This window comes from Aythya marila, assembly GCF_965140915.1.
Source record: "Aythya marila genome assembly, contig: HAP1_HAP1_SCAFFOLD_297, whole genome shotgun sequence".
In the NCBI taxonomy this organism is placed as follows: Eukaryota; Metazoa; Chordata; class Aves; order Anseriformes; family Anatidae; genus Aythya; species Aythya marila.
Window position 1 is genome coordinate 15993 of NW_028137081.1, and position 144179 is coordinate 160171.

The window sequence follows — 144179 nt, forward strand, 5'->3', positions numbered from 1 at the left end:
AAAAAATGGAAGAAAAACCCCTAAAACAATAGATCCACCCCAAAACCATACTCAAGCTACCTGATGTTCTCCAAAACCCACAATTTACACTCTTCCAATATGATGACCAACAAGAACACAACTAAAACCCAAAGGAGACCCCAAAACACGTCAAAAACACCCCAATAAAGAACGGGATCACCCCCAAAACAGGAAGAAAATACCCCAAAACAATAGATCCACCACAATAGTCCCCCTAAACCGGCCTGATGTTCTCCAAAACCCACAATTTACCCTTTTCCACCATGATGACCATGGAAAACCTAATGAAACCCAAAAGAGACCCCAAAATACGTCAAAAACACCCCAAACAAGAACGGGATAACCCCTAAAAAAGAAAGAAAACTCCCAAAACCATAGATCCACCCCAAAACCACCCTAAACCTACCTGATGTTCTCCAAAACCCACAATTTAAATTTTACCACCATGATGACCATGGAAAACACAAAGAAAACCAACGGAGACCCAAAAACACTTCAAAAACACACCTAAAAAGAACGGGATCACACCCAAAATAGGAAGAAAATCCCCAAAAAGCACGGATCCAATCCCAAAACCACCCTCAACCTACCTGATGTTCTCCAAAACCCACAATTTAACCTTTTCCACCATGATGACCACGGAAAACAAAACGAAACCCAACGGAAACCCCAAAACACGTCAAAAACACGCAAAAAAGAACAGGATCACCCCCAAAACTGGAAGAAAATCCCCAAAAAGTACGGATCGAATCCCAAAACCACCCTATACCTACCTGATATTCTCCAAATCAAAAAGTCCACTCCCAACCACCATAAAACCCATTAGGAACTCAACGAAACACAATGGAAATACCAAAACACGTTAAAAAAAAAAAACAAAAGCGAACCGGAACAGAAGAAAATACGTGATTTAACACCAAAACCACCCTTAAACCTACCTGATGTTCTCCTAAATGTACAATCCACTCCCAACCACAATAAAACCCATTAGGAACTCAACGAAATGCAACGGAGAAACCAAAACACGTCAAAAACACCCCAAAAAAGAACTGCATCAGAAGAAAAAAAAAACAAAAACTATGAATATCCCCCCAAAACCACCCTAAAATCACCTGATCTTTTCCAAAACACACAATCCATACTCATTTAACTTAACGAACAACAAGAAACCAACAAAAACCAACGGAGTCTCCAAAACATGTCAAAACCACCCCCCAAAAAAACAGGATCAACCCCAAAAATGAAAGAAAAGCCCAAAAGCCATAGGTCTCCCCAAAAGTCCCCCTAAACCTACCAGATGTTCTCCAAATCATAAAGTCCTCTCCCAACCACCATAAAACCCATTAGGAACAAAACGAAACGCAACGGAAACCCCATAACACGTCAAAAAAAAAAAAAAAAAGCAAACCGGATCAGAAGAAAATACGTGATTTAACCCCAAAACCACCCTTAAACCTACCTGATGTTCTCCTAAATGTACAATCCACTCTCAACCACGACGAAACCCATTAGGAACTCAACGAAACGAAACGGAAACCCCAAAACATGTAAAAAACACCCCAAAAAAGAAATGGATCACAATAAAACAAAACAAAAACTATGAATATCCCCCCAAAACCACCCTAAATTCACCTGATCATTTCCAAAACCCACAATCCATACCCATTTACCTTAACGACCAACAAGAACCCAAAGAAACCCAATGGAGACGCCAAAACATGTCAAAAACACCCCAAAAAAACAGGATCAACCCCAAAAACGAAAGAAAACCCCAAAAGCCATATATCCACCCCAATAGTCACCCTAAACCTACCTGATGTTCTCCAAAACCCACAATTTACACTCTTCCAAAATGATGACCAACAAGAACACAACTAAAACCCAAAAAAGACCCCAAAACACGTCAAAAAAAAAACAAACAAGAAGGGGATCACCCCCAAAACTGGAAGAAAATACCCCAAAATCATAGATCCACCCCAAAACCACCCTAAACCTACCTGATGTTCTCCAAAACCCACAATTTACCCTTTTCCACCATGATGACCAACGAGAACCCAACAAAACCAAACAGAGACCCCAAAAAACGTCAAAAAAAAACCAGACAAGAACGGCATCACCCCCAAAACTGGAAGAAAATCCACCAAAACCATAGATCCACCCCAAAACCACCCTAAACCTACCTGATGTTCTCCAAAACCCATAATACACACCTATTTAACATAATGACCAACAAGAACACAACAAAACCCAACGGAGACCCCAAAACACGTCAAAAACACCCCACACAAGAAAAGGGTCACGCCAAAAAATAGAAGAAAACCCCAAATACCATAGATCCACCCCAAAACCACCCTAAACCTACCTGATGTTCTCCTAATCCCAAAGCACACTCCCAACCAACATAAAACACATTAGGAACTCAACGAAACGCAACGGAAACACCAAAACACTACAAAATCACCCGAAGAAAGGAGAGGATCACTCCCCCAAAAAGAAGAAAACCCAAATACCATGAATCCACGCGTAAAGTCCCCCTAAACCTACCTGAAGTTCTCCAAAACCCACAATTTATCATTTTACACCATGGTGACCACGGAAAACCCAACGAAACCAAACGGAGACCCCAAAACACGTCAAAAAAAAACACACCAAAATCAACCCAGATCCGAAAAAAAAATACAAAATGCCATGATTTAACCCTAAAAAAACCCTAAAACCAACCTGATATTCTACAAAACCCACAATCCACTCCTATTTAACATAATAACAAACAAGAACCCAACAAAACCTAATGGAGACCCCAAAACACGTCAAAAACACACCAAAAATAACAGGATCATTCCCCAAAATGAAAGAAAACCCAAAAAGCCATAGATCCACCCCAAAAGTACCCCTAAACCTACCTGATGTTCTCCAAAATCCACAATTTACCCTTTTCCACCATGATGACCAACGAGAACCCAACAAAACCCAACAGAGACCCCAAAAAACGTCAAAAACACCCCAAACAAGAACGGCATCACCCCCAAAACTGGAAGAAAATACCCCAAAAACACAGATCCACCCCAAAACCACCCTAAACCTACCTGATATTCTCCAAAACCCACAATGCACTCCTATTTACAAAATGACAAACAAGAACCCAACAAAACCTAATGGAGACCCTAAAACACGTCAAAAACACCCCAAAAATAACAGGATCATTCCCCAAAATGAAAGAAAACCCAAAAAGCCATAGATCCACCCCAAAATTACCCCTAAACCTACCTGATGTTCTCCAAAACCCACAATTTACCCTTTTCCACCATGATGACCAACGAGAACACAACAAAACCCAACAGAGACCCCAAAACACGTCAAAAAAATCGCAGACAAGAACAGGATCACACCCAAAAAAGTAAAGAAAACCCCAAAAGCCATAGATCCACTACAAAAGTCCCCCTAAACCTACCTGAAGTTCTTCAAAACCCACAATTTACCCTTTTCCAACACGATGACCATGGAAAACCCAATGAAACACAACGGAGACCACAAAACACGTCAAAAACACCTCAAAAAGTAAAGGATCACACTCCCCCCCCAAAAAAAAAAAAAAGCAAAAAACCCTGAGTACCATAGATCCACCCCAAAACCACCCTAAACCTACCTGATGTTCTCCAAAACGCAGAATTTACACTAATCCACCATGCTGACCAGGAAAACCCAACAAAACCCAACAGAGACCCCAAAAAACGTCAAAAACACACCAAAATCAACACAGATCCTAAAGAAAAAAAAAACAAAATGCCATGATTTAACCCTAAAAAAACCCTTAAACCTACCTGATGTTCTGCAAAACCCACGATCCACTCCTATTTACAAAATGTCAAACAAGAACCCAACAAAACCTAATGGAGACCCTAAAACACGTCAAAAACACCCCAAAAATAACAGGATCATTCCCCAAAATGAAAGAAAACCCAAAAAGCCATAGATCCACCCCAAAAGTACCCCTAAACATACCTGATGTTCTCCAAAACACACAATTTAACCTTTTCCACCATGATGACCAACGAGAACCCAACAAAACCCAACAAAGACCGCAAAAAACGTCAAAAACACCCCAAACAAGAACGGGATCAGCCCCAAAACTGGAAGAAAAACCCCAAAAAACACAGATCCACCCCAAAACCACCCTAAACCTACCTGATGTTTTCCAAAAGGAACAATTTACCCTTTTCCACCATGCTGACCACGGAAAACCCAACGAAACCCAACGGAGACCCCCAAACACGTCAAAAACACACCGAAAAAAACCAAGATATAAAAAAAAAAAAAAAAGAAAAAAAGAATGCCATGATTTAACCCTAAAAAACCCTTAAACCTACCTGATGTTCTCCAAAACCCACAATCCACTCCTATTTAACATAATGACCAACGAGAACACAAAAAAAAACTAATGGAGACGCCAAAACACGTCAAAAACACTCCAAAAATAATAGGATCATTCGCCAAAATGAAAGAAAACCGAAAAAGCCATACATACACCCCAAAAGAACCCCTAAACCAACCTGATGTTCTCCAGAACCCAAAATTTACCCTTTTCCACCATGATGACAAACGAGAACCAAACAAAACCCAACAGAGACCCCAAAAAACGTCAAAAACACCCCAAACAAGAACGGCATCACACCCAAAACTGGAAGAAAATCCGCCAAAAACACAGATCCACCCCAAAACCACCCTAAACCTACCTGATGTTCTCCAAAACCCACAATTTACCCTTTTCCACCATGATGACCATGGAAAACACAACAAAACCCAACGGAGACCCAAAAAACTCAAAACAACCCCAAAATCAACCCAGATCCTAAAAAAAAAAAAAAAAGAAAACAAAAAAATCCCGCCATGATATAACCCCCAAAAAAACTAAAACCTACCTGATGTTCTCCAAAACCCACAATCCACACCTATTTAACATAATGACCAACAAGAACACAACAAAACTCAACGGAGACCCCAAAACACGTCCAAAACACACCAAAAAAGAACAGGATCACTCCAAAAAGTAGAAGAAAACCCCAGATACCATAGATCCACCCCAAAGACACCCTAAACCTACCTGATGTTCTCCTAATCCCAAAGCACACCCCCAACCAACATAAAACATATTAGGAACTCAACGAAACGCAACGGAAACACCAAAACACTACAAAATCACGAAAAGAAAGGAGAGGATCACTCCCCCAAAAGAAGAAAACCCCAAATACCTTGAATCCACGCGAAAAGTCCCCCTAAAACTACCTGAAGTTCTCCAAAACCCGCAATTTACCCTTTTCCACCATGATGACCAACGAGAACACAACAAAACCCAACAGAGACCCCAAAACACGTCAAAAACACACCAAAAAAAAATCAAGATTTAAAAAAAAAAATAAAAAATGCCATGATTTAACCCTAAAAAAACCCTTAAACCAACCTGATATTCTAAAAAACCCACAATCCACTCCTATTTAACATAATGACCAACGAGAACCCAAAAAAAACTAATGGAGACGCCAAAACACGTCAAAAACACTCCAAAAATAACAGGATGATTCCCCAAAATGAAAGAAAAGACAAAAAGCCATAGTTCCACACCAAAAGTACCCCTATACCTACCTGATGTTCTCCAAAACCCACAATTTACCCTTTTCCATCATGATGACCAACGAGAACCCAACAAAACCCAACAGAGACCCCAAAAAACGTCAAAAACACACCAAAATCAACACAGATCCTAAAGAAAAAAAAAACAAAATGCCATGATTTAACCCTAAAAAAACCCTTAAACCTACCTGATGTTCTCCAAAACCCACGATCCACTCCTATTTAAAAAATGTCAAACAAGAACCCAACAAAACCTAATGGAGACCCTAAAACACGTCAAAAACACCCCAAAAATAACAGGATCATTCCCCAAAATGAAAGAAAACCCAAAAAGCCATAGATCCACCCCAAAAGTACCCCTAAACCTACCTGATGTTCTCCAAAACCCACAATTTACAATTTTCCAACATGATGACCGCGGAAAACACAACGAAACAAAACAGAGACCCCAAAACACGTCAAAAACACCACAGACAAGAACAGGATCACCCCCAAAAATGAAAGAAAACCCCAAAAGCCATAGATCCAGTACAAAAGTCCCCCTAAACCTACCTGAAGTTCTCCAAAACTCACAATTTACCCTTTTCCAACACGATGACCACGGAAAACCCAACAAAACCCAACGGAGACCCCAAAAAAACTCAAAACAACCCCAAAATCAATCCAGATCCTAAAGAAAAAAAAAAAAATGCCATAATATAACCCCAAAAAACCCTTAAACCTACCTGATGTTCTGCAAAACCCACAATCCACTCCTATTTAACATAATGACCAACAAGAACCCAACAAAACCTAATGGAGACCCCAAAACACGTCAAAAACACCCCAAAAAATATCGGCATCACCCCCAAAACTGGAAGAAAATCCGCCAAAACCATAGATACACCCCAAAAGTACCCCTAAACCTACCTGATGTTCTCCAAAACCCACAATTTGCCCTTTTCCACCATGATGACCATGGAAAACCCAAGGAAACACAACGGAGACCGCAAAACACGTCAAAAACAACGCAGACAAGAACAGGATCACACCCAAAAAAGTAAAGAAAACCCCAAAAGCCATAGATCCACTACAAAAGTCCCCCTAAACCTACCTGAAGTTCTCCAAAACCCACAATTTACACTTTTCCAACACGATGACCATGGAAAACCCAATGAAACACAACGGAGACCCCAAAACACGTCAAAAACACCTCAAAAAGTAAAGGATCACACCCCCCCCCCAAAAAAAAAAAAAAGTAAAAAACCCTGAATACCATAGATCCACCCCAAAACCACCCTAAACCTACCTGATGTTCTCCAAAACCCACAATCCACTCCTATTTAAAAAATGACAAACAAGAACCCAACAATACCTAATGGAGACCCTAAAACACGACAAAAACAACCCAAAAATAACAGGATCATTCCCCAAAATGAAAGAAAACCCAAAAAGCCATAGATCCACCCCAAAAGTACCCCTAAACCTACCTGATGTTCTCCAAAACCCACAATTTACAATTTTCCAACATGATGACCACGGAAAACCAAACGAAACAAAACAGAGACCCCAAAGCACGTCAAAAACACCACAGACAAGAACAGGATCACCCCCAAAAATGAAAGAAAACCCCAAAAGCCATAGACCAATACAAAAGTCCCCCTAAACCTACCTGAAGTTCTCCAAAAATAACAATTTACAATTTTCCAACACGATGACCATGGAAAAGCCAACAAAACCCAACTGAGACCCCAAAAAACCTCAAAACAACCCCAAAATAAACATGGATCCTAAAAAAAAAAAAAAAAAAAAACGCCATAATATAACCCCAAAAAACCCTTAAACCTACCTGATGTTCTCCAAAACCCACAATCCACTCCTATTTAACATAATGACCAACAAGAACCCAACAAAACCTAATGGAGACCCCAAAACACGTCAAAAACACCCCAAAAATAACAGGATCATTCCCCAAAAAGAAAGAAAAGACAAAAAGCCATAGATCCACCGCAAAAGTACCCCTAAACCTACCAGATGTTCTCCAAAACCCACAATTTACCCTTTTCCACCTTGATGACCATGGAAAACCCAAGGAAACACAACGGAGACCCCAAAACACGTCAAAAACAACACAGACAAGAACCGGATCACACCCAAAAAAGTAAAGAAAACCCCAAAAGCCATAGATCCACTACAAAAGTCCCCCTAAACCTACCCGAAGTTCTCCAAAACCGACAATTTACCCTTTTCCACTATGATGACCACGGAAAACCCAATAAAACCCAACGGAGATCCAAAAAACGTCAAAAACACACCAAAATCAACCCAGATCCTAAAAAAAAAAAAAAAAAAAAAAAAAAATGCCATGATTTAACCCTAAAAAAACCCTTAAACCTACCTGATGTTCTCCAAAACCCACAATCCACACCTATTTAACATAATGACCAACAAGAACACAACAAAACCCAACAAAGACCCCAAAACACGCTCAAAACACCCCAAAAAAGAACAGGATCACTCCAAAAATTAGAAGAAAACCCCAGATACCATAGATCCACCCCAAAACCATCCTAAACCTACCTGATGTTCTCCTAATCCCAAAGCACACTCCCAACCACCATAAAACACATTAGGAATTCAACGAAACACAACGGAAACCCCAAAACACTTCAAAATCACCCGAAGAAACAAGAGGATCACTCCCCCAAAAAGAAGAAAACCCCAAATACCATGAATCCACGTGAAAACTCCCCTAAACCTACCTGAAGTTCTCCAAAACCCACAATTTACACTTTTACAACACGATGACCATGGAAAACCAAATGAAACACAATGGAGACCCCAAAACACGTCAAAAACAACACAAAAACTCCAGGATCATGCCCCCCTCCCCCAAAAAAAAAAAAAAACAACTGAGTACCATATATCCACCCCAAAACAACCCTAAACCTACCTGATGTTCTACAAAACCCACAATTTACCCTTTTCCAACACGATGACCAATGAGAACCCAACAAAACCCAACACAGACCCCAAAAAACGTCAAAAACAACCCAAAAAATATCGGCATCACCCCCAAAACTGGAAGAAAATACGCCAAAACAATAGATCCACCCCAAAACCACCCTAAACCTACCTGATCTTCTCCAAAACCCACAATATACACTTTTCCACTATGATGACAAACGAGAACCCAACAAAACCAAACAGAGACCCCAAAAACCTTAAAAAACACCCCAAACAAAAATGGCATCACCACCAAAACTGGAAGAAAAATCTGCCAAAACCATAGATCCACCCCAAAACCACCCTAAACCTACCTGATGTTCTCCAAAACCCACAATCCACTCCTATTTAACATAATGACAAACAAGAACCCAACAAAACCCAACAAAGACCCCAAAACACGTCAAAAACACCCCAAAAAATATCGGCATCACCCCCAAAACTGGAAGAAAATACGCCAAAACCATAGATCCACCCCAAAACCACCCTAAACCTAACTGATGTTCTCCAAAACCCACAATTTACCCTTTTCCAACACGATGACCAACGAGAACCCAACAAAACCAAACAGAGACCCTAAAACACGTCAAAAACACCCCAAAAAATATCGGCATCACCCCCAAAACTGGAAAAAAATCCCCCAAAAACACAGATCCACCCCAAAACCACCCTAAACCTAACTGATGTACTCCAAAACACACAATTTACCCTTTTCCACCATGATGACCACGGAAAACCCAACGAAACCCAACGGAGACCCAAAAAACTCAAAACAACCCCAAAATCAACCCAGATCGTAAAAAAAAAAAAGAAAAATAAATAAAACAAAAAAAAAACCGCCATGATATAAACCCAAAAAAAACTAAAACCTACCTGATGTTCTCCAAAACCCACAATCCACACCTATTTAACATAATGACCAAAAAGAATACAAAATCCCAACGGAGACCCCAAAACACGTCAAAAACAACCCAAAAAAGAACAGGATCACGCCAAAAAAAAAGAAGAAAACCCCAAATACCATAGATCCACCCCAAAGACACCCTAAACCTACCTGATGTTCACCTAATCCCAAAGCACACTCCCAACCACCATAAAACACATTAGGAACTCAATGAAACGCAACGGAAAAACCAAAACACTTCAAAATCACACGAAGAAAGGAGAGGATCACTCCCCCCAAAAGAAGCAAACCCCAAATACCATGAATCCACGCGAAAACTCCCCCTAAACCTACCTGAAGTTCACCAAAACCAGCAATTTACCCTTTTCCATTATGATGACCACGGAAAACCCAACGGAACCCAACAGAGACCACAAAACACGTCAAAAACAACCCAAACAAGAACGGAATCATCCCCAAAACTGGAAGAAAATCCCCAAAAAGCAGGGATCCAATCCCAAAACCACCATAAACCTACCTGATGTTCTCCTAATCCCAAAGCACACTCCCAACCACCATAAAACACATCTGGAATTCAACGAAACGCAACGGAAACCCCAAAACACTTCAAAATCACCCGAAGAAAGGAGAGGATCACTCCCCCAAAAAGAAGAAAAACCCAAATACCATGAATCCACGTGAAAACTCCCCCTAAACCTACCTGAAGTTCTCCAAAACCCACAATTTACACTTTTACAACACGATGACCATGGAAAACCAAATGAAACACAATGCAGACCCCAAAACACGTCAAAAACAACACAAAAAGTCCAGGATCATCCCCCCCCCCCCAAAAAAAAAAAAAAAAAACTGAGTACCATATATCTCCACCCCCAAAACCACCCTAAACCTACCTGATGTTCTACAAAACCCACAATTTACACTTTTCCACCATGATGACCAACGAGAACCCAACAAAACCAAACAGAGACCCCAAAAACATTAAAAAACACCCCAAACAAAAATGGCATCACCCCCAAAACTGGAAGAAAATCCCCCAAAACCATAGATCCACCCCAAAACCACCCTACACCTACCTGATGTTCTCCAAAACCCACAATCCACACCTATTTAACATAATGACAAACAAGAACCCAACAAAACCTAATGGAGACCCCAAAACACGTCAAAAACACCCCAAACAAGAACGGCATCACCCCCAAAACTGGAAGAAAATACGCCAAAACCATAGATCCACCCCAAAAACACCCAACACCTACCTGATGTTCTCCAAAACCCACAATTTACCCTTTTCCAACACGATGACCAACGAGAACCCAACAAAACCCAACAGAGACCCCAAAACACGTCAAAAACACCCCAAACAAGAACGGCATCACCCCCAAAACTGAAGAAAATCCGCCAAAACAATAGATCCACCCCAAAACCACCCTAAACCTAACTGATGTTCTACAAAACCCACAATTTACATTTTTCAAAAACGATGACCAACGAGAACCCAACAAAACCCAACAGAGACCCCAAAAAACGTCAAAAACACCCCAAACAAGAACGGCATCACCCCCAAAACTGGAAGAAAATACGCCAAAACCATAGATCCACCCCAAAAACACCCAACACCTACCTGATGTTCTCCAAAACCCACAATTTACCCTTTTCCAACACGACGACCAACGAGATCCCAACAAAACCCAACAAAGACCCCAAAACACGTCAAAAACACCCCAAAAAAGAACAGGATCACGCCAAAAAATAGAAGAAAACCCCAAATACCATAGATCCACCCCAAAACCACCCTAAACCTAACTGATGTTCTCCTAATCCCAAAGCACACTCCCAACCACCATAAAACGCATTAGGAATTCAACGAAACGCAACGGAAACCCCAAAACACTTCAAAATCACCCGAAGAAACAAGAGGATCACTCCCCCAAAAAGAAGAAAACCCCAAATACCATGAATCCACGTGAAAACTCCCCCTAAACCTACCTGAAGTTCTCCAAAACCCACAATTTACACTTTTACAACACGATGACCATGGAAAACCAAATGAAACACAATGGAGACCCCAAAACACGTCAAAAACAACACAAAAACTCCAGGATCATGCCCCCCTCCCCCCCCCAAAAAAAAAAAACAACTGAGTACCATATATCCACCCCAAAACAACCCTACACCTACCTGATGTTCTCCAAAACCCACAATTTACCCTTTTCCACCATGATAACCAACGAGAACCCAACAAAACCCAACGGAGACCCCAAAAAACGTCAAAAACACCCCAAACAAGAACGGCATCACCCCCAAAACTGGAAGAAAATACGCCAAAACCATAGATCCACCCCAAAACCACCCTAAACCTACCTGATCTTCTCCAAAACACACAATTTACCCTTTTCCAACACGATGACCAACGAGAACCCAACAAAACCCAACAGAGACCCCAAAAAACGTCAAAAACACCCCAAACAAGAACGGCATCACCCCCAAAACTCGAAGAAAATCCGCCAAAACCATAGATCCACCCCAAAACCACCCGAAACCTACCTGATCTTCTCCAAAACCCACAATCCACTCCTATTTAACATAATGACAAACAAGAACACAACAAAACCTAATGGAGACCCCAAAACACGTCAAAAACACCCCAAAAAATATCGGCATCACCCCCAAAACTGGAAGAAAATACGCCAAAACCATAGATCCACCCCAAAACCACCCTAAACCTAACTGATGTTCTCCAAAACCCACAATTTACCCTTTTCCAACACGATGACCAACGAGAACCCAACAAAACCCAACAGAGACCCCAAAAAACGTCAAAAACACCCCAAACAAGAACGGCATCACCCCCAAAACTGGAAGAAAATCCGCCAAAACCATAGATCCACCCCCAAAACCACCCGAAACCTACCTGATCTTCTCCAAAACCCACAATCCACTCCTATTTAACATAATGACAAACAAGAACACAACAAAACCTAATGGAGACACCAAAACACGTCAAAAACACCCCAAAAAATATCGGCATCACCCCCAAAACTGGAAGAAAATACACCAAAACCATAGATCCACCCCAAAACCACCCTAAACCTAACTGATGTTCTCCAAAACCCACAGTTTACCCTTTTCCACCATGATGACCAACGAGAACCCAACAAAACCTAATGGAGACCCCAAAACACGTCAAAAATACCCCAAAAAAGAACAGGATCACGCCAAAAAATAGAAGAAAACCCCAAATACCATAGATCCACCCCAAAGACACCCTAAACCTACCTGATGTTCTCCTAATCCCAAAGCACACTCCCAACCACCATAAAACACATTAGGAATTCAACGAAACGCAACGGAAACCCCAAAACACTTCAAAATCACCCGAAGAAACAAGAGGATCACTCCCCCAAAAAGAAGAAAACCCCAAATACCATGAATCCACGTGAAAACTCCCCCTAAACCTACCTGAAGTTCTCCAAAACCCACAATTTACACTTTTACAACACGATGACCATGGAAAACCAAATGAAACACAATGGAGACCCCAAAAAACGTCAAAAACAACACAAAAAGTCCAGGATAATCCCCCCCCCTCCAAAAAAAAAAAAAAAAAACTGAGTACCATATATCCACCCCAAAACCACCCTAAACCTACCTGATGTTCTACAAAACCCAGAATTTACACTTTTCCACCATGATGACCAACGAGAACCCAACAAAACCAAACAGAGACCCCAAAAACATTAAAAAACACCCCAAACAAAAATGGCATCACCCCCAAAACTGGAAGAAAATCCGCCAAAACCATAGATCCACCCCAAAACCACCCTACACCTACCTGATGTTCTCCAAAACCCACAATCCACACCTATTTAACATAATGACAAAGAGGAACACAACAAAACCTAATGGAGACCCCAAAACACGTCAAAAACACCCCAAAAAATATCGGTATCACCCCAAAACTGGAAGGAAAAACACCAAAACCATAGATCCACCGCAAAACCTCCCTAAAATTACCTGATGTTTTCCAAAACCCACAATTTACCCTTTTCCACCATGATGACCAACGAGAACACAACAAAACCCAACAGACACCCCAAAACACGTCAAAAACAACACAAAAAGTCCAGGATCATCCCCCCCACCCAAAAAAAAAAAAAAAAAAAACTGAGTACCATATATCCACCCAAAACAACCCTAAACCTACCTGATGTTCTCAAAAACCCACAATTTACACTTTTCCACCATGATGACCAACGAGAACCCAACAAAACCAAACAGAGACCCCAAAAACATTAAAAAACACCGCAAACAAAAATGGCATCACCCCCAAAACTGGAAGAAAATACACCAAAACCATAGATCCACCCCAAAACCACCCTACACCTACCTGATGTTCTCCAAAACCCACAATCCACACCTATTTAACATAATGACAAACAAGAACCCAACAAAACCTAATGGAGACCCCAAAACACGTCAAAAACACCCCAAACAAGAACGGCATCACCCCCAAAACTGGAAGAAAATACGCCAAAACAATAGATCCACCCCAAAACCACCCTAAACCTACCTGATGTTCTCCAAAACCCACAATTTACCCTTTTCCACCATGATGACCAACGAGAACCCAACAAAACCCAACAGAGACCCCAAAACACGTCAAAAACACCCAAAAAAAGAACAGGATCACGACAAAAAATAAGAAGAAAACCCCAAATACCATAGATCCACCCCAAAGACACCCTAAACCTACCTGATGTTCTCCTAATCCCAAAGCACACTCCCAACCACCATAAAACACATTAGGAATTCAACGAAACACAACGGAAACCCCAAAACACTTCAAAATCACCCGAAGAAACAAGAGGATCACTCCCCCAAAAAGAAGAAAACCCCAAATACCATGAATCCACGTGAAAACTCCCCCTAAACCTACCTGAAGTTCTCCAAAACCCACAATTTACACTTTTACAACACGATGACCATGGAAAACCAAATGAAACACAATGGAGACCCCAAAACACGTCAAAAACAACACAAAAACTCCAGGATCATCCCCCCCCCCAAAAAAAAAAAAAAAACCTGAGTAACATATATCCACCCCAAAACCACCCTAAACCTACCTGATGTTCTCCAAAACCCACAATTTACACTTTTCCACCATGATGACCAACGAGAACACAACAAAACCCAACAGAGACCCCAAAACACGTCAAAAACAACACAAAAAGTCCAGGATCATCCCCTCCCCCCAAAAAAAAAAAAAAAAAAAAAAAACTGAGTACCATAGATCCACCCCAAAACCACCCTACACCTACCTGATGTTCTCCAAAACCCACAATTTACACTTTTCCAACACGATGACCAACGAGAACCCAACAAAACCCAACAGAGACCCCAAAAAACGTCAAAAACACCCCTAACAAGAACGGCATCACCCCCAAAACTGGAAGAAAATCCCCCAAAACCATAGATCCACATCAAAACCTCCCTAAACCTACCTGATGTTCTCCAAAACCCACAATTTACCCTTTTCCAACACGATGACCAACGAGAACCCAACAAAACCCAACACAGACCCCAAAAAAACGTCAAAAACACCCCAAAAAATATCGGCATCACCCCCAAAACTGGAAGAAAATACACCAAAACCATAGATCCACCCCAAAACCACCCTAAACCTACCTGATGTTCTCCAAAACCCACAATTTACCCTTTTCCACCATGATGACCAACGAGAACCCAACAAAACCCAACAAAGACCCCAAAACACGTCAAAAACACCCCAAACAAGAACGGCATCACGCCAAAAAATAGAAGAAAACCCCAAATACCATAGATCCACCCCAAGGACACCCTAAACCTACCTGATGTTCTCCTAATCCCAAAGCACACTCCCAACCACCATAAAACACATTAGGAATTCAACGAAACGCAACGGAAACCCCAAAACACTTCAAAATCACCCGAAGAAACAAGAGGATCACTCCCCAAAAAGAAGAAAACCCCAAATACCATGAATCCACGTGAAAACTCCCCCTAAACCTACCTGAAGTTCTCCAAAACCCACAATTTACACTTTTACAACACGATGACCATGGAAAACCAAATGAAACACAATGGAGACCCCAAAACACGTCAAAAACAACACAAAAAGTCCAGGATCATGCCCCCCTCCCCCAAAAAAAAAAAAACAACTGAGTACCATATATCCACCCCAAAACAACCCTAAACCTACCTGATGTTCTCCAAAACCCACAATTTACACTTTTCCATCATGATGACCAACGAGAACCCAACAAAACCAAACAGAGACCCCAAAAACCTTAAAAAACACCCCAAACAAAAATGGCATCACCCCCAAAACTGGAAGAAAATCCCCCAAAACCATAGATCCACCCCAAAACCACCCTACACCTACCTGATGTTCTCCAAAACCCACAATTTACCCTTTTCCACCATGATGACCATCGAGAACCCAACAAAACCTAATGGAGACCCCAAAACACGTCAAAAATACCCCAAAAAAGAACAGGATCACGCCAAAAAATAGAAGAAAACCCCAAATACCATAGATCCACCCCAAGGACACCCTAAACCTACCTGATGTTCTCCTAATCCCAAAGCACACTCCCAACCACCATAAAACACATTAGGAATTCAACGAAACGCAACGGAAACCCCAAAACACTTCAAAATCACCCGAAGAAACAAGAGGATCACTCCCCCAAAAAGAAGAAAACCCCAAATACCATGAATCCACGTGAAAACTCCCCTAAACCTACCTGAAGTTCTCCAAAACCCACAATTTACACTTTTACAACACGATGACCATGGAAAACCAAATGAAACACAATGGAGACCCCAAAACACGTCAAAAACAACACAAAAACTCCAGGATCATGCCCCCCTCCCCCCCCCCAAAAAAAAAAAACAACTGAGTACCATATATCCACCCCAAAACAACCCTAAACCTACCTGATGTTCTCCAAAACCCACAATTTACCCTTTTCCACCATGATAACCAACGAGAACCCAACAAAACCCAACGGAGACCCCTAAAAACGTCAAAAACACCCCAAACAAGAACGGCATCACCCCCAAAACTGGAAGAAAATCCGCCAAAACCATAGATCCACCCCAAAACCACCCTAAACCTACCTGATCTTCTCCAAAACCCACAATTTACCCTTTTCCAACACGATGACCAACGAGAACCCAACAAAACCCAACAGAGACCCCAAAAAACGTCAAAAACACCCCAAACAAGAACGGCATCACCCCCAAAACTCGAAGAAAATCCGCCAAAACCATAGATCCACCCCAAAACCACCCGAAACCTACCTGATCTTCTCCAAAACCCACAATCCACTCCTATTTAACATAATGACAAACAAGAACACAACAAAACCTAATGGAGACCCCAAAACACGTCAAAAACACCCCAAAAAATATCGGCATCACCCCCAAAACTGGAAGAAAATACGCCAAAACCATAGATCCACCCCAAAACCACCCTAAACCTAACTGATGTTCTCCAAAACCCACAATTTACCCTTTTCCAACACGATGACCAACGAGAACCCAACAAAACCCAACAGAGACCCCAAAAAACGTCAAAAACACCCCAAACAAGAACGGCATCACCCCCAAAACTGGAAGAAAATCCGCCAAAACCATAGATCCACCCCAAAACCACCCGAAACCTACCTGATCTTCTCCAAAACCCACAATCCACTCCTATTTAACATAATGACAAACAAGAACACAACAAAACCTAATGGAGACACCAAAACACGTCAAAAACACCCCAAAAAATATCGGCATCACCCCCAAAACTGGAAGAAAATACACCAAAACCATAGATCCACCCCAAAACCACCCTAAACCTAACTGATGTTCTCCAAAACCCACAATTTACCCTTTTCCACCATTATGACCAACGAGAACCCAACAAAACCTAATGGAGACCCCAAAACACGTCAAAAACAACACAAAAAGTCCAGGATAATCCCCCCCCCCTCCAAAAAAAAAAAAAAAAAACTGAGTACCATATATCCACCCCAAAACCACCCTAAACCTACCTGATGTTCTACAAAACACAGAATTTACACTTTTCCACCATGATGACCAACGAGAACCCAACAAAACCAAACAGAGACCCCAAAAACATTAAAAAACACCCCAAACAAAAATGGCATCACCCCCAAAACTGGAAGAAAATCCCCCAAAACCATAGATCCACCCCAAAACCACCCTACACCTACCTGATGTTCTCCAAAACCCACAATCCAAACCTATTTAACATAATGACAAACAGGAACACAACAAAAACTAATAGAGACCCCAAAACACGTCAAAAACACCCCAAAAAATATCGGTATCACCCCCAAAACTGGAAGGAAAAACACCAAAACCATAGATCCACCGCAAAACCTCCCTAAAATTACCTGATGTTTTCCAAAACCCACAATTTACCCTTTTCCACCATGATGACCAACGAGAACACAACAAAACCCAACAGACACCCCAAAACACGTCAAAAACAACACAAAAAGTCCAGGATCATCCCCCCCACCCAAAAAAAAAAAAAAAAAAAAACTGAGTACCATATATCCACCCCAAAACAACCCTAAACCTACCTGATGTTCTCAAAAACCCACAATTTACACTTTTCCACCATGATGACCAACGAGAACCCAACAAAAGCAAACAGAGACCCCAAAAACATTAAAAAACACCGCAAACAAAAATGGCATCACCCCCAAAACTGGAAGAAAATACACCAAAACCATAGATCCACCCCAAAACCACCCTACACCTACCTGATGTTCTCCAAAACCCACAATCCACACCTATTTAACATAATGACAAAGAGGAACCCAACAAAACCTAATGGAGACCCCAAAACACGTCAAAAACACCCCAAACAAGAACGGCATCACCCCCAAAACTGGAAGAAAATACGCCAAAACAATAGATCCACCCCAAAACCACCCTAAACCTACCTGATGTTCTCCAAAACCCACAATTTACCCTTTTCCACCATGATGACCATCGAGAACCCAACAAAACCCAACTGAGACCCCAAAACACGTCAAAAACACCCAAAAAAAGAACAGGATCACGACAAAAAATAAGAAGAAAACCCCAAATACCATAGATCCACCCCAAAGACACCCTAAACCTACCTGATGTTCTCCTAATCCCAAAGCACACTCCCAACCACCATAAAACACATTAGGAATTCAACGAAACACAACGGAAACCCCAAAACACTTCAAAATCACCCGAAGAAACAAGAGGATCACTCCCCCAAAAAGAAGAAAACCCCAAATACCATGAATCCACGTGAAAACTCCCCCTAAACCTACCTGAAGTTCTCCAAAACCCACAATTTACACTTTTACAACACGATGACCATGGAAAACCAAATGAAACACAATGGAGACCCCAAAACACGTCAAAAACAACACAAAAACTCCAGGATCATGCCCCCTCCCCCCCCCAAAAAAAAAAAAAAAAAACTGAGTAACATATATCCACCCCAAAACCACCCTAAACCTACCTGATGTTCTCCAAAACCCACAATTTACACTTTTCCACCATGATGACCAACGAGAACACAACAAAACCCAACAGAGACCCCAAAACACGTCAAAAACAACACAAAAAGTCCAGGATCATCCCCCCCCCCCCAAAAAAAAAAAAAAAAAAAAAAAAACTGAGTACCATAGATCCACCCCAAAACCACCCTACACCTACCTGATCTTCTCCAAAACCCACAATTTACACTTTTCCAACACGATGACCAACGAGAACACAACAAAACCCAACAGAGACCCCAAAAAACGTCAAAAACACCCCTAACAAGAACGGCATCACCCCCAAAACTGGAAGAAAATCCCCCAAAACCATAGATCCACATCAAAACCTCCCTAAACCTACCTGATGTTCTCCAAAACCCACAATTTACCCTTTTCCAACACGATGACCAACGAGAACCCAACAAAACCCAACACAGACCCCAAAAAACGTCAAAAAACCCCCAAAAAATATCGGCATCACCCCCAAAACTGGAAGAAAATACACCAAAACCATAGATCCACCCCAAAACCACACTAAACCTAACTGATGTTCTCCAAAACCCACAATTTACCCTTTTCCACCATGATGACCAACGAGAACCCAACAAAACCCAACAGAGACCCCAAAACACGTCAAAAACACCCCAAACAAGAACGGCATCACCCCCAAAACTGGAAGAAAATACGCCAAAACAATAGATCCACCCCAAAACCACCCTACACCTACCTGATGTTCTCCAAAACCCACAATTTACCTTTTTCCAACACTATGACCAACGAGAACCCAACAAAACCCAACAGAGACCCCAAAAAACGTCAAAAACACCCCAAACAAAAACGGCATCACCCCCAAAACTGGAAGAAAATCCGCCAAAACCATAGATCCACCCCAAAAACACCCTAAACCTAACTGATGTTCTCCAAAACCCACAATTTACACTTTTCCAACACGACGACCAACGAGAACCCAACAAAACCCAACAAAGACCCCAAAACACGTCAAAAACACCCCAAAAAAGAACAGGATCACGCCAAAAAATAGAAGAAAACCCCAAATACCATAGATCCACCCCAAGGACACCCTAAACCTACCTGATGTTCTCCTAATCCCAAAGCACACTCCCAACCACCATAAAACACATTAGGAATTCAACGAAACGCAACGGAAACCCCAAAACACTTCAAAATCACCCGAAGAAACAAGAGGATCACTCCCCCAAAAAGAAGAAAACCCCAAATACCATGAATCCACGTGAAAACTCCCCCTAAACCTACCTGAAGTTCTCCAAAACCCACAATTTACACTTTTACAACACGATGACCATGGAAAACCAAATGAAACACAATGGAGACGCCAAAACACGTCAAAAACAACACAAAAAGTCCAGGATCATGCCCCCCTCCCCCCAAAAAAAAAAAAAACAACTGAGTACCATATATCCACCCCAAAACAACCCTAAACCTACCTGATGTTCTCCAAAACCCACAATTTACACTTTTCCATCATGATGACCAACGAGAACCCAACAAAACCAAACAGAGACCCCAAAAACCTTAAAAACACCCCAAACAAGAACGGCATCACCCCCAAAACTGGAAGAAAATCCCCAAAACCATAGATCCACCCCAAAACCACGCAACACCTACCTGATGTTCTCCAAAACCCACAATTTACCCTTTTCCAACACGATGACCAACGAGAACCCAACAAAACCCAACAGAGACCCCAAAAAACGTCAAAAACACCCCAAACAAGAACGGCATCACCCCCAAAACTCGAAGAAAATCCGCCAAAACCATAGATCCACCCCAAAACCACCCGAAACCTACCTGATCTTCTCCAAAACCCACAATCCACTCCTATTTAACATAATGACAAACAAGAACACAACAAAACCTAATGGAGACACCAAAACACGTCAAAAACACCCCAAAAAATATCGGCATCACCCCCAAAACTGGAAGAAAATACACCAAAACCATAGATCCACCCCAAAACCACCCTAAACCTAACTGATGTTCTCCAAAACCCACAATTTACCCTTTTCCACCATGATGACCAACGAGAACCCAACAAAACCTAATGGAGACCCCAAAACACGTCAAAAATACCCCAAAAAAGAACAGGATCACGCCAAAAAATAGAAGAAAACCCCAAATACCATAGATCCACCCCAAGGACACCCTAAACCTACCTGATGTTCTCCTAATCCCAAAGCACACTCCCAACCACCATAAAACACATTAGGAATTCAACGAAACGCAACGGAAACCCCAAAACACTTCAAAATCACCCGAAGAAACAAGAGGATCACTCCCCCAAAAAGAAGAAAACCCCAAATACCATGAATCCACGTGAAAACTCCCCCTAAACCTACCTGAAGTTCTCCAAAACCCACAATTTACACTTTTACAACACGATGACCATGGAAAACCAAATGAAACACAATGGAGACCCCAAAACACGTCAAAAACAACACAAAAACTCCAGGATCATGCCCCCCTCCCCCCCCCAAAAAAAAAAACAACTGAGTACCATATATCCACCCCAAAACAACCCTAAACCTACCTGATGTTCTCCAAAACCCACAATTTACCCTTTTCCACCATGATAACCAACGAGAACCCAACAAAACCCAACGGAGACCCCTAAAAACGTCAAAAACACCCCAAACAAGAACGGCATCACCCCCAAAACTGGAAGAAAATCCGCCAAAACCATAGATCCACCCCAAAACCACCCTAAACCTACCTGATCTTCTCCAAAACCCACAATTTACCCTTTTCCAACACGATGACCAACGAGAACCCAACAAAACCCAACAGAGACCCCAAAAAACGTCAAAAACACCCCAAACAAGAACGGCATCACCCCCAAAACTCGAAGAAAATCCGCCAAAACCATAGATCCACCCCAAAACCACCCGAAACCTACCTGATCTTCTCCAAAACCCACAATCCACTCCTATTTAACATAATGACAAACAAGAACACAACAAAACCTAATGGAGACCCCAAAACACGTCAAAAACACCCCAAAAAATATCGGCATCACCCCCAAAACTGGAAGAAAATACGCCAAAACCATAGATCCACCCCAAAACCACCCTAAACCTAACTGATGTTCTCCAAAACCCACAATTTACCCTTTTCCAACACGATGACCAACGAGAACCCAACAAAACCCAACAGAGACCCCAAAAAACGTCAAAAACACCCCAAACAAGAACGGTATCACCCCCAAAACTGGAAGAAAATCCGCCAAAACCATAGATCCACCCCAAAACCACCCGAAACCTACCTGATCTTCTCCAAAACCCACAATCCACTCCTATTTAACATAATGACAAACAAGAACACAACAAAACCTAATGGAGACACCAAAACACGTCAAAAACACCCCAAAAAATATCGGCATCACCCCCAAAACTGGAAGAAAATACACCAAAACCATAGATCCACCCCAAAACCACCCTAAACCTAACTGATGTTCTCCAAAACCCACAATTTACCCTTTTCCACCATTATGACCAACGAGAACCCAACAAAACCTAATGGAGACCCCAAAACACGTCAAAAACAACACAAAAAGTCCAGGATAATCCCCCCCCCTCCAAAAAAAAAAAAAAAAAAACTGAGTACCATATATCCACCCCAAAACCACCCTAAACCTACCTGATGTTCTACAAAACCCAGAATTTACACTTTTCCACCATGATGACCAACGAGAACCCAACAAAACCAAACAGAGACCCCAAAAACATTAAAAAACACCCCAAACAAAAATGGCATCACCCCCAAAACTGGAAGAAAATCCCCCAAAACCATAGATCCACCCCAAAACCACCCTACACCTACCTGATGTTCTCCAAAACCCACAATCCACACCTATTTAACATAATGACAAACAGGAACACAACAAAAACTAATAGAGACCCCAAAACACGTCAAAAACACCCCAAAAAATATCGGTATCACCCCCAAAACTGGAAGGAAAAACACCAAAACCATAGATCCACCGCAAAACCTCCCTAAAATTACCTGATGTTTTCCAAAACCCACAATTTACCCTTTTCCACCATGATGACCAACGAGAACACAACAAAACCCAACAGACACCCCAAAACACGTCAAAAACAACACAAAAAGTCCAGGATCATCCCCCCCACCCAAAAAAAAAAAAAAAAAAAAACTGAGTACCATATATCCACCCCAAAACAACCCTAAACCTACCTGATGTTCTCAAAAACCCACAATTTACACTTTTCCACCATGATGACCAACGAGAACCCAACAAAACCAAACAGAGACCCCAAAAACATTAAAAAACACCGCAAACAAAAATGGCATCACCCCCAAAACTGGAAGAAAATACACCAAAACCATAGATCCACCCCAAAACCACCCTACACCTACCTGATGTTCTCCAAAACCCACAATCCACACCTATTTAACATAATGACAAACAAGAACCCAACAAAACCTAATGGAGACCCCAAAACACGTCAAAAACACCCCAAACAAGAACGGCATCACCCCCAAAACTGGAAGAAAATACGCCAAAACAATAGATCCACCCCAAAACCACCCTAAACCTACCTGATGTTCTCCAAAACCCACAATTTACCCTTTTCCACCATGATGACCATCGAGAACCCAACAAAACCCAACAGAGACCCCAAAACACGTCAAAAACACCCAAAAAAAGAACAGGATCACGACAAAAAATAAGAAGAAAACCCCAAATACCATAGATCCACCCCAAAGACACCCTAAACCTACCTGATGTTCTCCTAATCCCAAAGCACACTCCCAACCACCATAAAACACATTAGGAATTCAACGAAACACAACGGAAACCCCAAAACACTTCAAAATCACCCGAAGAAACAAGAGGATCACTCCCCCAAAAAGAAGAAAACCCCAAATACCATGAATCCACGTGAAAACTCCCCCTAAACCTACCTGAAGTTCTCCAAAACCCACAATTTACACTTTTACAACACGATGACCATGGAAAACCAAATGAAACACAATGGAGACCCCAAAACACGTCAAAAACAACACAAAAACTCCAGGATCATCCCCCCCCCAAAAAAAAAAAAAAAAAACTGAGTAACATATATCCACCCCAAAACCACCCTAAACCTACCTGATGTTCTACAAAACCCACAATTTACACTTTTCCACCATGATGACCAACGAGAACACAACAAAACCCAACAGAGACCCCAAAACACGTCAAAAACAACACAAAAAGTCCAGGATCATCCCCCCCCCCAAAAAAAAAAAAAAAAAAAAAAAAACTGAGTACCATAGATCCACCCCAAAACCACCCTACACCTACCTGATGTTCTCCAAAACCCACAATTTACACTTTTCCAACACGATGACCAACGAGAACACAACAAAACCCAACAGAGACCCCAAAAAACGTCAAAAACACCCCTAACAAGAACGGCATCACCCCCAAAACTGGAAGAAAATCCCCCAAAACCATAGATCCACATCAAAACCTCCCTAAACCTACCTGATGTTCTCCAAAACCCACAATTTACCCTTTTCCAACACGATGACCAACGAGAACCCAACAAAACCCAACACAGACCCCAAAAAACGTCAAAAAACCCCCAAAAAAATATCGGCATCACCCCCAAAACTGGAAGAAAATACACCAAAACCATAGATCCACCCCAAAACCACACTAAACCTAACTGATGTTCTCCAAAACCCACAATTTACCCTTTTCCACCATGATGACCAACGAGAACCCAACAAAACCCAACAGAGACCCCAAAACACGTCAAAAACACCCCAAACAAGAACGGCATCACCCCCAAAACTGGAAGAAAATACGCCAAAACAATAGATCCACCCCAAAACCACCCTACACCTACCTGATGTTCTCCAAAACCCACAATTTACCTTTTTCCAACACTATGACCAACGAGAACCCAACAAAACCCAACAGAGACCCCAAAAAACGTCAAAAACACCCCAAACAAAAACGGCATCACCCCCAAAACTGGAAGAAAATCCGCCAAAACCATAGATCCACCCCAAAAACACCCTAAACCTAACTGATGTTCTCCAAAACCCACAATTTACACTTTTCCAACACGACGACCAACGAGAACCCAACAAAACCCAACAAAGACCCCAAAACACGTCAAAAACACCCCAAAAAAGAACAGGATCACGCCAAAAAATAGAAGAAAACCCCAAATACCATAGATCCACCCCAAGGACACCCTAAACCTACCTGATGTTCTCCTAATCCCAAAGCACACTCCCAACCACCATAAAACACATTAGGAATTCAACGAAACGCAACGGAAACCCCAAAACACTTCAAAATCACCCGAAGAAACAAGAGGATCACTCCCCCAAAAAGAAGAAAACCCCAAATACCATGAATCCACGTGAAAACTCCCCCTAAACCTACCTGAAGTTCTCCAAAACCCACAATTTACACTTTTACAACACGATGACCATGGAAAACCAAATGAAACACAATGGAGACGCCAAAACACGTCAAAAACAACACAAAAAGTCCAGGATCATGCCCCCCTCCCCCCAAAAAAAAAAAAAACAACTGAGTACCATATATCCACCCCAAAACAACCCTAAACCTACCTGATGTTCTCCAAAACCCACAATTTACACTTTTCCATCATGATGACCAACGAGAACCCAACAAAACCAAACAGAGACCCCAAAAACATTAAAAAACACCCCAAACAAAAATGGCATCACCCCCAAAACTGGAAGAAAATCCCCCAAAACCATAGATCCACCCCAAAACCACGCAACACCTACCTGATGTTCTCCAAAACCCACAATTTACCCTTTTCCAACACGATGACCAACGAGAACCCAACAAAACCCAACAGAGACCCCAAAAAACGTCAAAAACACCCCAAACATAAATGGCATCACCCCCAAAACTGGAAGAAAATCCGCCAAAACCATAGATCCACCCCAAAACCACCCGAAACCTACCTGATCTTCTCCAAAACCCACAATCCACTCCTATTTAACATAATGACAAACAAGAACACAACAAAACCTAATGGAGACACCAAAACACGTCAAAAACACCCCAAAAAATATCGGCATCACCCCCAAAACTGGAAGAAAATACACCAAAACCATAGATCATCCACCCCAAAACCACCCTAAACCTAACTGATGTTCTCCAAAACCCACAATTTACACTTTTCCACCATGATGACCAACGAGAACCCAACAAAACCTAATGGAGACCCCAAAACACGTCAAAAATACCCCAAAAAAGAACAGGATCACGCCAAAAAATAGAAGAAAACCCCAAATACCATAGATCCACCCCAAGGACACCCTAAACCTACCTGATGTTCTCCTAATCCCAAAGCACACTCCCAACCACCATAAAACACATTAGGAATTCAACGAAACGCAACGGAAACCCCAAAACACTTCAAAATCACCCGAAGAAACAAGAGGATCACTCCCCCAAAAAGAAGAAAACCCCAAATACCATGAATCCACGTGAAAACTCCCCCTAAACCTACCTGAAGTTCTCCAAAACCCACAATTTACACTTTTACAACACGATGACCATGGAAAACCAAATGAAACACAATGGAGACCCCAAAACACGTCAAAAACAACACAAAAACTCCAGGATCATGCCCCCCTCCCCCCCCAAAAAAAAAAAACAACTGAGTACCATATATCCACCCCAAAACAACCCTAAACCTACCTGATGTTCTACAAAACCCACAATTTACACTTTTCCACCATGATGACCAACGAGAACCCAACAAAACCAAACAGAGACCCCAAAAACCTTAAAAAACACCGCAAACAAAAATGGCATCACCCCCAAAACTGGAAGAAAATCCCCCAAAACCATAGATCCACCCCAAAACCACGCAACACCTACCTGATGTTCTCCAAAACCCACAATTTACCTTTTTCCAACACGATGACCAACGAGAACCCAACAAAACCCAACAGAGACCCCAAAAAACGTCAAAAACACCCCAAACAAGAACAGCATCACCCCCAAAACTGGAAGAAAATCCCCCAAAACCATAGATCCACCCCAAAACCACCCTAAACCTACCTGATCTTCTCCAAAACCCACAATCCACACCTATTTAACATAATGACCAACAAGAACACAACAAAACCTAATGGAGACCCCAAAACACGTCAAAAACACCCCAAAAAATATCGGTATCACCCCCAAAACTGGAAGGAAATACACCAAAACCATAGATCCACCGCAAAACATCCCTAAACCTACCTGATGTTCTCCAAAACCCACAATTTACACTTTTCCACCATGATGACCAACGAGAACCCAACAAAACCCAACAGAGACCCCAAAAAACGTCAAAAACACCCCAAACAAGAACGGCATCACCCCCAAAACTGGAAGAAAATCCGCCAAAACCATAGATCCACCCCAAAGACACCCTAAAACCTACCTGATCGTTCTCCAAAACACACAATCCACTCCTATTTAACATAATGACAAACAAGAACACAACAAAACCTAATGGAGACCCCAAAACACGTCAAAAACACCCCAAAAAATATCGGCATCATCCCCAAAACTTAGGCCAAAACAATAGATCCACCCCAAAACCACCCTAAACCTAATTGATGTTCTCCAAAACCACAATTTACATTTTCCAAAACGATGACCAACGAGAACCCAACAAAACCCAACAGAGACCCAAAAAAACGTCAAAAACACCCCAAAAATATCGGCATCACCCCCAAAACTGGAAGAAAATACACCAAAACCATAGATCCACCCCAAAACCACCCTACACCTACCTGATGTTCTCCAAAACCCACAATTTACCCTTTTCCAATACGATGACCAACGAGAACCCAACAAAACCCAACACAGACCCCAAAAAACATCAAAAACACCCCAAAAACTATCGGCATCACCCCCAAAACTGGAAGAAAATACGCCAAAACAATAGATCCACCCCAAAACCACCCTAAACCTACCTGATCTTCTCCAAAACCCACAATTTACACTTTTCCACTATGATGACCAACGAGAACCCAACAAAACCAAACAGAGACCCCAAAACATTAAAAAACACCCCAACAAAAAAGGCATCACCCCCAAAACTGGAAGAAAATCCCCCAAAACCATAGATCCACCCCAAAACCACCCTACACCTACCTGATGTTCTCCAAAACCCACAATTTACCCTTTTCCAACACGATGACCAACGAGAACCAACAAAACCCAACAGAGACCCCAAAAAACGTCAAAAACACCCCAAAAAATATCGGCATCACCCCCAAAACTGGAAGAAAATCCGCCAAAACCATAGATCCACCCCAAAAACACCCAACACCTACCTGATGTTCTCCAAAACCCACAATTTACACTTTTCCAACACGATGACCAACGAGAACCCAACAAAACCCAACAGAGACCCCAAAAAACGTCAAAAACACCCCAAACAAGAACGGCATCACCCCCAAAACTGGAAGAAAATCCCCCAAAACCATAGATCCACCCCAAAACCTCCCTAAACCTACCCTGATCTTCTCCAAAACCCACAATCCACTCCTATTTAACATAATGACCAACAAGAACCAACAAAACCTAATGGAGACCCCAAAACACGTCAAAAACACCCCAAAAAATATCGGCATCACCCCCAAAACTGGAAGAAAATACGCCAAAACCATAGATCCACCCCAAAACCACCCTAAACCTAACTGATGTTCTCCAAAACCCACAATTTACCCTTTTCCAACACGATGACCAACGAGAACCCAACAAAACCCAACAGAGACCCCAAAAAACGTCAAAAGCACCCCAAACAAGAACGGCATCACCCCCAAAACTGGAAGAAAATCCCCCAAATACCATAGATCCACCCCAAGGACACCCTAAACCTACCTGATGTTCTCCTAATCCCAAAGCACACTCCCAACCACCATAAAACGCATTAGGAATTCAACGAAACGCAACGGAAACCCCAAAACACTTCAAAATCACCCGAAGAAACAAGAGGATCACTCCCCCAAAAAGAAGAAAACCCCCAAATACCATGAATCCACGTGAAAACTCCCCTAAACCTACCTGAAGTTCTCCAAAAACCCACAATTTACACTTTTACAACACGATGACCATGGAAAACCAAATGAAACACAATGGAGACCCCAAAACACGTCAAAAAAAACACAAAAGTCCAGGATCATGCCCCCCTCCCCCCAAAAAAAAAAAAAACAACTGAGTACCATATATCCACCCCAAAACCACCCTAAACCTACCTGATGTTCTACAAAACCCACAATTTACACTTTTTCCACCATGATGACCAACGAGAACCCAACAAAACCAAACAGAGACCCCAAAAACCTTAAAAAACACCCAAACAAAAATGGCATCACCCCCAAAACTGAAGAAAATCCACCAAAACCATAGATCCACCCCAAAACCACCCTACACCTACCTGATGTTCTCCAAAACCCACAATTTACCCTTTTCCAACACGGATGACCAACGAGAACACAACAAAACCCAACAGAGACCCCAAAAAACGTCAAAAACACCCCAAACAAGAACGGCATCACCCCCAAAACTGGAAGAAAATCCCCCAAACCATAGATCCACCCCAAAACCTCCCTAAACCTACCTGATCTTCTCCAAAACCCACAATCCACACCTATTTAACATAATGACAAACAAGAACACAACAAAACCTAATGGAGACCCCAAAACACGTCAAAAACACCCCAAAAAATATCGGCATCACCCCCAAAACTGGAAGAAAATACGCCAAAACCATAGATCCACCCCAAAACCACCCTAAACCTACCTGATGTTCTCCAAAACCCACAATTTACCCTTTTCCAACACGATGACCAACGAGAACCCACAAAACCCAACAGAGACCCCAAAAAACGTCAAAAGCACCCCAAACAAGAATGGCATCACCCCCAAAACTGGAAGAAAATCTGCCAAAACCATAGATCCACCCCAAAACCACCCTAAACCTACCTGATGTTCTCCAAAACCCACAATCCACTCCTATTTAACATAATGACAAACAAGAACCCAACAAAACCTAATGGAGACACCAAAACACGTCAAAAACACCCCAAAAAATATCGGCATCACCCCAAAAACTGGAAGAAAATACACCAAAACTATAGATCCACCCCAAAACCACCCTAAACCTACCTGATGTTCTCCAAAACCCACAATTTACAATTTTCCACCATGATGACCAACGAGAACCCAACAAAACCAAACAGAGACCCCAAAACCTTAAAAAACACCCCAAACAAAAATGGCATCACCCCCAAAACTGGAAGAAAATCCCCCAAAACCATAGATCCACCCCAAAACCACCCAACACCTACCTGATGTTCTCCAAAACCCACAATTTACCTTTTTCCAACACGATGACCAACGAGAACACAACAAAACCCAACAGAGACCCCAAAAAACGTCAAAAACACCCCAAACAAGAACGGCATCACCCCCAAAACTCGAAGAAAATCCGCCAAAACCATAGATCCACCCCAAAACCACCCTAAACCTACCTGATCTTCTCAAAAACCCACAATCCACTCCTATTTAACATAATGACCAACAAGAACACAAACAAAAGCTAATGGAGACCCCAAAACACGTCAAAAACACCCCAAAAAATATCGGTATCACCCCCAAAACTGGAAGAAAATACACCTAAACCATAGATCCACCCCAAAACCTCCCTAAACCTAATTGATGTTCTCCAAAACCCACAATTTACCCTTTTCCACCATGATGACCAACGAGAACCCAACAAAACCCAACAGACACCCCAAAACAAGTCAAAAACAACCCCAAAAATAACAGGATCACGCCAAAAAATAGAAGAAAACCCCAAATACCTTAGATCCACCCCAAGGACACCCTAAACCTACCTGATGTTCTCCTAATCCCAAAGCACACTCCCTACCACCATAAAACACATTAGGAATTCAACGAAACGCAACGGAAACACCAAAACACTTCAAAATCACCCGAAGAAACAAGAGGATCACTCCCCCAAAAAGAAGAAAACCCCAAATACCATGAATCCAAGTGAAAACTCCCCCTAAACCTACCAGAAGTTCTCCAAAACCCACAATTTACACTTTTACAACACGATGACCATGGAAAACCAAATGAAACACAATGGAGACTCCAAAAAACGTCAAAAACACCCCAAAAAATATCGGCATCACCCCCAAAACTGGAAGAAAATCCGCCAAAACCATAGATCCACCCCAAAAACACCCAACACCTACCTGATGTTCTCCAAAACCCACAATTTACACTTTTACAACACGATGACCAACGAGAACCCAACAAAACCCAACAAAGACCCCAAAACACGTCAAAAACAACCCAAAAAAGAACAGGATCACGCCAAAAAATAGAAGAAAACCCCAAATACCATAGATCCACCCCAAGGACACCCTAAACCTACCTGATGTTCTCCTAAGCCCAAAGCACACTCCCAACCACCATAAAACACATTAGGAACTCAATGAAACGCAACGGAAAAACCAAAACACTTCAAAATCACCCGAAGAAACAAGAGGATCACTCCCCCCAAAAGAAGCAAACCCCAAATACCATGAATCCACGCGAAAAGTCCCCCTAAACCTACCTGAAGTTCTCCAAAACCAGCAATTTACCCTTTTCCATTATGATGACCACGGAAAACCCAACGGAACCCAACAGAGACCCCAAAACACGTCAAAAAAAAAAACAAACAAGAACGGAATCATCCCCAAAACTGGAAGAAAATCTCCAAAAAGCAGGGATCCAATCCCAAAACCACCCTAAACCTACCTGATGTTCTCCTAATCCCAAAGCACACTCCCAACCACCATAAAACGCATTAGGAATTCAACGAAACGCAACGGAAACCCCAAAACACTTCAAAATCACCCGAAGAAACAAGAGGATCACTCCCCCAAAAAGAAGAAAACCCCAAATACCATGAATCCACGTGAAAACTCCCCCTAAACCTACCTGAAGTTCTCCAAAACCCACAATTTACACTTTTACAACACGATGACCATGGAAAACCCAATGAAACACAATGGAGACCCCAAAACACGTCAAAAACAACACAAAAAGTCCAGGATCATGCCCCCCTCCCCCAAAAAAAAAAAAAACAACTGAGTACCATATATCCACCCCAAAACCACCCTAAACCTACCTGATGTTCTCCAAAACCCACAATTTACACTTTTCCACCATGATGACCAACGAGAACCCAACAAAACACAACAGAGACCCCAAACACATTAAAAAACACCCCAAACAAAAATGGCATCAACCCCAAAACTGGAAGAAAATCCCCCAAAACCATAGATCCACCCCAAAACCACCCTAAACCTACCTGATGTTCTCCAAAACCCACAATCCACTCCTATTTAACATAATGACAAACAAGAACCCAACAAAACCTAATGGAGACCCCAAAACACGTCAAAAACACCCCAAAAAATATCGGCATCACCCCCAAAACTGGAAGAAAATACGCCAAAACCATAGATCCACCCCAAAACCACCCTAAACCTAACTGATGTTCTCCAAAACCCACAATTTACCCTTTTCCAACACGATGACCAACGAGAACCCAACAAAACCAAACAGAGACCCCAAAAAAACGTCAAAAACACCCCAAACAAGAATGGCATCACCCCCAAAACTGGAAGAAAATCCCCCAAAACCATAGATCCACCCCAAAACCATCCTAGACCTACCTGATGTTCTCCTAATCCCAAAGCACACTCCCAACCACCATAAAACACATTAGGAATTCAACGAAACGCAACGGAAACCCCAAAACACTTCAAAATCACCCGAAGAAACAAGAGGATCACTCCCCCAAAAAGAAGAAAACCCCAAATACCATGAATCCACGTGAAAACTCCCCCTAAACCTACCTGAAGTTCTCCAAAACCCACAATTTACACTTTTACAACACGATGACCATGGAAAACCAAATGAAACACAATGGAGACCCCAAAACACGTCAAAAACAACACAAAAACTCCAGGATCATGCCCCCCTCCCCCAAAAAAAAAAAAAAACAACTGAGTACCATATATCCACCCCAAAACCACCCTAAACCTACCTGATGTTCTACAAAACCCACAATTTACACTTTTCCACCATTATGACCAACGAGAACCCAACAAAACCAAACAGAGACCCCAAAAACATTAAAAAACACCCCAAACAAAAATGGCATCACCCCCAAAACTGGAAGAAAATCCCCCAAAACCATAGATCCACCCCAAAACCACCCTACACCTACCTGATGTTCTCCAAAACCCACAATTTACCTTTTTCCAACACGATGACCAACGAGAACACAACAAAACCCAACAGAGACCCCAAAAAACGTCAAAAACACCCCAAACAAGAACGGCATCACCCCCAAAACTGGAAGAAAATCCGCCAAAACCATAGATCCACCCCAAAACCACCCGAAACCTACCTGATCTTCTCCAAAACCCACAATCCACTCCTATTTAACATAATGACAAACAAGAACAAAACAAAACCTAATGGAGACCCCAAAACACGTCAAAAACACCCCAAAAAATATCGGCATCACCCCCAAAACTGGAAGAAAATACGCCAAAACCATAGATCCACCCCAAAACCACCCTAAACCTAACTGATGTTCTCCAAAACCCACAATTTACCCTTTTCCAACACGATGACCAACGAGAACCCAACAAAACCCAACAGAGACCCCAAAACACGTCAAAAACACCCCAAACAGAAACGGCATCACAACCAAAACTGGAAAAAAATCCCCCAAAAACACAGATCCACCCCAAAACCACCCTAAACCTAACTGATGTACTCCAAAACCCACAATTTACCCTTTTCCACCATGATGACCACGGAAAACCCAACGAAACCCAACGGAGACCCAAAAAACTCAAAACACCCCAAAATCAACCCAGATCCTAAAAAAAAAAGAAAAATAAATAAAACAAAAAAAAAACCGCCATGATATAAACCCAAAAAAAACTAAAACCTACCTGATGTTCTCCAAAACCCACAATCCACACCTATTTAACATAATGACCAAAAAGAATACAACAAAACCCAACGGAGACCCCAAAACACGTCAAAAACAACCCAAAAAAGAACAGGATCACGCCAAAAAAAAAGAAGAAAACCCCAAATACCATAGATCCACCCCAAAGACACCCTAAACCTACCTGATGTTCACCTAATCCCAAAGCACACTCCCAACCACCATAAAACACATTAGGAACTCAATGAAACGCAACGGAAAAACCAAAACACTTCAAAATCACACGAAGAAACAAGAGGATCACTCCCCCCAAAAGAAGCAAACCCCAAATACCATGAATCCACGCGAAAAGTCCCCCTAAACCTACCTGAAGTTCACCAAAACCAGCAATTTACCCTTTTCCATTATGATGACCACGGAAAACCCAACGGAACCCAACAGAGACCCCAAAACACGTCAAAAACAACCCCAAACAAGAACGGAATCATCTCCAAAACTGGAAGAAAATCCCCAAAAAGCAGGGATCCAATCCCAAAACCACCCTAAACCTACCTGATGTTCTCCTAATCCCAAAGCACACTCCCAACCACCATAAAACACATTAGGAATTCAACGAAACGCAACGGAAACCCCAAAACACTTCAAAATCACCCGAAGAAACAAGAGGATCACTCCCTCAAAAAGAAGAAAACCCCAAATACCATGAATCCACGTGAAAACTCCCCCTAAACCTACCTGAAGTTCTCCAAAACCCACAATTTACACTTTTACAACACGATGACCATGGAAAACCAAATGAAACACAATGGAGACCCCAAAACACGTCAAAAACAACACAAAAAGTCCAGGATCATCCCCCCCCCCCACAAAAAAAAAAAAAAAAACTGAGTACCATATATCCACCCCAAAACCACCCTAAACCTACCTGATGTTCTACAAAACCCAGAATTTACACTTTTCCACCATGATGACCAACGAGAACCAAACAAAACCAAACAGAGACCCCAAAAACATTAAAAAACACCCCAAACAAAAATGGCATCACCCCCAAAACTGGAAGAAAATCCCCCAAAACCATAGATCCACCCCAAAACCACCCTACACCTACCTGATGTTCTCCAAAACCCACAATCCACACCTATTTAACATAATGACAAACAGGAACAGAACAAAACCTAATGGAGACCCCAAAACACGTCAAAAACACCCCAAAAAATATCGGTATCACCCCCAAAACTGGAAGGAAAAACACCAAAACCATAGATCCACAGCAAAACCTCCCTAAAATTACCTGATGTTTTCCAAAACCCACAATTTACCCTTTTCCACCATGATGACCAACGAGAACACAACAAAACCCAACAGACACCCCAAAACACGTCAAAAACAACACAAAAACTCCAGGATCATCCCCCCCACCCAAAAAAAAAAAAAAAAAACTGAGTACGATATATCCACCCCAAAACCACCCTAAACCTACCTGATGTTCTCCAAAACCCACAATTTACACTTTTCCAATATGATGACCAACGAGAACACAACAAAACCCAACAGAGACCCCAAAACACGTCAAAAACACCCCAAAAAAGAACAGGATCACGCCAAAAAAAAAGAAGAAAACCCCAAATACCATAGATCCACCCCAAAGACACCCTAAACCTAACTGATGTTCTCCTAATCCCAAAGCACACTCCCAACCACCATAAAACACATTAGGAATTCAACGAAACGCAACGGAAACCCCAAAACACTTCAAAATCACCCGAAGAAACAAGAGGATCACTCCCCCAAAAAGAAGAAAACCCCAAATACCATGAATCCAAGTGAAAACTCCCCCTAAACCTACCTGAAGTTCTCCAAAACCCACAATTTACACTTTTACAACACGATGACCATGGAAAACCAAATGAAACACAATGGAGACCCCAAAACACGTCAAAAACAACACAAAAACTCCAGGATCATGCCCCCCTCCCCCAAAAAAAAAAAAAAACAACTGAGTACCATATATCCACCCCAAAACAACCCTAAACCTACCTGATGTTCTACAAAACCCACAATTTACACTTTTCCACCATGATGACCAACGAGAACCCAACAAAACCCAACAGAGACCCCAAAAACCTTAAAAAACACCCCAAACAAAAATGGCATCACCCCCAAAACTGGAAGAAAATCCCCCAAAACCATAGATCCACCCCAAAACCACCCTACACCTACCTGATGTTCTCCAAAACCCACAATTTACCCTTTTCCAACACGATGACCAACGAGAACCCAACAAAACCCAACAGAGACCCCAAAAAACGTCAAAAACACCCAAAACAAGAACGGCATCACCCCCAAAACTGGAAGAAAATCCGCCAAAACCATAGATCCACGCCAAAACCACCCTAAACCTACCTGATCTTCTCCAAAACCCACAATCCACTCCTATTTAACATAATGACAAACAAGAACCCAACAAAACCTAATGGAGACCCCAAAACACGTCAAAAACACCCCAAAAAATATCGGCATCACCCCCAAAACTGGAAGAAAATACGCCAAAACAATAGATCCACCCCAAAACCACCCTAAACCTACCTGATGTTCTCCAAAACCCACAATTTACCCTTTTCCAACACGATGACCAACGAGAACACAAGAAAACCCAACAGAGACCCCAAAAAACGTCAAAAGCACCCCAAACAAGAACGGCATCACCCCCAAAACTCGAAGAAAATCCCCCAAAACCATAGATCCACCCCAAAACCACCCGAAACCTACCTGATGTTCTCCAAAACCCACAATCCACACCTATTTAACATAATGACCAACAAGAACACAACAAAACCTAATGGAGACCCCAAAACACGTCAAAAACACCCCAAAAAATATCGGTATCACCCCCAAAACTGGAAGGAAATACGCCAAAACCATAGATCCACCGCAAAACATCCCTAAACCTACCTGATGTTCTCCAAAACCTACAATTTACACTTTTCCAATATGATGACCAACGAGAACCCAACAAAACCCAACAGAGACCCCAAAACACGTCAAAAACACCCAAAAAAAGAACAGGATCACACCAAAAAAAAAAGAAGAAAACCCCAAATACCATAGATCCACCCCAAAGACACCCTAAACCTACCTGATGTTCTCCTAATCCCAAAGCACACTCCCAACCACCATAAAACACATTAGGAATTCAACGAAACACAACGGAAACCCCAAAACACTTCAAAATCACCCGAAGAAAGGAGAGGATCACTCCCCCAAAAAGAAGAAAACCCCAAATACCATGAATCCACGTGAAAACTCCCCCTAAACCTACTTGAAGTTCTCCAAAACCCACAATTTACACTTTTACAACACGATGACCATGGAAAACCAAATGAAACACAATGGAGACCCCAAAACACGTCAAAAACAACACAAAAAGTCCAGAATCATCCCCCCTCCCCCCCCCAAAAAAAAAAAAAAACTGAGTACCATATATCCACCCCAAAACCACCCTAAACTTACCTGATGTTCTCCAAAACCCACAATTTACACTTTTCCACCATGATGACCAACGAGAACACAACAAAACCCAACAGAGACCCCAAAACACGTCAAAAACACCAGAAAAAATATCGGCATCGCCCCCAAAACTGGAAGAAAATACGCCAAAACAATAGATCCACCCCAAAACCACCCTAAACCTAACTGATGTTCTCCAAAACCCACAATTTACACTTTTCCAACACGATGAACAACGAGAACCCAACAAAACCCAACAGAGACCCCAAACAACGTCAAAAGCACCCCAAACAAGAATGGCATCACCCCCAAAACTGGAAGAAAATCCCCCAAAACCATAGATCCACCCCAAAACCACCCTAAACCTACATGATGTTCTCCAAAACCCACAATCCACACCTATTTAACATAATGACCAACAAGAACACAACAAAACCTAATGGAGACCCCAAAACACGTCAAAAACACCCCAAAAAATATCGGTATCACCCCCAAAACTGGAAGAAAATACGCCAAAACAATAGATCCACCCCAAAACCACCCTAAACCTACCTGATCTTCTCCAAAACCCACAATTTACACTTTTCCACTATGATGACCAACGAGAACCCAACAAAACCAAACAGAGACCCCAAAAACATTAAAAAACACCCCAAACAAAAAAGGCATCACCCCGAAAACTGGAAGAAAATCCCCCAAAACCATAGATCCACCCCAAAACCACCCTACACCTACCTGATGTTCTCCAAAACCCACAATTTACCCTTTTCCAACACGATGACCAACGAGAACCCAACAAAACCCAACAGAGACCCCAAAAAACGTCAAAAACACCCCAAACAAGAACGGCATCACCCCCAAAACTGGAAGAAAATCCGCCAAAACCATAGATCCACCCCAAAACCACCCTAAACCTAACTGATGTTCTCCAAAACCCACAATTTACATTTTTCCAACACGATGACCAACGAGAACCCAACAAAACCCAACAGAGACCCCAAAAAACGTCAAAAACACCCCAAACAAGAACGGCATCACCCCCAAAACTCGAAGAAAATCCGCCAACACCATAGATCCACCCCAAAAACACCCAACACCTACCTGATGTTCTCCAAAACCCACAATTTACCCTTTTCCAACACGACGACCAACGAGAACCCAACAAAACCCAACAGAGACCCCAAAAAACGTCAAAAACAACACAAAAAATATCGGCATCACCCCAAAAACCGGAAGAAAATACGCCAAAACAATAGATCCACCCCAAAACCACCCTAAACCTACCTGATGTTCTCCAAAACCCACAATTTACACTTTTCCAACACGATGAACAACGAGAACCCAACAAAACCCAACAGAGACCCCAAAAAACGTCAAAAGCACCCCAAAACAAGAATGGCATCACCCCCAAAACTGGAAGAAAATCCCCCAAAACCATAGATCCACCCCAAAACCACCCTAAACCTAACTGATGTTCTCCAAAACCCACAATTTACATTTTTCCAAAACGATGACCAACGAGAACCCAACAAAACACAACAGAGACCCCAAAAAACGTCAAAAACACCCCAAACAAAAACGGCATCACCCCCAAAACTGGAAGAAAATCCGCCAAAACCATAGATCCACCCCAAAACCACCCTAAACCTACCTGATCTTCTCCAAAACCCACAACTTACACTTTTACAACACGATGACCAACTAGAACCCAACAAAACCAAACAGAGACCCCAAAAACATTAAAAAACACCCCAAACAAAAATGGCATTACCACCAAAACTGGAAGAAAATCCCCCAAAACCATAGATCCACCCCAAAACCACGCAACACCTACCTGATGTTCTCCAAAACCTACAATTTACACTTTTCCAACACGATGACCAACGAGAACCCAACAAAACCCAACAGAGACCCCAAAAAACGTCAAAAACACCCCAAACAAGAACGGCATCATCCCCAAAACTGGAAGAAAATACGCCAAAACCATAGATCCACCCCAAAACCACCCGAAACCTACCTGATGTTCTCCAAAACCCACAATCCACACCTATTTAACATAATGACCAACAAGAACACAACAAAACCTAATGGAGACCCCAAAACACGTCAAAAACACCCCAAAAAATATCGGTATCACCCCCAAAACTGGAAGGAAATACGCCAAAACCATAGATCCACCCCAAAACCACCCTAAACCTAACTGATGTTCTCCTAATCCCAAAGCACACTCCCAACCACCATAAAACACATTAGGAATTCAACGAAACGCAACGGAAACCCCAAAACACTTCAAAATCACCCGAAGAAACAAGAGGATCACTCCCCCAAAAAGAAGAAAACCCCAAATACCATGAATCCACGTGAAAACTCCCCCTAAACCTACCTGAAGTTCTCCAAAACCCACAATTTACACTTTTACAACACGATGACCATGGAAAACCAAATGAAACACAATGGAGACCCCAAAACACGTCAAAAACAACACAAAAACTCCAGGATCATGCCCCCCTCCCCCCCAAAAAAAAAAACAACTGAGTAACATATATCCACCCCAAAACAACCCTAAACCTACCTGATGTTCTACAAAACCCACAATTTACACTTTTCCACCATGATGACCAACGAGAACCCAACAAAACCAAACAGAGACCCCAAAACACGTCAAAAACACCAGAAAAAATATCGGCATCGCCCCCAAAACTGGAAGAAAATACGCCAAAACAATAGATCCACCCCAAAACCACCCTAAACCTAACTGATGTTCTCCAAAACCCACAATTTACACTTTTCCAACACGATGAACAACGAGAACCCAACAAAACCCAACAGAGACCCCAAACAACGTCAAAAGCACCCCAAACAAGAATGGCATCACCCCCAAAATTGGAAGAAAATCCCCCAAAACCATAGATCAAACCCAAAACCACCCTAAACCTAACTGATGTTCTCCAAAACCCACAATCCACACCTATTTAACATAATGACCAACAAGAACACAACAAAACCTAATGGAGACCCCAAAACACGTCAAAAACACCCCAAAAAATATCGGTATCACCCCCAAAACTGGAAGAAAATACGCCAAAACAATAGATCCACCCCAAAACCACCCTAAACCTACCTGATCTTCTCCAAAACCCACAATTTACACTTTTCCACTATGATGACCAACGAGAACCCAACAAAACCAAACAGAGACCCCAAAAACATTAAAAAACACCCCAAACAAAAAAGGCATCACCCCCAAAACTGGAAGAAAATCCCCCAAAACCATAGATCCACCCCAAAACCACCCTACACCTACCTGATGTTCTCCAAAACCCACAATTTACCCTTTTCCAACACGACGACCAACGAGAACCCAACAAAACCCAACAGAGACCCCAAAAAACGTCAAAAACAACACAAAAAATATCGGCATCACCCCAAAAACTGGAAGAAAATACGCCAAAACAATAGATCCACCCCAAAACCACCCTAAACCTACCTGATGTTCTCCAAAACCCACAATTTACACTTTTCCAACACGATGAACAACGAGAACCCAACAAAACCCAACAGAGACCCCAAAAAACGTCAAAAGCACCCCAAAACAAGAATGGCATCACCCCCAAAACTGGAAGAAAATCCCCCAAAACCATAGATCCACCCCAAAACCACCCTAAACCTAACTGATGTTCTCCAAAACCCACAATTTACATTTTTCCAAAACGATGACCAACGAGAACCCAACAAAACACAACAGAGACCCCAAAAAACGTCAAAAACACCCCAAACAAAAACGGCATCACCCCCAAAACTGGAAGAAAATCCGCCAAAACCATAGATCCACCCCAAAACCACCCTAAACCTACCTGATCTTCTCCAAAACTCACAACTTACACTTTTACAACACGATGACCAACTAGAACCCAACAAAACCAAACAGAGACACCAAAAACATTAAAAAACACCCTAAACAAAAATGGCATTACCACCAAAACTGGAAGAAAATCCCCCAAAACCATAGATCCACCCCAAAACCACGCAACACCTACCTGATGTTCTCCAAAACCTACAATTTACACTTTTCCAACACGATGACCAACGAGAACCCAACAAAACCCAACAGAGACCCCAAAAACCTTAAAAAACACCCCAAACAAAAATGGCATCACCCCCAAAACTGGAAGAAAATCCGCCAAAACCATAGATCCACCCCAAAACCACCCTAAACATACCTGATGTTCTCCAAAACCCACAATTTACCCTTTTCCAACACGATGACCAACGAGAACCCAACAAAACCCAACAGAGACCCCAAAAAACGTCAAAAACACCCCAAACAAGAACGGCATCACCCCCAAAACTCGAAGAAAATCCGCCAAAACCATAGATCCACGCCAAAACCACCCTAAACCTACCTGATCTTCTCCAAAACCCACAATCCACTCCTATTTAACATAATGACAAACAAGAACCCAACAAAACCTAATGGAGCCCCCAAAACACGTCAAAAACACCACAAAAAATATCGGCATCACCCCAAAAACTGGAAGAAAATCCCCCAAAACCATAGATCCACCCCAAAACCACGCAACACCTACCTGATGTTCTCCAAAACCCACAATTTACCCTTTTCCAACACGATGACCAACGAGAACACAACAAAACCCAACAGAGACCCCAAAAAACGTCAAAAGCACCCCAAACAAGAACGGCATCATCCCCAAAACTGGAAGAAAATCCCCCAAAACCATAGATCCACCCCAAAACCACCCTAAACCTAACTGATGTTCTCCAAAACCCACAATCCACACCTATTTAACATAATGACCAACAAGAACACAACAAAACCTAATGGAGACCCCAAAACACGTCAAAAACACCCCAAAAAATATCGGTATCACCCCCAAAACTGGAAGGAAATACGCCAAAACCATAGATCCACCCCAAAACCACCCTAAACCTACCTGATGTTCTCCAAAACCCACAATTTACCCTTTTCCAACACGATGACCAACGAGAACCCAACAAAACCCAACAGAGACCCCAAAAAACGTCAAAAACACCCCAAACAAGAATGGCATCACCCCCAAAACTGGAAGAAAATCCCCCAAAACCATAGATCCACCCCAAAACCACCCTAAACCTACCTGATCTTCTCCAAAACCCACAATCCACACCTATTTAACATAATGACAAACAAGAACACAACAAAACCTAATGGAGACCCCAAAACACGTCAAAAACACCCCCAAAAATATCGGCATCACCCCCAAAACTGGAAGAAAATCCCCCAAAACCATAGATCCACCCCAAAACCACCCTAAACCTACCTGATGTTCTCCAAAACCCACAATTTACACTTTTCCACCATGATGACCAACGAGAACCCAACAAAACCCAACAAAGACCCCAAAACACGTCCAAAACACCCCAAAAAAGAACAGGATCACGCCAAAAAATAGAAGAAAACCCCAAATACCATAGATCCACCCCAAGGACACCCTAAACCTACCTGATGTTCTCCTAATCCCAAAGCACACTCCCAACCACCATAAAACGCATTAGGAATTCAACGAAACGCAACGGAAACCCCAAAACACTTCAAAATCACCCGAAGAAACAACAGGATCACTCCCCCAAAAAGTAGAAAACCCCAAATACCATGAATCCACGTGAAAACTCCCCCTAAACCTACCTGAAGTTCTCCAAAACCCACAATTTACACTTTTACAACACGATGACCATGGAAAACCAAATGAAACACAATGGAGACCCCAAAACACGTCAAAAACAACACAAAAACTCCAGGATCATGCCCCCCTCCCCCCCAAAAAAAAAAAACAACTGAGTACCATATATCCACCCCAAACCACCCTAAACCTACCTGATGTTCTACAAAACCCACAATTTAACTTTTTCCAACACGATGACCAACGAGAACACAACAAAACCCAACAGAGACCCCAAAAAACGTCAAAAACACCCCAAACAAGAACGGCATCACCCCCAAAACTGGAAGAAAATACGCCAAAACAATAGATCCACCCCAAAACCTCCCTAAACCTAACTGATGTTCTCCAAAACCCACAATTTACCCTTTTCCAACACGATGACCAACGAGAACCCAACAAAACCCAACAGAGACCCCAAAAAACGTCAAAAGCACCCCAAACAAGAATGGCATCACCCCCAAAACTGGAAGAAAATCCCCCAAAACCATAGATCCACCCCAAAACCACCCGAAACCTACCTGATGTTCTCCAAAACCCACAATCCACTCCTATTTAACATAATGACAAACAAGAACCCAACAAAACCTAATGGAGACACCAAAACACGTCAAAAACACCCCAAAAAATATCGGCATCACCCCCAAAACTGGAAGAAAATACACCAAAACCATAGATCCACCCCAAAACCACCCTAAACCTACCTGATCTTCTCCAAAACCCACAATTTACCCTTTTCCACCATGATGACCAACGAGAACCCAACAAAACCCAACAAAGACCCCAAAACACGTCAAAAACACCCCAAAAAAGAACAGGATCACGCCAAAAAATAGAAGAAAACCCCAAATACCATAGATCCACCCCAAGGACACCCTAAACCTACCTGATGTTCTCCTAATCCCAAAGCACACTCCCAACCACCATAAAACGCATTAGGAATTCAACGAAACGCAACGGAAACCCCAAAACACTTCAAAATCACCCGAAGAAACAAGAGGATCACTCCCCCAAAAAGAAGAAAACCCCAAATACCATGAATCCACGTGAAAACTCCCCCTAAACCTACCTGAAGTTCTCCAAAACCCACAATTTACACTTTTACAACACGATGACCATGGAAAACCAAATGAAACACAATGGAGACCCCAAAACACGTCAAAAACAACACAAAAACTCCAGGATCATGCCCCCCTCCCCCCAAAAAAAAAAAAACAACTGAGTAACATATATCCACCCCAAAACAACCCTAAACCTACCTGATGTTCTACAAAACCCACAATTTACACTTTTCCACCATGATGACCAACGAGAACCCAACAAAACCAAACAGAGACCCCAAAAACCTTAAAAAACACCCCAAACAAAAATGGCATCACCCCCAAAACTGGAAGAAAATCCCCCAAAACCATAGATCCACCCCAAAACCACGCAACACTGGAAGAAAATCCGCCAAAACCACCCTAAACCTACCTGATCTTCTCCAAAACCCACAATCCACTCCTATTTAACATAATGACAAACAAGAACACAACAAAACCTAATGGAGACACCAAAACACGTCAAAAATACCCCAAAAAATATCGGCATCACCCCCAAAACTGGAAGAAAATACACCAAAACCATAGATCCACCCCAAAACCACCCTAAACCTACCTGATGTTCTCCAAAACCCACAATTTACCCTTTTCCAACACGATGATCAACGAGAACCCAACAAAACCCAACAGAGACCCCAAAAAACGTCAAAAACACCCCAAACAAGAATGGCATCACCCCCAAAACTGGAAGAAAATACACCAAAACCATAGATCCACCCCAAAACCACCCTAAACCTACCTGATCTTCTCCAAAACCCACAATTTACCCTTTTCCACCATGATGACCAACGAGAACCCAACAAAACCCAACAAAGACCCCAAAACACGTCAAAAACACCCCAAAAAAGAACAGGATCACGCCAAAAAATAGAAGAAAACCCCAAATACCATAGATCCACCCCAAGGACCCCCTAAAACTACCTGATGTCCTCCTAAGCCCAAAGCACACTCCCAACCACCATAAAACACATTAGGAATTCAACGAAACGCAACGGAAACCCCAAAACACTTCAAAATCACCCGAAGAAACAAGAGGATCACTCCCCCAAAAAGAAGAAAACCCCAAATACCATGAATCCACGTGAAAACTCCCCCTAAACCTACCTGAAGTTCTCCAAAACCCACAATTTACACTTTTACAACACGATGACCATGGAAAACCAAATGAAACACAATGGAGACCCCAAAACACGTCAAAAACAACACAAAAACTCCAGGATCATGCCCCCCTCCCCCCAAAAAAAAAAAAAACAACTGAGTACCATATATCCACCCCAAAACCACCCTAAACCTACCTGATGTTCTACAAAACCCACAATTTACACTTTTCCACCATGATGACCAACGAGAACCCAACAAAACCAAACAGAGACCCCAAAAACCTTAAAAAACACCCCAAACAAAAACGGCATCACCCCCAAAACTGGAAGAAAATCCCCCAAAACCATAGATCCACCCCAAAACCACGCAACACCTACCTGATGTTCTCCAAAACCCACAATTTACCCTTTTCCAACACGATGACCAACGAGAACCCAACAAAACCCAACAGAGACCCCAAAAAACGTCAAAAACACCCCAAACAAGAACGGCATCACCCCCAAAACTGGAAGAAAATCCGCCAAAACCATAGATCCACCCCAAAACCACCCTAAACCTACCTGATGTTCTCCAAAACCCACAATTTACACTTTTACAACACGATGACCAACGAGAACCCAACAAAACCCAACAAAGACCCCAAAACACGTCAAAAACAACCCAAAAAAGAACAGGATCACGCCAAAAAATAGAAGAAAACCCCAAATACCATAGATCCACCCCAAGGACACCCTAAACCTACCTGATGTTCTCCTAAGCCCAAAGCACACTCCCAACCACCATAAAACACATTAGGAACTCAATGAAACGCAACGGAAAAACCAAAACACTTCAAAATCACCCGAAGAAACAAGAGGATCACTCCCCCCAAAAGAAGCAAACCCCAAATACCATGAATCCACGTGAAAACTCCCCCTAAACCTACCTGAAGTTCTCCAAAACCAGCAATTTACCCTTTTCCATTATGATGACCACGGAAAACCCAACGGAACCCAACAGAGACCCCAAAACACGTCAAAAACAACCCAAACAAGAACGGAATCATCCCCAAAACTGGAAGAAAATCTCCAAAAAGCAGGGATCCAATCCCAAAACCACCCTAAACCTACCTGATGTTCTCCTAATCCCAAAGCACACTCCCAACCACCATAAAACACATTAGGAATTCAACGAAACGCAACGGAAACCCCAAAACACTTCAAAATCACCCGAAGAAACAAGAGGATCACTCCCCAAAAAGAAGAATACCCCAAATACCATGAATCCACGTGAAAACTCCCCCTAAACCTACCTGAAGTTCTCCAAAACCCACAATTTACACTTTTACAACACGATGACCATGGAAAACCAAATGAAACACAATGGAGACCCCAAAACACGTCAAAAACAACACAAAAACTCCAGGATCATGCCCCCCTCCCCCCCAAAAAAAAAAAACAACTGAGTACCATATATCCACCCCAAAACCACCCTAAACCTACCTGATGTTCTACAAAACCCACAATTTACACTTTTCCACCATGATGACCAACGAGAACCCAACAAAACCAAACAGAGACCCCAAAAACCTTAAAAAACACCCCAAACAAAAATGGCATCACCCCCAAAACTGGAAGAAAATCCCCCAAAACCATAGATCCACCCCAAAACCACGCAACACTGGAAGAAAATCCGCCAAAACCACCCTAAACCTACCTGATCTTCTCCAAAACCCACAATCCACTCCTATTTAACATAATGACAAACAAGAACACAACAAAACCTAATGGAGACCCCAAAACACGTCAAAAATACCCCAAAAAATATCGGCATCACCCCCAAAACTGGAAGAAAATACACCAAAACCATAGATCCACCCCAAAACCACCCTAAACCTACCTGATGTTCTCCAAAACCCACAATTTACCCTTTTCCAACACGATGACCAACGAGAACCCAACAAAACCCAACAGAGACCCCAAAAAACGTCAAAAACACCCCAAACAAGAATGGCATCACCCCCAAAACTGGAAGAAAATCTCCCAAAACCATAGATCCACCCCAAAACCACCCTAAACCTACCTGATGTTCTCCAAAACCTACAATTTACCCTTTTCCACCATGATGACCAACGAGAACCCAACAAAACCCAACAAAGACCCCAAAAAAACGTCAAAAACAACCCAAAAAAGAACAGGATCACGCCAAAAAATAGAAGAAAACCCCAAATACCATAGATCCACCCCAAGGACACCCTAAAACTACCTGATGTCCTCCTAAGCCCAAAGCACACTCCCAACCACCATAAAACACATTAGGAATTCAACGAAACGCAACGGAAACCCCAAAACACTTCAAAATCACCCGAAGAAACAACAGGATCACTCCCCCAAAAAGAAGAAAACCCCAAATACCATGAATCCACGTGAAAACTCCCCCTAAACCTACCTGAAGTTCTCCAAAACCCACAATTTACACTTTTACAACACGATGACCATGGAAAACCAAATGAAACACAATGGAGACCCCAAAACACGTCAAAAACAACACAAAAAGTCCAGGATCATCCCCCCCTCCCCCCAAAAAAAAAAAAACAACTGAGTACCATATATCCACCCCAAAACAACCCTAAACCTACCTGATGTTCTACAAAACCCACAATTTACACTTTTCCACCATGATGACCAACGAGAACCCAACAAAACCAAACAGAGACCCCAAAAACATTAAAAAACACCCCAAACAAAAATGGCATCACCCCCAAAACTGGAAGAAAATCCCCCAAAACCATAGATCCACCCCAAAACCACGCAACACCTACCTGATGTTCTCCAAAACCCACAATTTACCCTTTTCCAACACGATGACCAACGAGAACCCAACAAAACCCAACAGAGACCCCAAAAAACGTCAAAAACACCCTAAACAAGAACGGCATCACCCCCAAAACTGGAAGAAAATACACCAAAACCATAGATCCACCCCAAAACCACCCTACACCTACCTGATGTTCTCCAAAACCCACAATTTACCCTTTTCCAACACGATGACCAACGAGAACCCAACAAAACCCAACAGAGACCCCAAAAAACGTCAAAAACACCCCAAACAAGAACGGCATCACACCCAAAACTGGAAGAAAATCCGCCAAAACCATAGATCCACCCCAAAACCTCACTAAACCTACCTGATCTTCTCCAAAACCCACAATCCACTCCTATTTAACATAATGACAAACAAGAACACAACAAAACCTAATGGAGACCCCAAAACACGTCAAAAACACCCCCAAAAATATCGGCATCACCCCCAAAACTGGAAGAAAATCCGCCAAAACCATAGATCCACCCCAAAACCACCCTAAACCTAACTGATGTTCTCCAAAACCCACAATTTACCCTTTTCCAACACGATGACCAACGAGAACCCAACAAAACCCAACAGAGACCCCAAAAAACGTCAAAAACACCCCAAACAAGAATGGCATCACCCCCAAAACTGGAAGAAAATCCCCCAAAACCATAGATCCACCCCAAACCACCCTAAACCTACCTGATCTTCTCCAAAACCCACAATCCACTCCTATTTAACATAATGACAAACAAGAACACAACAAAACCTAATGGAGACCCCAAAACACGTCAAAAACACCCCCAAAAATATCGGCATCACCCCCAAAACTGGAAGAAAATCCCCCAAAACCATAGATCCACCCCAAAACCACCCTAAACCTACCTGATGTTCTCCAAACCTACAATTTACCCTTTCCACCATGATGACCAACGAGAACCCAACAAAACCCAACAAAGACCCCAAAACACGTCCAAAACACCCCAAAAAAGAACAGGATCACGCCAAAAAATAGAAGAAAACCCCAAATACCATAGATCCACCCCAAGGACACCCTAAACCTACCTGATGTTCTCCTAATCCCAAAGCACACTCCCAACCACCATAAAACGCATTAGGAATTCAACGAAACGCAACGGAAACCCCAAAACACTTCAAAATCACCCGAAGAAACAAGAGGATCACTCCCCCAAAAAGAAGAAAACCCCAAATACCATGAATCCACGTGGAAAACTCCCCCTAAACCTACCTGAAGTTCTCCAAAACCCACAATTTACACTTTTACAACACGATGACCATGGAAAACCAAATGAAACACAATGGAGACCCCAAAACACGTCAAAAACAACACAAAAACTCCAGGATCATGCCCCCCTCCCCCCCAAAAAAAAAAAACAACTGAGTACATATATCCACCCCAAAACCACCCTAAACCTACCTGATGTTCTACAAAACCCACAATTTACACTTTTCCACCATGATGACCAACGAAAACCCAACAAAACCCAAACAGAGACCCCAAAAACATTAAAAAACACCCCAAACAAAAATGGCATCACCCCCAAAACTGGAAGAAAATCCCCCAAAACCATAGATCCACCCCAAAACCACCCAACTCCTACCTGATGTTCTCCAAAACCCACAATTTACCCTTTTCCAACACGATGACCAACGAGAACCCAACAAAACCCAACAGAGACCCCAAAAAACGTCAAAAACACCCCAAACAAGAACGGCATCACCCCCAAAACTGGAAGAAAATACGCCAAAACCATAGATCCACCCCAAAACCACCCTAAACCTACCTGATGTTCTCCAAAACCCACAATCCACTCCTATTTAACATAATGACAAACAAGAACCCAACAAAACCTAATGGAGACCCCAAAACACGTCAAAAACACCCCCAAAAAATATCGGCATCACCCCCAAAACTGGAAGAAAATACACCAAAACCATAGATCCACCCCAAAACCACCCATAACCTACCTGATGTTCTCCAAAACCCACAATTTACCCTTTTCCACCATGATGACCAACGAGAACCCAACAAAACCCAACAAAGACCCCAAACACGTCAAAAACACCCCAAAAAAGAACAGGATCACGCCAAAAAATAGAAGAAAACCCCAAATACCATAGATCCACCCCAAGAACACCCTAAACCTACCTGATGTTCTCCTAATCCCCAAAGCACACTCCCAACCACCATAAAACACATTAGGAATTCAACGAAACGCAACGGAAACCCCAAAACACTTCAAAATCACCCGAAGAAACAAGAGGATCACTCCCCCAAAAAGGAAGAAAACCCCAAATACCATGAATCCACGTGAAAACTCCCCCCTAAACCTACCTGAAGTTCTCCAAAACCCACAATTTACACTTTTACAACACGATGACCATGGAAAACCAAATGAAACACATTGGAGACCCCAAAACACGTCAAAAACAACACAAAAACTCCAGGATCATGCCCCCCTCCCCCCCAAAAAAAAAAAACAACTGAGTACCATATATCCACCCCAAAACAACCCTAAACCTACCTGATGTTCTACAAAACCCACAATTTACACTTTTCCACCATGATGACCAACGAGAACCCAACAAAACCAAACAGAGACCCCAAAAACATTAAAAAACACCCCAAACAAAAATGGCATCACCCCCAAAACTGGAAGAAAATCCCCCAAAACCATAGATCCACCCCAAAACCACCCTACACCTACCTGATGTTCTCCAAAACCCACAATTTACCCTTTTCCAACACGATGACCAACGAGAACCCAACAAAACCCAACAGAGACCCCAAAAAACGTCAAAAACACCCCAAACAAGAACGGCATCACCCCCAAAACTGGAAGAAAATATGCCAAAACCATAGATCCACCCCAAAACCACCCTAAACCTACCTGATGTTCTCCAAAACCCACAATTTATATTTTTCCAAAACGATGACCAACGAGAACGCAACAAAACCCAACAGAGACCCCAAAAAACGTCAAAAGCACCCCAAACAAAAACGGCATCACCCCAAAAACTGGAAGAAAATACGCCAAAACTACAGATCCACCCCAAAACCACCCTAAACCTAACTGATGTTCTCCAAAACCCACAATTTACCCTTTTCCACCATGATGACCAACGAGAACACAACAAAACCCAACAGACACCCCAAAACAAGACAAAAACACCCCAAAAAAGAACAGGATCACGCCAAAAAATAGAAGAAAACCCCAAATACCATAGATCCACCCCAAGGACACCCTAAACCTACCTGATGTTCTCCTAATCCCAAAGCACACTCCCAACCACCATAAAACACATTAGGAATTCAACGAAACGCAACGGAAACCCCAAAACACTTCAAAATCACCCGAAGAAACAAGAGGATCACTCCCCCAAAAAGAAGAATACCCCAAATACCATGAATCCACGTGAAAACTCCCCCTAAACCTACCTGAAGTTCTCCAAAACCCACAATTTACACTTTTACAACACGATGACCATGGAAAACCAAATGAAACACAATGGAGACCCCAAAACACGTCAAAAACAACACAAAAACTCCAGGATCATACCCCCCTCCCCCCCCCAAAAAAAAAAACAACTGAGTACCATATATCCACCCCAAAACCACCCGAAACCTACCTGATGTTCTACAAAACCCACAATTTACACTTTTCCACCATGATGACCAACGAGAACCCAACAAATCAAAACAGAGACCCCAAAAACCTTAAAAAAAAAACCAAACAAAAATGGCATCACCCCCAAAACTGGATGAAAATACGCCAAAACCATAGATCCAACCCAAAACCACCCGAAACCTACCTGATCTTCTCCAAAACCCACAATCCACTCCTATTTAACATAATGACAAACAAGAACACAACAAAACCTAATGGAGACACCAAAACACGTCAAAAACACCCCAAAAAATATCGGCATCACCCCCAAAACTGGAAGAAAATACACCAAAACCATAGATCCACCCCAAAACCACCCATAACCTACCTGATGTTCTCCAAAACCCACAATTTACACTTTTCCACTATGATGACCAACGAGAACACAACAAAACCCAACAGAGACCCCAAAAAACGTCAAAAGCACCCCAAACAAGAACGGCATCACACCCAAAACTGGAAGAAAATCCGCCAAAACCATAGATCCACCCCAAAACCACCCTAAATTTACCTGATGTTCTCCAAAACCCACAATCCACACCTATTTAACATAATGACCAACAAGAACCCAACAAAACCTAATGGAGACCCCAAAACACGTCAAAAACAACACAAAAAGTCCAGGATCATCCCCCCCCCCCAAAAAAAAAAAAACAAAAAACTCTGAGTACCATAGATCCACCCCAAAACCACCCTAAACCTACCTGATGTTCTCCACAACCCACAATTTACTCTTTTCCAACACGATGACCAACGAGAACCCAACAAAACCCAACAGAGACCCCAAAAAACGTCAAAAACACCCCAAACAAGAACGGCATCACCCCCAAAACTGGAAGAAAATCCGCCAAAACCATAGATCCACCCCAAAAACACCCAACACCTACCTGATGTTCTCCAAAACCCACAATTTACACTTTTACAACACGATGACCAACGAGAAACCAAAACCAAACAGAGACCCCAAAAACATTAAAAAACACCCCAAACAAAAAATGGCATCACCCCAAAACTGGAAGAAAATCCGCCAAAACCATAGATCCACCCCAAAACCACCCTACACCTACCTGATGTTCTCCAAAACCCACAATTTACCCTTTTCCAACACGATGACCAACGAGAACCCAACAAAAACCCAACAGAGACCCCAAAAACGTCAAAAAACACCCCAAACAAGAACGGCATCACCCCCAAAACTGGAAGAAAATCCCCCAAAACCATAGATCCACCCAAAACCACCCTAAAACTACCTGATGTTCTCCAAAAACCCACAATTTTACCTTTTTTCCAACACGATGACGAAACGAGAAACCCAACAAACCCAACAGAGACCCCAAAAAACGTCAAAAACACCCCAAACAAGAACGGCATCACCCCCAAAACTGGAAGAAAATCCGCCAAAACCATAGATCCACCCCAAACCTCCCTAAACCTACCTGATCTTCTCCAAAACCCACAATCCACTCCTATTTAACATAATGACAAACAAGAACACAACAAAACCTAATGGAGACCCCAAAACACGTCAAAAACACCCCAAAAATATCGGCATCACCCCCAAAACTCGAAGAAAATACGCCAAAACCATAGATCCACCACAAAAACCTCCCTAAACCTAACTGATGTTCTCCAAAACCCACAATTTACCCTTTTCCAACACGATGACCAACGAGAACCCAACAAAACCCAACAGAGACCCCAAAAAACGTCAAAAGCACCCCAAACAAGAATGGCATCACCCCCAAAACTGGAAGAAAATCCGCCAAAACCATAGATCCACCCCAAAACCACCCTAAACCTACCTGATGTTCTCCAAAACCCACAATCCACTCCTATTTAACATAATGACAAACAAGAACCCAACAAAACCTAATGGAGACCCCAAAACACGTCAAAAACACCCCAAAAAATATCGGCATCACCCCCAAAACTGGAAGAAAATACACCAAAACCATAGATCCACCCCAAAACCACCCAACACCTACCTGATGTTCTCCAAAACCCACAATTTACCCTTTTCCACCATGATGACCAACGAGAACCAAACAAAACCCAACATAGACCCCAAAACACGTCAAAAACACCCCAAAAAAAGAACAGGATCACGCCAAAAATAGAAGAAAACCCCAAATACCATAGATCCACCCCAAGGACACCCTAAACCTACCTGATGTTCTCCTAATCCCAAAGCACACTCCCAACCACCATAAAACGCATTAGGAATTCAACGAAACGCAACGGAAACCCCAAAACACTTCAAAATCACCCGAAGAAACAAGAGGATCACTCCCCCAAAAAGAAGAAAACCCCAAATACCATGAATCCACGTGAAAACTCCCCCTAAACCTACCTGAAGTTCTCCAAAACCCACAATTTACACTTTTACAACACGATGACCATGGAAAACCAAATGAAACACATTGGAGACCCCAAAACACGTCAAAAACAACACAAAAACTCCAGGATCATGCCCCCCTCCCCCCCCCAAAAAAAAAACAACTGAGTACCATATATCCACCCCAAAACAACCCTAAACCTACCTGATGTTCTACAAAACCCACAATTTACACTTTTCCACCATGATGACCAACGAGAACCCAACAAAACCAAACAGAGACCCCAAAAACATTAAAAAACACCCCAAACAAAAATGGCATCACCCCCAAAACTGGAAGAAAATCCCCCAAAACCATAGATCCACCCCAAAACCACCCTACACCTACCTGATGTTCTCCAAAACCCACAATTTACCCTTTTCCAACACGATGACCAACGAGAACCCAACAAAACCCAACAGAGACCCCAAAAACGTCAAAAACACCCCAAACAAGAACGGCATCACCCCCAAAACTGGAAGAAAATATGCCAAAACCATAGATCCACCCCAAAACCACCCTAAACCTACCTGATGTTCTCCAAAACCCACAATTTATATTTTTCCAAAACGATGACCAACGAGAACCCAACAAAACCCAACAGAGACCCCAAAAAACGTCAAAAGCACCCCAAACAAAAACGGCATCACCCCAAAAACGGGAAGAAAATACGCCAAAACTACAGATCCACCCCAAAACCACCCTAAACCTACCTGATCTTCTCCAAAACCCACAATTTACCCTTTTCCACCATGATGACCAACGAGAACACAACAAAACCCAACAGACACCCCAAAACAAGACAAAAACACCCCAAAAAAGAACAGGATCACGCCAAAAAATAGAAGAAAACCCCAAATACCATAGATCCACCCCAAGGACACCCTAAACCTACCTGATGTTCTCCTAATCCCAAAGCACACTCCCAACCACCATAAAACACATTAGGAATTCAACGAAACGCAACGGAAACCCCAAAACACTTCAAAATCACCCGAAGAAACAAGAGGATCACTCCCCCAAAAAGAAGAATACCCCAAATACCATGAATCCACGTGAAAACTCCCCCTAAACCTACCTGAAGTTCTCCAAAACCCACAATTTACACTTTTACAACACGATGACCATGGAAAACCAAATGAAACACAATGGAGACCCCAAAACACGTCAAAAACAACACAAAAACTCCAGGATCATACCCCCCTCCCCCCCCAAAAAAAAAAACAACTGAGTACCATATATCCACCCCAAAACCACCCGAAACCTACCTGATGTTCTACAAAACCCACAATTTACACTTTTCCACCATGATGACCAACGAGAACCCAACAAATCAAAACAGAGACCCCAAAAACCTTAAAAAAAAAAACAAACAAAAATGGCATCACCCCCAAAACTGGATGAAAATACGCCAAAACCATAGATCCAACCCAAAACCACCCGAAACCTACCTGATCTTCTCCAAAACCCACAATCCACTCCTATTTAACATAATGACAAACAAGAACACAACAAAACCTAATGGAGACCCCAAAACACGTCAAAAATACCCCAAAAAATATCGGCATCACCCCCAAAACTGGAAGAAAATACACCAAAACCATAGATCCACCCCAAAACCACCCATAACCTACCTGATGTTCTCCAAAACCCACAATTTACACTTTTCCACTATGATGACCAACGAGAACACAACAAAACCCAACAGAGACCCCAAAAAACTTCAAAAGCACCCCAAACAAGAATGGCATCACCCCCAAAACTGGAAGAAAATCCGCCAAAACCATAGATCCACCCCAAAACCACCCTAAATTTACCTGATGTTCTCCAAAACCCACAATCCACACCTATTTAACATAATGACCAACAAGAACCCAACAAAACCTAATGGAGACCCCAAAACACGTCAAAAACAACACAAAAAGTCCAGGATCATCCCCCCCCAAAAAAAAAAAAAAAAAAAAAAAACTCTGAGTACCATAGATCCACCCCAAAACCACCCTAAACCTACCTGATGTTCTCCACAACCCACAATTTACTCTTTTCCAACACGATGACCAACGAGAACCCAACAAAACCCAACAGAGACCCCAAAAAACGTCAAAAACACCCCAAACAAGAACGGCATCACCCCCAAAACTGGAAGAAAATCCGCCAAAACCATAGATCCACCCCAAAAACACCCAACACCTACCTGATGTTCTCCAAAACCCACAATTTACACTTTTACAACACGATGACCAACGAGAACCCAACAAAACCAAACAGAGACCCCAAAAACATTAAAAAACACCCCAAACAAAAATGGCATCACCACCAAAACTGGAAGAAAATCCCCCAAAACCATAGATCCACCCCAAAACCACCCAACACCTACCTGATGTTCTCCAAAACCCACAATTTACCCTTTTCCAAATCGATGACCAACGAGAACCCAACAAAACCCAACAGAGACCCCAAAACACGTCAAAAACACCCCAAACAAGAACGGCATCACCCCCAAAACTCGAAGAAAATCCGCCAAAACCATAGATCCACCCCAAAACCACCCTAAACCTACCTGATCTTCTCCAAAACCCACAATCCACTCCTATTTAACATAATGACAAACAAGAACACAACAAAACCTAATGGAGACCCCAAAACACGTCAAAAACACCCCAAAAAATATCGGCATCACCCCCAAAACTGGAAGAAAATACGCCAAAACAATAGATCCACCCCAAAACCACCCGAAACCTACCTGATGTTCTCAAAAACCCACAATTTACACTTTTCCACTATGATGACCAACGAGAACACAACAAAACCCAACAGAGACCCCAAAAAACGTCAAAAACACCCCAAACAAGAACGGCATCACCCCCAAAACTGGAAGAAAATCCGCCAAAACCATAGATCCACCCCAAAACCACCCAACACCTACCTGATGTTCTCCAAAACCCACAATTTACCCTTTTCCAACACGATGACCAACGAGAACCCAACAAAACCCAACAGAGACCCCAAAAAACGTCAAAAACACCCCAAACAAGAACGGCATCACCCCCAAAACTGGAAGAAAATCCGCCAAAACAATAGATCCACCCCAAAACCACCCGAAACCTACCTGATCTTCTCCAAAACCCACAATCCACTCCTATTTAACATAATGACCAACAAGAACACAACAAAACCTAATGGAGACCCCAAAACACGTCAAAAACAACACAAAAAGTCCAGGATCATCCCCCCCCCCACAAAAAAAAAAACAAAAAACACTGAGTACAATAGATCCACCCCAAAACCACCCTAAACCTACCTGATGTTCTCCAAAACCCACAATTTACCCTTTTCCAACACGATGACCAACGAGAACCCAACAAAACCCAACAGAGACCCCAAAAAACGTCAAAAACACCCCAAACAAGAACGGCATCACCCCCAAAACTGGAAGAAAATCCGCCAAAACCATAGATCCACCCCAGAAACAAACAACACCTACCTGATGTTCTCCAAAACCCACAATTTACACTTTTACAACACGATGACCAACGAGAACCCAACAAAACCCAACAGAGACCCCAAAAACATTAAAAAACACCCCAAACAAAAATGGCATCACCCCCAAAACTGGAAGAAAATCCGCCAAAACCATAGATCCACCCCAAAACCACCCGAAACCTACCTGATGTTCTCCAAAACCCACAATTTACACTTTTCCACCATGATGACCAACGAGAACACAACAAAACCCAACAGAGACCCCAAAAAACGTCAAAAACACCCCAAACAAGAACGGCATCACCCCCAAAACTGGAAGAAAATACGCCAAAACAATAGATCCACAACAAAACCACCCGAAACCTACCTGATCTTCTCCAAAACCCACAATCCACTCCTATTTAACATAATGACCAACAAGAACACTACAAAACCCAACAGAGACCCCAAAAAACGTCAAAAGCACCCCAAACAAGAACGGCATCACCCCCAAAACTGGAAGAAAATCCGCCAAATCCATAGATCCACCCCAAAACCACCCTAAACCTACCTGATGTTCTCCAAAACCCACAATCCACACCTATTTAACATAATGACCAACAAGAACACAACAAAACCTAATGGAGACCCCAAAACACGTCAAAAACACCCCAAAAAATATCGGCATCACCCCCAAAACTGGAAGAAAATCCGCCAAAACCATAGATCCACCCCAAAACCACCCTAAACCTACCTGATCTTCTCCAAAACCCACAATCCACACCTATTTAACGTAATGACCAACAAGAACACAACAAAACCTAATGGAGACCCCAAAACACGTCAAAAACAACACAAAAAGTCCAGGATCATCCTCCCCCCCCCCCAAAAAAAAAAAAAAAAAAAAACTGAGTACCATAGATCCACCCCAAAACCACCCTACACCTACCTGATGTTCTCCAAAACCCACAATTTACATTTTTCCGCTATGATGACCAACGAGAACCCAACAAAACCCAACAGAGACCCCAAAAACATTAAAAAACACCCCAAATAAAAATGGCATCACCCTCAAAACTGGAAGAAAATCCCCCAAAACCATAGATCCACCCCAAAACCACCCTACACCTACCTGATGTTCTCCAAAACCCACAATTTACCCTTTTCCAACACGATGACCAACGAGAACCCAACAAAACCCAACAGAGACCCCAAAAAACGTCAAAAACACCCCAAACAAGAACGGCATCACCCCCAAAACTGGAAGAAAATCCGCCAAAACCATAGATCCACCCCAAAACCACCCGAAACCTACCTGATCTTCTCCAAAACCCACAATCCACTCCTATTTAACATAATGACAAACAAGAACACAACAAAACCTAATGGAGACCCCAAAACACGTCAAAAACACCCCAAAAAATATCGGCATCACCCCCAAAACTGGAAGAAAATACGCCAAAACAATAGATCCACCCCAAAACCACGCAACACCTACCTGATGTTCTCCAAAACCCACAATTTACACTTTTCCACTATGATGACCAACGAGAACACAACAAAACCCAACAGAGACCCCAAAAAACGTCAAAAGAACCCCAAACAAGAACGGCATCACCCCCAAAACTGGAAGAAAATACGCCAAAACCATAGATCCACCCCAAAACCACCCTAAACCTACCTGATGTTCTCCAAAACCCACAATCCACACCTATTTAACATAATGACCAACAAGAACACAACAAAACCTCATGGAGACCCCAAAACACGTCAAAAACAACACAAAAAGTCCAGGATCATCCCACCCCCCCCAAAAAAAAAAAAAAAAAAAACACTGAGTACAATAGATCCACCCCAAAACCACCCTAAACCTACCTGATGTTCTCCAAAACCCACAATTTACCCTTTTCCAACACGATGACCAACGAGAACCCAACAAAATCCAACAGAGACCCCAAAAAACGTCAAAAACACCCCAAACAAGAACGGCATCACCCCCAAAACTGGAAGAAAATCCGCCAAAACCATAGATCCACCCCAAAAACAAACAACACCTACCTGATGTTCTCCAAAACCCACAATTTACACTTTTACAACACGATGACCAACGAGAACCCAACAAAACCCAACAGAGACCCCAAAAACATTAAAAAACACCCCAAACAAAAATGGCATCACCCCCAAAACTGGAAGAAAATACGCCAAAACCATAGATCCACCCCAAAACCACCCTAAACCTACCTGATGTTCTCCAAAACCCACAATTTACCCTTTTCCAACACGATGACCAACGAGAACCCAACAAAACCCAACAGAGACCCCAAAAAACGTCAAAAACACCCCAAACAAGAATGGCATCACCCCCAAAACTCGAAGAAAATCCGCCAAAACAATAGATCCACCCCAAAACCACCCGAAACCTACCTGATCTTCTCCAAAACCCACAATCCACTCCTATTTAACATAATGACCAACAAGAACACAACAAAACCTAATGGAGACACCAAAACACGTCAAAAACAACTCAAAAAGTTCAGGATCATCCCCCCCCCCCAAAAAAAAAAAAAAAACTGAGTACCATAGATCCACCCCAAAACCACCCGAAACCTACCTGATGTTCTCCAAAACCCACAATTTACACTTTTACAACACGATGACCAACGAGAACCCAACAAAACCTAATGGAGACCCCAAAACACGTCAAAAACACCCCAAAAAATATCGGCATCACCCCCAAAACTGGAAGAAAATCCGCCAAAACCATAGATCCACCCCAAAACCACCCTAAACCTACCTGATGTTCTCCAAAACCCACAATTTACACTTTTCCACTATGATGACCAACGAGAACACAACAAAACCCAACAGAGACCCCAAAAACATTAAAAAACACCCCAAACAAGTACGGCATCACCCCCAAAACTGGAAGAAAATACGCCAAAACAATAGATCCACCCCAAAACCACCCGAAACCTAACTGATCTTCTCCAAACCCCACAATCCACTCCTATTTAACATAATGACCAACAAGAACACAACAAAACCTAATGGAGACCCCAAAACACGTCAAAAACACCCCAAAAAATATCGGCATCACCCCCAAAACTGGAAGAAAATACGCCAAAACAATAGATCCACCCCAAAACCACCCGAAACCTAACTGATCTTCTCCAAACCCCACAATCCACTCCTATTTAACATAATGACCAACAAGAACACAACAAAACCTAATGGAGACCCCAAAACACGTCAAAAACACCCCAAAAAATATCGGCATCACCCCCAAAACTGGAAGAAAATCCGCCAAAACCATAGATCCACCCCAAAACCACCCGAAACCTACCTGATGTTCTCCAAAACCCACAATCCACACCTATTTAACATAATGACCAACAAGAACACAACAAAACCTAATGGAGACCCCAAAACACGTCAAAAACAACACAAAAAGTCCAGGATCATCCTCCCCCCCCCAAAAAAAAAAAAAAAAAAAAAAAACTGAGTACCATAGATCCACCCCAAAACCACCCGAAACCTACCTGATGTTCTCCAAAACCCACAATTTACACTTTTCCAACACGATGACCAACGAGAACCCAACAAAACCCAACAGAGACCCCAAAAAACGTCAAAAACAACACAAAAAATATCGGCATCACCCCCAAAACTGGAAGAAAATACGCCAAAACAATAGATCTACCCCAAAACCACCGAAAACCAACCTGATCTTCTCCAAAACCCACAATTTACACTTTTCCACTATGATGACCAACGAGAACCCAACAAAACCAAACAGAGACCCCAAAAACATTAAAAAACACCCCAAACAAAAATGGCATCACCCCCAAAACTGGAAGAAAATCCCCCAAAACCATAGATCCACCCCAAAACCACCCAACACCTACCTGATGTTCTCCAAAACCCACAATTTACCCTTTTCCAAATCGATGACCAACGAGAACCCAACAAAACCCAACAGAGACCCCCAAAACGTCAAAAACACCCCAAACAAGAACGGCATCACCCCCAAAACTCGAAGAAAATCCGCCAAAACCATAGATCCACCCCAAAACCACCCTAAACCTACCTGATGTTCTCCAAAACCCACAATCCACTCCTATTTAACATAATGACCAACAAGAACACAACAAAACCTAATGGAGACCCCAAAACACGTCAAAAACACCCCAAAAAATATCGGCATCACCCCCAAAACTGGAAGAAAATCCGCCAAAACCATAGATCCACCCCAAAACCACCCTAAACCTACCTGATCTTCTCCAAAACCCACAATCCACACCTATTTAACGTAATGACCAACAAGAACACAACAAAACCTAATGGAGACCCCAAAACACGTCAAAAACAACACAAAAAGTCCAGGATCATCCTACCCCCCCCCCAAAAAAAAAAAAAAAAAAAAAAACAGAGTACCATAGATCCACCCCAAAACCACCCTACACCTACCTGATGTTCTCCAAAACCCACAATTTTCATTTTTCCGCTATGATGACCAACGAGAACCCAACAAAACCCAACAGAGACCCCAAAAACATTAAAAAACACCCCTAACAAGAACGGCATCACCCCCAAAACTGGAAGAAAATCCCCCAAAACCATAGATCCACCCCAAAACCACCCTACACCTACCTGATGTTCTCCAAAACCCACAATTTACCCTTTTCCAACACGATGACCAACGAGAACCCAACAAAACCCAACAGAGACCCCAAAAAACGTCAAAAACACCCCAAACAAGAACGGCATCACCCCCAAAACTGGAAGAAAATACGCCAAAACCATAGATCCACCCCAAAACCACCCGAAACCTACCTGATCTTCTCCAAAACACACAATTAACATTTTTCCGCTATGATGACCAACGAGAACCCAACAAAACCAAACAGAGACCCCAAAAACATTAAAAAACACCCCAAACAAAAATGGCATCACCCCCAAAACTGGAAGAAAATCCCCCAAAACCATAGATCCACCCCAAAACCACCCTACACCTCCCTGATGTTCTCCAAAACCCACAATTTACACTTTTACAACACGATGACCAACGAGAACCCAACAAAACCCAACAGAGACCCCAAAACACGTCAAAAACACCCCAAAAAATATCGGCATCACCCCCAAAACTGGAAGAAAATACGCCAAAACAATAGATCTACCCCAAAACCACCCTAAACCTACCTGATGTTCTCCAAAACCCACAATTTACACTTTTACAACACGACGACCAACGAGAACCCAACAAAACCCAACAGAGACCCCAAAAAACGTCAAAAGAACCCCAAACAAGAACGGCATCACCCCCAAAACTGGAAGAAAATACGCCAAAACAATAGATCCACCCCAAAACCACCCGAAACCTACCTGATCTTCTCCAAAACCCACAATCCACTCCTATTTAACATAATGACAAACAAGAACACAACAAAACCTAATGGAGACCCCAAAACACGTCAAAAACACCCCAAAAAATATCGGCATCACCCCCAAAACTGGAAGAAAATACGCCAAAACAATAGATCCACCCCAAAACCACCCTAAACCTACCTGATGTTCTCCAAAACCCACAATTTACACTTTTCCACTATGATGACCAACGAGAACACAACAAAACCCAACAGAGACCCCAAAAACATTAAAAAACACCCCAAACAAAAATGGCATCACCCCCAAAACTGGAAGAAAATACGCCAAAACCATAGATCCACCCCAAAACCACCCAACACCTACCTGATGTTCTCCAAAACCCACAATTTACCCTTTTCCAACACGATGACCAACGAGAACCCAACAAAACCCAACAGAGACCCCAAAAAACGTCAAAAACACCCCAAACAAGAACGGCATCACCCCCAAAACTGGAAGAAAATCCGCCAAAACAATAGATCCACCCCAAAACCACCCGAAACCTACCTGATCTTCTCCAAACCCCACAATCCACTCCTATTTAACATAATGACCAACAAGAACACAACAAAACCTAATGGAGACCCCAAAACACGTCAAAAACAACACAAAAAGTCCAGGATCATCCCCCCCCCCCAAAAAAAAAAAAAAAAAAAACACTGAGTACAATAGATCCACCCCAAAACCACCCTAAACCTACCTGATGTTCTCCAAAACCCACAATTTACCCTTTTCCAACACGATGACCAACGAGAACCCAACAAAACCCAACAGAGACCCCAAAAAACGTCAAAAACACCCCAAACAAGAACGGCATCACCCCCAAAACTGGAAGAAAATACGCCAAAACCATAGATCCACCCCAAAACCACCCTAAACCTACCTGATGTTCTCCAAAAACCACAATTTACACTTTTACAACACGATGACCAACGAGAACCCAACAAAACCAAACAGAGACCCCAAAAACATTAAAAAACACCCCAAACAAAAATGGCATCACCCCCAAAACTGGAAGAAAATACGCCAAAACCATAGATCCACCCCAAAACCACCCTAAACCTACCTGATGTTCTCCAAAACCCACAATTTACCCTTTTCAAACACGATGACCAACGAGAACCCAACAAAACCCAACAGAGACCCCAAAAAACGTCAAAAACACCCCAAACAAGAACGGCATCACCCCCAAAACTGGAAGAAAATCCCCCAAAACAATAGATCCACCCCAAAACCACCCTAAACCTACCTGATCTTCTCCAAAACCCACAATCCACTCCTATTTAACATAATGACCAACAAGAACACAACAAAACCTAATGGAGACCCCAAAACACGTCAAAAACACCCCAAAAAATATCGGCATCACCCCCAAAACTGGAAGAAAATCCGCCAAAACCATAGATCCACCCCAAAACCACCCGAAACCTACCTGATGTTCTCCAAAACCCACAATCCACACCTATTTAACATAATGACCAACAAGAACACAACAAAACCTAATGGAGACCCCAAAACACGTCAAAAACAACACAAAAAGTCCAGGATCATCCTCCCCCCCCCAAAAAAAAAAAAAAAACAAAAAAAACTGAGTACCATAGATCCACCCCAAAACCACCCGAAACCTACCTGATCTTCTCCAAAACCCACAATTTACACTTTTCCAACACGATGACCAACGAGAACACAACAAAACCTAATGGAGACCCCAAAACACGTCAAAAACACCCCAAAAAATATCGGCATCACCCCCAAAACTGGAAGAAAATACGCCAAAACAATAGATCCACCCCAAAACCACCCTAAACCTACCTGATGTTCTCCAAAACCCACAATTTACATTTTTCCGCTATGATGACCAACGAGAACCCAACAAAACCAAACAGAGACCCCAAAAACATTAAAAAACACCCCAAACAAAAATGGCATCACCCCCAAAACTGGAAGAAAATACACCAAAACCATACATCCACCCCAAAACCACACTACACCTACCTGATGTTCTCCAAAACCCACAATTTACCCTTTTCCAACACGATGACCAACGAGAACCCAACAAAACCCAACAGAGACCCCAAAAAACGTCAAAAACACCCCTAACAAGAACGGCATCACCCCCAAAACTGGAAGAAAATCCGCCAAAACCATAGATCCACCCCAAAACCACCCAACACCTACCTGATGTTCTCCAAAACCCACAATTTACAATTTTACAACACGATGACCAACGAGAACCCAACAAAACCCAACAGAGACCCCAAAAAACGTCAAAAACACCCCAAAAAATATCGGCATCACCCCCAAAACTGGAAGAAAATACGCCAAAACAATAGATCCACCCCAAAACCACCGAAAACCTACCTGATCTTCTCCAAAACCCACAATTTACACTTTTCCACTATGATGACCAACGAGAACCCAACAAAACCAAACAGAGACCCCAAAAAACGTCAAAAACACCCCAAACAAGAACGGCATCACCCCCAAAACTGGAAGAAAATCCCCCAAAACCATAGATCCACCCCAAAACCACCCGAAACCTACCTGATGTTCTCCAAAACCCACAATCCACTCCTATTTAACATAATGACCAACAAGAACACAACAAAACCTAATGGAGACCCCAAAACACGTCAAAAACACCCCAAAAAATATCGGCATCACCACCAAAACTGGAAGAAAATACGCCAAAACAATAGATCCACCCCAAAACCACCCTAAACCTACCTGATGTTCTCCAAAACCCACAATTTACACTTTTCCACTATGATGACCAACGAGAACACAACAAAACCCAACAGAGACACCAAAAAACTTCAAAAGCACCCCAAACAAGAACGGCATCACCACCAAAACTGGAAGAAAATCCGCCAAAACCATAGATCCACCCCAAAACCACCCTAAACCTACCTGATGTTCTCCAAAACCCACAATCCACACCTATTTAACATAATGACCAACAAGAACACAACAAAACCTAATGGAGAACCCAAAACACGTCAAAAACAACACAAAAAGTCCAAGATCATCCCCCCCCCCCCAAAAAAAAAAAAAAAAAAAAAAAAAACTGAGTACCATAGATCCACCCCAAAACCACCCTACACCTACCTGATGTTCTCCAAAACCCACAATTTACCCTTTTCCAACACGATGACCAACGAGAACCCAACAAAACCCAACAGAGACCCCAAAAAACGTCAAAAACACCCCAAACAAGAACGGCATCACCCCCAAAACTGGAAGAAAATACGCCAAAACCATAGATCCACCCCAAAAACACCCAACACCTACCTGATGTTCTCCAAAACCCACAATTTACCCTTTTCCAACACGATGACCAACGAGAACCCAACTAAACCCAACAGAGACCCCAAAAAACGTCAAAAACACCCCAAACAAAAATGGCATCACCCCCAAAACTGGAAGAAAATCCCCCAAAACCATAGATCCACCCCAAAACCACCCGAAACCTACCTGATGTTCTCCAAAACCCACAATTTACACTTTTCCACTATGATGACCAACGAGAACCCAACAAAACCCAACAGAGACCCCAAAAAACGTCAAAAGCACCCCAAACAAGAACGGCATCACCCCCAAAACTGGAAGAAAATCCGCCAAAACCATAGATCCACCCCAAAACCACCCTAAACCTACCTGATCTTCTCCAAAACCCACAATCCACTCCTATTTAACATAATGACCAACAAGAACACAACAAAACCTAATGGAGACCCCAAAACACGTCAAAAACACCCCAAAAAATATCGGTATCACCCCCAAAACTGGAAGAAAATACACCAATACCATAGATCCACCCCAAAACCTCCCTAAACCTAAGTGATGTTCTCCAAAACCCACAATTTACCCTTTTCCACCATGATGACCAACGAGAACACAACAAAACCCAACAGACACCCCAAAACAAGACAAAAACAACCCAAAAAAGAACAGGATCACGCCAAAAAATAGAAGAAAACCCCAAATACCATAGATCCACCCCAAGGACACCCTAAACCTACCTGATGTTCTCCTAATCCCAAAGCACACTCCCAACCACCATAAAACACATTAGAAACTCAATGAAACGCAACGGAAAAACCAAAACACTTCAAAATCACCCGAAGAAACAAGAGGATCACTCCCCCAAAAAGAAGAATACCCCAAATACCATGAATCCACGTGAAAACTCCCCCTAAACCTACCTGAAGTTCTCCAAAACCCACAATTTACACTTTTACAACACGATGACCATGGAAAACCAAATGAAACACAATGGAGACCCCAAAACACGTCAAAAACAACACAAAAAGTCCAGGATCATGCCCCCCTCCCCCCCCAAAAAAAAAAACAACTGAGTACCATATATCCACCCCAAAACCACCCGAAACCTACCTGATATTCTACAAAACCCACAATTTACACTTTTCCACCATGATGACCAACGAGAACACAACAAAACCAAACAGAGACCCCAAAAACCTTAAAAAAAAAAACAAACAAAAATGGCATCACCCCCAAAACTGGAAGAAAATCCCCCAAAACCATAGATCCACCCCAAAACCACCCAACACCTACCTGATGTTCTCCAAAACCCACAATTTACCCTTTTCCAACACGATGACCAACGAGAACCCAACAAAACCCAACAGAGACCCCAAAAAACGTCAAAAACACCCCAAACAAGAACGGCATCACCCCCAAAACTGGAAGAAAATCCGCCAAAACCATAGATCCACCCCAAAACCACCCGAAACCTACCTGATCTTCTCCAAAACCCACAATCCACTCCTATTTAACATAATGACCAACAAGAACACAACAAAACCTAATGGAGACCCCAAAACACGTCAAAAACACCCCAAAAAATATCGGCATCACCCCCAAAACTGGAAGAAAATACGCCAAAACAATAGATCCACCCCAAAACCACCCGAAACCTACCTGATGTTCTCCAAAACCCACAATTTACACTTTTCCACTATGATGACCAACGAGAACACAACAAAACCCAACAGAGACCCCAAAAAACGTCAAAAGCACCCCAAACAAGAACGGCATCACCCCCAAAACTGGAAGAAAATCCGCCAAAACCATAGATCCACCCCAAAACCACCCTAAACCTACCTGATGTTCTCCAAAACCCACAATCCACACCTATTTAACATAATGACCAACAAGAACACAACAAAACCTAATGGAGACCCCAAAACACATCAAAAACAACACAAAAAGTCCAGGATCATCCCACCCCCCCCAAAAAAAAAAAAAAAAAAAAAAAAAACTGAGTAGCATAGATCCACCCCAAAACCACCCTAAACCTACCTGATGTTCTCCAAAACCCACAATTTACCCTTTTCCAACACGATGACCAACGAGAACCCAACAAAACCCAACAGAGACCCCAAAAAACGTCAAAAACACCCCAAACAAGAACGGCATCACCCCCAAAACTGGAAGAAAATACGCCAAAACCATAGATCCACCCCAAAAACACCCAACACCTACCTGATGTTCTCCAAAACCCACAATTTACACTTTTACAACACGATGACCAACGAGAACACAACAAAACCCAACAGAGACCCCAAAAAACGTCAAAAACACCCCAAACAAGAACGGCATCACCCCCAAAACTGGAAGAAAATCCCCCAAAACCATAGATCCACCCCAAAACCACCCTACACCTACCTGATGTTCTCCAAAACCCACAATTTACACTTTTCCACTATGATGACCAACGAGAACCCAACAAAACCCAACAGAGACCCCAAAAAACGTCAAAAGCACCCCAAACAAGAACGGCATCTCCCCCAAAACTGGAAGAAAATCCGCCAAAACCATAGATCCACCCCAAAACCACCCTAAACCTACCTGATCTTCTCCAAAACCCACAATCCACTCCTATTTAACATAATGACCAACAAGAACACAACAAAACCTAATGGAGACCCCAAAACACGTCAAAAACACCCCAAAAAATATCGGTATCACCCCCAAAACTGGAAGAAAATACACCAATACCATAGATCCACCCCAAAACCTCCCTAAACCTAAGTGATGTTCTCCAAAACCCACAATTTACCCTTTTCCACCATGATGACCAACGAGAACACAACAAAACCCAACAGACACCCCAAAACAAGACAAAAACAACCCAAAAAAGAACAGGATCACGCCAAAAAATAGAAGAAAACCCCAAATACCATAGATCCACCCCAAGGACACCCTAAACCTACCTGATGTTCTCCTAATCCCAAAGCACACTCCCAACCACCATAAAACACATTAGGAACTCAATGAAACGCAACGGAAAAACCAAAACACTTCAAAATCACCCGAAGAAACAAGAGGATCACTCCCCCAAAAAGAAGAAAACCCCAAATACCATGAATCCACGTGAAAACTCCCCCTAAACCTACCTGAAGTTCTCCAAAACCCACAATTTACACTTTTACAACACGATGACCATGGAAAACCAAATGAAACACAATGGAGACCCCAAAACACGTCAAAAACAACACAAAAAGTCCAGGATCATGCCCCCCTCCCCCCCCAAAAAAAAAAACAACTGAGTACCGTATATCCACCCCAAAACCACCCGAAACCTACCTGATGTTCTACAAAACCCACAATTTACACTTTTCCACCATGATGACCAACGAGAAACCAACAAAACCAAACAGAGACCCCAAAAACCTTAAAAAAAAAAAACAAACAAAAATGGCATCACCCCCAAAACTCGAAGAAAATCCCCCAAAACCATAGATCCACCCCAAAACCACCCAACACCTACCTGATGTTCTCCAAAAACCACAATTTACCCTTTTCCAACACGATGACCAACGAGAACCCAACAAAACCCAACAGAGACCCCAAAAAACGTCAAAAACACCCCAAACAAGAACGGCATCACCCCCAAAACTGGAAGAAAATCCGCCAAAACCATAGATCCACCCCAAAACCACCCGAAACCTACCTGATCTTCTCCAAAACCCACAATCCACTCCTATTTAACATAATGACCAACAAGAACACAACAAAACCTAAAGGAGACCCCAAAACACGTCAAAAACACCCCAAAAAATATCGGCATCACCCCCCGCCCCCCCCAAAAAAAAAAAAAAAAAAAAACTGAGTACCATAAATCCACCCCAAAACCACCCTACACCTACCTGATGTTCTCCAAAACCCACAATTTACACTTTTCCAACACGATGACCAACGAGAACCCAACAAAACCCAACAGAGACCCCAAAAAACGTCAAAAGCACCCCAAACAAGAACGGCATCACCCCCAAAACTGGAAGAAAATACGCCAAAACCATAGATCCACCCCAAAACCACCCTAAACCTACCTGATGTTCTCCAAAACCCACAATCCACTCCTATTTAACATAATGACCAACAAGAACACAACAAAACCTAATGGAGACCCCAAAACACGTCAAAAACAACACAAAAAGTCCAGGATCATCCCCACCCCCCAAAAAAAAAAAAAAAAAAAAAAAAAAAAACTGAGTACCATAGATCCACCCCAAAACCACCCTACACCTACCTGATGTTCTCCAAAACCCACAATTTACACTTTTCCAACACGATGACCAACGAGAACCCAACAAAACCCAACAGAGACCCCAAAAAACGTCAAAAACACCCCAAACAAGAACGGCATCACCCCCAAAACTGGAAGAAAATACGCCAAAACCATAGATCCACCCCAAAACCACCCTAAACCTACCTGATGTTCGCCAAAACCCACAATTTACACTTTTACAACACGATGACCAACGAGAACCCAACAAAACCCAACAGAGACCCCAAAAAACGTCAAAACACCCCAAACAAGAACGGCATCACCCCCAAAAATGGAAGAAAATCCCCCAAAACCATAGATCCACCCAAAACCACCCTAAACCTACCTGATCTTCTCCAAAAACCACAATTTACAATTTTCCACTATGATGACCAACGAGAACCCAACAAAACCCAACAGAGACCCCAAAAAACGTCAAAAGCACCCCAAACAAGAACGGCATCTCCCCCAAAACTGGAAGAAAATCCGCCAAAACCATAGATCCACCCCAAAAACACCCTAAACCTACCTGATCTTCTCCAAAACCCACAATCCACTCCTATTTAACATAATGACCAACAAGAACACAACAAAACCTAATGGAGACCCCAAAACACGTCAAAAACACCCCAAAAAATATCGGTATCACCCCCAAAACTGGAAGAAAATACACCAATACCATAGATCCACCCCAAAACCTCCCTAAACCTAACTGATGTTCTCCAAAACCCACAATTTACCCTTTTCCACCATGATGACCAACGAGAACACAACAAAACCCAACAGACACCCCAAAACAAGTCAAAAACAACCCAAAAAAGAACAGGATCACGCCAAAAAATAGAAGAAAACCCCAAATACCATAGATCCACCCCAAGGACACCCTAAACCTACCTGATGTTCTCCTAATCCCAAAGCACACTCCCAACCACCATAAAACACATTAGGAACTCAATGAAACGCAACGGAAAAACCAAAACACTTCAAAATCACCCGAAGAAACAAGAGGATCACTCCCCAAAAAGAAGAAAACCCCAAATACCATGAATCCACGTGAAAACTCCCCCTAAACCTACCTGAAGTTCTCCAAAACCCACAATTTACACTTTTACAACACGATGACCATGGAAAACCAAATGAAACACAATGGAGACCCCAAAACACGTCAAAAAAAACACAAAAAGTCCAGGATCATGCCCCCCTCCCCCCAAAAAAAAAAAAACAACTGAGTACCATATATCCACCCCAAAACCACCCGAAACCTACCTGATGTTCTACAAAACCCACAATTTACACTTTTCCACCATGATGACCAACGAAAACCCAACAAAACCCAACAGAGACCCCAAAAACCTTAAAAAAAAAAACAAACAAAAATGGCATCACCCCCAAAACTGGAAGAAAATACGCCAAAACCATAGATCCACCCCAAAACCACCCAACACCTACCTGATGTTCTCCAAAACCCACAATTTACCCTTTTCCAACACGATGACCAACGAGAACCCAACAAAACCAAACAGAGACCCCAAAAAACGTCAAAAACACCCCAAACAAGAACGGCATCACCCCCAAAACTCGAAGAAAATCCGCCAAAACCATAGATCCACCCCAAAACCACCCGAAACCTACATGATGTTCTCCAAAACCCACAATCCACTCCTATTTAACATAATGACCAACAAGAACACAACAAAACCTAATGGAGACCACAAAACACGTCAAAAACACCCCAAAAAATATCGGCATCACCCCCAAAACTGGAAGAAAATACACCAAAACCATAGATCCACCCCAAAACCTCCCTAAACCTACCTGATGTTCTCCAAAACCCACAATTTACCCTTTTCCACCATGATGACCAACGAGAACAAAACAAAACCTAACAGAGACCCCAAAACACGTCAAAAACCACACAAAAAGTCCAGGATCATCCCCCCCCCAAAAAAAAAAAAAAACAAAAAAAACTGAGTACCATATATCCACCCCAAAACCACCCAAAACCTACCTGATGTTCTACAAAACCCACAATTTACACTTTTCCAGCATGATGACCAACGAGAACCCAACAAAACCAAACAGAGACCCCAAAAACATTAAAAAACACCCCAAACAAGAACGGCATCACCCCCAAAACTGGAAGAAAATACGCCAAAACCATAGATCCACCCCAAAACCACCCTACACCTACCTGATCTTCTCCAAAACCCACAATCCACTCCTATTTAACATAATGACCAACAAGAACACACCAAAACCTAATGGAGACCCCAAAACACGTCAAAAACACCCCAAAAAATATCGGCATCACCCCCAAAACTGGAAGAAAATACGCCAAAACAATAGATCCACTCCAAAACCACCCTAAACCTACCTGATGTTCTCCAAAACCCACAATTTACACTTTTCCACTATGATGACCAACGAGAACACAACAAAACCCAACAGATATCCCAAAAAACGTCAAAAGCACCCCAAACAAGAACGGCATCACCCCCAAAACTGGAAGAAAATCCGCCAAAACCATAGATCCACCCCAAAACCACCCTAAACCTACCTGATGTTCTCCAAAACCCACAATCCTCACCTATTTAACATAATGACCAACAAGAACCCAACAAAACCTAATGGAGACCCCAAAACACGTCAAACACAACACAAAAAGTCCAGGATCATCCCCGCCCCCCCCAAAAAAAAAAAAAAAAAAAAACTGAGTACCATAAATCCACCCCAAAACCACCCTACACCTACCTGATGTTCTCCAAAACCCACAATTTACACTTTTCCAACACGATGACCAACGAGAACCCAACAAAACCCAACAGAGATCCCAAAAAACGTCAAAAACACCCCAAAAAATATCGGCATCACCCCCAAAACTGGAAGAAAATACGCCAAAACCATAGATCCACCCCAAAAACACCCAACACCTACCTGATGTTCTCCAAAACCCACAATTTACACTTTTCCAACACGATGACCAACGAGAACCCAACAAAACCCAACAGAGACCCCAAAAAACGTCAAAAGCACCCCAAACAAGAACGGCATCTCCCCAAAACTGGAAGAAAATACGCCAAAACCATAGATCCACCCCAAAACCACCCGAAACCTACCTGATGTTCTCCAAAACCCACAATCCACTCCTATTTAACATAATGACCAACAAGAACACAACAAAACCTAATGGAGACCACAAAACACGTCAAAAACACCCCAAAAAATATCGGCATCACCCCCAAAACTGGAAGAAAATACACCAAAACCATAGATCCACCCCAAAACCTCCCTAAACCGAACTGATGTTCTCCAAAACCCACAATTTACCCTTTTCCACCATGAGGACCAACGAGAACAAAACAAAACCTAACAGAGACCCCAAAACACGTCAAAAACCACACAAAAAGTCCAGGATCATCCCCGCCCCCCCCAAAAAAAAAAAAAAAAACAAAAAAAACTGAGTACCATATATCCACCCCAAAACCACCCAAAACCTACCTGATGTTCTACAAAACCCACAATTTACACTTTTCCAGCATGATGACCAACGAGAACCCAACAAAACCAAACAGAGACCCCAAAAACATTAAAAAACACCCCAAACAAGAACGGCATCACCCCCAAAACTGGAAGAAAATACGCCAAAACCATAGATCCACCCCAAAACCACCCTACACCTACCTGATCTTCTCCAAAACCCACAATCCACTCCTATTTAACATAATGACAAACAAGAAAACAACAAAACCTAATGGAGACCACAAAACACGTCAAAAACACCCCAAAAAATATCGGCATCACCCCCAAAACTGGAAGAAAATCCCCCAAAACCATAGATCAACCCCAAAACCACCCTAAACCTAACTGATGTCCTCCAAAACCCACAATTTACATTTTTCCAAAACGATGAACAACGAGAACCCAACAAAACCCAACAAAGACCCCAAAACACGTCAAAAACACCCCAAACAAGAACGGCATCACCCCCAAAACTGGAAGAAAATCCCCCAAAACCATAGATCCACCCCAAAACCACCCTAAACCTACCTGATCTTCTCCAAAACCCACAATTTACACTTTTCCACTATGATGACCAACGAAAACCCAACAAAACCAAACAGAGACCCCAAAAACATTAAAAAACACCCCAAACAAAAATGGCATCACCCCCAAAACTGGAAGAAAATCCCCCAAAATCATAGATCCACCCCAAAATCACCCAACACCTACCTGATGTTCTCCAAAACCCACAATTTACTCTTTTCCAACACGATGACCAACGAGAACCCAACAAAACCCAACAGAGACCCCAAAAAACGTCAAAAACACCCCAAACAAGAACGGCATCACCCCCAAAACTCGAAGAAAATCCCCCAAAACCATAGATCCACCCCAAAACCACCCGAAACCTACCTGATCTTCTCCAAAACCCACAATCCACTCCTATTTAACATAATGACCAACAAGAACACAACAAAACCTAATGGAGACCCCAAAACACGTCAAAAACACCCCAAAAAATATCGGCATCACCCCCAAAACTGGAAGAAAATACGCCAAAACAATAGATCCACTCCAAAACCACCCTAAACCTACCTGATGTTCTCCAAAACCCACAATTTACACTTTTCCACTATGATGACCAACGAGAACACAACAAAACCCAACAGAGACCCCAAAACACGTCAAAAACACCCCAAACAAGAACGGCATCACCCCCAAAACTGGAAGAAAATCCCCCAAAACCATAGATCCACCCCAAAACCACCCTAAACCTACCTGATCTTCTCCAAAACCCACAATTTACACTTTTCCACTATGATGACCAACGAAAACCCAACAAAACCAAACAGAGACCCCAAAAACATTAAAAAACACCCCAAACAAAAATGGCATCACCCCCAAAACTGGAAGAAAATCCCCCAAAACCATAGATCCACCCCAAAACCACCCAACACCTACCTGATGTTCTCCAAAACCCACAATTTACACTTTTCCAACACGATGACCAACGAGAACCCAACAAAACCCAACAGAGACCCCAAAAAACGTCAAAAACACCCCAAACAAGAACGGCATCACCCCCAAAACTGGAAGAAAATCCGCCAAAACCATAGATCCACCCAAAACCACCCAACACCTACCTGATGTTCTCCAAAACCCACAATCCACTCCTATTTAACATAATGACCAACAAGAACACACCACAACCTAATGGAGACCCCAAAACACGTCAAAAACACCCCAAAAAATATCGGCATCACCCCCAAAACTGGAAGAAAATACGCCAAAACAATAGATCCACTCCAAAACCACCCTAAACCTACCTGATGTTCTCCAAAACCCACAATTTACACTTTTCCACTATGATGACCAACGAGAACACAACAAAACCAAACAGAGACCCCAAAAAACGTCAAAAGCACCCCAAACAAGAACGGCATCACCCCCAAAACTGGAAGAAAATCCGCCAAAACCATAGATCCACCCCAAAACCACCCTAAACCTACCTGATGTTCTCCAAAACCCACAATCCACACCTATTTAACATAATGACCAACAAGAAACCAACAAAACCTAATGGAGACCCCAAAACACGTCAAACACAACACAAAAAGTCCAGGATCATCCCCGCCCCCCCCCCAAAAAAAAAAAAAAAAAAACTGAGTACCATAAATCCACCCCAAAACCACCCTACACCTACCTGATGTTCTCCAAAACCCACAATTTACACTTTTCCAACACGATGACCAACGAGAACCCAACAAAACCCAACAGAGATCCCAAAAAACGTCAAAAACACCCCAAAAAATATCGGCATCACCCCCAAAACTGGAAGAAAATACGCCAAAACCATAGATCCACCCCAAAAACACCCAAAACCTACCTGATGTTCTACAAAACCCACAATTTACACTTTTACAACACGATGACCAACGAGAACCCAACAAAACCAAACAGAGACCCCAAAAAACGTCAAAAACACCCCAAACAAGAACGGCATCACCCCCAAAAATGGAAGAAAATCCCCCAAAACCATAGATCCACCCCAAAACCACCCTAAACCTACCTGATGTTCTCCAAAACCCACAATTTACACTTTTCCACTATGATGACCAACGAGAACACAACAAAACCCAACAGAGACCCCAAAAACATTAAAAAACACCCCAAACAAGTACGGCATCACCCCCAAAACTGGAAGAAAATACGCCAAAACCATAGATCCACCCCAAAACCACCCAACACCTACCTGATGTTCTCCAAAACCCACAATTTACCCTTTTCCAACACGATGACCAACGAGAACCCAACAAAACCCAACAGAGACCCCAAAAAACGTCAAAAACACCCCAAACAAGAACGGCATCACCCCCAAAACTCGAAGAAAATCCGCCAAAACAATAGATCCACCACAAAACCACCCGAAACCTACCTGATGTTCTCCAAACCCCACAATCCACTCCTATTTAACATAATGACCAACAAGAACACAACAAAACCTAATGGAGACCCCAAAACACGTCAAAAACAACACAAAAAGTCCAGGATCATCCCCCCCCCCCCCAAAAAAAAAAAAAAAAACACTGAGTACAATAGATCCACCCCAAAACCACCCTAAACCTACCTGATGTTCTCCAAAACCCACAATTTACACTTTTCCACTATGATGACCAACGAGAACACAACAAAACCAAACAGAGACCCCAAAAAACGTCAAAAGCACCCCAAACAAGAACGGCATCACCCCCAAAACTGGAAGAAAATCCGCCAAAACCATAGATCCACCCCAAAACCACCCTAAACCTACCTGATGTTCTCCAAAACCCACAATCCACACCTATTTAACATAATGACCAACAAGAAACCAACAAAACCTAATGGAGACCCCAAAACACGTCAAACACAACACAAAAAGTCCAGGATCATCCCCGCCCCCCCCCAAAAAAAAAAAAAAAAAAACTGAGTACCATAAATCCACCCCAAAACCACCCTACACCTACCTGATGTTCTCCAAAACCCACAATTTACACTTTTCCAACACGATGACCAACGAGAACCCAACAAAACCCAACAGAGATCCCAAAAAACGTCAAAAACACCCCAAAAAATATCGGCATCACCCCCAAAACTGGAAGAAAATACGCCAAAACCATAGATCCACCCCAAAAACACCCAAAACCTACCTGATGTTCTACAAAACCCACAATTTACACTTTTACAACACGATGACCAACGAGAACCCAACAAAACCAAACAGAGACCCCAAAAAACGTCAAAAACACCCCAAACAAGAACGGCATCACCCCCAAAAATGGAAGAAAATCCCCCAAAACCATAGATCCACCCCAAAACCACCCTAAACCTACCTGATGTTCTCCAAAACCCACAATTTACACTTTTCCACTATGATGACCAACGAGAACACAACAAAACCCAACAGAGACCCCAAAAACATTAAAAAACACCCCAAACAAGAACGGCATCACCCCCAAAACTGGAAGAAAATACGCCAAAACCATAGATCCACCCCAAAACCACCCAACACCTACCTGATGTTCTCCAAAACCCACAATTTACCCTTTTCCAACACGATGACCAACGAGAACCCAACAAAACCCAACAGAGACCCCAAAAAACGTCAAAAACACCCCAAACAAGAACGGCATCACCCCCAAAACTGGAAGAAAATCCGCCAAAACAATAGATCCACCACAAAACCACCCGAAACCTACCTGATCTTCTCCAAACCCCACAATCCACTCCTATTTAACATAATGACCAACAAGAACACAACAAAACCTAATGGAGACCCCAAAACACGTCAAAAACAACACAAAAAGTCCAGGATCATCCCCCCCCCCCCCAAAAAAAAAAAAAAAAAACACTGAGTACAATAGATCCACCCCAAAACCACCCTAAACCTACCTGATCTTCTCTAAAACCCACAATTTACACTTTTCCAACACGATGACCAACGAGAACCCAACAAAACCCAACAGAGACCCCAAAAAACGTCAAAAACACCCCAAACAAGAACGGCATCACCCCCAAAACTGGAAGAAAATCCGCCAAAACCATAGATCCACCCCAAAACCACCCGAAACCTACCTGATGTTCTCCAAAACCCACAATTTACAATTTTACAACACGATGACCAACGAGAACCCAACAAAACCCAACAGAGACCCCAAAAACATTAAAAAACACCCCAAACAAAAATGGCATCACCCCCAAAACTGGAAGAAAATACGCCAAAACCATAGATCCACCCCAAAACCACCCGAAACCTACCTGATCTTCTCCAAAACCCACAATTTACCCTTTTCCAACACGATGACCAACGAGAACCCAACAAAACCCAACAGAGACCCCAAAAAACGTCAAAAACACCCCAAACAAGAACGGCATCACCCCCAAAACTGGAAGAAAATCCGCCAAAACCATAGATCCACCCCAAAACCACCCGAAACCTACCTGATCTTCTCCAAAACCCACAATCCACTCCTATTTAACATAATGACCAACAAGAACACAACAAAACCTAATGGAGACCCCAAAACACGTCAAAAACACCCCAAAAAATATCGGCATCACCCCCAAAACTGGAAGAAAATACGCCAAAACAATAGATCCACCCCAAAACCACCCGAAACCTACCTGATGTTCTCCAAAACCCACAATCCACACCTATTTAACATAATGACCAACAAGAACACAACAAAACCTAATGGAGAACCCAAAACACGTCAAAAACAACACAAAAAGTCCAGGATCATCCTCCCCCCCCAAAAAAAAAAAAAAAAAAAAAAACTGAGTACCATAGATCCACCCCAAAACCACCCTACACCTACCTGATGTTCTCCAAAACCCACAATTTACACTTTTCCAACACGATGACCAACGAGAACCCAACAAAACCCAACAGAGACCCCAAAAAACGTCAAAAACACCCCAAAAAATATCGGCATCACCCCCAAAACTGGAAGAAAATACGCCAAAACAATAGATCCACCCCAAAACCATCCGAAACCTACCTGATCTTCTCCAAAACCCACAATTTACATTTTTCCGCTATGATGACCAACGAGAACCCAACAAAACCAAACAGAGACCCCAAAAACATTAAAAAACACCACAAACAAAAATGGCATCACCCCCAAAACTGGAAGAAAATCCCCCAAAACCATAGATCCACCCCAAAACCACCCTACACCTACCTGATGTTCTCCAAAACCCACAATTTACCCTTTTCCAACACGATGACCAACGAGAACCCAACAAAACCCAACAGAGACCCCAAAAAACGTCAAAAACACCCCAAACAAGAACGGCATCACCCCCAAAACTGGAAGAAAATACGCCAAAACAATAGATCTACCCCAAAACCACCCTAAACCTACCTGATGTTCTCCAAAACCCACAATTTACACTTTTCCACTATGATGACCAACGAGAACCCAACAAAACCAAACAGAGACCCCAAAAAAATTAAAAAACACCCCAAACAAAAATGGCATCACCCCCAAAACTGGAAGAAAATCCCCCAAAACCATAGATCCACCCCAAAACCACCCAACACCTACCTGATGTTCTCCAAAACCCACAATTTACACTTTTCCAACACGATGACCAACGAGAACCCAACAAAACCCAACAGAGACCCCAAAAAACGTCAAAAACACCCCAAACAAGAACGGCATCACCCCCAAAACTGGAAGAAAATCCGCCAAAACCATAGATCCACCCCAAAACCACCCGAAACCTACCTGATGTTCTCCAAAACCCACAATCCACACCTATTTAACATAATGACAAACAAGAACACAACAAAACCTAATGGAGACCCCAAAACACGTCAAAACCACCCCAAAAAATATCGGCATCACCCCCAAAACTGGAAGAAAATACGCCAAAACAATAGATCCACCCCAAAACCACCCTAAACCTACCTGATCTTCTCCAAAACCCACAATTTACACTTTTCCACTATGATGACCAACGAGAACACAACAAAACCCAACAGAGACCCCAAAAAACGTCAAAAGCACCCCAAACAAGAACGGCATCTCCCCCAAAACTGGAAGAAAATCCGCCAAAACCATAGATCCACCCCAAAACCACCCTAAACCTACCTGATGTTCTCCAAAACCCACAATCCACACCTATTTAACATAATGACCAACAAGAACACAACAAAACCTAATGGAGACCCCAAAACACGTCAAAAACAACACAAAAAGTCCAGGATCATCCCCACCCCCCAAAAAAAAAAAAAAAAAAAAAAAAACTGAGTACCATAGATCCACCCCAAAACCACCCTACACCTACCTGATGTTCTCCAAAACCCACAATTTACCCTTTTCCAACACGATGACCAACGAGAACCCAACAAAACCCAACAGAGACCCCAAAAAACGTCAAAAACACCCCAAAAAATATCGGCATCACCCCCAAAACTGGAAGAAAATACGCCAAAACCATAGATCCACCCCAAAAACACCCAACACCTACCTGATGTTCGCCAAAACCCACAATTTACACTTTTACAACACGATGACCAACGAGAACCCAACAAAACCCAACAGAGACCCCAAAAAACGTCAAAAACACCCCAAACAAGAACGGCATCACCCCCAAAAATGGAAGAAAATCCCCCAAAACCATAGATCCACCCCAAAACCACCCTACACCTACCTGATGTTCTCCAAAACCCACAATTTACACTTTTCCACTATGATGACCAACGAGAACCCAACAAAACCCAACAGAGACCCCAAAAAACGTCAAAAGCACCCCAAACAAGAACGGCATCTCCCCCAAAACTGGAAGAAAATCCGCCAAAACCATAGATCCACCCCAAAAACACCCTAAACCTACCTGATCTTCTCCAAAACCCACAATCCACTCCTATTTAACATAATGACCAACAAGAACACAACAAAACCTAATGGAGACCCCAAAACACGTCAAAAACAACACAAAAAATATCGGTATCACCCCCAAAACTGGAAGAAAATACACCAATACCATAGATCCACCCCAAAACCTCCCTAAACCGAACTGATGTTCTCCAAAACCCACAATTTACCCTTTTCCACCATGATGACCAACGAGAACACAACAAAACCCAACAGACACCCCAAAACAAGACAAAAACAACCCAAAAAAGAACAGGATCACGCCAAAAAATAGAAGAAAACCCCAAATACCATAGATCCACCCCAAGGACACCCTAAACCTACCTGATGTTCTCCTAATCCCAAAGCACACTCCCAACCACCATAAAACACATTAGGAACTCAATGAAACGCAACGGAAAAACCAAAACACTTCAAAATCACCTGAAGAAACAAGAGGATCACTCCCCCAAAAAGAAGAAAACCCCAAATACCATGAATCCACGTGAAAACTCCCCCTAAACCTACCTGAAGTTCTCCAAAACCCACAATTTACACTTTTACAACACGATGACCATGGAAAACCAAATGAAACACAATGGAGACCCCAAAACACGTCAAAAACAACACAAAAACTCCAGGATCATGCCCCCCTCCCCCCCCAAAAAAAAAAACAACTGAGTACCATATATCCACCCCAAAACCACCCGAAACCTACCTGATGTTCTACAAAACCCACAATTTACACTTTTCCACCATGATGACCAAAGAAAACCCAACAAAACCCAACAGAGACCCCAAAAACCTTAAAAAAAAAAAAAAACAAACAAAAATGGCATCACCCCCAAAACTGGAAGAAAATCCCCCAAAACCATAGATCCACCCCAAAACCACCCAACACCTACCTGATGTTCTCCAAAACCCACAATTTACCCTTTTCCAACACGATGACCAACGAGAACCCAACAAAACCCAACAGAGACCCCAAAAAAACGTCAAAAGCACCCCAAACAAGAACGGCATCACCACCAAAACTGGAAGAAAATACGCCAAAACCATAGATCCACCCCAAAAACACCCTAAACCTACCTGATGTTCTCCAAAACCCACAATCCACTCCTATTTAACATAATGACCAACAAGAACACAACAAAACCTAATGGAGACCCCAAAACACGTCAAAAACAACACAAAAAGTCCAGGATCATCCCACCCCCCAAAAAAAAAAAAAAAAAAAAAAAAAACTGAGTACCATAGATCCACCCCAAAACCACCCTACACCTACCTGATGTTCTCCAAAACCCACAATTTACCCTTTTCCAACACGATGACCAACGAAAACCCAACAAAACCCAACAGAGACCCCAAAAAACGTCAAAAACACCCCAAAAAATATCGGCATCACCCCCAAAACTGGAAGAAAATACGCCAAAACCATAGATCCACCCCAAAACCACCCTAAACCTACCTGATGTTCGCCAAAACCCACAATTTACACTTTTACAACACGATGACCAACGAGAACCCAACAAAACCCAACAGAGACCCCAAAAAACGTCAAAAACACCCCAAACAAGAACGGCATCACCCCCAAAACTGGAAGAAAATCCCCCAAAACCATAGATCCACCCCAAAACCACCCAACACCTACCTGATGTTCTCCAAAACCCACAATTTACACTTTTCCACTATGATGACCAACGAGAACCCAACAAAACCCAACAGAGACCCCAAAAAACGTCAAAAGCACCCCAAACAAGAACGGCATCTCCCCCAAAACTGGAAGAAAATCCGCCAAAACCATAGATCCACCCCAAAAACACCCTAAACCTACCTGATCTTCTCCAAAACCCACAATCCACTCCTATTTAACATAATGACCAACAAGAACACAACAAAACCTAATGGAGACCCCAAAACACGTCAAAAACAACACAAAAAGTCCAAGATCATCCCCCCCCCCAAAAAAAAAAAAAAAAAAAAAAAAACTGAGTACCATAGATCCACCCCAAAACCACCCGAAACCTACCTGATGTTCTCCAAAACCCACAATTTACACTTTTCCAAAACGATGACCAACGAGAACCCAACAAAACCCAACAGAGACCCCAAAAAACGTCAAAAGCACCCCAAACAAGAACGGCATCACCCCCAAAACTGGAAGAAAATCCGCCAAAACCATAGATCCACCCCAAAAACACCCTAAACCTACCTGATCTTCTCCAAAACCCACAATCCACTCCTATTTAACATAATGACCAACAAGAACACAACAAAACCTAATGGAGACACCAAAACACGTCAAAAACACCCCAAAAAATATCGGCATCAACCCCAAAACTGGAAGAAAATACACCAATACCATAGATCCACCCCAAAACCTCCCTAAACCGAACTGATGTTCTCCAAAACCCACAATTTACCCTTTTCCAACAGGATGACCAACGAGAACACAACAAAACCCAACAGACACCCCAAAACAAGACAAAAACAACCCAAAAAAGAACAGGATCACGCCAAAAAATAGAAGAAAACCCCAAATACCATAGATCCACCCCAAGGACACCCTAAACCTACCTGATGTTCTCCTAATCCCAAAGCACACTCCCAACCACCATAAAACACATTAGGAACTCAATGAAACGCAACGGAAAAACCAAAACACTTCAAAATCACCCGAAGAAACAAGAGGATCACTCCCCCAAAAAGAAGAAAACCCCAAATACCATGAATCCACGTGAAAACTCCCCCTAAACCTACCTGAAGTTCTCCAAAACCCACAATTTACACTTTTACAACACGATGACCATGGAAAACCAAATGAAACACAATGGAGACCCCAAAACACGTCAAAAACAACACAAAAAGTCCAGGATCATGCCCCCCTCCCCCCCCCAAAAAAAAAACAACTGAGTACCATATATCCACCCCAAAACCACCCGAAACCTACCTGATGTTCTACAAAACCCACAATTTACACTTTTCCACCATGATGACCAACGAGAACACAACAAAACCAAACAGAGACACCAAAAACCTTAAAAAAAAAAAAAAAAAACAAACAAAAATGGCATCACCCCCAAAACTGGAAGAAAATACGCCAAAACCATAGATCCACCCCAAAACCACCCAACACCTACCTGATGTTCTCCAAAACCCACAATTTACCCTTTTCCAACACGATGACCAACGAGAACCCAACAAAACCCAACAGAGACCCCAAAAAACGTCAAAAACACCCCAAACAAGAACGGCATCACCCCCAAAACTGGAAGAAAATCCCCCAAAACCATAGATCCACCCCAAAACCACCCGAAACCTACCTGATCTTCTCCAAAACCCACAATCCACTCCTATTTAACATAATGACCAACAAGAACACAACAAAACCTAATGGAGACCCCAAAACACGTCAAAAACACCCCAAAAAATATCGGCATCACCCCCAAAACTGGAAGAAAATACGCCAAAACAATAGATCCACCCCAAAACCACCCTAAACCTACCTGATCTTCTCCAAAACCCACAATTTACACTTTTCCACTATGATGACCAACGAGAACACAACAAAACCCAACAGAGACCCCAAAAAACGTCAAAAGCACCCCAAACAAGAACGGCATCACCCCCAAAACTGGAAGAAAATCCGCCAAAACCATAGATCCACCCCAAAACCACCCTAAACCTACCTGATGTTCTCCAAAACCCACAATCCACACCTATTTAACATAATGACCAACAAGAACACAACAAAACCTAATGGAGACCCCAAAACACGTCAAAAACAACACAAAAAGTCCAGGATCATCCCCACCCCCCAAAAAAAAAAAAAAAAAAAAAAAAAACTGAGTACCATAGATCCACCCCAAAACCACCCGAAACCTACCTGATGTTCTCCAAAACCCACAATTTACCCTTTTCCAACACGATGACCAACGAGAACCCAACAAAACCCAACAGAGACCCCAAAAAACGTCAAAAACACCCCAAAAAATATCGGCATCACCCCCAAAACTGGAAGAAAATACGCCAAAACCATAGATCCACCCCAAAAACACCCAACACCTACCTGATGTTCGCCAAAACCCACAATTTACACTTTTACAACACGATGACCAACGAGAACCCAACAAAACCCAACAGAGACCCCAAAAAACGTCAAAAACACCCCAAACAAGAACGGCATCACCCCCAAAAATGGAAGAAAATCCCCCAAAACCATAGATCCACCCCAAAACCACCCTACACCTACCTGATGTTCTCCAAAACCCACAATTTACACTTTTCCACTATGATGACCAACGAGAACCCAACAAAACCCAACAGAGACCCCAAAAAACGTCAAAAGCACCCCAAACAAGAACGGCATCTCCCCCAAAACTGGAAGAAAATCCGCCAAAACCATAGATCCACCCCAAAAACACCCTAAACCTACCTGATCTTCTCCAAAACCCACAATCCACTCCTATTTAACATAATGACCAACAAGAACACAACAAAACCTAATGGAGACCCCAAAACACGTCAAAAACACCCCAAAAAATATCGGTATCACCCCCAAAACTGGAAGAAAATACACCAATACCATAGATCCACCCCAAAACCTCCCTAAACCGAACTGATGTTCTCCAAAACCCACAATTTACCCTTTTCCACCATGATGACCAACGAGAACACAACAAAACCCAACAGACACCCCAAAACAAGACAAAAACAACCCAAAAAAGAACAGGATCACGCCAAAAAATAGAAGAAAACCCCAAATACCATAGATCCACCCCAAGGACACCCTAAACCTACCTGATGTTCTCCTAATCCCAAAGCACACTCCCAACCACCATAAAACACATTAGGAACTCAATGAAACGCAACGGAAAAACCAAAACACTTCAAAATCACCCGAAGAAACAAGAGGATCACTCCCCCAAAAAGAAGAAAACCCCAAATACCATGAATCCACGTGAAAACTCCCCCTAAACCTACCTGAAGTTCTCCAAAACCCACAATTTACACTTTTACAACACGATGACCATGGAAAACCAAATGAAACACAATGGAGACCCCAAAACACGTCAAAAACAACACAAAAAGTCCAGGATCATGCCCCCCTCCCCCCCCAAAAAAAAAAACAACTGAGTACCATATATCACCCCAAAACCACCCGAAACCTACCTGATGTTCTACAAAACCCACAATTTACACTTTTCCACCATGATGACCAAAGAAAACCCAACAAAACCCAACAGAGACCCCAAAAACCTTAAAAAAAAAAAAAAACAAACAAAAATGGCATCACCCCCAAAACTGGAAGAAAATCCCCCAAAACCATAGATCCACCCCAAAACCACCCAACACCTACCTGATGTTCTCCAAAACCCACAATTTACCCTTTTCCAACACGATGACCAACGAGAACCCAACAAAACCCAACAGAGACCCCAAAAAACGTCAAAAGCACCCCAAACAAGAACGGCATCACCACCAAAACTGGAAGAAAATACGCCAAAACCATAGATCCACCCCAAAAACACCCTAAACCTACCTGATGTTCTCCAAAACCCACAATCCACTCCTATTTAACATAATGACCAACAAGAACACAACAAAACCTAATGGAGACCCCAAAACACGTCAAAAACAACACAAAAAGTCCAGGATCATCCCCACCCCCCAAAAAAAAAAAAAAAAAAAAAAAAAACTGAGTACCATAGATCCACCCCAAAACCACCCTACACCTACCTGATGTTCTCCAAAACCCACAATTTACCCTTTTCCAACACGATGACCAACGAAAACCCAACAAAAACCCAACAGAGACCCCAAAAAACGTCAAAAACACCCCAAAAAATATCGGCATCACCCCCAAAACTGGAAGAAAATACGCCAAAACCATAGATCCACCCCAAAACCACCCTAAACCTACCTGATGTTCGCCAAAACCCACAATTTACACTTTTTACAACACGATGACCAACGAGAACCCAACAAAACCCAACAGAGACCCCAAAAAAACGTCAAAAACACCCCAAACAAGAACGGCATCACCCCCAAAACTGGAAGAAAATCCCCCAAAACCATAGATCCACCCCAAAACCACCCAACACCTACCTGATGTTCTCCAAAACCCACAATTTACACTTTTCCACTATGATGACCAACGAGAACCCAACAAAACCCAACAGAGACCCCAAAAAACGTCAAAAGCACCCCAAACAAGAACGGCATCTCCCCCAAAACTGGAAGAAAATCCGCCAAAACCATAGATCCACCCCAAAAACACCCTAAACCTACCTGATCTTCTCCAAAACCCACAATCCACTCCTATTTAACATAATGACCAACAAGAACACAACAAAACCTAATGGAGACCCCAAAACACGTCAAAAACACCCCAAAAAATATCGGTATCACCCCCAAAACTGGAAGAAAATACACCAATACCATAGATCCACCCCAAAACCTCCCTAAACCTAACTGATGTTCTCCAAAACCCACAATTTACCCTTTTCCACCATGATGACCAACGAGAACACAACAAAACCCAACAGACACCCCAAACAAGTCAAAAACAACCCAAAAAAGAACAGGATCACGCCAAAAAATAGAAGAAAACCCCCAAATACCATAGATCCACCCCAAGGACACCCTAAACCTACCTGATGTTCTCCTAATCCCAAAGCACACTCCCAACCACCATAAAACACATTAGGAACTCAATGAAACGCAACGGAAAAACCAAAACACTTCAAAATCACCCGAAGAAACAAGAGGATCACTCCCCCAAAAAGAAGAAAACCCCAAATACCATGAATCCACGTGAAAACTCCCCCTAAACCTACCTGAAGTTCTCCAAAACCCACAATTTACACTTTTACAACACGATGACCATGGAAAACCAAATGAAACACAATGGAGACCCCAAAACACGTCAAAAACAACACAAAAAGTCCAGGATCATGCCCCCCTCCCCCCCCAAAAAAAAAAACAACTGAGTACCATATATCCACCCCAAAACCACCCGAAACCTACCTGATGTTCTACAAAACCCACAATTTACACTTTTCCACCATGATGACCAACGAGAACACAACAAAACCAAACAGAGACACCAAAAACCTTAAAAAAAAAAAAAAAAACAAACAAAAATGGCATCACCCCCAAAACTGGAAGAAAATACGCCAAAACCATAGATCCACCCCAAAACCACCCAACACCTACCTGATGTTCTCCAAAACCCACAATTTACCCTTTTCCAACACGATGACCAACGAGAACCCAACAAAACCCAACAGAGACCCCAAAAAACGTCAAAAACACCCCAAACAAGAACGGCATCACCCCCAAAACTGGAAGAAAATCCCCCAAAACCATAGATCCACCCCAAAACCACCCGAAACCTACCTGATCTTCTCCAAAACCCACAATCCACTCCTATTTAACATAATGACCAACAAGAACACAACAAAACCTAATGGAGACCCCAAAACACGTCAAAAACACCCCAAAAAATATCGGCATCACCCCCAAAACTGGAAGAAAATACGCCAAAACAATAGATCCACCCCAAAACCACCCTAAACCTACCTGATCTTCTCCAAAACCCACAATTTACACTTTTCCACTATGATGACCAACGAGAACACAACAAAACCCAACAGAGACCCCAAAAAACGTCAAAAGCACCCCAAACAAGAACGGCATCACCCCCAAAACTGGAAGAAAATCCGCCAAAACCATAGATCCACCCCAAAACCACCCTAAACCTACCTGATGTTCTCCAAAACCCACAATCCACACCTATTTAACATAATGACCAACAAGAACACAACAAAACCTAATGGAGACCCCAAAACACGTCAAAAACAACACAAAAAGTCCAGGATCATCCCCACCCCCCAAAAAAAAAAAAAAAAAAAAAAAAACTGAGTACCATAGATCCACCCCAAAACCACCCTACACCTACCTGATTTCTCCAAAACCCACAATTTACCCTTTTCCAACACGATGACCAACGAGAACCCAACAAAACCCAACAGAGACCCCAAAAAACGTCAAAAACACCCCAAAAAATATCGGCATCACCCCCAAAACTGGAAGAAAATACGCCAAAACCATAGATCCACCCCAAAAACACCCAACACCTACCTGATGTTCGCCAAAACCCACAATTTACACTTTTACAACACGATGACCAACGAGAACCCAACAAAACCCAACAGAGACCCCAAAAAACGTCAAAAACACCCCAAACAAGAACGGCATCACCCCCAAAAATGGAAGAAAATCCCCCAAAACCATAGATCCACCCCAAAACCACCCTACACCTACCTGATGTTCTCCAAAACCCACAATTTACACTTTTCCACTATGATGACCAACGAGAACCCAACAAAACCCAACAGAGACCCCAAAAAACGTCAAAAGCACCCCAAACAAGAACGGCATCTCCCCCAAAACTGGAAGAAAATCCGCCAAAACCATAGATCCACCCCAAAAACACCCTAAACCTACCTGATCTTCTCCAAAACCCACAATCCACTCCTATTTAACATAATGACCAACAAGAACACAACAAAACCTAATGGAGACCCCAAAACACGTCAAAAACACCCCAAAAAATATCGGTATCACCCCCCAAAACTGGAAGAAAATACACCAATACCATAGATCCACCCCAAAACCTCCCCTAAACCGAACTGATGTTCTCCAAAACCACAATTTACCCTTTTCCACCATGATGACCAACGAGAACACAACAAAACCCAACAGACACCCCAAAACAAGACAAAAACAACCCAAAAAAAGAACAGGATCACGCCAAAAAATAGAAGAAAACCCCAAATACCATAGATCCACCCCAAGGACACCCTAAACCTACCTGATGTTCTCCTAATCCCAAAGCACACTCCCAACCACCATAAAACACATTAGGAACTCAATGAAACGCAACGGAAAAACCAAAACACTTCAAAATCACCCGAAGAAACAAGAGGATCACTCCCCCAAAAAGAAGAAAACCCCAAATACCATGAATCCACGTGAAAACTCCCCCTAAACCTACCTGAAGTTCTCCAAAACCCACAATTTACACTTTTACAACACGATGACCAACGAGAACCCAACAAAACCAAACAGAGACCCCAAAAACATTAAAAAACACCCCAAACAAGAACGGCATCACCCCCAAAACTGGAAGAAAATACGCCAAAACCATAGATCCACCCCAAAACCACCCTACACCTACCTGATCTTCTCCAAAACCCACAATCCACTCCTATTTAACATAATGAGAAACAAGAAAACAACAAAACCTAATGGAGACCACAAAACACGTCAAAAACACCCCAAAAAATATCGGCATCACCCCCAAAACTGGAAGAAAATCCCCCAAAACCATAGATCCACCCCAAAACCACCCTAAACCTAACTGATGTCCTCCAAAACCCACAATTTACATTTTTCCAAAACGATGAACAACGAGAACCCAACAAAACCCAACAGAGACCCCAAAAAACGTCAAAAACACCCCAAACAAGAACGGCATCACCCCCAAAACTGGAAGAAAATCCCCCAAAACCATAGATCCACCCCAAAACCACCCTAAACCTACCTGATCTTCTCCAAAACCCACAATTTACACTTTTCCACTATGATGACCAACGAAAACCCAACAAAACCAAACAGAGACCCCAAAAACATTAAAAAACACCCCAAACAAAAATGGCATCACCCCCAAAACTGGAAGAAAATCCCCCAAAACCATAGATCCACCCCAAAACCACCCAACACCTACCTGATGTTCTCCAAAACCCACAATTTACCCTTTTCCAACACGATGACCAACGAGAACCCAACAAAACCCAACAGAGACCCCAAAAAACGTCAAAAACACCCCAAACAAGAACGGCATCACCCCCAAAACTGGAAGAAAATCCGCCAAAACCATAGATCCACCCCAAAACCACCCGAAACCTACCTGATGTTCTCCAAAACCCACAATCCACTCCTATTTAACATAATGACCAACAAGAACACACCAAAACCTAATGGAGACCCCAAAACACGTCAAAAACACCCCAAAAAATATCGGCATCACCCCCAAAACAGGAAGAAAATACACCAAAACAATAGATCCACTCCAAAACCACCCTAAACCTACCTGATGTTCTCCAAAACCCACAATTTACACTTTTCCACTATGATGACCAACGAGAACACAACAAAACCCAACAGAGACCCCAAAAAACGTCAAAAGCACCCCAAACAAGAACGGCATCACCCCCAAAACTGGAAGAAAATCCGCCAAAACCATAGATCCACCCCAAAACCACCCTAAACCTACCTGATGTTCTCCAAAACCCACAATCCACACCTATTTAACATAATGACCAACAAGAAACCAACAAAACCTAATGGAGACCCCAAAACACGTCAAACACAACACAAAAAGTCCAGGATCATCCCCGCCCCCCCCCAAAAAAAAAAAAAAAAAAACTGAGTACCATAAATCCACCCCAAAACCACCCTACACCTACCTGATGTTCTCCAAAACCCACAATTTACACTTTTCCAACACGATGACCAACGAGAACCCAACAAAACCCAACAGAGATCCCAAAAAACGTCAAAAACACCCCAAAAAATATCGGCATCACCCCAAAACTGGAAGAAAATACGCCAAAACCATAGATCCACCCCAAAAACACCCAACACCTACCTGATGTTCTCCAAAACCCACAATTTACACTTTTACAACACGATGACCAACGAGAACCCAACAAAACCCAACAGAGACCCCAAAAAACGTCAAAAACACCCCAAACAAAAATGGCATCACCCCCAAAACTGGAAGAAAATCCCCCAAAACCATAGATCCACCCCAAAAACACCCTAAACCTACCTGATGTTCTCCAAAACCCACAATTTACAATTTTCCACTATGATGACCAACGAGAACCCAACAAAACCCAACAGAGACCCCAAAAAACGTCAAAAGCACCCCAAACAAGAACGAGCATCACCCCCAAAACTGGAAGAAAATACGCCAAAACCATAGATCCACCCCAAAACCACCCTAAACCTACCTGATGTTCTCCAAAACCCACAATCCACTCCTATTTAACATAATGACCAACAAGAACCCAACAAAACCTAATGGAGACCACAAAACACGTCAAAAAACACCCCAAAAAATATCGGCATCACCCCAAAACTGGAAGAAAATCCCCCAAAACCATAGATCCACCCCAAAACCACCCTAAACCTACCTGATGTTCTCCAATACCCACAATTTACACTTTTCCACTATGATGACCAACGAGAACCCAACAAAACCCAACAGAGACCCCAAAAACATTAAAAAACACCCCAAACAAAAATGGCATCACCCCCAAAACTGGAAGAAAATACGCCAAAGCCATAGATCCACCCCAAAAACACCCAACACCTACCTGATGTTCTCCAAAACCCACAATCCACTCCTATTTAACATAATGACCAACAAGAACACACCAAAACCTAATGGAGACCCCAAAACACGTCAAAAAACAACACAAAAAGTCCAGGATCATCCCCGCCCCCCCCCAAAAAAAAAAAAAAAAAAAAACTGAGTACCATAAATCCACCCCAAAACCACCCTACACCTACCTGATGTTCTACAAAACCCACAATTTACACTTTTCCAACACGATGACCAACGAGAACCCAACAAAACCCAACAGAGACCCCAAAAAACGTCAAAAACACCCCAAACAAGAACGGCATCACCCCCAAAATTCGAAGAAAATCCGCCAAAACCATAGATCCTCCCCAAAACCACCCTAAACCTACGTGATCTTCTCCAAAACCCACAATCCACTCCTATTTAACATAATGACAAACAAGAACACAACAAAACCTAATGGAGACCCCAAAACACGTCAAAAACACCCCAAAAAATATCGGCATCACCCCCAAAACTGGAAGAAAATACGCCAAAACCATAGATCCACCCCAAAACCACCCTAAACCTAACTGATGTCCTCCAAAACCCACAATTTACATTTTTCCAAAACGATGACCAACGAGAACCCAACAAAACCCAACAGAGACCCCAAAAAACGTCAAAAACACCCCAAACAAGAACGGCATCACCCCCAAAACTGGAAGAAAATACGCCAAAACCATAGATCCACCCCAAAAACACCCAACACTTACCTGATGTTCTCCAAAACCCACAATTTACCCTTTTCCAACACGATGACCAACGAGAACTCAACTAAACCCAACAGAGACCCCAAAAAACGTCAAAAACACCCCAAACAAAAATGGCATCACCCCCAAAACTGGAAGAAAATGCCCCAAAAACATAGATCCACCCCAAAACCAGCCTAAACCTACCTGATGTTCTCCAAAACCCACAATTTACTTTTTTCCACTATGATGACCAACGAGAACCCAACAAAACCCAACAGAGACCACAAAAAACGTCAAAAGCACTCCAAACAAGAACGGCATCACCCCCAAAACTGGAAGAAAATCCCCCAAAACCATAGATCCACCCCAAAAACACCCTAAACCTACCTGATGTTCTCCAAAACCCACAATCCACACCTATTTAACATAATGACAAACAAGAACACAACAAAACCTAATGGAGACCCCAAAAAACGTCAAAAACACCCCAAAAAATATCGGCATCACCCCCAAAACTGGAAGAAAATACACCAAAACCATAGATCCACCCCAAAACCTCCCTAAACCTAACTGATGTTCTCCAAAACCCACAATTTACCCTTTTCCAACACGATGACCAACGAGAACCCAACAAAACCAAACACAGACCCCAAAAAACGTCAAAAACACCCCAAACAAGAACGGCATCACCCCCAAAACTGGAAGAAAATACGCCAAAACCATAGATCCACCCCAAAACCACCCTAAACCTACCTGATCTTCTCCAAAACCCACAATCCACTCCTATTTAACATAATGACAAACAAGAAAACAACAAAACCTAATGGAGACCCCAAACACGTCAAAAACACCCCAAAAAATATCGGCATCAACCCCAAAACTGGAAGAAAATCCCCCAAAATCATAGATCCACCCCAAAACCACCCTAAACCTAACTGATGTCCTCCAAAACCCACAATTTACATTTTTCCAAAACGATGACCAACGAGAACCCAACAAAACCCAACAGAGACCCCCAAAAAACGTCAAAAACACCCCAAACAAGAACGGCATCACCCCCAAAACTGGAAGAAAATCCCCCAAAACCATAGATCCACCCCAAAACCACGCTAAACCTACCTGATGTTCTCCAAAACCCACAATCCACTCCTATTTAACATAATGACCAACAAGAACACAACAAAACCTAATGGAGACCCCAAAACACGTCAAAAACACCCCAAAAAATATCGGCATCACCCCCAAAACTGGAAGAAAATCCCCCAAAACCATAGATCCACCCCAAAACCACCCAACACCTACCTGATGTTCTCCAAAACCCACAATTTACCCTTTTCCAACACGATGACCAACGAGAACCCAACAAAACCCAACAGAGACCCCAAAAAACGTCAAAAACACCCCAAACAAGAACGGCATCACCCCCAAAACTGGAAGAAAATACGCCAAAACCATAGATCCACCCCAAAACCACCCGAAACCACCCTGATATTCTCCAAAAACCACAATCCACTCCTATTTAACATAATGACAAACAAGAACACAACAAAACCTAATGGAGACCACAAAACACGTCAAAAACACCCCAAACAAGAACGGCATCACCCCCAAAACTGGAAGAAAATCCCCCAAAACCATAGATCCACCCCAAAACCACCCTAAACCTACCTGATGTCCTCCAAAACCCACAATTTACATTTTTCCAAAACGATGACCAACGAGAACCCAACAAAACCCAACAGAGACCCCAAAAAACGTCAAAAACACCCCAAACAAGAACGGCATCACCCCCAAAACTGGAAGAAAATACGCCAAAACCATAGATCCACCCCAAAACCACCCGAAACTACCTGATGTTCTCCAAAACCCACAATTTACCCTTTTCCAACACGATGACCAACGAGAACCCAACTAAACCCAACAGAGACCCCAAAAAACGTCAAAAACACCCCAAACAAGAACGGCATCACCCCCAAAACTGGAAGAAAATCCCCCAAAGCCATAGATCCACCCCAAAAACACCCAACACCTACCTGATGTTCTCCAAAACCCACAATTTACCCTTTTACAACACGATGACCAACGAGAACCCAACAAAACCCAACAGAGACCCCAAAAAACGTCAAAAACACCCCAAAAAATATCGGCATCACCCCCAAAACTGGAAGAAAATACGCCAAAACCATAGATCCACCCCAAAACCACCCGAAACCTACCTGATGTTCTCCAAAACCCACAATTTACACTTTTCCAACATGATGACCAACGAGAACACAACAAAACCCAACAGAGACCCCAAAAAACGTCAAAAACACCCCAAACAAGAACGGCATCACCCCCAAAACTGGAAGAAAATACACCAAAACCATAGATCCACCCAAAACCACCCTAAACCTACCTGATCTTCTCCAAAACCCACAATCCACTCCTATTTAACATAATGACCAACAAGAACACAACAAAACCTAATGGAGACCCCAAAACACGTCAAAAACACCCCAAAAAATATCGGTATCACCCCCAAAACTGGAAGAAAATACACCAAAACCATAGATCCACCGCAAAACCTCCCTAAACCTACCTGATGTTCTCCAAAACCCACAATTTACCCTTTTCCACCATGATGACCAACGAGAACACAACAAAACCTAACAGAGACACCAAAACACGTCAAAAAACACACAAAAAGTCCAGGATCATCCCCCCCCCAAAAAAAAAAAAACAAAAAAAACTGAGTACCATATATCGAACCCAAAACCACCCAAAACCTACCTGATGTTCTACAAAACCCACAATTTACACTTTTCCACCATGATGACCAACGAGAACCCAACAAAACCAAACAGAGACCCCAAAAACATTAAAAAAACACCCCCAAACAAGAACGGCATCACCCCAAAACTGGAAGAAAATACGCCAAAACCATAGATCCACCCCAAAACCACCCTAAACCTACCTGATCTTCTCCAAAACCCACAATCCACTCCTATTTAACATAATGACAAACAAGAACCCAACAAAACCTAATGGAGACCCCAAAACACGTCAAAAACACCCAAAAAATATCGGCATCACCACCAAAACTGGAAGAAAATCCCCCAAAACCATAGATCCACCCCAAAACCACCCTAAACCTAACTGATGTCCTCCAAAACCCACAATTTACATTTTTCCAAAACGATGAACAACGAGAACCCAACAAAACCCAACAGAGACCCCAAAAAACGTCAAAAGCACCCCAAACAAGAACGGCATCACCCCCAAAACTGGAAGAAAATCCCCCAAAACCATAGATCCACCCCAAAACCACCCTAAACCTACCTGATGTTCTCCAAAACCCACAATTTACCCTTTTCCAACACGATGACCAACGAGAACCCAACAAAACCCAACAGAGACCCCAAAAAACGTCAAAAACACCCCAAACAAGAACGGCATCACCCCCAAAACTGGAAGAAAATCCGACAAAACCATAGATCCACCCCAAAACCACCCAACACCTACCTGATGTTCTCCAAAACCCACAATCCACTCCTATTTAACATAATGACAAACAAGAAAACAACAAAACCTAATGGAGACCCCAAAACACGTCAAAAACACCCCAAAAAATATCGGCATCACCACCAAAACTGGAAGAAAATACGCCAAAACCATAGATCCACTCCAAAACCACCCTAAACCTACCTGATGTTCTCCAAACAGCACAATTTACACTTTTCCACTATGATGACCAACGAGAACCCAACAAAACCAAACAGAGACCCCAAAAAACGTCAAAAGCACCCCAAACAAGAACGGCATCACCCCCAAAACTGGAAGAAAATCCGCCAAAACCATAGATCCACCCCAAAACCACCCAACACCTACCTGATGTTCTCCAAAACCCACAATCCACACCCACCTATTTAACATAATGACCAACAAGAACCCAACAAATCCTAATGGAGACCCCAAAACACGTCAAAAACAACACAAAAAGTCCAGGATCATCCCCGCCCCCCCCCAAAAAAAAAAAAAAAAAAAACTGAGTACCATAAATCCACCCCAAAACCACCCTACACCTACCTGATGTTCTCCAAAACCCACAATTTACACTTTTCCAACACGATGACCAACGAGAACCCAACAAAACCCAACAGAGACCCCAAAAAACGTCAAAAACACCCCAAACAAGAACGGCATCACCCCCAAAACTGGAAGAAAATCCCCCAAAACCATAGATCCACCCCAAAACCACCCTAAACCTACCTGATCTTCTCCAAAACCCACAATCCACTCCTATTTAACATAATGACAAACAAGAACCCAACAAAACCTAATGGAGACCCCAAAACACGTCAAAAACACCCCAAAAAATATCGGCATCACCCCCAAAACTGGAAGAAAATACGCCAAAACCATAGATCCACCCCAAAACCACCCGAAACCTAACTGATGTCCTCCAAAACCCACAATTTACATTTTTCCAAAACGATGACCAACGAGAACCCAACAAAACCCAACAGAGACCCCAAAAAACGTCAAAAGCACCCCAAACAAGAACGGCATCACCCCCAAAACTGGAAGAAAATCCCCCAAAACCATAGATCCACCCCAAAACCACCCGAAACCTACCTGATCTTCTCCAAAACCCACAATCCACACCTATTTAACATAATGACCAACAAGAACACAACAGAACCCAACAGAGACCCCAAAACACGTCAAAAACCACACAAAAAGTCCAGGATCATCCCCCCCCCCAAAAAAAAAAAAAAACAAAAAAAACTGAGTACCATATATCCACCCCAAAACAACCCTAAACCTACCTGATGTTCTCCAAAACCCACAATTTACACTTTTCCACCGTGATGACCAACGAGAACCCAACAAAACCAAACAGACACCCCAAAAACATTAAAAAACACCCCAAACAAGAACGGCATCACCCCCAAAACTGGAAGAAAATACCCCAAAACCATAGATCCACCCCAAAACCACCCAACACCTACATGATATTCTCCAAAACCCACAATTTACCCTTTTCCAACACGATGACCAACGAGAACCCAACAAAACCCAACAGAGTCCCCAAAAAACGTCAAAAACAACCCAAACAAGAACGGCATCACCCCCAAAACTGGAAGAAAATCCGCCAAAACCATAGATCCACCCCCAAAACCACCCGAAACCTACCTGATGTTCTCCAAAACCCACAATCCACTCCTATTTAACATAATGACAAACAAGAACACAACAAAACCTAATGGAGACCCCAAAACACGTCAAAAACACCCCAAAAAATATCGGCATCACCCCCAAAACTGGAAGAAAATACGCCAAAACCATAGATCCACCCCAAAACCACCCGAAACCTACCTGATCTTCTCCAAAACCCACAATCCACTCCTATTTAACATAATGACAAACAAGAACAAAACAAAATCTAATGGAGACCACAAAACACGTCAAAAACACCCCAAACAAGAACGGCATCACCCCCAAAACTGGAAGAAAATCCCCCAAAACCATAGATCCACCCCAAAACCACCCTAAACCTACCTGATGTCCTCCAAAACCCACAATTTACATTTTTCCAAAACGATGAACAACGAGAACCCAACAAAACCCAACAGAGACCCAAAAAACGTCAAAAACACCTCAAACAAGAACGGCATCACCCCCAAAACTGGAAGAAAATCACCCAAAACCATAGATCCACCCCAAAAACACCCAACACCTACCTGATGTTCTCCAAAACCCACAATTTACCCTTTTCCAACACGATGACCAACGAGAACCCAACAAAACCCAATAGAGACCCCAAAAAACGTCAAAAACACCCCAAAAAATATCGGCATCACCCCCAAAACAGGAAGAAAATACGCCAAAACAATAGATCCACCCCAAAACCACTCTAAACCTACCTGATGTTCTCCAAAACCCACAATTTACCCTTTTCCACCATGATGACCAACGAAAACACAACAAAACCTAACAGAGACCCCAAAACACGTCAAAAACCACACAAAAAGTCCAGGATCATACCCCCCCCCCCAAAAAAAAAAAAAAAAAAAAAAACTGAGTACCATATATCCACCCCAAAACAACCCTAAACCTACCTGATGTTCTACAAAACCCACAATTTACACTTTTCCACCATGATGACCAACGAGAACCCAACAAAACCAAACAGACACCCCAAAAACCTTAAAAAACACCCCAAACAAAAATGGCATCACCCCCAAAACTGGAAGAAAATTCCCCCAAAACCATAGATGCACCCCAAAACCACCCATAACCTACCTGATGTTCTCCAAAACCCACAATTTACCCTTTTCCAACACGATGACCAACAACGAGAACCCAACTAAACCCAACAGAGACCCCAAAAAACGTCAAAAACACCCCAAACAAGAACGGCATCACCCCCAAAACTGGAAGAAAATCCGACAAAACCATAGATCCACCCCAAAACCACCCGAAACCTACCTGATGTTCTCCAAAACCCACAATCCACTCCTATTTAACATAATGACAAACAAGAACACAACAAAACCTAATGGAGACCACAAAACACGTCAAAAACAACACAAAAAATATCGGCATCACCCCCAAAACTGGAAGAAAATACGCCAAAATCATAGATCCACCCCAAAACCACCCTAAACCTACCTGATGTCCTCCAAAACCCACAATTTACGCTTTTCCAACACGATGACCAACGAGAACCCAACAAAACCCAACAGAGACCCCAAAAAACGTCAAAAACACCCCAAACAAGAACGGCATCACCCCCAAAACTGGAAGAAAATACGCCAAAACCATAGATCCACCCCAAAACCACCCGAAACCTACCTGATCTTCTCCAAAACCCACAATCCACTCCTATTTAACATAATGACCAACAAGAACACACCAAAACCTAATGGAGACCCCAAAACACGTCAAAAACACCCCAAAAAATATCGGCATCACCCCCAAAACTGGAAGAAAATACGCCAAAACCATAGATCCACCCCAAAACCACCCGAAACCTACCTGATCTTCTCCAAAACCAACAATTTACCCTTTTCCAACACGATGACCAACGAGAACCCAACTAAACCCAACAGAGACCCCAAAAAACGTCAAAAACACCCCAAACAAGAACGGCATCACCCCCAAAACTGGAAGAAAAACCCACAAAACCATAGATCCACCCCAAAACCACCCAACACCTACCTGATGTTCTCCAAAACCCACAATTTACCCTTTTCCAACACGATGACCAACGAGAACACAACAAAACCCAACAGAGTCCCCAAAAAAACGTCAAAAACACCCCAAACAAGAACGGCATCACCCCCAAAACTGGAAGAAAATCCGCCAAAACCATAGATCCACCCCAAAACCACCCGAAACCTACCTGATCTTCTCCAAAACCCACAATCCACTCCTATTTAACATAATGACCAACAAGAACACACCAAAACCTAATGGAGACCCCAAAACACGTCAAAAACACCCCAAACAAGAACGGCATCACCCCCAAAACTGGAAGAAAATACGCCAAAACCATAGATCCACCCCAAAACCACCCTAAACCTACCTCATCTTCTCCAAAACCCACAATCCACTCCTATTTAACATAATGACAAACAAGAACACAACAAAATCTAATGGAGACCACAAAACACGTCAAAAACACCCCAAACAAGAACGGCATCACCCCCAAAACTGGAAGAAAATCCCCCAAAACCATAGATCCACCCCAAAACCACCCTAAACCTAACTGATGTCCTCCAAAACCCACAATTTACATTTTTCCAAAACGATGAACAACGAGAACCCAACAAAACCCAACAGAGACCCCAAAAAACGTCAAAAACACCCCAAACAAGAACGGCATCACCCCCAAAACTGGAAGAAAATCCCCCAAAACCATAGATCCACCCCAAAAACACCCAACACCTACCTGATGTTCTCCAAAACCCACAATTTACACTTTTCCAACACGATGACAAACGAGAACCCAAAAAAACCAAACAGAGACCCCAAAAAACTTAAAAAACACCCCAGAAAATATCGGCATCACCCCCAAAACTGGAAGAAAATACGCCAAAACAATAGATCCACCCCAAAACCACCCTAAACCTACCTGATGTTCTCCAAAACCCACAATTTACCCTTTTCCACCATGATGACCAACGAGAACACAACAAAACCTAACAGAGACCCCAAAACACGTCAAAAACCACACAAAAAGTCCAGGATCATCCCACCCCCCCCAAAAAAAAAAAAAAAAAAAAAAAAACTGAGTACCATATATCCACCCCAAAACAACCCTAAACCTACCTGATGTTCTACAAAACCCACAATTTACACTTTTCCACCATGATGACCAACGAGAACCCAACAAAACCAAACAGACACCCCAAAAACCTTAAAAAACACCCCAAACAAAAATGGCATCACCCCCAAAACTGGAAGAAAATCCCCCAAAACCATAGATGCACCCCAAAACCAACCATAACCTACCTGATGTTCTCCAAAACCCACAATTTACACTTTTCCAACACGATGACCAACGAGAACCCAACAAAACCCAACAGAGACCCCAAAAAACGTCAAAAACACCCCAGACAAGAACGGCATCACCCCCAAAACTGGAAGAAAATCCGACAAAACCATAGATCCACCCCAAAACCACCCTAAACCTACCTGATGTTCTCCAAAACCCACAATCCACTCCTATTTAACATAATGACAAACAAGAACACAACAAAACCTAATGGAGACCACAAAACACGTCAAAAACACCCCAAAAAATATCGGCATCACCCCCAAAACTGGAAGAAAATCCCCCAAAACCATAGATCCACCCCAAAACCACCCTAAACCTACCTGATGTCCTCCAAAACCCACAATTTACCCTTTTCCAACACGATGACCAACGAGAACCCAACAAAACCCAACAGAGACCCCAAAAAACGTCAAAAACACCCCAAACAAGAACGGCATCACCCCCAAAACTGGAAGAAAATACGCCAAAACCATAGATCCACCCCAAAACCACCCGAAACCTACCTGATCTTCTCCAAAACCCACAATCCACTCCTATTTAACATAATGACAAACAAGAACACAACAAAACCTAATGGAGACCACAAAACACGTCAAAAACACCCCAAACAAGAACGGCATCACCCCCAAAACTGGAAGAAAATCCGCCAAAACCATAGATCCAGCCCAAAACCACCCTAAACCTAACTGATGTCCTCCAAAACCCACAATTTACATTTTTCCAAAACGATGAACAACGAGAACCCAACAAAACACAACAGAGACCCCAAAAAACGTCAAAAACACCCCAAACAAGAACGGCATCACCCCCAAAACTGGAAGAAAATCCCCCAAAACAATAGATCCACCCCAAAAACACCCAACACCTACCTGATGTTCTCCAAAACCCACAATTTACCCTTTTCCAACACGATGACCAACGAGAACCCAACAAAACCCAATAGAGACCCCAAAAAACGTCAAAAACACCCCAAAAAATATCGGCATCACCCCCAAAACTGGAAGAAAATACGCCAAAACAATAGATCCAACCCAAAACCACCCTACACCTACCTGATGTCCTCCAAAACCCACAATTTACACTTTTCCAACACGATGAACAACGAGAACACAACAAAACCCAACAGAGACCCCAAAAAACGTCAAAAGCACCCCAAACAAGAATGGCATCACCCCCAAAAATGGAAGAAAATCCGCCAAAACCATAGATCCACCCCAAAACCACCCTAAACCTACCTGATCTTCTCCAAAACCCACAATCCACTCCTATTTAACATAATGACCAACAAGAACACAACAAAACCTAATGGAGACCTCAAAACACGTCAAAAACAGCCCAAAAAATATCGGGATCACCCCCAAAACTGGAAGAAAATACACCAAAACCATAGAGCCACCGCAAAACCTCCCTAAACCTACCTGATGTTCTCCAAAACCCACAATTTACCCTTTTCCACCATGAAGACCAACGAGAACACAACAAAACCCAACAGAGACCCCAAAACACGTCAAAAACAACACAAAAAGTCCAGGATCATCCCCCCCCCCCCAAAAATTAAAAAAAAAAAAAAAACTGAGTACCATATATCCACCCCAAAACCACCCTAAACCTACCTGATCTTCTCCAAAACCCACAATCCACTCCTATTTAACATAATGACAAACAAGAACACAACAAAACCTAATGGAGACCCCAAAACACGTCAAAAACACCCCAAAAAATATCGGCATCACCCCCAAACCTGGAAGAAAATACGCCAAAACCATAGATCCACCCCAAAACCACCCTAAACCTACCTGATGTTCTCCAAAACCAACAATTTACCCTTTTCCAACACGATGACCAACGAGAACCCAACTAAACCCAACAGAGACCCCAAAAAACGTCAAAAACACCCCAAACAAGAACGGCATCACCCCCAAAACTGGAAGAAAATACGCCAAAACAATAGATCCATCCCAAAAACACCCAACACCTACCTGATGTTCTCCAAAACCCACAATTTACCCTTTTCCAACACGATGACCAACAAGAACCCAACTAAACCCAACAGAGACCCCAAAAAAACGTCAAAAACACCCCAAAAAATATCGGCATCACCCTAAAACTGGAAGAAAATACGCCAAAACAATAGATCCACCCCAAAACCATCCTAAACCTACCTGATGTTCTCCAAAACCCACAATTTACACTTTTCCAACACGATGAACAAGGAGAACCCAACAAAACCAAACAGAGACCCCAAAAAACGTCAAAAGCACCCCAAACAATAACGGCATCAACCCCAAAACTGGAAGAAAATCCACCAAAACCATAGATCCACCCCAAAACCACCCTAAACCTACCTGATGTTCTCCAAAACCCACAATCCACTCCTATTTAACATAATGACTAACGAGAACACAACAAAACCCAACAAAGACCCCAAAACACGTCAAAAACAACACAAAAAGTCCAGGATCATCCCCCCCCCCCCAAAAAAAAAAAAAAAAAACAAACCTGAGTACCATATATCCCCCCCAAAACAACCCTAAACCTACCTGATGTTCTCCAAAACCCACAATTTACACGTTTCCACCATGATGACCAACGAGAACCCAACAAAACCAAACAGAGACCCCATAAACATTAAAAAACACCCCAAACAAGAACGGCATCACCCCCAAAACTGGAAGAAAATCTGCCAAAACCATAGATCCACCCCAAAACCACCCTAAACCTACCTGATCTTCTCCAAAACCCACAATCCACTCCTATTTAACATAATGACCAACAAGAACACAACAAAACCTAATGGAGACCACAAAACACGTCAAAAACACCCCAAAAAATATCGGCATCACCCCCAAAACTGGAAGAAAATACGCCAAAACCATAGATCCACCCCAAAACCACCCTAAACCTACCTGATGTCCTCCAAAACCCACAATTTACCCTTTTCCAACACGATGACCAACGAGAACCCAACAAAACCCAACAGAGACCCCAAAAAACGTCAAAAACACCCCAAACAAGAACGGCATCACCCCCAAAACTGGAAGAAAATACGCCAAAACCATAGATCCACACCCAAAACCACCCGAAACCTACCTGATCTTCTCCAAAACCCACAATCCACTCCTATTTAACATAATGACAAACAAGAACACAACAAAACCTAATGGAGACCACAAAACACGTCAAAAACACCCCAAACAAGAACGGCATCACCCCCAAAACTGGAAGAAAATCCGCCAAAACCATAGATCCAGCCCAAAACCACCCTAAACCTAACTGATGTCCTCCAAAACCCACAATTTACATTTTTCCAAAACGATGAACAACGAGAACCCAACAAAACACAACAGAGACCCCAAAAAACGTCAAAAACACCCCAAACAAGAACGGCATCACCCCCAAAACTGGAAGAAAATTCCCCAAAACAATAGATCCACCCCAAAAACACCCAACACCTACCTGATGTTCTCCAAAACCCACAATTTACCCTTTTCCAACACGATGACCAACGAGAACCCAACAAAACCCAATAGAGACCCCAAAAAACGTCAAAAACACCCCAAAAAATATCGGCATCACCCCCAAAACTGGAAGAAAATACGCCAAAACAATAGATCCAACCCAAAACCACCCTACACCTACCTGATGTCCTCCAAAACCCACAATTTACACTTTTCCAACACGATGAACAACGAGAACACAACAAAACCCAACAGAGACCCCAAAAAACGTCAAAAGCACCCCAAACAAGAATGGCATCACCCCCAAAAATGGAAGAAAATCCGCCAAAACCATAGATCCACCCCAAAACCACCCTAAACCTACCTGATCTTCTCCAAAACCCACAATCCACTCCTATTTAACATAATGACCAACAAGAACACAACAAAACCTAATGGAGACCTCAAAACACGTCAAAAACAGCCCAAAAAATATCGGGATCACCCCCAAAACTGGAAGAAAATACACCAAAACCATAGAGCCACCGCAAAACCTCCCTAAACCTACCTGATGTTCTCCAAAACCCACAATTTACCCTTTTCCACCATGAAGACCAACGAGAACACAACAAAACCCAACAGAGACCCCAAAACACGTCAAAAACAACACAAAAAGTCCAGGATCATCCCCCCCCCCCCAAAAATTAAAAAAAAAAAAAAAACTGAGTACCATATATCCACCCCAAAACCACCCTAAACCTACCTGATCTTCTCCAAAACCCACAATCCACTCCTATTTAACATAATGACAAACAAGAACACAACAAAACCTAATGGAGACCCCAAAACACGTCAAAAACACCCCAAAAAATATCGGCATCACCCCCAAACCTGGAAGAAAATACGCCAAAACCATAGATCCACCCCAAAACCACCCTAAACCTACCTGATGTTCTCCAAAACCAACAATTTACCCTTTTCCAACACGATGACCAACGAGAACCCAACTAAACCCAACAGAGACCCCAAAAAACGTCAAAACACCCCAAACAAGAACGGCATCACCCCCAAAACTGGAAGAAAATACGCCAAAACAATAGATCCATCCCAAAAACACCCAACACCTACCTGATGTTCTCCAAAACCCACAATTTACCCTTTTCCAACACGATGACCAACAAGAACCCAACTAAACCCAAAGAGACCCCAAAAAACGTCAAAAACACCCCAAAAAATATCGGCATCACCCCTAAAACTGGAAGAAAATACGCCAAAACAATAGATCCACCCCAAAACCATCCTAAACCTACCACCTGATGTTCTCCAAAACCCACAATTTACACTTTTCCAACACGATGAACAAGGAGAACCCAACAAAACCAAACAGAGACCCCAAAAAACGTCAAAAGCACCCCAAACAATAACGGCATCAACCCCAAAACTGGAAGAAAATCCACCAAAACCATAGATCCACCCCAAAACCACCCTAAACCTACCTGATGTTCTCCAAAACCCACAATCCACTCCTATTTAACATAATGACTAACGAGAACACAACAAAACCCAACAAAGACCCCAAAAACACGTCAAAAACAACACAAAAAGTCCAGGATCATCCCCCCCCCCCCAAAAAAAAAAAAAAAAAAAACAAACCTGAGTACCATATATCCCCCCCAAAACAACCCTAAACCTACCTGATGTTCTCCAAAACCCACAATTTACACGTTTCCACCATGATGACCAACGAGAACCCAACAAAACCAAACAGAGACCCCATAAACATTAAAAAACACCCAAACAAGAACGGCATCACCCCCAAAACTGGAAGAAAATCTGCCAAAACCATAGATCCACCCCAAAACCACCCTAAACCTACCTGATCTTCTCCAAAACCCACAATCCACTCCTATTTAACATAATGACCAACAAGAACACAACAAACCTAATGGAGACCTCAAAACATGTCAAAAACACCCCAAAAAATATCGGTATCACCCCCAAACTGGAAGAAAATACACCAAAACCATAGATCCACCGCAAAGCCTCCCTAAACCTACCTGATGTTCTCCAAAACCCACAATTTACCCTTTTCCACCATGATGACCAACGAGAACACAACAAAACACAACAGAGACCCCAAAACACGTCAAAAACCACACAAAAAGTCCAGGATCATCCCCCCACCCCCAAAAAAAAAAAAAAAAAAAAAAAACTGAGTACCATATATCCACCCCAAAACCACCCTAACCTACCTGGTGTTCTACAAAACCCACAATTTACACTTTTCCACCATGATGACCAACGAGAACCCAACAAAACCAAACAGACACCACAAAAAACATTAAAAAACACCCCAAACAAAAATGGCATCACCCCCAAAACTGGAAGAAAATCCCCCAAAACCATAGATCCACCCCAAAACCACCCATAACCTACCTGATGTTCTCAAAAACCCACAATTTACCCTTTTCCAACACGATGACCAACGAGAACCCAACAAAACCCAACAGAGACCCCAAAAAACGTCAAAAACACCCCAAACAAGAACGGCATCACCCCCAAAACTCGAAGAAAATCCGCCAAAACCATAGATCCACCCCAAAACCACCCTAAACCTACCTGATCTTCTCCAAAACCCACAATCCACTCCTATTTAACATAATGACCAACAAGAACCCAACAAAACCTAATGGAGACCCCAAAACACGTCAAAAACACCCCAAAAAATATCGGCATCACCCCCAAAACTCGAAGAAAATCCCCCAAAACCATAGATCCACCCCAAAACCACTCAACACCTACCTGATGTTCTCCAAAACCCACAATTTACACTTTTCACCATGATGACCAACGAGAACCCAACAAAACCAAACAGAGACCCCAAAAAACGTCAAAACCCCAAACAAGAACGGCATCACCCCCAAAACTGGAAGAAAATACCCCAAAACAATAGATCCATCCCAAAAACACCCAACACCTACCTGATGTTCTCCAAAACCCACAATTTACCCTTTCCAACACGATGACCAACGAGAACCCAACTAAACCCAACAGAGACCCCAAAAAACGTCAAAAACACCCCAAAAAATATCGGCATCACCCCCAAAACTGGAAGAAAATACCCCAAAACAATAGATCCATCCCAAAAACACCCAACACCTACCTGATGTTCTCCAAAACCCACAATTTACCCTTTTCCAACACGATGACCAACGAGAACCCAACTAAACCCAACAGAGACCCCAAAAAACGTCAAAAACACCCCAAAAAATATCGGCATCACCCCAAACTGGAAGAAAATACGCCAAAATCATAGATCCACCCCAAAACCACCCTAAACCTACCTGATGTTCTCCAAAACCCACAATTTACACTTTTCCAACACGATGAACAAGGAGAACCCAACAAAACCAAACAGAGACCCCAAAAAACGTCAAAAACACCCCAAACAATAACGGCAACACCCCAAAACTCGATAGAAAATCCGCCAAAACCATAGATCCACTCCAAAACCACCCTAAAACCTACCTGATGTTCTCCAAAACCCACAATTTACACTTTTCCAACACGATGAACAAGGAGAACCCAACAAAACACCAACAGAGACCCCAAAAAACGTCAAAACACCCCAAAAAATATCGGCATCACCCCCAAAACTGGAAGAAAATACGCCAAAACAATAGATCCACCCCAAAAACCACCCTAAACCTACCTGATGTTCTCCAAAACCCACAATTTACACTTTTCCAACACGATGAACAAGGAGAACCCAACAAAACCAAACAGAGACCCCAAAAAACGTCAAAAACACCCCAAACAAGAATGGCATCAACCCCAAAACTGGAAGAAAATCCACCAAAACCATAGATCCACCCCAAAACCACCCTAAACCTACCTGATGTTCTCCAAAACCCACAATCCACTCCTATTTAACATAATGACAAACGAGAACACAACAAAACCAACAAAGACCCCAAAACACGTCAAAAACAACACAAAAAGTCCAGGATCATCCCCCCACCCCCAAAAAAAAAAAAAAAAAAAACAAACCTGAGTACCATATATCCCCCCCAAAACAACCCTAAACCTACCTGATGTTCTCCAAACCCACAATTTACACGTTTCCACCATGATGACCAACGAGAACAAAACAAAACCTAACAGAGAACCCAAAACACGTCAAAAACCACACAAAAAGTCCAGGATCATCCCCCCCCCCAAAAAAAAAAAAAACAAAAAAAACTGAGTACCATATATCCACCCCAAAACCACCCAAAACCTACCTGATGTTCTCCAAAACCCACAATTTACCCTTTTCCAACACGATGACCAACGAGAACCCAACAAAACCCAACAGAGACCCCAAAAAACGTCAAAAACACCCCAAACAAGAACGGCATCACCCCCAAAACTGGAAGAAAATCCGCCAAAACCATAGATCCACCCCAAAACCACCCAACACCTACCTGATCTTCTCCAAAACCCACAATCCACTCCTATTTAACATAATGACCACAAGAACACAACAAAACCTAATGGAGACCCCAAAACACGTCAAAAACACCCCAAAAATATCGGCATCACCCCCAAAACTGGAAGAAAATACGCCAAAACAATAGATCCACTCCAAAACCACCCTAAACCTACCTGATGTTCTCCAAAACCCACAATTTACACTTTTCCACTATGATGACCAACGAGAACACAACAAAACCCAACAGAGACCCAAAAAACGTCAAAAGCACCCCAAACAAGAACGGCATCACCCCCAAAACTGGAAGAAAATACGCCAAACCATAGATCCACCCCAAAACCACCCTAAACCTACCTGATGTTCTCCAAAACCCACAATCCACACCTATTTAACATAATGACCAACAAGAACCCAACAAAACCTAATGGAGACCCCAAAACAGGTCAAACACAACACAAAAGTCCAGGATCATCCCCGCCCCCCCCAAAAAAAAAAAAAAAAAAAACTGAGTACCATAAATCCACCCCAAAACCACCCTACACCTACCTGATGTTCTCCAAAACCCACAATTTACCCCTTTTCCAACACGATGACCAACGAGAACCCAACAAACCCAACAGAGATCCCAAAAAACGTCAAATACACCCCAAAAATATCGGCATCACCCCCAAAACTGGAAGAAAATACGCCAAAACCATAGATCCACCCCAAAAACACCCAACACCTACCTGATGTTCTCCAAAACCCACAATTTACACTTTTCCAACACGATGACCAACGAGAACCCAACAAAACCCAACAGAGACCCCAAAAAACGTCAAAAGCACCCCAAACAAGAACGGCATCACCCCCAAAACTGGAAGAAAATCCGCCAAAACCATAGATCCACCCCAAAACCACCCTAAACCTACCTGATGTTCTCCAAAACCCACAATCCACACCTATTTAACATAATGACCAACAAGAAACCAACAAAACCTAATGGAGACCCCAAAACAGGTCAAACACAACACAAAAAGTCCAGGATCATCCCCGCCCCCCCAAAAAAAAAAAAAAAAAAACCTGAGTACCATAAATCCACCCCAAAACCACCCTACACCTACCTGATGTTCTCCAAAACCACAATTTACACTTTTCCAACACGATGACCAACGAGAACCCAACAAAACCCAACAGAGATCCCAAAAAACGTCAAAAACACCCCAAAAAATATCGGCATCACCCCCAAAACTGGAAGAAAATACGCCAAAACCATAGATCCACCCCAAAAACACCCAACACCTACCTGATGTTCTCCAAAACCCACAATTTACACTTTTACAACACGATGACCAACGAGAACCCAACAAAACCCAACAGAGACCCCAAAAAACGTCAAAAACACCCCAAACAAGAACGGCATCACCCCCAAAATGGAAGAAAATCCCCCAAAACCATAGATCCACCCCAAAACCACCTAAACCTACCTGATGTTCTCCAAAACCCACAATTTACACTTTTCACTATGATGACCAACGAGAACCCAACAAAACCCAACAGAGACCCCAAAAAACGTCAAAAGCACCCCAAACAAGAACGGCATCTCCCCCAAAACTGGAAGAAAATCCGCAAAACCATAGATCCACCCCAAAACCACCCTAAACCTACCTGATCTTCTCCAAACCCACAATCCACTCCTATTTAACATAATGACCAACAAGAACACAACAAAACTAATGGAGACCCCAAAACACGTCAAAACACCCCAACAAATATCGGTATCACCCCCAAAACTGGAAGAAAATACACCAATACCATAGATCCACCCCAAAACCTCCCTAAACCTAACTGATGTTCTCCAAAACCCACAATTTACCCTTTTCCACCATGATGACCAACGAGAACACAACAAAACCCAACAGACACCCCAAAACAAGACAAAAACAACCCAAAAAAGAACAGGATCACGCCAAAAAATAGAAGAAAACCCCAAATACCATAGATCCACCCCAAGGACACCCTAAACCTACCTGATGTTCTCCTAATCCCAAAGCACACTCCCAACCACCATAAAACACATTAGGAACTCAATGAAACGCAACGGAAAAACCAAAACACTTCAAAATCACCCGAAGAAAGGAGAGGATCACTCCCCCCAAAAAGAAGAAAACCCCAAATACCATGAATCCACGTGAAAACTCCCCCTAAACCTACCTGAAGTTCTCCAAAACCCCACAATTTACACTTTTACAACACGATGACCATGGAAAACCAAATGAAACACAATGGAGACCCCAAAACACGTCAAAAACAACACAAAAAGTCCAGGATCATGCCCCCTCCCCCCCCAAAAAAAAAAACAACTGAGTACCATATATCCACCCCAAAACCACCCGAAACCTACCTGATGTTCTACAAAACCCACAATTTACACTTTTCCACCATGATGACCAACGAAAACCCAACAAAACCCAACAGAGACCCCAAAAACATTAAAAAACACCCCAAACAAAAATGGCATCACCCCCAAAACTGGAGAAAATACGCCAAAACCATAGATCCAGCCCAAAACCACCCAACACCTACCTGATGTTCTCCAAACCCACAATTTACCCTTTTCCAACACGATGACCAACGAGAACCCAACAAAACCAAACAGAGACCCCAAAAAACGTCAAAAAACACCCCAAACAATAACGGCAACACCCCCAAAACTCGAAGAAAATCCGCCAAAACCATAGATCCACCCCAAAACCACCCGAAACCTACATGATGTTCTCCAAAACCCACAATCCACTCCTATTTAACATAATGACCAACAAGAACCCAACAAAACCTAATGGAGACCCAAAACACGTCAAAAACCACACAAAAAGTCCAGGATCATCCCCGCCCCCTCAAAAAAAAAAAAAAAAAAAAAACTGAGTACCATAAATCCACCCCAAAACCACCCTACACCTACCTGATGTTCTCCAAAACCCACAATTTACACTTTTCCAACACGATGACCAACGAGAACCCAACAAAACCCAACAGAGACCCCAAAACACGTCAAAACACCCCAAAAAATATCGGCATCACCCCCAAAACTGGAAGAAAATACGCCAAAACCATAGATCCACCCCAAAACCACCCTAAAACCTAACTGATGTCCTCCAAAACCCACAATTTACATTTTTCCAAAACGATGACCAACGAGAACCCAACAAAACCCAACAGAGACCCCAAAAAACGTCAAAAACACCCCAAACAAGAACGGCATCACCCCCAAAACTGGAAGAAAATACGCCAAAACCATAGATCCACCCCAAAACACCCAACACTTACCTGATGTTCTCCAAAACCCACAATTTACCCTTTTCCAACACGATGACCAACGAGAACTCAACTAAACCCAACAGAGACCCCAAAAAACGTCAAAAACACCCCAAACAAAAATGGCATCACCCCCAAAACTGGAAGAAAATGCCCCAAAACCATAGATCCACCCCAAACCACCCTAAACCTACCTGATGTTCTCCAAAACCCCACAATTTACTTTTTTCCCACTATGATGACCAACGAGAACCCCAACAAAACCCAACAGAGACCACAAAAAACGTCAAAAGCACTCCAAACAAGAACGGCATCACCCCCAAAACTGGAAGAAAATCCCCCAAACCATAGATCCACCCCAAAAACACCCTAAACCTACCTGATCTTCTCCAAAACCCACAATCCACACCTATTTAACATAATGACAAACAAGAACACAACAAAACCTAATGGAGACCCCAAAAAACGTCAAAAACACCCCAAAAATATCGGCATCACCCCCAAAACTGGAAGAAAATCCCCCAAAACCATAGATCCACCCCAAAACCTCCCTAAACCTAACTGATGTTCTCCAAACCCACAATTTACCCTTTTCCAACACGATGACCAACGAGAACCCAACAAAACCAAACACAGACCCCAAAAAAACGTCAAAAACACCCCAAACAAGAACGGCATCACCCCCAAAACTGGAAGAAAATACGCCAAAACCATAGATCCACCCCAAAACCACCCGAACCTACCTGATCTTCTCCAAAACCCACAATCCACTCCTATTTAACATAATGACAAACAAGAAAACAACAAAACCTAATGGAGACCCCAAAACACGTCAAAAACACCCCAAAAATATCGGCATCAACCCCAAAACTGGAAGAAAATCCCCCAAAACCATAGATCCACCCCAAAACCACCCTAAACCTAACTGATGTCCTCCAAAACCCACAATTTACATTTTTCCAAAACGATGAACAACGAGAACCCAACAAAACCCAACAGAGACCCCAAAAAACGTCAAAAACACCCCAAACAAGAACGGCATCACCCCCAAAACTGGAAGAAAATCCCCCAAAACCATAGATCCACCCCAAAACCACCCGAAACCTACCTGATGTTCTCCAAAACCCACAATCCACTCCTATTTAACATAATGACCAACAAGAACACAACAAAACCTAATGGAGACCCCAAAAACACGTCAAAAACACCCCAAAAATATCGGCATCACCCCCAAAACTGGAAGAAAATCCCCCAAAACCATAGATCCACCCCAAAACCACACAACACCTACATGATGTTCTCCAAAACCCACAATTTACATTTTTCCATAACGATGACCAACGAGAACCCAACAAAACCCAACAGAGACCCCAAAAACGTCAAAAACACCCCAAACAAGAACGGCATCACCCCCAAAACTGGAAGAAAATACGCCAAAACCATAGATCCACCCCAAAACCACCCGAAACCACCCTGATATTCTCCAAAAACCACAATCCACTCCTATTTAACATAATGACAAACAAGAACACAACAAAACCTAATGGAGACCACAAAACACGTCAAAAACAACACAAAAAATATCGGCATCACCCCCAAAACTGGAAGAAAATCCCCCAAAACCATAGATCCACCCCAAAACCACCCTAAACCTACCTGATGTCCTCCAAAACCCACAATTTACATTTTTCCAAAACGATGACCAACGAGAACCCAACTAAACCAAACAGAGACCCCAAAAAACGTCAAAAACACCCCAAACAAGAACGGCATCACCCCCAAAACTGGAAGAAAATCCCCCAAAGCCATAGATCCACCCCAAAAACAACCCAACACCTACCTGATGTTCTCCAAAACCCACAATTTACCCTTTTCCAACACGATGACCAACGAGAACCCAACAAAACCCAACAGAGACCCCAAAAAACGTCAAAAACACCCCAAAAAATATCGGCATCACCCCCAAAACTGGAAGAAAATACGCCAAAACCATAGATCCACCCCAAAACCACCCGAAACCTACCTGATGTTCTCCAAAACCCACAATTTACACTTTTCCAACATGATGACCAACGAGAACACAACAAAACCCAACAGAGACCCCAAAAAACGTCAAAAACACCCCAAACAAGAACGGCATCACCCCCAAAACTCGAAGAAAATCCGCCAAAACCCATAGATCCACCCCAAAACCACCCTAAACCTACCTGATCTTCTCCAAAACCCACAATCCACTCCTATTTAACATAATGACCAACAAGAACACAACAAAACCTAATGGAGACCCCAAAACACGTCAAAAACACCCCAAAAAATATCGGTATCACCCCCAAAACTGGAAGAAAATACACCAAAACCATAGATCCACCGCAAAACCTCCCTAAACCTACCTGATGTTCTCCAAAACCCACAATTTACCCTTTTCCACCATGATGACCAACGAGAACACAACAAAACCTAACAGAGACCCCAAACACGTCAAAAAACACACAAAAAGTCCAGGATCATCCCCCCCCCCAAAAAAAAAAAACAAAAAAAACTGAGTACCATATATCCACCCCAAAACCACCCTAAACCTACCTGATCTTCTCCAAAAACCACAATTTAAACTTTTCCAACACGATGACCAACGAGAACCCAACAGAACCCAACAGAGACGCCAAAAACATTAAAAAACACCCCAAACAAAAATAGCATCACCCCCAAAACTGGAAGAAAATCCCCCAAAACCATAGATCCACCCCAAAACCACCCAACACCTACCTGATGTTCTCCAAAACCCACAATTTACCCTTTTCCAACACGATGACCAACGAGAACCCAACAAAACCCAACAGAGACCCCAAAAAACGTCAAAAACACCCCAAACAAGAACGGCATCACCCCCAAAACTCGAAGAAAATCCGCCAAAACCATAGATCCACCCCAAAACCACCCAACACCTACCTGATGTTCTCCAAAACCCACAATCCACTCCTATTTAACATAATGACAAACAAGAAAACAACAAAACCTAATGGAGACCCCAAAACACGTCAAAAACACCCCAAAAAATATCGGCATCACCACCAAAACTGGAAGAAAATACGCCAAAACAATAGATCCACTCCAAAACCACCCTAAACCTACCTGATGTTCTCCAAAACCCACAATTTACACTTTTCCACTATGATGACCAACGAGAACACAACAAAACCAAACAGAGACCCCAAAAAACGTCAAAAGCACCCCAAACAAGAACGGCATCACCCCCAAAACTGGAAGAAAATCCGCCAAAACCATAGATCCACCCCAAAACCACCCTAAACCTACCTGATGTTCTCCAAAACCCACAATCCACACCTATTTAACATAATGACCAACAAGAACCCAACAAATCCTAATGGAGACCCCAAAACACGTCAAAAACAACACAAAAAGTCCAGGATCATCCCCGCCCCCCCCCCAAAAAAAAAAAAAAAAAAAACTGAGTACCATAAATCCACCCCAAAACAACCCTACACCTACCTGATGTTCTCCAAAACCCACAATTTACACTTTTCCAACACGATGACCAACGAGAACCCAACAAAACCCAACAGAGACCCCAAAAAACGTCAAAAACACCCCAAACAAGAACGGCATCACCCCCAAAACTGGAAGAAAATCCGCCAAAACCATAGATCCACCCCAAAACCACCCGAAACCTACCTGATCTTCTCCAAAACCCACAATCCACTCCTATTTAACATAATGACAAACAAGAACACAACAAAACCTAATGGAGACCCCAAAACACGTCAAAAACACCCCAAAAAATATCGGCAAACCCCCAAAACTGGAAGAAAATCCCCCAAAACCATAGATCCACCCCAAAACCACCCGAAACCTACCTGATGTCCTCCAAAACCCACAATTTACATTTTTACAACACGATGACCAACGAGAACCCAACAAAACCCAACAGAGACCCCAAAAAACGTCAAAAGCACCCCAAACAAGAACGGCATCACCCCCAAAACTGGAAGAAAATCCCCCAAAACCATAGATCCACCCCAAAACCACCCGAAACCTACCTGATCTTCTCCAAAACCCACAATCCACACCTATTTAACATAATGACCAACAAGAACACAACAAAACCCAACAGAGACCCCAAAACACGTCAAAAACCACACAAAAAGTCCAGGATCATCCCCCCCCCCAAAAAAAAAAAAAAACCAAAAAAAACTGAGTACCATATATCCACCCCAAAACAACCCTAAACCTACCTGATGTTCTCCAAAACCCACAATTTACACTTTTCCACCGTGATGACCAACGAGAACCCAACAAAACCAAACAGACACCCCAAAAACATTAAAAAACACCCCAAACAAGAACGGCATCACCCCCAAAACTGGAAGAAAATACCCCAAAACCATAGATCCACCCCAAAACCACCCAACACCTACCTGATATTCTCCAAAACCCACAATTTACCCTTTTCCAACACGATGACCAACGAGAACACAACAAAACCCAACAGAGTCCCCAAAAAACGTCAAAAACACCCCAAACAAGAACGGCATCACCCCCAAAACTCGAAGAAAATCCGCCAAAACCATAGATCCACCCCAAAACCACCCGAAACCTACCTGATGTTCTCCAAAACCCACAATCCACTCCTATTTAACATAATGACAAACAAGAACACAACAAAACCTAATGGAGACCCCAAAACACGTCAAAAACACCCCAAAAAATATCGGCATCACCCCCAAAACTGGAAGAAAATACGCCAAAACCATAGATCCACCCCAAAACCACCCGAAACCTACCTGATCTTCTCCAAAACCCACAATCCACTCCTATTTAACATAATGACAAACAAGAACAAAACAAAATCTAATGGAGACCACAAAACACGTCAAAAACACCCCAAACAAGAACGGCATCACCCCCAAAACTGGAAGAAAATCCCCCAAAACCATAGATCCACCCCAAAACCACCCTAAACCTACCTGATGTCCTCCAAAACCCACAATTTACATTTTTCCAAAACGATGAACAACGAGAACCCAACAAAACCCAACAGAGACCCCAAAAAACGTCAAAAACACCTCAAACAGGAACGGCATCACCCCCAAAACTGGAAGAAAATCCCCCAAAACCATAGATCCACCCCAAAAACACCCAACACCTACCTGATGTTCTCCAAAACCCACAATTTACCCTTTTCCAACACGATGACCAACGAGAACCCAACAAAACCCAATAGAGACCCCAAAAAACGTCAAAAACACCCCAAAAAATATCGGCATCACCCCCAAAACAGGAAGAAAATACGCCAAAACAATAGATCCACCCCAAAACCACCCTAAACCTACCTGATGTTCTCCAAAACCCACAATTTACCCTTTTCCACCATGATGACCAACGAGAACCCAACAAAACCAAACAGAGACCCCAAAAACCTTAAAAAACACCCCAAACAAAAATGGCATCACCCCCAAAACTGGAAGAAAATCCCCCAAAACCATAGATGCACCCCAAAACCACCCATAACCTACCTGATGTTCTCCAAAACCCACAATTTACCCTTTTCCAACACGATGACCAACGAGAACCCAACTAAACCCAACAGAGACCCCAAAAAACGTCAAAAACACCCCAAACAAGAACGGCATCACCCCCAAAACTGGAAGAAAATCCGACAAAACCATAGATCCACCCCAAAACCACCCGAAACCTACCTGATGTTCTCCAAAACCCACAATCCACTCCTATTTAACATAATGACAAACAAGAACACAACAAAACCTAATGGAGACCCCAAAACACGTCAAAAACACCCCAAACAAGAACGGCATCACCCCCAAAACTGGAAGAAAATACGCCAAAATCATAGATCCACCCCAAAACCACCCTAAACCTACCTGATGTCCTCCAAAACCCACAATTTACGCTTTTCCAACACGATGACCAACGAGAACCCAACAAAACCCAACAGAGACCCCAAAAAACGTCAAAAACACCCCAAACAAGAACGGCATCACCCCCAAAACTGGAAGAAAATACGCCAAAACCATAGATCCACCCCAAAACCACCCGAAACCTACCTGATCTTCTCCAAAACCCACAATCCACTCCTATTTAACATAATGACAAACAAGAACACAACAAAACCTAATGGAGACCCCAAAACACGTCAAAAACACCCCAAAAAATATCGGGATCACCCCCAAACCTGGAAGAAAATCCCCCAAAACCATAGATCCACCCCAAAAACACCCAACACCTACCTGATGTTCTCCAAAACCCACAATTTACCCTTTTCCAACACGATGACCAACGAGAACACAACAAAACCCAACAGAGACCCCAAAACACGTCAAAAACAACACAAAAAGTCCAGGATCACCCCCCCTCCCTCCAAAAAATTAAAAAAAAAAAAAAACTGAGTACCATATATCCACCCCAAAACCACCCTAAACCTACCTGATCTTCTCCAAAACCCACAATCCACTCCTATTTAACATAATGACAAACAAGAACACAACAAAACCTAATGGAGACCCCAAAACACGTCAAAAACACCCCAAACAAGAACGGCATCACCCCCAAACCTGGAAGAAAATCCCCCAAAACCATAGATCCACCCCAAAACCACCCTAAACCTACCTGATCTTCTCCAAAACCAACAATTTACCCTTTTCCAACACGATGACCAACGAGAACCCAACTAAACCAAACAGAGACCCCAAAAAACGTCAAAAACACCCCAAACAAGAACGGCATCACCCCCAAAACTGGAAGAAAAACCCCCAAAACCATAGATCCACCCCAAAACCACCCTAAACCTACCTGATGTTCTCCAAAACCCACAATTTACCCTTTTCCAACACGATGACCAACGAGAACACAACAAAACCCAACAGAGTCCCCAAAAAACGTCAAAAACACCCCAAACAAGAACGGCATCACCCCCAAAACTGGAAGAAAATCCGCAAACCATAGATCCACCCCAAAACCACCCGAAACCTACCTGATTTTCTCCAAAACCCACAATCCACTCCTATTTAACATAATGACCAACAAGAACACAACAAAACCTAATGGAGACCACAAAACACGTCAAAAACACCCCAAAAAATATCGGCATCACCCCCAAAACTGGAAGAAAATACGCCAAAACCATAGATCCACCCCAAAACCACCCTAAACCTACCTCATCTTCTCCAAAACCCACAATCCACTCCTATTTAACATAATGACAAACAAGAACACAACAAAATCTAATGGAGACCACAAAACACGTCAAAAACACCCCAAACAAGAACGGCATCACCCCCAAAACTGGAAGAAAATCCCCCAAAACCATAGATCCACCCCAAAACCACCCTAAACCTAACTGATGTCCTCCAAAACCCACAATTTACATTTTTCCAAAACGATGAACAACGAGAACCCAACAAAACCCAACAGAGACCCCAAAAAACGTCAAAAACACCCCAAACAAGAACGGCATCACCCCCAAAACTGGAAGAAAATCCCCCAAAACCATAGATCCACCCCAAAAACACCCAACACCTACCTGATGTTCTCCAAAACCCACAATTTACACTTTTCCAACACGATGACCAACGAGAACCCAACAAAACCAAACAGAGACCCCAAAAAACTTAAAAAACACCCCAAAAAATATCGGCATCACCCCCAAAAATGGAAGAAAATACGCCAAAACAATAGATCCACCCCAAAACCACCCTAAACCTACCTGATGTTCTCCAAAACCCACAATTTACCCTTTTCCACCATGATGACCAACGAGAACACAACAAAACCTAACAGAGACCCCAAAACACGTCAAAAACCACACAAAAAGTCCAGGATCATCCCACCCCCCCCAAAAAAAAAAAAAAAAAAAAAAAAACTGAGTACCATATATCCACCCCAAAACAACCCTAAACCTACCTGATGTTCTACAAAACCCACAATTTACACTTTTCCACCATGATGACCAACGAGAACCCAACAAAACCAAACAGACACCCCAAAAACCTTAAAAAACACCCCAAACAAAAATGGCATCACCCCCAAAACTGGAAGAAAATCCCCCAAAACCATAGATCCACCCCAAAACCAACCATAACCTACCTGATGTTCTCCAAAACCCACAATTTACACTTTTCCAACACGATGACCAACGAGAACACAACAAAACCCAACAGAGACCCCAAAAACGTCAAAAACACCCCAGACAAGAACGGCATCACCCGCAAAACTGGAAGAAAATCCGACAAAACCATAGATCCACCCCAAAACCACCCTAAACCTACCTGATGTTCTCCAAAACCCACAATCCACTCCTATTTAACATAATGACAAACAAGAACACAACAAAACCTAATGGAGACCACAAAACACGTCAAAAACACCCCAAAAAATATCGGCATCACCCCCAAAACTGGAAGAAAATACGCCAAAACCATAGATCCACCCCAAAACCACCCGAAACCTACCTGATCTTCTCCAAAACCCACAATCCACTCCTATTTAACATAATGACAAACAAGAACAAAACAAAATCTAATGGAGACCACAAAACACGTCAAAAACACCCCAAACAAGAACCATCACCCCCAAAACTGGAAGAAAATCCCCCAAAACCATAGATCCACCCCAAAACCACCCTAAACCTACCTGATGTCCTCCAAAACCCACAATTTACATTTTTCCAAAACGATGAACAACGAGAACCCAACAAAACCCAACAGAGACCCCAAAAAACGTCAAAAACACCTCAAACAAGAACGGCATCACCCCCAAAACTGGAAGAAAATCCCCCAAAACCATAGATCCACCCCAAAAACACCCAACACCTACCTGATGTTCTCCAAAACCCACAATTTACCCTTTTCCAACACGATGACCAACGAGAACCCAACAAAACCCAATAGAGACCCCAAAAAACGTCAAAAACACCCCAAAAAATATCGGCATCACCCCCAAAACAGGAAGAAAATACGCCAAAACAATAGATCCACCCCAAAACCACCCTAAACCTACCTGATGTTCTCCAAAACCCACAATTTACCCTTTTCCACCATGATGACCAACGAGAACCCAACAAAACCAAACAGAGACCCCAAAAACCTTAAAAAACACCCCAAACAAAAATGGCATCACCCCCAAAACTGGAAGAAAATCCCCCAAAACCATAGATGCACCCCAAAACCACCCATAACCTACCTGATGTTCTCCAAAACCCACAATTTACCCTTTTCCAACACGATGACCAACGAGAACCCAACTAAACCCAACAGAGACCCCAAAAAACGTCAAAAACACCCCAAACAAGAACGGCATCACCCCCAAAACTGGAAGAAAATCCGACAAAACCATAGATCCACCCCAAAACCACCCGAAACCTACCTGATGTTCTCCAAAACCCACAATCCACTCCTATTTAACATAATGACAAACAAGAACACAACAAAACCTAATGGAGACCACAAAACACGTCAAAAACACCCCAAACAAGAACGGCATCACCCCCAAAACTGGAAGAAAATACGCCAAAATCATAGATCCACCCCAAAACCACCCTAAACCTACCTGATGTCCTCCAAAACCCACAATTTACCCTTTTCCAACACGATGACCAACGAGAACCCAACAAAACCCAACAGAGACCCCAAAAAACGTCAAAAACACCCCAAACAAGAACGGCATCACCCCCAAAACTGGAAGAAAATACGCCAAAACCATAGATCCACCCCAAAACCACCCGAAACCTACCTGATCTTCTCCAAAACCCACAATCCACTCCTATTTAACATAATGACAAACAAGAACACAACAAAACCTAATGGAGACCCCAAAACACGTCAAAAACACCCCAAAAAATATCGGGATCACCCCCAAACCTGGAAGAAAATCCCCCAAAACCATAGATCCAGCCCAAAAACACCCAACACCTACCTGATGTTCTCCAAAACCACAATTTACCCTTTTCCAACACGATGACCAACGAGAACACAACAAAACCCAACAGAGACCCCAAAACACGTCAAAAACAACACAAAAAGTCCAGGATCACCCCCCCCCCCTCCAAAAAATTAAAAAAAAAAAAAAAACTGAGTACCATATATCCACCCCAAAACCACCCTAAACCTACCTGATCTTCTCCAAAACCCACAATCCACTCCTATTTAACATAATGACAAACAAGAACACAACAAAACCTAATGGAGACCCCAAAACACGTCAAAAACACCCCAAACAAGAACGGCATCACCCCCAAACCTGGAAGAAAATCCCCCAAAACCATAGATCCACCCCAAAACCACCCTAAACCTACCTGATCTTCTCCAAAACCAACAATTTACCCTTTTCCAACACGATGACCAACGAGAACCCAACTAAACCCAACAGAGACCCCAAAAAACGTCAAAAACACCCCAAACAAGAACGGCATCACCCCAAAACTGGAAGAAAAACCCCCAAACCATAGATCCACCCCAAAACCACCCTAAACCTACCTGATGTTCTCCAAAACCCACAATTTACCCTTTTCCAACACGATGACCAACGAGAACACAACAAAACCCAACAGAGTCCCCAAAAAACGTCAAAAACACCCCCAAACAAGAACGGCATCACCCCCAAAACTGGAAGAAAATCCGCAAACCATAGATCCACACCAAAACCACCCGAAACCTACCTGATTTTCTCCAAAACCCACAATCCACTCCTATTTAACATAATGACCAACAAGAACACAACAAAACCTAATGGAGACCCCAAAACACGTCAAAAACACCCAAAAAATATCGGCATCACCCCCAAAACTGGAAGAAAATACGCCAAAACCATAGATCCACCCCAAAACCACCCTAAACCTACCTCATCTTCTCCAAAACCCACAATCCACTCCTATTTAACATAATGACAAACAAGAACACAACAAAATCTAATGGAGACCACAAAACACGTCAAAAACACCCCAAACAAGAACGGCATCACCCCCAAAACTGGAAGAAAATCCCCCAAAACCATAGATCCACCCCAAAACCACCCTAAACCTAACTGATGTCCTCCAAAACCCACAATTTACATTTTTCCAAAACGATGAACAACGAGAACCCAACAAAACCCAACAGAGACCCCAAAAAACGTCAAACACCCCAAACAAGAACGGCATCACCCCCAAACTGGAAGAAAATCCCCCAAAACCATAGATCCACCCCAAAAACACCCAACACCTACCTGATGTTCTCCAAAACCACAATTTACACTTTTCCAACACGATGACCAACGAGAACCCAACAAAACCAAACAGAGACCCCAAAAAACTTAAAAAACACCCCAAAAAATATCGGCATCACCCCCAAAAATGGAAGAAAATACGCCAAAACAATAGATCCACCCCAAAACCACCCTAAACCTACCTGATGTTCTCCAAAACCCACAATTTACCCTTTTCCACCATGATGACCAACGAGAACACAACAAAACCTAACAGAGACCCCAAAACACGTCAAAAACCACACAAAAAGTCCAGGATCATCCCACCCCCCCCAAAAAAAAAAAAAAAAAAAAAAAAACTGAGTACCATATATCCACCCCAAAACAACCCTAAACCTACCTGATGTTCTACAAAACCCACAATTTACACTTTTCCACCATGATGACAAACGAGAACCCAACAAAACCAAACAGACACCCCAAAAACCTTAAAAAACACCCCAAACAAAAATGGCATCACCCCCAAAACTGGAAGAAAATCCCCCAAAACCATAGATGCACCCCAAAACCACCATAACCTACCTGATGTTCTCCAAAACCCACAATTTACACTTTTCCAACACGATGACCAACGAGAACACAACAAAACCCAACAGAGACCCCAAAAAACGTCAAAAACACCCCAGACAAGAACGGCATCACCCCCAAAACTGGAAGAAAATCCGACAAAACCATAGATCCACCCCAAAACCACCCTAAACCTACCTGATGTTCTCCAAAACCCACAATCCACTCCTATTTAACATAATGACAAACAAGAACACAACAAAACCTAATGGAGACCACAAAACACGTCAAAAACACCCCAAAAAATATCGGCATCATCCCCAAAACTGGAAGAAAATCCGCCAAAACCATAGATCCACCCCAAAACCACCCTAAACCTACCTGATGTCCTCCAAAACCCACAATTTACCCTTTTCCAACACGATGACCAACGAGAACCCAACAAAACCCAACAGAGACCCCAAAAAACGTCAAAAACACCCCAAACAAGAATGGCATCACCCCCAAAACTGGAAGAAAATACGCCAAAACCATAGATCCACCCCAAAACCACCCGAAACCTACCTGATCTTCTCCAAAACCCACAATCCACTCCTATTTAACATAATGACAAACAAGAACACAACAAAACCTAATGGAGACCACAAAACACGTCAAAAACACCCCAAACAAGAACGGCATCACCCCCAAAACTGGAAGAAAATCCGCCAAAACCATAGATCCAGCCCAAAACCACCCTAAACCTAACTGATGTCCTCCAAAACCCACAATTTACATTTTTCCAAAACGATGAACAACGAGAACCCAACAAAACCCAACAGAGACCCCAAAAAACGTCAAAAACACCCCAAACAAGAACGGCATCACCCCCAAAACTGGAAGAAAATCCCCCAAAACCATAGATCCACCCCAAAAACACCCAACACCTACCTGATGTTCTCCAAAACCCACAATTTACCCTTTTCCAACACGATGACCAACGAGAACCCAACAAAACCCAATAGAGACCCCAAAAAACGTCAAAAACACCCCAAAAAATATCGGCATCACCCCCAAAACTGGAAGAAAATACGCCAAACAATAGATCCAACCCAAAACCACCCTACACCTACCTGATGTCCTCCAAAACCCACAATTTACACTTTTCCAACACGATGACCAACGAGAACCCAACTAAACCCAACAGAGACCCCAAAAAACGTCAAAAACACCCCAAACAAGAACGGCATCACCCCCAAAACTGGAAGAAAATCCCCCAAAACCATAGATCCACCCCAAAACCACCCTAAACCTACCTGATCTTCTCCAAAACCCACAATCCACTCCTATTTAACATAATGACAAACAAGAACCCAACAAAACCTAATGGAGACCCCAAAACACGTCAAAAACACCCCAAAAAATATCGGCATCACCCCCAAAACTGGAAGAAAATACGCCAAAACCATAGATCCACCCCAAAACCACCCGAAACCTAACTGATGTCCTCCAAAACCCACAATTTACATTTTTCCATAACGATGACCAACGAGAACCCAACAAAACCTAACAGAGACCCCAAAACACGTCAAAAAACACACAAAAAGTCCAGGATCATCCCCCCCCCCAAAAAAAAAAAAACAAAAAATAACTGAGTACCATATATCCACCCCAAAACCACCCTAAACCTACCTGATCTTCTCCAAAAACCACAATTTAAACTTTTCCAACAGATGACCAACGAGAACCCAACAGAACCCACAGAGACCCCAAAAACATTAAAAAACACCCCAAACAAAAATAGCATCACCCCCAAAACTGGAAGAAAATCCCCCAAAACCATAGATCCACCCCAAAACCACCCAACACCTACCTGATGTTCTCCAAAACCCACAATTTACCCTTTTCCAACCACGATGACCAACGAGAACCCAACAAAACCCAACAGAGACCCCAAAAAACGTCAAAAAACACCCCAAACAAGAACGGCATCACCCCCAAAACTCGAAGAAAATCCGCCAAAACCATAGATCCACCCCAAAACCACCCAACACCTACCTGATGTTCTCCAAAACCCACAATCCACTCCTATTTAACATAATGACAAACAAGAAAACAACAAAACCTAATGGAGACCCCAAAACACGTCAAAAACACCCCAAAAAATATCGGCATCACCACCAAAACTGGAAGAAAATACGCCAAAACAATAGATCCACTCCAAAACCACCCTAAACCTACCTGATGTTCTCCAAAACCCACAATTTACACTTTTCCACTATGATGACCAACGAGAACACAACAAAACCAAACAGAGACCCCAAAAAAAACGTCAAAAGCCACCCCAAACAAGAACGGCATCACCCCCAAAACTGGAAGAAAATCCGCCAAAACCATAGATCCACCCCAAAACCACCCTAAACCTACCTGATGTTCTCCAAAACCCACAATCCACACCTATTTAACATAATGACCAACAAGAACCCAACAAATCCTAATGGAGACCCCAAAACACGTCAAAAACAACACAAAAAGTCCAGGATCATCCCCGCCCCCCCCCCCAAAAAAAAAAAAAAAAAAACTGAGTACCATAAATCCACCCAAAAACACCCTACACCTACCTGATTTCTCCAAAACCCACAATTTACACTTTTCCAACACGATGACCAACGAGAACCCAACAAAACCCAACAGAGACCCCAAAAAACGTCAAAAACACCCCAAACAAGAACGGCATCACCCCAAAACTGGAAGAAAATCCCCAAACCATAGATCCACCCCAAACCACCCTAAACCTACCTGATCTTTCTCCAAAACCCACAATCCACTCCTATTTAACATAATGACAAACAAGAACCCAACAAAACCTAATGGAGACCCCAAAACACGTCAAAAACACCCCAAAAAATATCGGCATCACCCCCAAAACTGGAAGAAAATACGCCAAAACCATAGATCCACCCCAAAACCACCCGAAACCTAACTGATGTCCTCCAAAACCCACAATTTACATTTTTCCATAACGATGACCAACGAGAACCCAACAAAACCCAACAGAGACCCCAAAAAACGTCAAAAGCACCCCAAACAAGAACGGCATCACCCCCAAAACTGGAAGAAAATCCGCCAAAACCATAGATCCACCCCAAAACCACCCGAAACCTACCTGATCTTCTCCAAACCCACAATCCACACCTATTTAACATAATGACCAACAAGAACACAACAAAACCCAACAGAGACCCCAAAACACGTCAAAAACCACACAAAAAGTCCAGGATCATCCCCCCCCCCAAAAAAACAAAAAAAAACAAAAAAAACTGAGTACCATATATCCACCCCAAAACAACCCTAAACCTACCTGATGTTCTCCAAAACCCACAATTTACACTTTTCCACCGTGATGACCAACGAGAACCCAACAAAACCAAACAGACACCCCAAAACATTAAAAAACACCCCAAACAAGAACGGCATCACCCCAAAACTGGAAGAAAATACCCCAAAACCATAGATCCACCCCAAAACCACCCAACACCTACCTGATATTCTCCAAAACCCACAATTTACCCTTTTCCAACACGATGACCAACGAGAACCCAACAAACCCAACAGAGTCCCCAAAAACGTCAAAAACACCCCAAACAAGAACGGCATCACCCCCAAAACTGGAAGAAAATCCGCCAAAACCATAGATCCACCCCAAAACCACCCGAAACCTACCTGATGTTCTCCAAAACCCACAATCCACTCCTATTTAACATAATGACAAACAAGAACACAACAAAACCTAATGGAGACCACAAAACACGTCAAAAACACCCCCAAAAAATATCGGCATCACCCCCAAAACTGGAAGAAAATACGCCAAAACCATAGATCCACCCCAAAACCACCCGAAACCTACCTGATCTTCTCCAAAACCCACAATCCACTCCTATTTAACATAATGACAAACAAGAACAAAACAAAATCTAATGGAGACCACAAAACACGTCAAAAACACCCCAAACAAGAACGGCATCACCCCAAAACTGGAAGAAATCCCCCAAAACCATAGATCCACCCCAAAACCACCCTAAACCTACCTGATGTCCTCCAAAACCCACAATTTACATTTTTCCAAAACGATGAACAACGAGAACCCAACAAAACCCAACAGAGACCCCAAAAAACGTCAAAAACACCTCAAACAAGAACGGCATCACCCTCACCCCCAAAACTGGAAGAAAATCCCCCAAAACCATAGATCCACCCCAAAAACACCCAACACCTACCTGATGTTCTCCAAAACCCACAATTTACCCTTTTCCAACACGATGACCAACGAGAACCCAACAAAACCCAATAGAGACCCCAAAAAACGTCAAAAACACCCCAAAAAATATCGGCATCACCCCCAAAACAGGAAGAAAATACGCCAAAACAATAGATCCACCCCAAAACCACCCTAAACCTACCTGATGTTCTCCAAAACCCACAATTTACCCTTTTCCACCATGATGACCAACGAGAACACAACAAAACCTAACAGAGACCCCAAAACACGTCAAAAACCACACAAAAAGTCCAGGATCATACCCCCCCCCCCAAAAAAAAAAAAAAAAAAAAAAAAACTGAGTACCATATATCCACCCCAAAACAACCCTAAACCTACCTGATGTTCTACAAAACCCACAATTTACACTTTTCCACCATGATGACCAACGAGAACCCAACAAAACCAAACAGAGACCCCAAAAACCTTAAAAAACACCCCAAACAAAAATGGCATCACCCCCAAAACTGGAAGAAAATCCCCCAAAACCATAGATGCACCCCAAAACCACCCATAACCTACCTGATGTTCTCCAAAACCCACAATTTACACTTTTCCAACACGATGACCAACGAGAACCCAACTAAACCCAACAGAGACCCCAAAAAACGTCAAAAACACCCCAAACAAGAACGGCATCACCCCCAAAACTGGAAGAAAATCCGACAAAACCATAGATCCACCCCAAAACCACCCGAAACCTACCTGATGTTCTCCAAAACCCACAATCCACTCCTATTTAACATAATGACAAACAAGAACACAACAAAACCTAATGGAGACCACAAAACACGTCAAAAACAACACAAAAAATATCGGCATCACCCCCAAAACTGGAAGAAAATACGCCAAAATCATAGATCCACCCCAAAACCACCCTAAACCTACCTGATGTCCTCCAAAACCCACAATTTACCCTTTTCCAACACGATGACCAACGAGAACCCAACAAAACCCAACAGAGACCCCAAAAAACGTCAAAAACACCCCAAACAAGAACGGCATCACCCCCAAAACTGGAAGAAAATACGCCAAAACCATAGATCCACCCCAAAACCACCCGAAACCTACCTGATCTTCTCCAAAACCCACAATCCACTCCTATTTAACATAATGACAAACAAGAACACAACAAAACCTAATGGAGACCCCAAAACACGTCAAAAACACCCCAAAAAATATCGGGATCACCCCCAAAACTGGAAGAAAATCCCCCAAAACCATAGATCCACCCCAAAAACACCCAACACCTACCTGATGTTCTCCAAAACCCACAATTTACCCTTTTCCAACACGATGACCAACGAGAACCCAACAAAACCCAACAGAGACCCCAAAACACGTCAAAAACAACACAAAAAGTCCAGGATCACCCCCACCCCCTCCAAAAAATTAAAAAAAAAAAAAAACTGAGTACCATATATCCACCCCAAAACCACCCTAAACCTACCTGATCTTCTCCAAAACCCACAATCCACTCCTATTTAACATAATGACAAACAAGAACACAACAAAACCTAATGGAGACCCCAAAACACGTCAAAAACACCCCAAACAAGAACGGCATCACCCCCAAACCTGGAAGAAAATCCCCCAAAACCATAGATCCACCCCAAAACCACCCTAAACCTACCTGATCTTCTCCAAAACCAACAATTTACCCTTTTCCAACACGATGACCAACGAGAACCCAACTAAACCCAACAGAGACCCCAAAAAACGTCAAAAACACCCCAAACAAGAACGGCATCACCCCCAAAACTGGAAGAAAAACCCCCAAAACCATAGATCCACCCCAAAACCACCCTAAACCTACCTGATGTTCTCCAAAACCCACAATTTACCCTTTTCCAACACGATGACCAACGAGAACACAACAAAACCCAACAGAGTCCCCAAAAAACGTCAAAAACACCCCAAACAAGAACGGCATCACCCCCAAAACTGGAAGAAAATCCGCCAAAACCATAGATCCACCCCAAAACCACCCGAAACCTACCTGATTTTCTCCAAAACCCACAATCCACTCCTATTTAACATAATGACCAACAAGAACACAACAAAACCTAATGGAGACCCCAAAACACGTCAAAAACACCCCAAAAAATATCGGCATCACCCCCAAAACTCGAAGAAAATACGCCAAAACCATAGATCCACCCCAAAACCACCCTAAACCTACCTCATCTTCTCCAAAACCCACAATCCACTCCTATTTAACATAATGACAAACAAGAACACAACAAAATCTAATGGAGACCACAAAACACGTCAAAAACACCCCAAACAAGAACGGCATCACCCCCAAAACTGGAAGAAAATCCGCCAAAACCATAGATCCACCCCAAAACCACCCTAAACCTAACTGATGTCCTCCAAAACCCACAATTTACATTTTTCCAAAACGATGAACAACGAGAACCCAACAAAACCCAACAGAGACCCCAAAAAACGTCAAAAACACCCCAAACAAGAACGGCATCACCCCCAAAACTGGAAGAAAATCCCCCAAAACCATAGATCCGCCCCAAAAACACCCAACACCTACCTGATGTTCTCCAAAACCCACAATTTACCCTTTTCCAACACGATGACCAACGAGAACACAACAAAACCCAACAGAGTCCCCAAAAAACGTCAAAAACACCCCAAACAAGAACGGCATCACCCCCAAAACTGGAAGAAAATCCGCCAAAACCATAGATCCACCCCAAAACCACCCGAAACCTACCTGATTTTCTCCAAAACCCACAATCCACTCCTATTTAACATAATGACCAACAAGAACACAACAAAACCTAATGGAGACCCCAAAACACGTCAAAAACACCCCAAAAAATATCGGCATCACCCCCAAAACTCGAAGAAAATACGCCAAAACCATAGATCCACCCCAAAACCACCCTAAAACTACCTCATCTTCTCCAAAACCCACAATCCACTCCTATTTAACATAATGACAAACAAGAACACAACAAAATCTAATGGAGACCACAAAACACGTCAAAAACACCCCAAACAAGAACGGCATCACCCCCAAAACTGGAAGAAAATCCCCCAAAACCATAGATCCACCCCAAAACCACCCTAAACCTAACTGATGTCCTCCAAAACCCACAATTTACATTTTTCCAAAACGATGAACAACGAGAACCCAACAAAACCCAACAGAGACCCCAAAAAACGTCAAAAACACCCCAAACAAGAACGGCATCACCCCCAAAACTGGAAGAAAATCCCCCAAAACCATAGATCCGCCCCAAAAACACCCAACACCTACCTGATGTTCTCCAAAACCCACAATTTACACTTTTCCAACACGATGACCAACGAGAACCCAACAAAACCCAACAGAGACCCCAAAAAACGTCAAAAACACCCCAAAAAATATCGGCATCACACCCAAAAATGGAAGAAAATACGCCAAAACAATAGATCCACCCCAAAACCACCCTAAACCTACCTGATGTTCTCCAAAACCCACAATTTACCCTTTTCCACCATGATGACCAACGAGAACACAACAAAACCTAACAGAGACCCCAAAACACGTCAAAAACCACACAAAAAGTCCAGGATCATCCCACCCACCCCAAAAAAAAAAAAAAAAAAAAAAAAAACTGAGTACCATATATCCACCCCAAAACAACCCTAAACCTACCTGATGTTCTACAAAACCCACAATTTACACTTTTCCACCATGATGACCAACGAGAACCCAACAAAACCAAACAGACACCCCAAAAACCTTAAAAAACACCCCAAACAAAAATGGCATCACCCCCAAAACTGGAAGAAAATCCCCCAAAACCATAGATGCACCCCAAAACCAACCATAACCTACCTGATGTTCTCCAAAACCCACAATCCACTCCTATTTAACATAATGACAAACAAGAACACAACAAAACCTAATGGAGACCACAAAACACGTCAAAAACACCCCAAAAAATATCGGCATCACCCCCAAAACTGGAAGAAAATCCCCCAAAACCATAGATCCACCCCAAAACCACCCTAAACCTACCTGATGTCCTCCAAAACCCACAATTTACCCTTTTCCAACACGATGACCAACGAGAACCCAACAAAACCCAACAGAGACCCCAAAAAACGTCAAAAACACCCCAAACAAGAATGGCATCACCCCCAAAACTGGAAGAAAATACGCCAAAACCATAGATCCACCCCAAAACCACCCGAAACCTACCTGATCTTCTCCAAAACCCACAATCCACTCCTATTTAACATAATGACAAACAAGAACACAACAAAACCTAATGGAGACCACAAAACACGTCAAAAACACCCCAAACAAGAACGGCATCACCCCCAAAACTGGAAGAAAATCCGCCAAAACCATAGATCCACCCCAAAACCACCCTAAACCTAACTGATGTCCTCCAAAACCCACAATTTACATTTTTCCAAAACGATGAACAACGAGAACCCAACAAAACACAACAGAGACCCCAAAAAACGTCAAAAACACCCCAAAAAATATCGGCATCACCCCCAAAACTGGAAGAAAATCCCCCAAAACCATAGATCCACCCCAAAACCACCCAACACCTACCTGATGTTCTCCAAAACCCACAATTTACCCTTTTCCAACACGATGACCAACGAGAACCCAACAAAACCCAATAGAGACCCCAAAAAACGTCAAAAACACCCCAAAAAATATCGGCATCACCCCCAAAACTGGAAGAAAATACGCCAAAACAATAGATCCACCCCAAAACCACCCTACACCTACCTGATGTCCTCCAAAACCCACAATTTACACTTTTCCAACACGATGAACAACGAGAACACAACAAAACCTAATGGAGACCTCAAAACACGTCAAAAACAGCCCAAAAAATATCGGGATCACCCCCAAAACTGGAAGAAAATACACCAAAACCATAGAGCCACCGCAAAACCTCCCTAAACCTACCTGATGTTCTCCAAAACCCACAATTTACCCTTTTCCACAATGAAGACCAACGAGAACACAACAAAACCCAACAGAGACCCCAAAACACGTCAAAAACAACACAAAAAGTCCAGGATCATCCCCCCCCCCCAAAAATTAAAAAAAAAAAAAAAAACTGAGTACCATATATCCACCCCAAAACCACCCTAAACCTACCTGATCTTCTCCAAAACCCACAATCCACTCCTATTTAACATAATGACAAACAAGAACACAACAAAACCTAATGGAGACCCCAAAACACGTCAAAAACACCCCAAAAAATATCGGCATCACCCCCAAACCTGGAAGAAAATACGCCAAAACCATAGATCCACCCCAAAACCACCCTAAACCTACCTGATGTTCTCCAAAACCAACAATTTACCCTTTTCCAACACGATGACCAACGAGAACCCAACTAAACCCAACAGAGACCCCAAAAAACGTCAAAAACACCCCAAACAAGAACGGCATCACCCCCAAAACTGGAAGAAAATACGCCAAAACAATAGATCCATCCCAAAAACACCCAACACCTACCTGATGTTCTCCAAAACCCACAATTTACCCTTTTCCAACACGATGACCAACGAGAACCCAACTAAACCCAACAGAGACCCCAAAAAACGTCAAAAACACCCCAAAAAGTATCGGCATCACCCCTAAAACTGGAAGAAAATACGCCAAAACAATAGATCCACCCCAAAACCACCCTAAACCTACCTGATGTTCTCCAAAACCCACAATTTACACTTTTCCAACACGATGAACAAGGAGAACCCAACAAAACCAAACAGAGACCCCAAAAAACGTCAAAAGCACCCCAAACAAGAACGGCATCAACCCCAAAACTGGAAGAAAATCCACCAAAACCATAGATCCACCCCAAAACCACCCGAAACCTACCTGATGTTCTCCAAAACCCACAATCCACTCCTATTTAACATAATGACTAACGAGAACACAACAAAACCCAACAAAGACCCCAAAACACGTCAAAAACAACACAAAAAGTCCAGGATCATCCCCCCCCCCCCACAAAAAAAAAAAAAAAAAACAAACCTGAGTACCATATATCCCCCCCAAAACAACCCTAAACCTACCTGATGTTCTCCAAAACCCACAATTTACACGTTTCCACCATGATGACCAACGAGAACCCAACAAAACCAAACAGAGACCCCAAAAACATTAAAAAACACCCCAAACAAGAACGGCATCACCCCCAAAACTGGAAGAAAATCTGCCAAAACCATAGATCCACCCCAAAACCACCCGAAACCTACCTGATCTTCTCCAAAACCCACAATCCACTCCTATTTAACATAATGACCAACAAGAACACAACAAAACCTAATGGAGACCTCAAAACATGTCAAAAACACCCCAAAAAATATCGGTATCACCCCCAAAACTGGAAGAAAATACACCAAAACCATAGATCCACCGCAAAGGCTCCCTAAACCTACCTGATGTTCTCCAAAACCCACAATTTACCCTTTTCCACCATGATGACCAACGAGAACACAACAAAACACAACAGAGACCCCAAAACACGTCAAAAACCACACAAAAAGTCCAGGATCATCCCCCCCACCCCCAAAAAAAAAAAAAAAAAAAAAAAACTGAGTACCATATATCCACCCCAAAACCACCCTAAACCTACCTGGTGTTCTACAAAACCCACAATTTACACTTTTCCACCATGATGACCAACGAGAACCCAACAAAACCAAACAGACACCACAAAAACATTAAAAAACACCCCAAACAAAAATGGCATCACCCCCAAAACTGGAAGAAAATCCCCCAAAACCATAGATGCACCCCAAAACCACCCATAACCTACCTGATGTTCTCCAAAACCCACAATTTACACTTTTCCAACACGATGACCAACGAGAACCCAACAAAACCCAACAGAGACCCCAAAAAACGTCAAAAACACCCCAAACAAGAACGGCATCACCCCCAAAACTCGAAGAAAATCCGCCAAAACCATAGATCCACCCCAAAACCACCCTAAACCTACCTGATCTTCTCCAAAACCCACAATCCACTCCTATTTAACATAATGACCAACAAGAACCCAACAAAACCTAATGGAGACCCCAAAACACGTCAAAAACACCCCAAAAAATATCGGCATCACCCCCAAAACTGGAAGAAAATCCCCCAAAACCATAGATCCACCCCAAAACCACCCAACACCTACCTGATGTTCTCCAAAACCCACAATTTACCCTTTTCCACCATGATGACCAACGAGAACCCAACAAAACCAAACACAGACCCCAAAAACCTTAAAAAACACCCCAAACAAGAACGGCATCACCCCCAAAACTGGAAGAAAATCCGCCAAAACCATAGATCCACCCCAAAACCACCCTAAACCTACCTGATGTTCTCCAAAACCCACAATTTACCCTTTTCCAACACGATGACCAACGAGAACCCAACTAAACCCAACAGAGACCCCAAAAAACGTCAAAAACACCCCAAACAAGAACGGCATCACCCCCAAAACTGGAAGAAAATCCCCCAAAACAATAGATCCATCCCAAAAACACCCAACACCTACCTGATGTTCTCCAAAACCCACAATTTACCCTTTTCCAACACGATGACCAACGAGAACCCAACTAAACCCAACAGAGACCCCAAAAAACGTCAAAAACACCCCAAAAAATATCGGCATCACCCCCAAAACTGGAAGAAAATCCGCCAAAACAATAGATCCACCCCAAAACCACCCTAAACCTACCTGATGTTCTCCAAAACCCACAATTTACACTTTTCCAACACGATGAACAAGGAGAACCCAACAAAACCAAACAGAGACCCCAAAAAACGTCAAAAGCACCCCAAACAAGAATGGCATCAACCCCAAAACTGGAAGAAAATCCACCAAAACCATAGATCCACCCCAAAACCACCCGAAACCTACCTGATGTTCTCCAAAACCCACAATCCAATCCTATTTAACATAATGACTAACGAGAACACAACAAAACCCAACAAAGACCCCAAAACACGTCAAAAACAACACAAAAAGTCCAGGATCATCCCCCCCCCCCAAAAAAAAAAAAAAAAAAAACAAACCTGAGTACCATATATCCCCCCCAAAACAACCCTAAACCTACCTGATGTTCTACAAAACCCACAATTTACACGTTTCCACCATGATGACCAACGAGAACCCAACAAAACCAAACAGAGACCCCATAAACATTAAAAAACACCCCAAACAAGAACGGCATCACCTCCAAAACTGGAAGAAAATCTGCCAAAACCATAGATCCACCCCAAAACCACCCTAAACCTACCTGATCTTCTCCAAAACCCACAATCCACTCCTATTTAACATAATGACCAACAAGAACACAACAAAACCTAATGGAGACCTCAAAACATGTCAAAAACACCCCAAAAAATATCGGTATCACCCCCAAAACTGGAAGAAAATACACCAAAACCATAGATCCACCGCAAAGCCTCCCTAAACCTACCTGATGTTCTCCAAAACCCACAATTTACCCTTTTCCACCATGATGACCAACGAGAACACAACAAAACCCAACAGAGGCCCCAAAACACGTCAAAAACCACACAAAAAGTCCAGGATCATCCCCCCACCCCCAAAAAAAAAAAAAAAAAAAAAAAACTGAGTACCATATATCCACCCCAAAACCACCCTAAACCTACCTGGTGTTCTACAAAACCCACAATTTACACTTTTCCACCATGATGACCAACGAGAACCCAACAAAACCAAACAGAGACCCCAAAAACCTTAAAAAACACAACAAACAAAAATGGCATCACCCCCAAAACTGGAAGAAAATCCCCCAAAACCATAGATCCACCCCAAAACCACCCATAACCTACCTGATCTTCTCCAAAACCCACAATCCACTCCTATTTAACATAATGACAAACAAGAACCCAACAAAACCTAATGGAGACCCCAAAACACGTCAAAAACACCCCAAAAAATATCGGCATCACCCCCAAAACTGGAAGAAAATCCCCCAAAACCATAGATCCACCCCAAAACCACCCAAACCTACCTGATGTTCTCCAAAACCCACAATTTACACTTTTCCACCATGATGACCAACGAGAACCCAACAAAACCAAACACAGACCCCAAAAACCTTAAAAAACACCCCAAACAAGAACGGCATCACCCCCAAAACTGGAAGAAAATACGCCAAAACCATAGATCCACCCCAAAAACACCCTAAACCTACCTGATCTTCTCCAAAACCCACAATCCACTCCTATTTAACATAATGACAAACAAGAACACAACAAAACCTAATGGAGACCCCAAAACACGTCAAAAACACCCCAAAAAATATCGGCATCACCCCCAAAACTGGAAGAAAATCCCCCAAAACCATAGATCCACCCAAAACCACCCTAAACCTACCTGATGTTCTCCAAAACCAACAATTTACCCTTTTCCAACACGATGACCAACGAGAACCCAACTAAACCCAACAGAGACCCCAAAAAACGTCAAAAACACCCCAAACAAGAACGGCATCACCCCCAAAACTGGAAGAAAATCCCCCAAAACCATAGATCCACCCCAAAAACACACAACACCTACCTGATGTTCTCCAAAACCAACAATTTACTCTTTTCCAACACGATGACCAACGAGAACCCAACAAAACCAAACAGAGACCCCAAAAAACGTCAAAAAAACCCCAAAAAATATCGGCATCACCCCCAAAAATGGAAGAAAATACGCCAAAACCATAGATCCACCCCAAAACCACCCTAAACCTACCTGATGTTCTCCAAAACCCACAATTTACACTTTTCCACTATGATGACCAACGAGAACCCAACAAAACCCAACAGAGACCCCAAAAAACGTCAAAAGCACCCCAAACAAGAACGGCATCACCCCCAAATCTGGAAGAAAATCCGCCAAAACCATAGATCCACACCAAAAACACCCTAAACCTACCTGATGTTCTCCAAAACCCACAATCCACTCCTATTTAACATAATGACCAACGAGAACACAACAAAACCTAATGGAGACCCCAAAAAACATCAAAAACACCCCAAAAAATATCGGCATCACCCCCAAAACTGGAAGAAAATACACCAAAACCATAGATCCACCCCAAAACCACCCGAAACCTAACTGATCTTCTCCAAAACCCACAATCCACTCCTATTTAACATAATGACAAACAAGAACCCAACAAAACCTAATGGAGACCCCAAAACACGTCAAAAACACCCCAAAAAATATCGGCATCACCCCCAAAACTGGAAGAAAATCCCCCAAAACCATAGATCCACCCCAAAACCACCCAACACCTACCTGATGTTCTCCAAAACCCACAATTTACACTTTTCCACCATGATGACCAACGAGAACCCAACAAAACCAAACACAGACCCCAAAAACATTAAAAAAAACCCCAAACAAGAACGGCATCACCCCCAAAACTGGAAGAAAATCCCCCAAAACCATAGATCCACCCCAAAACCACCCTAAACCAACCTGATCTTCTCCAAAACCCACAATCCACTCCTATTTAACATAATGACAAACAAGAACAAAACAAAACCTAATGGAGACCCCAAAACACGTCAAAAACACCCCAAACAAGAACGGCATCACCCCCAAAACTGGAATAAAATACGCCAAAACAATAGATCCACCCCAAAACCACCCTAAACCTACCTGATGTTCTCCAAAACCCACAATTTACACTTTTCCACTATGATGACCAACGAGAACCCAACAAAACCCAACAGAGACCCCAAAAAACGTCAAAAGCACACCAAACAAGAACGGCATCACCCCCAAAACTCGAAGAAAATACACCAAAACCATAGATCCACCCCAAAACCACCCTAAACCTACCTGATGTTCTCCAAAACCCACAATCCACTCCTATTTAACATAATGACAAACAAGAACCCAACAAAACCTAATGGAGACCCCAAAACACGTCAAAAACACCCCAAAAAATATCGGTATCACCCCCAAAACTGGAAGAAAATACACCAAAACCATAGATCCACCCCAAAACCACCCTAAACCTAACTGATGTTCTCCAAAACCCACAATCCACTCCTATTTAACATAATGACAAACAAGAACACAACAAAACCTAATGGAGACCCCAAAACACGTCAAAAAACACCCCAAAAAATATCGGCATCACCCCCAAAACTGGAAGAAAATACGCCAAAACCATAGATCCACCCCAAAACCACCCTAAACCTAACTGATGTTCTCCAAAACCCACAATCCAATCCTATTTAATATAATGACAAACAAAAACCCAACAAAACCCAACAGAGACCAAAAAAAACGTCAAAAACACCCCAAACAAGAACGGCATCACCCCCAAAACTGGAAGAAAATCCGCCAAAACCATAGATCCACCCCAAAACCACCCGAAACCTACCGGATGTTCTCCAAAACCCACAATCCACTCCTATTTAACATAATGACCAACAAGAACACAACAAAACCTAATGGAGACCCCAAAACACGTCAAAAACAACACAAAAAATATCGGCATCACCCCCAAAACTGGAAGAAAATCCGCCAAAACCATAGATCCACCCCAAAACCACCCTAAACCTACCTGATCTCCAAAACCCACAATCCACTCCTATTTAACATAATGACCAACAAGAACACAACAAAACCTAATGGACACCTCAAAACACGTCAAAAACACCCCAAAAAATATCGGTATCACCCCCAAAACTGGAAGAAAATACACCAAAACCATAGATCCACCGCAAAACCTCCCTAAACCTACCTGATGTTCTCCAAAACCCACAATTTACACTTTTCCAAGACGATGACCAACGAGAACACAACAAAACCCAACAGAGAACCCAAAACATGTCAAAAACAACACAAAAAGTCCAGGATCATCCCCCCACCCCAAAAATAAAAAAAAAAAAAAAACTGAGTACCATATATCCACCCCAAAACCACCCTAAACCTACCTGATCTTCTCCAAAACCCACAATCCACTCCTATTTAACATAATGACAAACAAGAACACAACAAAACCTAATGGAGACCCCAAAACACGTCAAAAACACCCCAAAAAAATATCGGTATCACCCCCAAAACTGGAAGAAAATACACCAAAACCATAGATCCACCCCAAAACCACCCTAAACCTAACTGATGTTCTCCAAAACCCACAATCCACTCCTATTTAACATAATGACAAACAAGAACACAACAAAACCTAATGGAGACCCCAAAACACGTCAAAAACACCCCAAAAAATATCGGCATCACCACCAAAACTGGAAGAAAATATGCCAAAACCATAGATCCACCCCAAAACCACCCTAAACCTAACTGATGTTCTCCAAAACCCACAATCCAATCCTATTTAATATAATGACAAACAAAAACCCAACAAAACCCAACAGAGACCCCAAAAAACGTCAAAAACACCCCAAACAAGAACGGCATCACCCCCAAAACTCGAAGAAAATCCGCCAAAACCATAGATCCACCCCAAAACCACCCTAAACCTACCTGATCTTCTCCAAAACCCACAATCCACTCCTATTTAACATAATGACCAACAAGAACACAACAAAACCTAATGGAGACCCCAAAACACGTCAAAAACAACACAAAAAATATCGGCATCACCCACAAAACTGGAAGAAAATCCCCCAAAACCATAGATCCACCCCAAAACCACCCTACACCTACCTGATGTTCTCCAAAACCAACAATTTACCCTTTTCCAACACGATGACCAACGAGAACCCAACAAAACCCAACAGAGACCCCAAAAAACGTCAAAAACACCCCAAACAAGAACGGCATCACCCCCAAAAATGGAAGAAAATCCGCCAAAACCATAGATCCACCCCAAAACCACCCTAAACCTAACTGATGTCCTCCAAAACCCACAATTTACATTTTTCCAAAACGATGAACAACGAGAACCCAACAAAACCCAACAGAGACCCCAAAAAACGTCAAAAACACCCCAAACAAGAACGGCATCACCCCCAAAACTGGAAGAAAATTCCCCAAAACCATAGATCCACCCCAAAAACACCCAACACCTACCTGATGTTCTCCAAAACCCACAATTTACACTTTTCCAACACGATGACCAACGAGAACCCAACTAAACCCAACAGAGACCCCAAAAAACGTCAAAAACACCCCAAAAAATATCGGCATCACCCCCAAAACAGGAAGAAAATACGCCAAAACAATAGATCCACCCCAAAACCACCCATAACCTACCTGATGTTCTCCAAAACCCACAATTTACCCTTTTCCACCATGATGACCAACGAGAACACAAAAAAACCTAACAGAGACCCCAAAACACGTCAAAAACCACACAAAAATTCCAGGATCATCTCCCCCCCCCCCAAAAAAAAAAAAAAAAAAAAAAACTGAGTACCATATATCCACCCCAAAACCACCCTAAACCTACCTGATGTTCTACAAAACCCACAATTTACACTTTTCCACCATGATGACCAACGAGAACCCAACAAAACCAAACAGAGACCCCAAAAACCTTAAAAAACACCCCAAACAAAAATGGCATCACCCCCAAAACTGGAAGAAAATCCCCCAAAACCATAGATGCACCCCAAAACCACCCATAACCTACCTGATGTTCTCCAAAACCCACAATTTACACTTTTCCAACACGATGACCAACGAGAACCCAACAAAACCCAACAAAGACCAAAAAAAACGTCAAAAACACCCCAAACAAGAACGGCATCACCCCCAAAACTGGAAGAAAATCCCCCAAAACCATAGATCCACCCCAAAACCACCCTAAACCAACCTGATCTTCTCCAAAACCCACAATCCACTCCTATTTAACATAATGACAAACAAGAACAAAACAAAACCTAATGGAGACCCCAAAACACGTCAAAAACACCCCAAAAAATATCGGCATCACCCCCAAAACTCGAAGAAAATCCCCCAAAACCATAGATCCACCCCAAAAACACCCAACACCTACCTGATGTTCTCCAAAACCCACAATTTACACTTTTCCAACACGATGACCAACGAGAACCCAACTAAACCCAACAGAGACCCCAAAACACGTCAAAAACACCCCAAACAAGAACGGCATCACCCCCAAAACTGGAAGAAAATACGCCAAAACAATAGATCCACCCCAAAACCACCCTAAACCTACCTGATGTTCTCCAAAACCCACAATTTACACTTTTCCACTATGATGACCAACGAGAACACAACAAAACCCAACAGAGACCCCAAAACACGTCAAAAACACCCCAAACAAGA

General features: G+C 42.7%; 1 long non-coding RNA gene across 1 annotated transcript; it reads right to left on the reverse strand.

Moving 5' to 3' along the window:
* Positions 1-45768: 45768 nt before the first annotated feature.
* On the reverse strand, positions 45769-104121 carry LOC309891201. Its single transcript, XR_014319481.1, has 3 exons — positions 104097-104121; positions 102182-102252; positions 45769-45823 (listed from the first exon to the last, which is right to left on the reverse strand). It is a non-coding gene; the product is annotated as an uncharacterized lncRNA (long non-coding RNA).
* Positions 104122-144179: the final 40058 nt, after the last annotated feature.